The 144,179-nt window shown below is 46.5% G+C and overlaps 1 protein-coding gene across 1 annotated transcript; it reads left to right on the top strand.

The window, feature by feature from the left end:
• Positions 1 to 24,003: 24,003 nt before the first annotated feature.
• Positions 24,004 to 141,109, top strand: RLBP1 (retinaldehyde binding protein 1). Its single transcript, XM_077469733.1, has 8 exons — positions 24,004 to 24,256; positions 53,174 to 53,213; positions 55,142 to 55,270; positions 59,174 to 59,378; positions 121,277 to 121,455; positions 129,006 to 129,164; positions 131,649 to 131,759; positions 137,245 to 141,109. The coding sequence occupies exons 2-8, from the start codon at positions 53,202 to 53,204 to the stop codon at positions 137,401 to 137,403; spliced, it is 954 nt and encodes a 317-aa protein (XP_077325859.1). The 5' UTR covers positions 24,004 to 24,256; positions 53,174 to 53,201; the 3' UTR covers positions 137,404 to 141,109.
• The last annotated feature ends 3,070 nt before the right edge of the window (positions 141,110 to 144,179 follow it).

Below are 144,179 nucleotides of genomic sequence, written 5' to 3'. Positions count from 1 at the left end.
TGGTTCCAGAAGTCCATCGGCTATCTTGCTTCCTTGCTTCTCCCTCTTCTGTCACAGCCGCGGGCCAGCTCTCCCTCGCCCAAGAGGCAAAGGACTCTACAGGATGCCTATTATGCTGACTGAGATGCTCATTTGATCTACTACATTGTAAGTGTTTTTAACCGATTTTTATGACTAAATACTCCTTAATACTGCACTTTGAAGCGCCTTCTGTTTTTTACTTTCGTTTCCTCCAGAGTTGCTTCCTCTACCTGAATTGCTGCTGCAGGTCTTTCCTCCTCCCCTTAACCTTGATGTTGGAACTGATGTGACATTAATCTAGTACTATTCAATGGAGGACATTTCCTGACAGAAGCGCCATATTCCTTTTCCATTAGCACATACATAAACAACTTTGAAACTATATCATATAATTTAATTTAAATGTCTCCTCTGCAGCATTGTGTCTCCAAATGCAGTAATGTCCAAAACTGGGAAAATGAATCACTGTCCTCACAAGAGCATGCATCTAGGGAAGTCAGATATCCTGATCTCAGTACTTATCTCATGTTCATATGTTCATAGGAGTAAGTAATAAATCAACAAACTAGGAAAAGTTGAAAAGGAACAGCTTTTACTGCGATTCCTACCTTCAATCCAGAGCTGGCCTATGCAATGATTAGCGTCATTACACCGACTAAATTCCCCCAGGCTTCTGGGTTGAATGGCAGCCTGGGCTCAGAGAAGGTTGGATGAATTGCCTTGGCTGTCATTTAACCTAGAAGTCTGGGGAAATCTAGTCAGTGTAATATGGTGCCAATTACTGCATGGGTCCTTCTTCTTGGAGTGGCATCACTAGGTACCCTGAGCTCAAAGTTTCATTCAGTCCACTGCCATAGAAGTAGATCAGAAGAAGGACCAGTGACTTTGCCAGAAGGTATTATGCATAGTATAATATATATTTTGTTTTCTTGCAGGGAGTCACCTCGGGAAGGGTGGAAGGTGTTTAATAAAGTAGATCAAGTTGGCAGCCAGGCAACTAGAACTTGTAATAGAAGAGGTCATCTTCAATACCGTATACCCCTTTCTCCGCATAACTGTCATTTAAGCCCTGTGTTTGACGCACCTCTTTATAAACAGATTCCATTGTGACTTTTTATGGATTCTTTAAGGTTGAGATTAATTAAAATGGACCTCTAAGTATGGGATGTGTTTATTTATTGCACTAATTGTATTTATGAATATCTCAGTTTTGTATGTTTTAGTACATTTTTGGAATCACAACATACAAGACAAGTCTTTGATCTTTGCCTGTTAGTTAATTCATAGTTCCACTTATGATTCTAAACTTGTAAGTAATAACACAAAAAAAAAACATGCCAAATACTATTTCTATTCCGGGGGGCCGGGAAGAAAAGATGCCCCAGTTCCATTTTCAGAGGTGAGATATGAACTTGTCAATTAGCTTTCATAATTGTGCTGACAAATGAGTAAGAACAATGGATTTCTGATGCATCAGAATGTCAAGGCTTGTTTATAAATCATTCACCCTCTTGATGTCAAAAACAAAAGAGCTAGTTAGATTTCCTCTACCCTACTTTTCAGACATGGCATGAAGTGGGCACAATGCAAGCTTTGTATTCCACAGGAAGAAACAAACCAAGGCAGAGATCATCTAAATGATAATCAGAGGGGCCATGGCAAACTGAGAAATACAGTTATTGTAAAACGAATTGTCAGATATATGCAATGCACAGCATTTTATTTAAATATACGTGGCCAAAAATTAAACTTAAAGAGGTCGTATAGTCATTTTTACAACTTTTACCTACAGGAAAGCTTATAATAAGGCTTACCTGTAGATAAAAAAAAATCTCCTAAACCGTAGGTTTAGGAGATATCCCCCTCTCGGCTGAAAGTCCGGCAGACGCCATACCCTGCCGGGAAGAAATCTCCCGTGCGCATGCGCGGGAGTGACCATATGAGTGGCCGGAGCCGCGATACCCGGAAGACACGCCGAGCGAACATGTCAGCTCCCTCGGCGTGGATCGGGCCAGATTTCGGGGGCCTCGTTATAAGGTAAGTATTTCATAAGGAGCTAGTATGCGGTGCATACTAGCTCATTATGCCTTTTCCCTTGCAGGTATGAAAAAAAAAACTCAGCGGCTTTACTTCCGCTTTAAGCCTCATATATACAATGAGAATATCGGACGAATGATCGTACATTTTTTTTTCTCATACAAAATACAAACAGGTACTTAGAATTACAAAAATTCTCATAAAACAGAATGCAACTTCGGAAGTGATGTAATGTATTGTATTGTATTTTAACCCCTTCCCGCCGAGCGTACGCAGATCTGCGTACTCGGCTTCCGGGGGGTATACCGGGATGATGCCCGCACCTGCAGGCATCATCCCGGTACCGTTTTTTACAGCGGGCGATTGGCTTTCCAGCCATAACAACCGATGCGGCTAAAAGCCGCTCGGCTGTTATGCCGGAGGAGCGGGAGGGGACGTCCCCCCCTCCCGCCGCCTCTCGCCGCTGTTACCGGTGCTCCCGCTCGATCGGGAGCACCGATTCCCTGTCCGACGCCTCCGGCTGCTGCGGAGGAACTGGAACGAAGCCGTAATCGGCTTCGTTCCAGTCTCCTCATCGTAAACACGGAAGCGACGTCATGACGTCACTTCCCGTTTACTCGGCTGCCAATGGCGCCGGTTTTAAAAAAATATCCGGTATTCAGAATCGCCGTTTTCGGCGATCTGAATACATTGAAGTGTAAAGGAGGGGTGGGGGGTCTTTTAGACCCCCGATCCCTCCATAAAGAGTACCTGTCACCACCTATTACTGTCAAAAAAATGTTACCCTGTGACACTGCGCTATCCAAACAGAAAAAACAAAGCTGCTATCACAATCACAAGGATATAAAACAGTGAATCATTAACAAATATTAAATCATAGTGTAGCGCTAAAGAACAAACTATTACATAGCAATATGTGATCATAAAATATTTTAACCAATCACAAAACTCATATAGTGTGCAAGAAATACACCTTAAGTGTATAATTCATAAGTGTATATAAAAAAAGTCCAAAGACAAAAAATAAAAAATAATAAAAGTCTCTGTATAAACGTTGATCGAATCCAAACGTGAGATAAAGGTCACCATCCACCTTCCTTAAATGAGACTAACATGCAGACACCATGTGGTATTCCCGTCACCTTTCAAGATAGAGGCTTACCAGATGTAATAGACCCACACGAATCTACACTCGGAGGGTCACACAGGCTTGTGTACTCGTATACGAGATTTTTAGACGTAGTATTTCCAGGAAAGTAGCGAATCAGACTGGATGTCTCGGCTAGTTGACAAATCCTTCAGCAGTAAAATCCAACTCAAATAGTATTGAACCCATACAAAGAGAAAATAGGGGCCACAATAGTGTAATTCCGTTTAAGAAAAATATTTAATAAAAAGGTAATAAACTTACATGTAACCAAAGAATCAAGCGCTTAGTCAGTAAAAACAGTGCTACAGCAGGAGTCCCGACGCGTTTCGTCCTCCACAGACGTCATCTGGGGTAACACTCCACTGTAGCACACTCACTTTTATATCCCCCCTTTCAATCTGGGCGAAAATTCCATCTGCCTGTGTCACCGTATATTACTTCCGGTTTAAGATGGCGCCCGGCGTGCGTTCCACGCCTCGCTCTAATATTACAACAAAAATCCGCCAGCGTTTTAATGCCATAACACATGCGGAGTAAGCCGATAGATAAAATCAGCCTTAATCCACCTAGAAAGACAAAATACTAAAGATCTTCCCATCACACAAAGAAACCTCATATCCGGGTCATAGCTGAAATAATGACAGACGCCCAATAAGAGGACTGATCACACAGTGGGCGTATCACATTGCATAACCAACCTCACATCCGGGTCATGAGTGAAATGACAACACACGCCATACATGGGAGACTAATCCCGCGGTGGGCGTGTCCCCGACCGCGGGATTAGTCTCCCATGTATGGCGTGTGTTGTCATTTCACTCATGACCCGGATGTGAGGTTGGTTATGCAATGTGATACGCCCACTGTGTGATCAGTCCTCTTATTGGGCGTCTGTCATTATTTCAGCTATGACCCGGATATGAGGTTTCTTTGTGTGATGGGAAGATCTTTAGTATTTTGTCTTTCTAGGTGGATTAAGGCTGATTTTATCTATCGGCTTACTCCGCATGTGTTATGGCATTAAAACGCTGGCGGATTTTTGTTGTAATATTAGAGCGAGGCGTGGAACGCACGCCGGGCGCCATCTTAAACCGGAAGTAATATACGGTGACACAGGCAGATGGAATTTTCGCCCAGATTGAAAGGGGGGATATAAAAGTGAGTGTGCTACAGTGGAGTGTTACCCCAGATGACGTCTGTGGAGGACGAAACGCGTCGGGACTCCTGCTGTAGCACTGTTTTTACTGACTAAGCGCTTGATTCTTTGGTTACATGTAAGTTTATTACCTTTTTATTAAATATTTTTCTTAAACGGAATTACACTATTGTGGCCCCTATTTTCTCTTTGTATGGGTTCAATACTATTTGAGTTGGATTTTACTGCTGAAGGATTTGTCAACTAGCCGAGACATCCAGTCTGATTCGCTACTTTCCTGGAAATACTACGTCTAAAAATCTCGTATACGAGTACACAAGCCTGTGTGACCCTCCGAGTGTAGATTCGTGTGGGTCTATTACATCTGGTAAGCCTCTATCTTGAAAGGTGACGGGAATACCACATGGTGTCTGCATGTTAGTCTCATTTAAGGAAGGTGGATGGTGACCTTTATCTCACGTTTGGATTCGATCAACGTTTATACAGAGACTTTTATTATTTTTTATTTTTTGTCTTTGGACTTTTTTTATATACACTTATGAATTATACACTTAAGGTGTATTTCTTGCACACTATATGAGTTTTGTGATTGGTTAAAATATTTTATGACCACCTATTACTGTCACAAGGGATGTTTACATTCCTTGTGACAGCAATAAAAGTGATCAAATTTTTTTTTTTTTTTTTTAACAATTTAGTCGTTTTAAAATAAATAAAATAAATAAAAAAATAAAAAAAACATTTTCAAAGCGCCCGCCGTCCCCGCGAGCTCGCGAAGCAAAGAAAACGCATACGGAAGTCGCGCCCGCGTATGTAAACGGTGTTCAAATCACACATGTGAGGTATCGCCGCGATCGTCAGAGCGAGAGCAATAATTCTAGCTGTAGACCTCCTCTGTAACGCTAACCTGGTAACCGTAAAAAATTTTTAAAGCGTCGCCTATTGAGATTTTTAGGTACCGTACTTTGTCGTCAATCTACAAGTGCGCGCAATTATAAAGTGTGACATGTTTGGTATCTATTTACTCGGCGTAACATTATCTTTCACATTACGCAAAAAAATTGGGCTAATTTTACTGTTTTGTTTTTTTTTTATTCATGAAAGTGTCCCTTTTCCCAAAAAGTTGTGTTTAAAACACCACTGCGCAAATACCGTGTGACATAAAATATTGCAACAATCGCCGTTTTATTCTCTAGAGCCTCTGCTAAAAAAATATATATAATGTTTGGGGGTTCCAAGTAATTTTCTAGCAAAAAATATGGATTTTAACTTGTAAACACCAAATTCCAAAAATAGGCTTAGTCATGAAAGGGTTAATGTATTCCTTTGTTTCCAAGCATGCATGGTTCTGGTCACTCCATTTTTTCCCTACAAATACTATACTAATTACACAAAATCATTAAGTGTTACTAAACCCAGGACCCTGCATTCACTATATCTGGTCTCCCATGGTGCACAGAACATGGAAATGCAATTATTTTAGTAAATATAAACTGCTAAATACCTTTTTTCATCAGCAGTATATAGCAGTCTTGTGACTTCTATCAGTGCCTGGTTAAAGCTTGTAGGAGGAGTTTTCATAGTGCATTGGCTGTCCTATCAGGATGCAGGACCCCTGACCCTCTGGACAGTGCTGATCACATGCACTCTCCCGAGAAAAGAAAAAACCCTCTAGCAATATTGTGCCTTGAAAAAGTATTCATACCCCTTGAAATTTTCCACATTTTGTCATGTTACAACCAAAAAGGTAAATGTTGTTTTATTGGGATTTTATGTGATAGACCAACACAAAGTGACACATAATTGTGAAGTGGAAGGAAAATGGAAAATTGAATACTTACCTTTCTGTAATTTTCCTTCCCTGGTGCCTACCCACGGCAGCATACCAATGGTTGGTTGATCCGCCCCCAACCAACCCACAGCACCACTTAGAACTCTATTAAAAAAAAAGAGTTGCTGCCCCCCCCCCCCCCCCAGGCATTCTTGTAACTAGTCTTCAGAACCTTAAAGTGGGGTGCCCCTTAAAAAAAAAAATTAAAAGTCAGCAGCTACAAATACTGCAACTGCTGACTTTTAATAATCGGACACTTACCTGTCCCAGGGTCCAGTGATGCGAGGGAACGAAGCCCCGCTCATTCCCTGCTCCGCTCGGCGCCGCCGGAATTCTTACTGTGGGCACCTGGCTGTGCATGTGTGATACGTGATACGCCGCACAGCCATCTGGGACCTGTCACCTGTCCCAGATGACTGACTGCGCCATGGGGAAGTGACGTCAGGTGCCCGGGCACTGAAGGAGGCAGACTACAAGGGACCCCCTAGCAACAGGCATTTAGAGTTGAGTTAATTTTTTTTTTTTCAACATTTTTATTTTTTTAGGAATTTTAATCAGATTTTTTTTGGGGGGGGGGGGGGGGGGGGACACCACTTTAAGGATTATAGAAGGGAAGGTGTATGCTGAAATTACAGAAAGTTAAGTATTACATTTTCCATTTTCCTGGTGCCTCTATGGCATGGCAGCATACCAATGATAAATAACTCGCTTACAGGGAGGGTTACTGCAATAAAGAAATTTAATGAGATTACAGAGCCGACAGTTGCAAGGTCTTTTTCCCAAAATCACAGGAAGTAAGAACCGCTGGGTCTAAGCTATAATGTGTCATAAAGGTGCCCACCGCATGTCCGTTAGAGCTGATAAAGCTGACACTTGAACTTTTAGGGTGTTAATTCCCAATTTTAGGTCTAATCTATTTTGTAAAAAAAAAAGCAGTACATTCTGATTCTGATCCTGCCTGCAAAACGGAACGCAAAGGTGTGAAGGGAGCCTTACACTCTTGTGCTAATTTCATATTTAAATAACTTGATTATCCAATGAAATGATTCCGTCTGACCTTTTCTGCCGGAAAGTCCGGTTGTGTGGACGCAGCATAACATTTACAGTAAAACTATCTAAGGTAGCTCTTAAAATCACACTCTACCATGCCTGGCATAAAACCACAGGTGCTGTTACTAAGCTCCCCACTTTTCTGATTTTAGCTTTTATAGCTATTTTACACCCTTAGTAAGTAAGTTGTGGGTACAGGTTGTACTAAAATATGTGTTTCTTCAGTTCGAATGGACAATGTTGCAAGGTGAGAACCTTCCCCATGCAGCACCTCTCTAGGTTCCCTGGGACAAAAATATTCTTCTTGCCTCATAGTAGTGAATATTTCAGCATTTTTTGAGCAGATATAAAATGCTTTCAATTGTATATTTAACAGATCAAAATGGGTTCAGATAAGAGAAACTCATTGTTATGCCGCGTACACGCGATCTGACTTTTCAACAACAAATGTTGGTTGGGAGCTTGTTGTCGGAAATTCCAACCGTGTGTATGCTCCATAGAACATTTGCTGTCGGACTTTCCACCAACAAATGTTTGAGAGCATTCACAAATTTTCCGACAACAAAACTTGTTTTTGGAAAGTCCAATCTCGTGTACACAAGTCCGTTACACAAAAGTTCACGCATGCTCGCAATCAAGCAGAAGGAGCCGCACTGGCTATTGAACTTCCTTTTTCTCTACATACGTGTTGTATGTCCCTGGGTTCTCACTTTCGGCCAACATTTTTGTGACTGTGTGTATACAAGACAAGTTTGAACCAACATCCTTTGGAAAAAAATCCACAGATTTGTTGTTGGAAAGTCTGATCGTGTGTACGGGGCATTGATCACATTGAACTCGATGACACTAAAGGACCTGTGAGAGCCAGAGTACAGGAAAGTGAAGACTGTGGGGACCAGTCCTAAAACCTGGAGGGTGCATTTTTCCTTTCCCTAGAGTTCAGCTATTTTTTCTGCATTGGTTTCCTTAATCCACTGCATCCACAAGCAAACACTGCCCAGTATAGGATAGACAAGAAAGTAGTGGGAATGTATTTTACTGTTGTCTGTGCTTTGTAAAGTGCTCTCTCTGCTTCCTCCACCACCAATCACATTCAAAACTCCAAAGCAGATCTTTTTTTTTCAAATCAGGATTTCTGTATATAAGATGGAGTGTAGATCCTGCAATGTGTGTAGCAACATCACAAGTTGATGGATTCCAGGATCACCAGATTGCCAACAAAAAGGGCATGGGTTGGACCGATGCACTACAGTTGGGTCTAGTTGAAGAAGTATTGAACTGGTGGGCTATGCTTCCTGTACATACTAAGGTTTCTCTTTCAGTTTTGAGTGGAGTGTAGTTCAAGAGGGACTTTGTGTATGTATGGTCTCTTTCCTCTCTCATTACCAATATAATTATAACAAGAAATAGCCCGTTTATTTTGAGCAATAAGAGAAATGTGTTTAGCACAGGAGTTTAGTAACAAATCGCCTCTGATGAAACATTATTATTTGATGGACTAAGAATGGTTACCAAGATCTCACAGAGTTTTTATCCATTTTTAGATACTAAATATGTGTTTAAAGTGGTTGTAAACCCTTACAAACCAATTTGACCTACAGGTAAGCCTAGATTAAGGCTTACCTGTAGGTCCAAGAAATATCTCCTATACCTATACGGTTAAGGAGATATTTGCCCGAAGACAGGCACCGCTGTCTACGGCGCATGCGCCGTAGACAGTGGCGCGCAGGCGCACTGAGCGCGGCATTTCCAATAATGGACCTGCCGCGCGTGTCGGCTCCCGTGCGCATGCGCGGGAGTGACGTCATCGCGGCTCCGCCGAATGACAGCAGCGGAGCTGCGAGACCCCACCGAAAAGATGGATGCGCCGGACTACAGGGGACAGCGGTGACTTCGCTGGCTCCTGTGTCAGGTAAGTGACACATAATGGGCTACTATGCGATGCATAGTAGTCCATTATGCTTTGCCTTTGCAGGGAATGAAAGAGGAAGTAAACTAATCAGGGTTTACTTCCTCTTTAATGCAGTAATTGAAACCAGACTATAAAAATATTGGGTCTACTATTACTTATAATGTAGCAAATATATTGAGCTCTGTTATGTTTTTTAATGATTGTAGGTTTTGACTTCATTCATTGGCTCGTGAAATTAGAATAATGGCACATTCCAAAATATTCTTCAGTTTAATTCTGTAAGCCTTTTAGTTCAGTGGTCCCCGATCCTGACCATTACCAAGATTGAGTATAAAAACAATGAGTTGAGTTGATGAAAAGCATCCTTTTTTTTCTTCCGAATAGACCTAATAATGCAAATATATGTAAAGGAATCAACATTGTAAGCACACAAGAGGAGACAACTTGTCTCAAACCTAATTTTTAGGCTGAAAGGATTTTTTTACCAAACCATTCTTGCAACACAAAATGCCATTGAGTAAAACGACTGGTGACATCCCAGCATTTATTTACTACATTGTTTACTGAACTACCTAACACAATGGAATCAGCAAGCATGTAAGGGACTATTATGGGGAGTATCCAATCGGCGGCTTTACAAAAACTCATTGCTCTGTGAATTCTGTGGGAATCAGACTGCTGACACTGCATATGGGGCACGTCCTCTTATTTATAATTGGTGTCCTGCTCTTCAAGAACTTAAAATAGAGTTCATTTGTTTTTTGTCTTATGTTTGCCTCCCTTTGTGATTTTTTTTTGGTCATCATTTTATTATTTGTATCTAAAACTCATTTTTTTTGGTACATTTTATTTTATCATCATTATTTTTGAATTTTTTTACAATCATTATTTTTGCTTTTTTTTTTACAATCATTATTTTTGCATTTTTTTACAATCATTATTTTTGTGGGGGTTTTTACCATCATTATTTTTTTTATATTATTTTGCTATAATTATTTTTGCATTAAAGGGTAAGAAAACTTTCCCACAAAGCTTCCAATTTGCCCCATCCCCCTACTAGCCATGCAGAAGTCTATGGTGGTGAACTGTGCTCGCGCTGGTGTTGGATCAATAAGCCGGCCAAGGAATGTAAACAATGCCACTGCTTTCAGAGCAAGATCTAGGTAATTATAGCATTTTGGGTGGGTGGTGATGATATTATTATTATACAGGATTTATATAGCGCCAACAGTTTGCATAGTGCTTTACAACATGAGGGCAGAGGGTACAATTACAATACAATTCAATACAGAAGGAATTATAGGGCCCTGCTCGTTAGAGCTTACAATCTAGGAGGGAGGTTAGACTTAGTTAGGGTACAAATCAAAAAGAGGGGGAAAACACTGCGCTCCCTATATAAATGACAAAAAAATTGTGATATAACACAAAACAGCAGCTAACATACAAAACACTCTCTGAACACTTTAGACTTAGTTAGGGGGTGAATACAAAAAGGTATGGGGGTCTTAGTAGAAAACTTTCCTTATCCTTTGACGTATATGTATTGGCAAAACTTTTATTAATTTTTTTACTTTGGATAGAGGTAAGAATTAGAACCCCTTTCAGGTTTTTATTGCAGGCTGTATAGAAGGTGTGTCTAAAAAGTTTGGTGAATAGTATCAGAAAACAAAAAAAAATAGAAGAGGCAAATTACCTTTATTGGTCTTCAAAATAATTGCCATCCTTTTTACCACACTTCTGGCAACGTTCATAAAGCTTCTGGAAACTGTCAGCAACTCCAAACTCTCAGAACCGTTGTCACACATGCTTGATTTGCCGCCACGTCCGCAATATGTGCGCCTTTCATGATATCTTGACCTTGGACTTTTGCAGGCGACTCTTTTTGGGTCGCTGGGAAGACAGTGAACACCATTCCATCGGTTTCCACTTGGATTCCAGATCGAACTGGTAGCACCAGGTCTAATCCCCTGTGACAATGGTTCAAAGAAAGGATAGATCCTGATCACACATGTTGATGAAATCTCCAAAGGTTTCCATCAGTTTTGCTTTCTGTTCGTCTGTCAGTTTGTGCGTCACAAACTGGGAGCAGATCTTCCACTTACCTAAATGCTCATGGACGATAGTGCGCACCGTGTTCTTGCTAATGCCCAATTCCTCCGCCTTCAGTCGTAGCATCAGTTGGTGCCAACATTTGTCTCACTCACTAGATCATGTCTGGGGTTCTGCTTGTGGACGGCCGTCCCAAACGTGGCTCATTCTCAGTCATTTCTTTCCCCTTGCGAAAAAGCACTTGAACCAAATGTTCTGCTCACGGCTTCCATCCCGTACACTTGCACCAACATTTTATGCAGCTCCATCACCAATTTCCAGAACTCGATGTTCACTTGTTGCTCCATTGCACTGTGACCTCTCACACTGACTACGTTTTACTGCCCGCATTGGATTTACCCTGACGGTCACATGTACTCCACGCTAGGTGGCACTTCTCGGCGTGTCTCTGGATAGCCACGTGCACACGCACATGGCTCATGTTGCAGATAAGATATTGGACCACTCACCAAACTTTGTAGACACATCTTGTACATACTGGCTGTCACTGGGATATAAAAAATATGGGAAAGCCAACAATTGTTGGAGAACAGAACAGTGGGCAAGGGGGAATCTCCAGTGGCAATCTGACCACCGCTGTAAGGGGAGCATTCTTTCCACTGACCACCACCAATGTAAAGGGCATTTTCCCAATGGCCCCCCAATTGACCGATCTTAGCAGGGATTGCTTGAGACCTGAAACTTAGTTCAAGGATTTTTTTTGAGGTGAAAAGGTTGAGAATGGCTGCTCTACCCTACCTATAAAACACTCTCTACTGGAAAATAAAAACAGTTTTGGGTATACACAAACTATAACAAATATCCCTGAGAAAGAAAACACAAGTGTTTTAACTTTAAAGCGGAGGTCCACCCTAAAGTGGACCTTCCGCTCATCGGAACCCTCCCCCCTCCGGCGCCACAATTGCCACCTTTCAGGGGGGAGGGGGGTGCAGATACCTGTACAGTACAGGCATGGGCGTCCGCAGAACTTTTTCCAAGGGGGGGCATCATTTCAAGGCCGCTCATGCTCCACCCCTTTTCGACAATCTCATGAAAATCTTTCCACTGGTAATACATTTGTGTTATATAAGAGATAATTCATCTTCACTTTGTATTGGGAGTGACTCTGGCGGCTGTGTTCCAGGCCCATATAGCCTAGAGAATCTACATCTCTTTACATTGCAATACATCTGTTGTGGTCATATATTGATCTCATACTGTCACTGGATTGGCTGTTTTCATCAAGATAAAAATATGACAACAACAGATGTATTGCAATGTAAAGAGATGTACATTCTCTAGGCTATATGGGCCTGGTACCCAGCCACCTGAGGAATCTTGCGGACGCCCATGCTTTCAAATACCAGCCCTGGAAAAAATTTCATACCAGCCCAACAGCATTATTATACCAGCCCGACAGCATTATTATACCAGCCCGACAGCATTATTATACCAGCCCGACAGCATTATTATACCAGCCCAACAGCATTATTATACCAGCCCAACAGCATAACGTCATTATTTTCTTGTTCATGAAAGTGAAAACCATACATTTTAAAGCACATTTGATGAAGAGAGCATTAGATATAGATATGAAATCACATAGGGCTTTATATATATATATATATATATATGTATATATATATATATATATATATATATATATATTCAAATTCCAGTTAATAGTGGTAAGTGATCAATCATCAAGGGGGACCCCAGAAACTCAGAACGTGGGGGGGGGGGGGGGAACCACCTTCTTCAGAAAGAATACTCTAAGGTAAGGGGGGTGGGTTACTAATATAAGGAGGAAACCCTTTATATCAGTGCCCCTTACATTATCGTATTCACTCCCCCCTTACATCAGTGACCCCCGTCTGGCCTGGCGGTGCTTTCACTGACCTCCTCTCAGGTGCACTGTGCAAGGCTCAGTCAGTCGGCTCCAGCTTGGAGGTTTTATCCTATAGTCTCCTATCCACAGTCCACACAAGTCTGACTTCTCCCATGACCCCCATCCCGGCGGTGCTCCCACTTTTGACTCCTCTCCAGACTCCCTCAGAGACTGCAGACATGCTACAGGAGATGGACAGAGACTGCAGACTTGATGCAAGAGCTCAATGCAGCCTCACCAATGCCCATCAAATTCAGCCTCACTGTGCCCACCAATGCAGCCTCACTGTGCCCACCAAATGCAGCCTCACTGTGCCCACCAAATGCAGCCTCACTGTGCCCACCAAATGCAGCCTCACTGTGCCCTTCAAATGCAGCCTCACTGTGCCCTTCAAATGCAGCCTCCACTGTGCCCTTCAAATGCAGCCTCCACTGTGTCCATCAAATGCAGCCTCACTGTGTCCATCAAATGCAGCTTTACTGTGCCGTGAATGCAGTCTCACTGTGCACATCATTGCAGCCCCTCCTGTGCCCCATGTCCCAGTCTGCAGTCTCTGTCTGTGGGAAGGTGTGTTGTTGATGCTTGGTACGGTACCTTGCATGCCAGCAGGATATCCATGACGGCCAGCAGCAGGCAGGGTCTGTTCTCGTTTTGGATGGGGACGGTGCTCCTTCCAGAGGATTTGTCTGCTGTAAGATGGAGTGGTCCCTGGCCACCTGCACCTTCAGCCGTCCTCATTTTCTGGCCCCAGTCAGCCTGCCCTCTGGTCCTGGGGAAGTGGGGAGCACTGAGTGGGAGTTTGAGAGAAGGGGGAGCAAAGAGTACTGGCGGGGTTGGAGAACACATGGGTGGGGGCAAAGAGTGAGGGGGAGTGGAGATCACAAGGATGGGGAGCGGAGAGCGCTTGGGGGGAACTTGAGAGCACTGGGGGGGCCAACAAGAACAGGGGTAGAGAGCACGGTAGGCTGAGAGCACTGGGGGGGCTAAGAGTGTGGGGTGGTGAAGAGCACTGGGGGGGGGCACAAAGAGCAGGGGTGAGTGGAGAGCAATGGGGGGGAGCTTGAGAGCACCAGTGGGGGACAGAAAGAACGGGGGTGGAAAGCACGGGGGACTGGAGAGCACTATGGGGGGTGGAGAGCACATGGGTGGGCGCAAAATGCAGGGGGAGAGGAGAGTACAGGGGTGGGGAGTGGAGGGTGCTAAGGGGGAGCCAAAAAGAACAGGGGGGAGAGCACGGAGGGTAGAGAGCACTGGGGGGGGCTGGAGAGCACCAGGGGTGCAGACAGAACAGGGGTGGGGAGTAAGGAGGGCTGGAGAGCACTGGGGTGGGGGCTAGAGAGTGATGGGGAGAGCTGAAGAGCACTGGGGGGGGGGAGAACAGGGGGGAGCATTGGGGGGAGGGGAGAGCACTGAGAGGAGAGCACTGGAGGGGAAAGAACAGGGGGAGAGAGGAGAGCACTGGGGGAGAGCACTGGGGGGAGTGGAGGGCACGGGGGGGGGAGAGAGCACTGGGGGGAACAGGGGCGGAGAGCACTGGGGGGGAAAGCACTGGGATGGTGGCTAGAGAAGGATGGGGAGAGCTGGAGAGCAGCAAGAACAGGGGAGGAGAAAACTGGGGGGGGGGGCAGGATAGTGTGTTGGTGGAGGAGAGCACTGTGGGGGGGGGGCAGGAGAGTGTGGTGGTGGAGGAGAGCACTGGAGGGGGTGGCAGGAGAGTGTGGTGGTGATGGAGACCACTGGGGGGGCAGGAGAGTGTGGCGGTGGAGAAGAGCACTGGGGGGAGGCAGGAGAGTGTGGTGGTGGAGAGCACTGGAGGGGGTGGCAGGAGAGTGTGGTGGTGGAGGAGAGCACTGGAGGGGGTGGCAGGAGAGTGTGGTGGTAGAGGAGACCACTGGGGGGGGCAGGAGAGTGTGGTGGTGGAGGAGAGCACAGTGGTAGAAGAGAGCATGGGGGGCAGGAGAGTGCGGTGGGGGAGGAGAGCACTGGGGGGGGGGGCAGGAGAGTGCGGTGGTGGATGAGAGCACTGGGGGGGGGGGGGCAGGAGAGTGCGGTGGTGGAAGAGAAGAGCACTGGGGGGGGCAGGAGAGTGCGGTGGTGGAGGAGAGCATGGGGGGGCAGGAGAGTGCAGTGGTGGAGGAGAGCACTGGGGGGGCAGGAGTGTGCGGTGGTGGAAGAGAAGAGCACTGGGGGGGGCAGGAGAGTGCTGTGGTGGAAGAGAGCCCTGGGGGGGGCAGGAGAGTGCGGTGGTGGAGGAGAGCACTGGGGGGGGCAGGGGAGTGCAGTGGTGGAAGAGAGCACTGGGGGGGGTCAGGAGAGTGTGGTGGTGGAGGAGAGCACTGGGGGGGGCAGGAGAGTGCAGTGGTGGAAGAGAGCCCTGGGGGGGGGGGGCAGGAGAGTGCGGTGGTGGAGGAGAGCACTGGGGGGGGCAGGAGAGTGCAGTGGTGGAAGAGAGCACTGGGGGGGGTCAGGAGAGTGTGGTGGTGGAGGAGAGCACGGGGGTCAGGAGAGTGCGGTGGTGGAAGAGAAGAGCAGGGGGGGGGGCAGGAGAGTGCGGTGGTGGAGGAGAGCACTGGGGGGGGCAGGAGAGTGCAGTGGTGGAAGAGAGCACTGGGGGGGGGTCAGGAGAGTGTGGTGGTGGAGGAGAGCACGGGGGTCAGGAGAGTGCGGTGGTGGAAGAGAAGAGCAGGGGGGGGGCAGGAGAGTGCGGTGGTGGAGGAGAGCACTGGGGGGGGGCAGGAGAGTGCAGTGGTGGAAGAGAGCACGGGGGGGGGGGGGTCAGGAGAGTGTGGTGGTGGAGGAGAGCACGGGGGTCAGGAGAGTGCGGTGGTGGAAGAGAAGAGCAGGGGGGGGGCAGGAGAGTGCGGTGGTGGAGGAGAGCACTGGGGGGGGGCAGGAGAGTGCAGTGGTGGAAGAGAGCACTGGGGGGGGTCAGGAGAGTGTGGTGGTGGAGGAGAGCACGGGGGTCAGGAGAGTGCGGTGGTGGAAGAGAAGAGCAGGGGGGGGGCAGGAGAGTGCGGTGGTGGAGGAGAGCACTGGGGGGGGCAGGAGAGTGCAGTGGTGGAAGAGAGCACTGGGGGGGGGGTCAGGAGAGTGTGGTGGTGGAGGAGAGCACGGGGGTCAGGAGAGTGCGGTGGTGGAAGAGAAGAGCAGGGGGGGGCAGGAGAGTGCGGTGGTGGAGGAGAGCACTGGGGGGGGGCAGGAGAGTGCAGTGGTGGAAGAGAGCACTGGGGGGGGGGGGGGGGTCAGGAGAGTGTGGTGGTGGAGGAGAGCACGGGGGTCAGGAGAGTGCGGTGGTGGAAGAGAAGAGCAGGGGGGAGGGCAGGAGAGTGCGGTGGTGGAGGAGAGCACTGGGGGGGGGCAGGAGAGTGCAGTGGTGGAAGAGAGCACTGGGGGGGGGGTCAGGAGAGTGTGGTGGTGGAGGAGAGCACGGGGGTCAGGAGAGTGCGGTGGTGGAAGAGAAGAGCAGGGGGGGGGGCAGGAGAGTGCGGTGGTGGAGGAGAGCACTGGGGGGGGCAGGAGAGTGCAGTGGTGGAAGAGAGCACTGGGGGGGGGGTCAGGAGAGTGTGGTGGTGGAGGAGAGCACGGGGGTCAGGAGAGTGCGGTGGTGGAAGAGAAGAGCAGGGGGGGGCAGGAGAGTGCGGTGGTGGAGGAGAGCACTGGGGGGGCAGGAGAGTGCAGTGGTGGAAGAGAGCACTGGGGGGGGGGGGGGTCAGGAGAGTGTGGTGGTGGAGGAGAGCACGGGGGTCAGGAGAGTGCGGTGGTGGAAGAGAAGAGCAGGGGGGGGGGGGCAGGAGAGTGCGGTGGTGGAGGAGAGCACTGCAGCCCCCCTCCCCCTCGATCCTCCTATCCAGGCACTGTAGCATGGATGGGCATCTACTCCTGTGTATCACAGCGCTGGATGGCTGTATTCGGCGGCCGCTCTGTAACACAGTCCCGCCCCCCCCAGACCGGCTCATGTGATAGGCGGAGCGTTGATTCTCTCTACTATCACACGAGGTCTGGGGGGGGGCGGGACTGTGTTACAGAGCGGCCGCCGAACACAGCCATCCAGCGCTGTGATACACAGGAGAGAGCGGACTCAGAAAAAAAAATAATGCAGCATGGCGGCGGCGGCGGCAGTGGCAACACCTTGGGGATTCCAGGGGGGGGCACTTGACCCCCCTTGCCCCCTGCTGCGGACACCCATGAGTACAGGTATCTGCACCCACTTCCGGGATAGCTCTCTGCGGAAAGGGGCGTAGATTACGCCCCTTTCCGAAAGTCCCCCACTGCCTGCTGGGAAACACACAGATCCCAGAGGCAGCGGGTCCATCCTTATTGCGCAGCGCGACTCGCGCATGCACAGTAGGGAACCGGGAAATGAAGCTGAAAGGCTCCACTTCCTGATTCCCATACCCAAGATGGCCGCGGCAGAAGCCGAGAGACGATCGAGAGATCGGCTTCGGGTGCCGTCATCGCGGCGCGCTGGGCGGGTAAGTGTCACTATTTTAAAAGTCAGCAGCTGCAGTATTTGTAGCTGCTGGCTTTAAAAAAAAAATATAAAACGCGGAGTCCCGGCAGACTCCCGCTTTAAGACCCCTTTCACACCACACCGCACCTTGCGTCGGTGGTAAAACGCCACTATTTTTAGCTGCGTTTTACCGCTGGATTTGCGGCGGATTTGCGGCGCATTTTGGGCGCTAGCGGGGCGCTTTTACCCCCCGCTAGCGGCCGCGAAAGGGTTAAAACCGCCGGCAATACGCCGCAATAGCGGCGTTTTGCCGGCGCCATTACAGCGCTGCCCCATTGATTTCAATGGGCAGCAGCGGTGGAGGAGCGGTAAACACACCGCTCCTTCACCGCTCCAAAGAAGCTGCTGGCAGGACTTTTTTCTGACGTCCTGCCAGTGCACCGCTGTAGTGTGAAAGCCCTCAGGGCTTTCACACTACACACAATGGTGCAGCTTCTTTAGGGCGTTTTGCAGGCGCTATTTCTAACGCTATAGCGCCTGCAAAATGCCCTGGTGTGAAAGGGGTCTAAAGTTTAAATATTTGTGTCCTTTGGTTGACAAGGTCTGAAGCATAGCATACCCATTCATATTTGGAAATGGCTGTGTGCAGCACCACTGTTTCCCAGGCACTAAAATATGTCCATTTGTTTACACTGTAGGCCCAAGTGCATGAGGTCTTTTTTCTTCTTCTTTTTTTTTTTTAATAGCAGCACATTTTGGTTAGGCACAGACCCTCTAATTTTTGTATTTACAGTGTTGTAAGTGAAATATGTATATCTATTGTTGCCTGGAAAAATACAAAAAAAAGCTTAACAAATGCATAAAAACATGTAATACTTTTGATTAGTCAATATAAGAGCAACAGCACACTAAGTCATTGTACTTCTCAACCCACAATAATATAACATTGAGTAACCTGTTCCTGAGATTTCTAGGAAAACAATTGGTGGGAAGTAGTACATGCCAGTCAATACATTGAATGAAGCTTTAAAAGCATGCAAAGAACATAGTCTACACTATTAAAGCAGAGTTCCACCTAAAATTGGAACTTCCGATTTAAACACTCCTCACCCACTGACATGCCACATTTGTGGGGGGGGGGGGAGGGGGAGTGTGTACCCTTTTTTCGTGGGACTTCCTGTCCCACTTCCTGCTTCCTATCTTCGGCCGCCTAGACGACTCCTCCTCTCGCTCTAGGCGGCCCCTCCCTGTCAGCAATCTTCTGGGACACAAACTCAGGTCACAGAAGATCCGCTGGCCAATAGGAGAGCACAGCGTGACTCGCGCATACGCAGTGCGTGCCCGGGCTGAGAAAGCCGTAAGCTGTCACAGCCGGGGTGCCCACAGTTACAATGATGGAGCCGAGGAGAGGAGGGGGAGAGGAGCTAGCCTCTGGGCGGCCACATCGCTGGACCGTGGGGCAGGTAAGTGTCCGTTTATTAAAAGTGAGAAGCTAAACCTTTTGTAGCTTTTTGTTGCTGCTGACTTTAAAAAAATGAAGAAAAAAAACGGGTGTAACTCCGCGTTAAGGCTTCGTTTTTTTCATCCAGGCATTGCTGCAGCGGTAGAGGTATTCCCAAACACACCCATTTTAGGCTCCATGTTAATGTATCAAAAGTGTCAGTACTTTTATCTGTCACCAATCACATTCAAACCCTGCTTTGTGTTGTTTATTTTAAGTGATCATATGGTCATTGGAGAGAAAGGAAGTAATGCAGCACACCCTTCTGGAAATGTGCGGGGCGCTCTCTGGAATGTGGCCTAGATGGACCCTTCCCTTTATTACATTAAGGCCGCGTACACACGGGCGGACTGTTCGCTCAACTTTGTCCGCTGAACAGTGTTTCAGCGGACAGTCCGCTCGTGTGTGGGGCTTCAGCGGACAGTTTCAGCGGACAGTTTGACAAACAAAGTTTTTCGGAAATTCCGAAAAACTGTCCGCTGAAACTTGGTTTGAGCGGACAGTCCACCCGTGTGTAGGCCACTTTCAAAATGAGCAAACTGTTCCCGCTCGGAGGAAAGTCTGCTCATTTCGAGCGCGTCTCCAGGTAGGCGGGGCCCGCGAAGGAGACGTCGCGGGCCCCGCCGCCTGGTATGGACTTAAAGGGGAACCCCAACGCCGAAAAAAATCGGCGTGGGGGTCCCCCCAAAGTCCACAACAGACCCTTGTCCGAGCACGCTACCCGGCCGGCCAGGAAAGGGGGGCGAGCGAGCGCCCCCCCTTCCTGAGCCGTACCAGGCCGCGTGCCCTCAACATGGGGGGTGCCTTGGGGAAGGGGGGGCCGCGCGGCCCCCCCACCCCAAAGCACCTTGTCCCCATGTTGATGAGGACAAGGGCCTCTTCCCGACAACCCTGGCCGTTGGTTGTCGGGGTCTGCGGGCGGGGGGCTTATCGGAATCCGGCAGCCCCCTTTAATAAGGGGGCCCCCGGATACCGGCCCCCCACCCTATGTGAATGAGTATGGGGTACAATGTACCCCTACCCATTCACCTGTAAAATAAAAGTACCCAAAAAAAAACACAACACACGAGATAAAATATTTTATTGCACAGCTCCGGGGGTCTTCCGTCTTCGGGGGTCTTCTCGCCGGACTCCTCCGCTATCTTCTTGTAGCTCTTTTGCTAGCGGAAGAGTCCGGCTTTCTTCCTCCCCGCCGCCGGCCTCTTCTCCCGACTTCGGGGGTCTTGTCCCCCTCTTCGGTTCTTCTGCCGGGCCACCGCGCCTTCTTATAGCTCTTTTAGAGGCGGTGGCCCGGTCTTCTGTCGCCGCTGTCGCCTTCCGGTCGCCTTCCGTTCTTCTTCTTCTTCTCCAGGAGATGTTGACACGTCGCTCTCTCCGGCCGGAATGCCAGAGCCGCGCTGTGCGGCCACTTATATAGTGACAATGGGGCGGTGTCACATGGTATATGTCACATGGGTTGGTCACATGGGTTGATGTCACATGGGGACTATGACATCGTAAGGGGGCGGGGTCACCATGTGACCAACCCATGTGACATATACCATGTGACACCGCCCCATTGTCACTATATAAGTGGCCGCACAGCGCGGCTCTGGCATTCCGGCCGGAGAGAGCGACGTGTCAACATCTCCTGGAGAAGAAGAAGAAGAACGGAAGGCGACCGGAAGGCGACAGCGGCGACAGAAGACCGGGCCACCGCCTGCAAAAGAGCTATAAGAAGGCGCGGTGGCCCGGCAGAAGAACCGAAGAGGGGGACAAGACCCCCGAAGTCGGGAGAAGAGGCCGGCGGCGGGGAGGAAGAAAGCCGGACTCCTCCGCTAGCAAAAGAGCTACAAGAAGATAGCGGAGGAGTCCGGCGAGAAGACCCCCGAAGACGGAAGACCCTCGGAGCTGTGCAATAAAATATTTTATCTCGTGTGTTGTGTTTTTTTTGGGTACTTTTATTTTACAGGTGAATGGGTAGGGGTACATTGTACCCCATACTCATTCACATAGGGTGGGGGGCCGGTATCCGGGGGCCCCCTTATTAAAGGGGGCTCCCGGATTCCGATAAGCCCCCCGCCCGCAGACCCCGACAACCAACGGCCAGGGTTGTCGGGAAGAGGCCCTTGTCCTCATCAACATGGGGACAAGGTGCTTTGGGGTGGGGGGGCCGCGCGGCCCCCCCTTCCCCAAGGCACCCCCCATGTTGAGGGCACGCGGCCTGGTACGGCTCGGGAGGGGGGCGCGCTCACTCGCTCGCCCCCCTTTCCTGGCCGGCCGGGTAGCGTGCTCGGACAAGGGTCTGTTGTGGACTTTGGGGGGACCCCCACGCCGATTTTTTTCGGCGTTGGGGTTCCCCTTTAAGTACATTCCAGGCGGCGGAGCCGTCGCGGGCCCCGCCTACCTGCACACGCGCTCGAAATGAGCGGACTGTTGCCTCGTGTGTGGGCGAGTCCGTTCATTTCAAAAGTTGCGCGGACTTAGTACGACGAACAAAGTTTGCCGTATTTGTCCGCTCAAAAAGTGCCGTGTGTGGGCGTGTTCGTTCATTCAAAAGTTTGAGCGGACTGTTTGACGAACTTAGTTTCGGCAGACAGTCCCCGCGTGTGTACGCGGCCTAAGAGTTCACAGGCTGATTTCACTTGTTTCAAGATATTGCTCTTTAACCACTTGCTTACTGGGCACTTAAACCCCCCTCAGTCCCAGACCAATTTTCAGCTTTCAGCGCTGATGCATTTTGAATCACAATTGCGCGGCCATACAACACCGTACCCAAATGAAATTTTTATCATTTTTTTCCCACAAATAGAGCTTTCTTTTGGTGGTATTTAGTTACAGCTCGGAGTTTTATTTTTTGCTAAACAAACAAAAAAAGATGCAAAAAAAAAAAAAAATCATGTTTTAATAGTTTGTTATAAAATTTTGCAAACGGGTCATTTTTCTCCTTCATTGAAGTGCGCTGATTAGGCGGCACTGATAGGCTGCATTGGTGGGTACTGATGGGCTGCATTGGTGGGCACTGATAGGCTGCATTGGTGGGCACTGATAGGCTGCACTGGTGGGCACTGATAGGCATAGTTAAGGCGGCACTAATAGGCACAGATAAGGCGGCACCGATGGGCACAGATAAGGCGGCACTGATGGGCAAAGATGGGCACAGATAAGATGGCACGGATGGGTGGCATGGATGGGCACTGATAGGTACCACTGATAGATGGGACTGATGGGCACTGATAGGTGGCACTGATAGGTGGCTCTGATAGGTGGCACTGCTGGGCACTGATGGGCGGCACTGCTGGGCACTGATGGGCAGCACTGCTGGGCACTGATGGGCGGCACTGGGGTGCAGCACCTTTGAGGCAGATTGTGGGCACTGTGGGTGGCACTGTGGGCACTGCTGGGTGGCACTTACTTTTTATTAGGGTGGCACTGCAGGGGGCAGGTGGGACTGGCAGGGGGCAGGTGGGCGCTTGCATTGCTGGCCGTGATCGGGACTGATGTCCCGATCACGGCCGCCGGTGATCGGCTTTTTTTTTTCTCCTCGCGCTGTCAGTGCGAGGAGGAATACTAGCCGATTACCGGCTCCGTTATGTCACCTGATCAACTGTCATTGGCTGACAGCTGATCACGTGATAAGGGGTCGGGATCGACCCCTTGCACGGATCGGTGATCAGGCGAGTCTCATGGACTCGCCGATCACAGAGCGCGCCGCGCGCGCTCCCCTCAGGGGGCGCGCAGGCCGCTCGTACACGGGACGACGTCAATAGACGTAGTCCCGGAAAAGGAGATCCGCGCTGTAGCCGTCATTTGGCTATAGCGCGGATCTCAAGTGGTTAAAGATGAATTCCAGGTATGGTATATTTTTACATAGTTAAATTTGTCTAGCTTGGACCAACGCAACTATGTATTTACCATACATGGCCGATGTCCCTGGAAGCTGGAAATCACTGAAGTAGACCATGCCACACATATGATCTTCACTTTCTTCTGGGTTATGCGCTGAGTGGCCCACTTAATACATGTTAACACAGAAGGTTGGCCACTCAGCACGGGCACCATTCAGAGAATGCTTTGCATTCTCTTAGTCAATGTAGTAGAGAGGCAAGGCAGTGATGTCATGCTCCCCACCTCATCCAGTCAGAAAAGGGTTTGCATTGATTCAAAAAAGGCAAAGCATTCCCTGAATGGTACCCGTGCTGGGCGGCCAACCTCCTATGCTCAGAATGCTTCAGGCCAGCTGCTTAGCACGGGATGCAAGTGGTGATCACTGGAGTAGCGGAGGCTATTTCAGCGATTTCCAACTTCCAGGGGCATCTGCCAAGTATGATATATTCACAGTTACCAATTTGGACCAATGTAACTATGTAAAAATTTACCATGCCTGGGATTCTCCCTTAACCAAAGCTTTTCCAGGTCTTATTTGCCATTTATTACTGGTAAGAAATAACAATACCTAAAGATAAAACAGAAGAAGACTAGGTGAAGGAGAAGCTTGGTTAAAGTGGAGTTCCACCCTAAAAAGAAAAATTTAATTTATGTGCATAAAAAAAAAAAAAACAACAACATCGCTGGACCCCGGGACAGGTAAGTGTCCGATTATTAAAAGTCAGCAGCTGCAGTATTTGTAGCTGCTGACATAAACATTTTTTTTTTAAGCGGAACACCGCTTTAAGCCAGTTAATTCCACCTTGATAAATATTCCCTATTACCTCTAATGGATATAAACAAAACCCTAAAATATACTAATGGACCAAACTTGATTTTTAAACAATGCAATAAAAAGAGGCCCCATAGTTTTACAGGTTCCTCTAACTCTCTCTGCAGCAGACATACTGGCAAAGCTTCATTTTTAATGGGATATAAAAGTATTTCAGGAATCGGGGGCCGGCTAAAGAGTTATTGTTCCAAGCCCCACTCAACCAGCCACTTCTCTCCTTCTTTTCTGTAGCATCTAATGGCATCTCCTGAATGTTTTGTGCTGATTTAATTAATAAGCCTGACTGAGTAATGCCTTGTGACGCCTAATCCGAACCCGATGACTATAGAAGCTTTGGACTGGCATCCTGTGGACACATCTAGGCTACAGCTCATCCATCTCTGCTAAATTCCCCGATTTATCTGCTTTTTTTTCCAAGTTTAACCTAACCCAACACTGACTATCTTTAACGATTTCATTGACATTGTTCACCGGTAAGTTTGATCAAACTTAATTGCTTTAGAAACTTAGGCTGTGAGACTTCCCTAAGTCTGGTGTGCGTGGTATTGTTTTGCCATTTGGTTATCATGTTCCTATGTCTTTGTTATCTAATAATAATATATGGTGGCAGCACAGGAAACAGACGCTTTTTAGTTTGAAGATACAGTATTAGTACCAGTTTTATCTACCAGAGCCATACACTGTACCATATGTTCCTTTAGATTGGGTAGACAGTTTCTGTTCTCTTTAGGTCTGACAATACTGCTTTTATTTTATGTATCAATACACTTTTTATTCCTAATTAAATCTGAATGTTTAACAGCAATGTTACATTCACTTTGGTTCAATCCAAAGCTGTTTTTTTTAATAATAGAAAATTATTGTCTCCCTCTATAACACTTTTCTCCCTCTATTTTATGTATCCCTCTATCTTTCACTATTCTTGAGAAAAGGGAAGTGGAATTCTTGTATTGCTCAAATTACTTCCTCCAAACGTACCATCCTATGAGCTGTGTAGCAATCTTTCACAGATTTTTTTAACATGGAGAAACCCTTAAAATAACCTTCCAGTCTCAGGGAACCCCTGACAATAATGGCCACATCTACAACTCAGAATACATTAGCTTGGTGGTCAGAGGGAAGAATGTCCCTTATGTTAGTGATCAGTGGGAAGAATGCCTCTTGCATTGGTGGTCAGTGGGAAGAATGCCTCTTACATTGGTGGTCAGTGGGAAGAATGCTCCTTACATTGGTGATCAGTGGGAAGAATGTCTCTTACATTGGTGGTCAGTGGGAAGAATGTCTCTTACATTGGTGGTCAGTGGGAAGAATGCTCCTTACATTGGTGATCAGTGGGAAGAATGTCTCTTACATTGGTGGTCAGTGGGAAGAATGCCTCTTACATTGGTGGTCAGTGGGAAGAATGCTCCTTACATTGGTGATCAGTGGGAAGAATGTCTCTTACATTGGTGGTCAGTGGGAAGAATGCCTCTTACATTGGTGGTCAGTGGGAAGAATGCCCCTTACATTGGGTCTCAGTAGGAAGAATGCTCCTTACATTGGTGATCAGTGGGAAGAATGCTCCTTACATTGGTTCTCAGTAGGAAGAATGCTCCTTACATTGGTGATCAGTGGGAAGAATGGTCCTTACATTGGTGATCAGTGGGAAGAATGGTCCTTACATTGGTGGTCAGTGGGAAGAATGCCCCTTACATTGGGTCTCAGTAGGAAGAATGCTCCTTACATTGGTGATCAGTGGGAAGAATGCTCCTTACATTGGTTCTCAGTAGGAAGAATGCTCCTTACATTGGTGGTCAGTGGGAAGAATGCTCCTTACATTGGTGGTCAGTGGGATGAATGCTCCTTACATTGGTGTTCAGTGGGAAGAATGCTCCTTACATTGGTGTTCAGTGGGAAGAATGCTCCTTACATTGGTGTTCAGTGGGAAGAATGCTCCTTACATTGGTGTTCAGTGGGAAGAATGCTCCTTACATTGGTGTTCAGTGGGAAGAATGCTCCTTACATTGGTGATCAGTGGGAAGAATGCTCCTTACATTGGTGGTCAGTGGAAAGAATACTCCTTACTTTGGTGTTTAGGGAGAAGAATATTCCTTACATTGGTGTTCAGTGGAAAGACTGCCCCTTATATTGGTGCTCAGTGGAAAGAATGTCCTTTATATTGGTGGTTAGTGGGAAGAATGTTCATTATATTGGTGCTCAGTGGGAAGAATACCCTTTATATTGGTGGTTAGTGGGAAGAATGTTCATTATATTGGTGCTCAGTGGGAAGAATGCCCTTTATATTGGTGGTCAGTGGGAAGAATGCTCCTTACACTGGTGTTCAGTGGGAACAATGCTCCTTACATTGGTGTTTAGTGGAAAGACTGCTTCTTACATTGGTGATCAGTGGGAATAATGCTCCTTACATTGGTGGTCAGTGGGAAGAATGCTCCTTACATTGGTGGTCAGTGGGAAGGATGTCCCTTACATTGGTGTTCAGTGGGAAGAATGCTTCTTACATTGGTGTTCAGTGGGAAGAATGTCCCTTACATTGGTTGTCATTGGCAAAAATGTTTTTTTACAATGGTGGTCATTGGGAAGAATGGTTCTTGTCAGTGGGATAAATGGTTCTTACATTGGTGGTCATTGGGAAAAATGTTTCTTACTTTGATGGACAGTAGAAAGAGACAGATTGTAACCAAAAATTACAATGTAACACCTAAAAACTTTAAAATCCATTGTTTTAATCAGTCTGACATTAAAAAGTAATAGTACATTATATAAAATATACAAATTCTTGGATGACATGTATATCAAAACTCTTTATTCAACGCATTTCACAGTTAATTGGCGCTTCCTCAGGACCGTCTCATATAATACTTACGTACAAGTTCTGTTGGTGTATCTGCAATACATACATTTGATAAGATAGGGGTTGATTTTCAAAAGGCAAGCAGGATTTTCACTTTGGAAGGGTTGTTACACTTTGCCAGATAATTTTCACTCAGTGAATTAGATAAAATTCTATGGACTTTCATCATCCAATTATTTGCATTCAAAAATATTGTTTTTTTTAATTTTCTTTTATTATTTCAATGCACGGGATTGGGTATTCTTTACTAAGTGAAATTTCACTACATTCACCGTGCAAATCCCCTTGCAGACTGAATGGCCAGCCTAAAAACTGTAATAAATCATAGTATGCCAATCCTTAAATGTGGTGGCTGCATTGGTTTTCCTTTTTAGGGATTTATTTCCTTTATTTCCACCTGGTGACCTGGCCAGTAACGCTTCCTGCCTTAGGGTGGCACCACTCTGAATGCTTTGGAGAGCATCATTGTCAGTCTGGGGAGAGGGGAATGTTAGGCAGCCAAAAGATGTCTTTTTTTTTTTTTCATTCAACCATTGGTTTAATTGAAAAGAAAGACTGACCCGATTCCCACATCCACACACTCAATGTGGATGAGAATCCTCTCCACTTAGCTATTGTATTTTGGCAGTGGGGAGACTTCCCCGCTGTCAGAATACACTGATCAGCATTGCAGGCTATAGTCTGCAGCAGGGTGGTTGTACAGAAGTTGATCTTTAGATTGACTTCTGTAGAAGCACAATGCCCATACATGGATAAAAATGTGCCTGATCCCTGCTGAAACAGCGGCATTTCAGGAAATTTATGGCCAGCTTTAGATCTACTAGGAGATTTAGATGGACTTGACTAACGAATTCAAGCCAATCTCCAGCCAACATTTTTTAAGCAGTTACAGCAACAGTTTTTTTTTTCTTTTGGTATAAAGTTTAACAAACAATAAACAAATAAAAGCTGTCTATTGTAATCACCCCTGTCAGTAGTAAGTGGCTGACTCAAACCCCTAACTTCCAATTTTGCTGGACAGCTGGGTCTGAGAAGTTGAAAATGCATTTACTGGCTGGATCATCAGATGAAAATTACTAAAAAAGAAAACAAATGCAGCCACCACATTTGGATTGGTAAGCTACAATATATATTTAATTTTTGGTTTTGGGTTTGCAGTCATCCAAATAAATGTGATTTATAAAAACAAAACTACAAAATCCTGCAAGCCTTAAAGAACCCCCTATCTATCTGCCACTAACAAGCTGCAAACGTTAAACACGTCTCATACGTTTGTGCACATTCAAACCAAAATGTAATATACGCTGCGCTGAATAATCTGTATCCTAATCTATAATTATAGATCCACAAGAATATAATAATGTGCATAAAATAGTAAACATACAACTGGTGTAAAGTGCAAGTGCAAAATATAGCAAAACAAATAATGTGCACAAAATCTGTAAACCCACAAGTAAATATAAAGTGCACAAGTGGCAATAAAACTCTGTGAGGTTATATGGACCCCTTATGCCGCATACACAAGACCGCACTTTTCAAGGGACTAGGTCCGACGGTCTTTCCGACTGACTTTCGGCGCAGTTCCGACGGACTTTCCGAATGAACGGACTTGGCCACACACAATCACACCAAAGTCTGATGGATTTGAACGTGATGACACACGACCGGACTAGAATAAGGAAGTTCATAGCCAGTAGCCAATAGCTGCCCTAGCGTCGGTTTTTGTCCGTTGGACTAGCATACACATGAACGGATTTCTTGGTCCGGTGGAGTTCCGGTGGAAAAATTTAAAACATGTTCTATTTCTAAAGTCCGCTGGATTTTTGGCAAGCAAAGGTCCGATGGAGCCCACACAAGATCGAATTGACAGATGGACTCGTTCCGTCGGACCTTTGCTGTCAAAAAGTCCGGTCATATGTACGTGGCATTAGAGTTACAAAGTGCCATGCACAATAACACACTGGGAAATAAAATATCAATATTAATAATAATATTAGATGAAAAAAGTGCTAAATGCATACATGTGTGATAGCAAACATGTATAAATAAAAAACTTATAAAAAGGTGCAAGTGCATAAACCATACAAGTGTCTCTATATTATTAAAAAACAGTTCTTTGTCGCAGCCTGTCTTAGGCTGTAATAAGAAACACAAAATGTTGATTGATGCGAGACTAGATGCAGGTGACGTGATCTCCAGTGATCATACTATTGACATGCTCGTTACATCCAACCGTGGCTCTGAATCATGCATAGGTGAAATCTGGGAACCCCTTATGGTAATAAGCTCACCTCAGAGCATGTGACCAGCTCCCTCCTGGCCCCTCCCCCTGAGGAAGATACACCACATCGAGTATTGACACGCGTAGGGGAGGAGCCAAATCTGAGTGAGAGACAGTACACCTGCCTAGAGGAGATACAAACCATACCTATACTGTTTATAGTATTTTATTGAGCTTTATGAAGTACGGTGCACTGACACACCATACACATGTGAGTACCCTGGCGGGGGAATGTTTTTTAACCACTTTCAGACCGGACCATTTTGCTGGTCAATGACCAGAGGTCTTTTTACAATTTGGCACTGCGCTGCTTTAACTGGTAATTGCGCGGTCATGCAATGTTGTACCCAAACAAAATTTGCGTCCTTTTCTTCCCACACATAGAGATTTCTTTTGATGGTATTTGATTGCCTCTGCGATTTTTATTTTTTGCGATATAAACGTAAAAAGACTGCAAATTTTGAAAAAAAATGATATTTTCTACTTTTTGTTATTAGAAAAATCCAATAAACTCAATTTTAGTCATACATTTAGGCCAAAATGTATTCAGCCACATGTCTTTGGTAAAAAAAAAGTCAATAACTGTATATTTATTGGTTTGCGCAAAAGTTGTCACATCTACAAACTAAGGTACGTTTTCTGGAATTTACGCAGCTTTTAGTTTACGACTGCCTATCTCATTTCTTGAGGTGCTAAAATGGCAAGGCAGTACAAACCCCCCCCAAATGACCCCATTTTGGAAAGTAGACCCCCTAAGGAAATTGATAAGTGGCATGTTGAGCCCATTGAATATTTTATTTTTTTGCCTCAAGCGATTGAATAATGACAAAAAAAAAATATATATTTTTTTTTTACACAAAGTTGTCACTAAATGATATATTGCTCACACATGCTATGGGCATATGTGAAATGACACCCCAAAATAAATTCTGCTGCTTCTCCTGAGTACGGGGATTCCACATGTGTGGGGTTTTTTGGGAGCCTAGCCGCGTACAGGGCCCCGAAAACCAAGCACCGCCTTCAGGCTTTCTAAGGGCGTAAATTTTTGATTTCACTTCTCACTACCTATTACAGTTTTGAAGGCCATAAAATGCCAAGATGGCACAAAACCCCCACAAATGACCCCATTTTAGAAAGTAGACACCCCAAGCTATTTGCTGAGAGGCATGTTGAGTCCATGGAATATTTTATATTTTGCCACAAGTTGCGGGAAAATTACAAACTTTTTATTTTATTTTATTTTTTCACAAAGTTGTCACTAAATGATATATTGCTCACGCATGCCATGGGCATATGTGAAATGACACCCCAAAATAAATTCTGCTGCTTCTCCTGAGTACGGGGATACCACATATGTGGGACTTTTTGGGAGCCTAGCCGCGTACGGGGCCACGAAAACCAAGCACCGCCTTCAGGCTTTCTAAGGGCGTTACAGTTTTGAAGGCCATAAAATGCCAAGATGGCACAACCCCCCCCCCCCAAATGACCCCATTTTGGAAAGTAGACACCCCTAAATTTAGGGGTACACTAGTGAGACTAGGTAATAAATGGCGGGTGCCCTGAAACTATAAAAAAATAACTAACCAACCAGCGTCACCTGTAACAGTTATATGGTGATCACTGGTGAAAGGGTTAACTAGGGGGCAATCAGGGGGCTTTATGCGGTAGTATATGGGGGTCCCTGGCGCTATAAAAAGCTGCGGCGAACCTAAATACCTACCTGCCTAACTAGCGTCACCTGTGACACTAATACAGCGATCAGAAAAACGATCGCTTATTAGGCTGGGTTCACACTGGAGCGATGCAGGAACGCCACGAATCCGCGGCGGGTTCCCGCATCGCATGCCTCCCGGCGGCAGTTCACACTGCCCTATGCAAACTGCTGGGAGTGTCAGTGAAATGTTAATGACACCCCCAGATCAGTTTGCATATCGCAGTGCGATCTGCAAACTCGGATCGCATGGTGTGAACACCCATGCGATCCGATTCTGCTGCGGACCAAAAAAAGGGTCCCGTGCGAATTTGCGGCGGGTGCGGCGGGTGCGGCGCGAATTCAGCCATACTATCTGTATGGCTGAACTCGAATCGCACAGAGATCGGATGTGATTTGCACTGCAGTGCGGTGCGAATCACATTCGTTCTCATAAACCGCTGCAATGTGAACCCAGCCTTAGTGACACTGGCGATGGGGGGTGATCACGGGGTTAAACCTTTATTGGGGGGGTTAGGGGGGTACATTAGAACTAAAGGGGGCTAACCCTAACTGCCATAACAGTTATTACAGTCACAAATTACACCAATGCAAAAAAAAAATGCAATTGGTGTCACTGTGACTGGGGGGGCAGGGGTAATTGGGGGGGTGATCGGGGGGTGAAGGGGGGGTGTGAGTGTGCCTGGCATGTTCTACTGTGTAGTGTCGTGTTGGTGCAACTCACCGATCCTCTCTCCTCGGTGCCGGAACGAAAAATACCGACACGGAGGAGAGATTACATCACTTCCTCTCCTGTGTTTACATTACAGGAGAGGAAGTGATGTCACGGAGCATTTCCATTCGTCGGGAGCGATCGCGAGGGGGTGGCCATGAATGAATGGCCGCCCCCTCATCCCGGATCGCTCCCGAACGAATACCGACCGCCGCAGGCCCCCCACCCGCGGGAAGGCAGGGACGTATATATACGCCCATATGCCTGCCCGTGCCATTCTGTCGACGTATATCGTCGTGCGGCGGTCGGCAAGTGGTTAACTTGTCTATTACATTTTGAAAAACGGTTTTGCACTATTAGGCCACGTACACACGCGCGGACTGTTGGCCCAACTTTGTCCGTCCAACAGTTTGAGCGAACAGTCCGCTCAAACTTAGCATGGACGGACATGGCCACACACGACGGACGAACAGTTTGCTGAAACCGTGCGCGATGACGTGAACGGCACGTACGACGGGACGAAAAATACGACGTCCTATACACTGCAATGCAACCTTCCGACGTGGAAATCCTTTCTGAGCATGCGCGAGACTTAGTTGGCCGAACAAGCCTACACACGAGCGAACAGTCCGCTGAAACCTTGTTTCAGCGGACAGTTTTTCGGAATTTCCGTAAGACCTTGTTCGGCCAACTGTCCGCTGAAACTGTCCGCTGAAGCCCCACACACGAGCGGACTGTCCGCCCAAACACTGTTCAGCGGACAAGGTTGGGCGAACAGTCCGCGCGTGTGTACGCGGCCTTAGTCTTTTTCCTTTTTTCATGTGCTTCTGAGATCATTGCATTGAGGATACTACTGATCCAGTGTAACAGCTGGGAACCCTATAGTGGTTCATATGCGTGCTTTGACTCAGTGTAAAAGCTGGTCACACGCTCTGAAGTGAGCTTTATTACCATAAGGGGTTCCCAGATTTCACCTATGCATGATTCAGAGCCATGGTTGGATGTAACGAGTATGTCAATAGTATGATCACTGGAGATCACGTCACCTGCATCTAGTCTCGCATCAATCAACATTTTGTGTTTCTTATCACAGCCTAAGACAGGCTGCGACAAAGAACTGTTTTTTAATAATATAGAGACACTTGTATGGTTTATGCACTTGCAGCTTTTTATAAGTTTTTTATTTATACATGTTTGCTATCACACATGTATGCATTTAGCACTTTTTTCATCTAATATTATTATTATTATTGATATTTTATTTCCTGGTGTGTTATTGTCCATGGCACCTTGTAACTCTAAGCCCACGTACACACGGTCGGAGATTTTGCCAACCAAATCCGTCGGATTTTGCCCGTCGGATTTAGTCCGACGGATTGTGTCGGAAACTGTTGCATACACATGGTCGGGCCAAGTTGGCGAAAAATCCGATCTTTCAGAACGTGATGACGTAATTTCGTTACGATGGGACTACATTCAGGCTAGTAGCCAATAGCCTTGATGCAGGAATTTGATCTGAGCATGCGTGGCACTTGGTCCGATCAAAATGCTCTACACATGATCGGATTAGGTCCGTCCGGCCCAGTTGGTCGGGAAATATTTCCAACATGTTGGAAATTTGGATCGGACGGAGATTCGGACGGAATCAGTCCGATGCATACCGCACACAGTCGGATTATCTGACGACACGGTCCGATAGGACACATTCCGACGGATTCTCTGACTGTGTGTACAAGGGCTAAGGGGTCCATATAACCTCATAGAGTTTTATTGGCACTTGTTTTGTTATTTAGTTGTGCGTTTTAGTTGTGCGTTTACAGATTTTGTGCACATTATTTGTTTTGCTATATTTTGCCCTTGCACTTTACACCAGTTGTATGTTTACTATTTTATGCACATTATTATATTCTTGTGGATCTATAACCAGGGGCGGACTGACCATTGGACCACTCGGGCACTGCCCGAGGGCACCGTGCCACTAGGGGGCCCCATCAGGGTTGCCAGCCTCAGTAAAACCAGGGACAGCATGTAAAAATCTGTGTTTTTTTACATCTGTCTCTGAAATGTCCCTTATGGACATCCCTTTGGTCTAAAAATCCAGAGATTATAGCTTCCCCACCTCTCCAGTACCTTCTCAGCCAATAGAAACATGTCTGTATATACTGTGTGATTGTATACTGTGTGTTTTTGTGTATACTGTGTGGCCCCATAATGTCTGATTGCCTGGGGGCCCCATAATTTCCTATTGCCCGGGGGCCCCATGAGTTGTCAGTCCACCCCTGTCTATAACTATAAATTAAGATACAGATTATTCAGTGCATAGCCATTCCAGTGCAACGTATATTCAAATGTGATTTATAGACTCCATCTAAATATATATTTTTTCTTTACATGCAATGTAAAATCCATACAGTAATATGACCTCAATACGGGATTTGTGTACCAAATTACAATTCTGATGCATCTGCTTTTGGGTTTAACAACGCTGTTCTGTTATAAAACTGAAAAACAGTAGTCTATAGCAGACTTGTAATGATCAGAAATCCCAACTGTGCATATTCGAGTAAAAATTTGAATTACATTATTAATATGCATTTATTATATTTAATATTCTCTATTCTCTTCATTGGAGTTGCCGTCACTGATAAACACAATACATTTCCCTTTAAGGATTTTTTTTTTAATATACCGTACTTTTTTTTTTACAATATTTTTATTTATTTTTTTACAGCATATATTTTTTTCATAATACACTTGTTTGCTTTCCACTATTCCTTTTAACAGAATTTGTATCATTTATTTTCAAGGTTATTTGAACATTGTGTACTCTCCGTAAATTTAGCAAGTGGGCACAAACAGTTTAAAAAATGCCAAAATGTAATTTGTTTTCATGTATTGAACAATGCCTGGTACTTTCTGCAGAATACGTTGGCATTTTCGAGTAACATGTGATTATACAAACAGTAAAAAACATTTTTGGGGCTTAACCTGTAACCTGTTAAAACCTACAAACAGCCTTCAGTGAAAACATCAGAAACGCCCCGCCGGCTGAGTAGGATGTATTATGGAAAGCTACTAAGGCCATTGGTGTTGATTATGAAAACTTTAAAAAAAAAAAGAAAAAAGAGAAGCATTAACAAGTTGCCAACCTTTACAAGCAATACATTTCATTTTCCCAGTGCAGTCAGACTGGTATTGCTACAGTTTCCATGAATCAGCCCAGAAGAGGAGGATTGCAGCAAACCCTCAACTTCTTATAAAGGGGAAACTGGCCCAATCTTTCTGGTTTCTAAAAATATGTTATGCGGTAACATCCATAACACACACAGTCATAGAAATAACACAAATTAGATATACAGTGGAACCTTGGATTACGAGCATAATCTGTTCTAGGAGATTGCATGCAATCCAAAGCACTCACATATCAAAGCGAGTTTCCCGATAGAAGTCAATGGAAGCGAAGGTAATTTGTTCTGCATTGACTTCTATTGCATGCAATACCACATGTGGCCAGGGGGTGAGGGGGGGCACTGGAGAGCCTCAGAAATACTCAGGGACAGCTCGGCTGAACTCGGACACCCTCGGAGATGCTCGGAAACACTCGGGAACTGAGTATTTCCGAGTAATTCCAAACGGCTCCGAACCATTCCGAGTGTCACCGGCGCCCCCACACCTCTGGCCAAATATGGTAGTGCACACCCCATTAGCTTGAATTCTGCTTGTTTTGAGAGACAAAATTCACAAACCGAGTCACAATTAAAAAAAAAAAAAAAAGTTACTCGTCTTTCAAAACGCTTGTTAACCATGTTACTCATTAACCAAGGTTCTACTGTACAGCCTATACCGATCAGCCATACCATTATGACCACCCACCATAACCTGTCAAGGCATGGACTCCACCAGACCTCTGAAGGTATGCTGTGGTATCTGGCACTAAACAGTAGCAGATCCCTTAAATCCTGTAAGTACTGAGGTGGGGCCTTCATGCATTGGACTTGTTTTTCCAGCACATCCCACAGATGCTCAATTGTATCAAGATTTGGAGAATTTGGAGGTCAAGTCAACATCTCAATCTCATTTTTGTGTTCCTCAAACCATTCCTGAATTCATCAGACCAGGCCACCTTCTTCCATTGCTCTACAGTTCAGTTCTGATGCTCATGTGCCCACCGTAGGCACTTTTAGTAGTGGACATAGATCAGTATGGGCACCCTGACCAGTCAGCATCTATGCAACCCCATAAGCAACAAGCTGCAATGCACTGTGTGTTCATCAGACCTGGTCACCTTCATCAGATCAAGCCACAAGGCCACCTTTATCAAACCAGGACACATTCTGCCATCACTGCATATTCCAGTTATGATGCCCACGTGCCCATTGTTGATGTTTCTGGCTGTGGACACAGTTCAGCATGGGCACCCTGACTGGTCTGCAGCTACACAGCCACATACGCAAAACAAACTATGATGCAACTTGTGTGTTTTAACACCTTACTATTAGGACCAGCAGTCACTTTTCAGCAATTAGAGCTCCAGTAGCTCTTCTATTGGATCAGAATACAAAAGCCAGCCTTTGCTCTCCATGTGCATCAATGAGTCATGGCTGCTCATGACCCTGTCGCCGGTTTGCAAGTTTTTCTTCCTTGGACCACTGTAGACTGGGAACATCCCACAAAAGCTGCAGTTTTGGAGTTGCTCTAACCCAGTCTTCTAGCCATTAAAATTTGGACCTTGTCAAAGTCGTTTAAATCCTTATTTTGCCAATTTTTTCACATCATGACACATCAACTTCAGGATCAACATGTTCATTTGTTGGCTAATATATCCCACCCACTTTCAGATGCCATTGTCACAAGATATTCAATTTTATTCACTTTTTTTTTTCCCTGCCAGTGGTCATAATGTTATCGTTCATTGGTGTATGTGGCTATCCAACTTCCAGCATGTGCAACCAGTCCAAGGTTTATTGCTTGCATCTCACAACTATTTGTATTATGTGTCCCAAGGCCAGTGACAGAGAATTTGTAAGATACCATCAGTAGTAAAATGGATCATCTATTTAACCACTTCCTGCTGACCTGACGCATCTATTTGACCTCTCGGGGGGGGTCTTTAATGATGAGCATTCACATATATGCGTTCATAGGTAAACATTTTTCTGTGCTGGGAGCGCTCTCCTTGTGTACTACCAGCACAGTTACCAGCGGGTACCAGGAAGCTCATGCTGCATACTTGTGATTGGGAGCTTTCTGATCATGTGACTGCCAATCACAGCTGTCACATGATCGGTACGCCTGCCTCCGCCTTTCAGCATTTAGATTCACTTAAAGAGCCAGGAAGCAGTATTGGGATGGGGTTAAAGCAAAAAGTAATGCTTTTCTGTTCAGCTGTCTGTGTTTCTAAGCTTTGTTCTCTTGCAGTACTACACAGTAGTGATGGACGAACTTCCGACGGGACGTTTCGCGAACGCGAAACGCGAACGGACACAAACGTTCGCGAAAACGACCGTTCGCCGCGGGCTCCATTGACTTCAATGGGAGGCGAATTTCGCAAACCTTTAGGTCGAATTTGCGGCCACGGGGTAATTATTAGGGGGTAGCACGTAGTCCCACCACCTGGACAATAGCATAATACATGTATGAGGTGAATTTGGGATCGATAACTACAAGCATTTTTTTTTTATTTGGGAAATTGTTCTGACAATTCAGGACTATGGAGCTAATGAAGGCAATGGAGGAGAGGGAAGGTCAGGGACCAGGGTAGGCAAACAAGAGGGTGCAGGAGATACAGAGCACTGACAGCAGCACCGTAATACAGAGCACTGACATCAGCACCGTGACATACAGCGCTGACAGCAGCTCCGTGACATACAGCGCTGACAGCAGCTCCGTGACATACAGCGCTGACAGCAGCTCCGTGACATACAGCGCTGACAGCAGCTCCGTGACATACAGCGCTGACAGCAGCTCCGTGACATACAGCGCTGACAGCAGCACCGTGACATACAGCGCTGACAGCAGCTCCGTGACATACAGCGCTGACAGCAGCTCCGTGACATACAGCGCTGACAGCAGCTCCGTGACATACAGCGCTGACAGCAGCTCCGTGACATACAGCGCTGACAGCAGCTCCGTGACATACAGCGCTGACAGCAGCACCGTGACATACAGCGCTGACAGCAGCTCCGTGACATACAGCGCTGACAGCAGCTCCGTGACATACAGCGCTGACAGCAGCTCCGTGACATACAGCGCTGACAGCAGCTCCGTGACATACAGCGCTGACAGCAGCTCCGTGACATACAGCGCTGACAGCAGCTCCGTGACATACAGCGCTGACAGCAGCTCCGTGACATACAGCGCTGACAGCAGCTCCGTGACATACAGCGCTGACAGCAGCTCCGTGACATACAGCGCTGACAGCAGCTCCGTGACATACAGCGCTGACAGCAGCTCCGTGACATACAGCGCTGACAGCAGCACCGTAAGCAGCCCCAGGAGGAAGTCAGCACAGCACAGGGATGGTGTGATCCCCTCATAATAAGAACCCCCAGGAGGAAGTCAGCACAGCACAGGGATGGTGGGAGCCCCTCATAATAAGAACACCCAGGAGGAAGTCAGCACAGCACAGGGATGGTGGGAACCCCTCATAATAAGCAGCCCCAGTAGAAATATGACACCGCTCAACCTCTTCAAAGAGGAGGGTAGGGGCATATAGTACGGTGTGCTTTTTTGGGTCAGGGAAGTGAGCCAAATGAATTAAGAAGGTCTGTGTGCTTGATTCCAAAAATTGTTTATAGACATATACATGGTCTACTGATCACATGTGTTGAATTCCTCCGAGATCCATGCCTCATTCATTTTTAGAAATGTGAGGTAGTTAACACTGTGGTGAGCTAGGCGAGTACGCTTATCGGTCACAATCCCCCCTGCTGCGCTGAACGTCCTTTCGGACAGGACACTGGATGAGGGGCAAGCCAACAGTTCGATTGCAAATTGGGCAAGCTCTGGCCAGAGGTCAAGCCTGCCCACCCAGTAGTCTAGGGGTTCATCACTCCTCAGAGCGTCCACATCGGCCGTTAACCCAATGTAGTCGGACACCTGACGGTCTAGGCGTTCCCTGATGCTGGATCCGGATGACACCTGTCGATGGGTCGGCTGAAAGAATGACCTCATATCCGAAGTCACCAACACATCTTCAAACCGGCCTCTTCTTGCAGGCGCTGTTGGATTGGTACCCGCAAATCCTTCTCTGGGAGTGGGAATTGCTCCTCTGCCAGCGCACGCAAAAGCAGAATGCAGCATTTCTCGAAGCAAGGCCTGGAAGTGCTGCATTCTGACAGCCCTCTGCGACGGCGGTAACATTTCCGCCATTTTGTGTTTGTACCGGGGGTCTAAGTACGTTGCCACCCAGTACTGGTCCTTGACCCTCATGCTTTTTATACGGGGGTCCCTATTAAAACACTGGAGCATGAAGGCCCCCATTTGCACTAAAGTGGAAGCGGTGTGGTGGCCTGGCTCCTGCTCATCATCCAGGATAATGTCGTCCTCTTCATTCTCCTCTCCCCATCCTCGCACAACAGGGATCCCAGAAAGGTTTAAAGCATGCTCTTCTTGCTCCTGCTCATCCGCCCCGGCACCATCCTCCTCTGACTCCTCATCAGACTCCTGTTGTTGACTTGTCTCAGATAGAGTAGCCCCCCCTGGGAATTCATCCAGCATTGCGACTTCCTCATCTTCCCGCTCCTGCTCCTCCACAGCCTGATCAATGACACGACGCAATGCACGCTCCAGAAAGAAGGCATAAGGTACCATGTCACTGATGGCGCCATGGCTGCGACTGACCAGTTTGGTGATCTCCTCAAATGGCCGCAGAAGTCTGCATGTGTCGCGCATGAGCAGCCACTGGCGCGGTGAAAAAAAACCCAGCTCCCCAGAACCGTTTCTTTCGCAGAGTTCATACAGGTAGACGTTAACTGCACGTTTCTGCTGGAGCAGCCTATCAAGCATATAGAAGGTTGAGTTCCATCGCGTCGGGCAATCGCAAATAAGACGTCTGACCGGCAGATGGTGTCGCCGCTGAATGTCAGCAAGGCGAGCCATGGCCGTGTAAGATCTTCTGAAATGGGCCGAGATTTTCCTTGCCTGCCGCAAGATGTCCTGGACCCCAGGGTATTTGACAAGGAATCGCTGCACGACCAAGTTTAAGACGTGTGCCATGCACGGCACGTGCGTGATTTTGCCCTGTTTCAATGCGCTAAGCAGATTGGCACCGTTGTCACACACCACTTTACCAACTGTCAAATTGAGCGGTGTTAGCCACTCATCTGCCTGTGAACGCAAAGCTGAAAGGAGTGCCGGGCCAGTGTGGCTCTTTGCTTCCAGGCACAACAGACGCAGCACGGCATGGCAACGTCTCACCTGGCATGTGGAATAGGTTCTGGGGAGCTTGGGCGGTGCAGTGGAAGAGACGCTAGCAGCGGAAAAGGAGGAGGCAGCTGAGGAGGAGAGGGAGGAGGATGGAGTAGGAGGAGGAGAAGAAGAGTCAGGCCTGCATGCAATCCGTGGCGGTAAAACCAAATCTACACGGGTGCCACGGGTTACATGCTTGACGGCCGTCAGAAGGTTCACCCAGTGGGCAGTAAAACTGATATACCTTCCCTGCCCGTGTTTGCTAGACCACGTGTCTGTGGTCAGATGTATCTTGGCACCGACACTGTGTGCCAGAGATACATTCACTTGCCGCTGAACATGGCCATATAGCTCTGGGATGCCCTTCTCTGAGAAATACTTCCTTCCTGGGACCTTCCATTGTGGTGTTCCAATGGCCACAAATTTGCGAAAGGCCTCCGAGTCCACCAGTTTATATGGCAGTAGTTGGCGGGCTATGAGTTCTGACAAGCCAGCCGCCAACCGTTGGGCAAGAGGGTTATCCGGCGTCATCATTTTTTTACGCTCAAACATTAGGCCCACGGAAGCCTGCCTTTTTGCAGAAAAATGTGAGCTTGGCGTGATGGAAGGTGGAGTGGAGGACAATTGTGAGGAGAGAGGAGAAGGAGAAGTAGAAGACGAGGCTGGACGGTGAGAGCCTGCAGTGTGGCTTTGTGTGTTCCGTTGCTCCCACTGGGCTCGGTGATGGCTGCTCATGTGCCTTCTTAAGGCGGTCGTCCCTAGGTGAGTATTGGGCTTACCGCGACTAACGCGTTGACTGCAAAGATTGCAGATGGCAACGCTATTGTCAGCAGCGGACACGTTAAAAAAAGCCCACACTGCGGAGCCATGTGCCGGTGTCCTGGGAGCGCCAGATGTGACCGTACATGGTCGATGACTCGCTCCTGATACATTTGCAGTCTGCTTTGTCCCTGCTGTGCAATGTAAGTCATTGCTGCTTCTCCTCCCTATCTGCTGGTCCATATCTCCCTCTGAACTCCCCTCCTCTTCCTCTCTTGTGGGCACCCACGTGACATCACTAGACACGTCATCATCAACGTCACCTTCCCCACCGCTATAAGTAGAGTAGGCAGCAACACCGGGGACCAACCTCCTCCTTGGGCTGATCTGGGTACTGGCGTCAGACTGCTGAGTAGCGCTTGTTGCTACCTCCTCTTCCTGATCCAATACCAAGAGTGGCTGCGCATCAGAAATGTCCTCTTGATATGGATCGGAAAATAATTCCAGTGACTCAAGCGGAAGGTATGTGGTGGTGGTGGTGGTGGTCGTGTTGTTGGTGGTAGTGTCTTTGGGGGTGCACATAGCAGAGAGTGAAGAAGAGGGTGCAGATCGAGAGGATGAGGAGGGTGCAGAAGAGTAAGGCTGAGCGAGCCACTCAACCAAGTCTGGTGCATCCTTTAAAGTAATTGAACGCACCTTCTGCAACTTCCCACTTTGGCTCAAGCCTGTTGCTCCTGCCCTACCCCTACCACCCCTGCGGAAGGGCCTGCCTCTTCCTCTGCATGTCATTTTTTAAATGACCCTGTGACAAAACTCTTAGTCCCTATACCGCTGAAGGACTGCTGCAGTATAGGTGAGCGGTCAGCAGTGGTGCACGTCAACCCTATCTATTGTGGACCTATAGCGGTCCTTACAGAACAGCAGACTGTACCGCACTCAAGCCTATGTACCGTAGCACCCTATACCAAGTTACCAGTCCTTATAAGAACTTTTGTGGACCAAGCAGGTTGTGTATTAGTGTTTAGCAGACTGTACGTCAGTCCCTATACCGCTGAAGGACTGCTGCAGTATAGGGCAGCGGTCAGCAGTGGTGCACGTCAACCCTATCTATTGTGGACCGATAGCGGTCCTTACAGAACAGCAGACTGTACCGCACTCAAGCCTATGTACCGTAGCACCCTATACCAAGTTACCAGTCCTTATAAGAACTTTTGTGGACCAAGCAGGTTGTGTATTAGTGTTTAGCAGACTGTACGTCAGTCCCTATACCGCTGAAGGACTGCTGCAGTATAGGGCAGCGGTCAGCAGTGGTGCACGTCAACCCTATCTATTGTGGACCGATAGCGGTCCTTACAGAACAGCAGACTGTACCGCACTCAAGCCTATGTACCGTAGCACCCTATACCAAGTTACCAGTCCTTATAAGAACTTTTGTGGAACAAGCAGGTTGTGTGTTAGTGATTAGCAGACTGTACGTCAGTCCCTATACCGCTGAAGGACTGCTGCAGTATAGGTGAGCGGTCAGCAGTGGTGCACGTCAACCCTATCTATTGTGGACCGATAGCGGTCCTTACAGAACAGCAGACTGTACCGCACTCAAGCCTATGTACCGTAGCACCCTATACCAAGTTACCAGTCCTTATAAGAACTTTTGTGGACCAAGCAGGTTGTGTATTAGTGTTTAGCAGACTGTACGTCAGTCCCTATACCGCTGAAGGACTGCTGCAGTATAGGGCAGCGGTCAGCAGTGGTGCACGTCAACCCTATCTATTGTGGACCGATAGCGGTCCTTACAGAACAGCAGACTGTACCGCACTCAAGCCTATGTACCGTAGCACCCTATACCAAGTTACCAGTCCTTATAAGAACTTTTGTGGAACAAGCAGGTTGTGTGTTAGTGATTAGCAGACTGTACGTCAGTCCCTATACCGCTGAAGGACTGCTGCAGTATAGGGCAGCGGTCAGCAGTGGTGCACGTCAACCCTATCTATTGTGGACCGATAGCGGTCCTTACAGAACAGCAGACTGTACCGCACTCAAGCCTATGTACCGTAGCACCCTATACCAAGTTACCAGTCCTTATAAGAACTTTTGTGGAACAAGCAGGTTGTGTGTTAGTGATTAGCAGACTGTACGTCAGTCCCTATACCGCTGAAGGACTGCTGCAGTATAGGTGAGCGGTCAGCAGTGGTGCACGTCAACCCTATCTATTGTGGACCGATAGCGGTCCTTACAGAACAGCAGACTGTACCGCACTCAAGCCTATGTACCGTAGCACCCTATACCAAGTTACCAGTCCTTATAAGAACTTTTGTGGACCAAGCAGGTTGTGTATTAGTGTTTAGCAGACTGTACGTCAGTCCCTATACCGCTGAAGGACTGCTGCAGTATAGGGCAGCGGTCAGCAGTGGTGCACGTCAACCCTATCTATTGTGGACCGATAGCGGTCCTTACAGAACAGCAGACTGTACCGCACTCAAGCCTATGTACCGTAGCACCCTATACCAAGTTACCAGTCCTTATAAGAACTTTTGTGGAACAAGCAGGTTGTGTGTTAGTGATTAGCAGACTGTACGTCAGTCCCTATACCGCTGAAGGACTGCTGCAGTATAGGGCAGCGGTCAGCAGTGGTGCACGTCAACCCTATCTATTGTGGACCGATAGCGGTCCTTACAGAACAGCAGACTGTACCGCACTCAAGCCTATGTACCGTAGCACCCTATACCAAGTTACCAGTCCTTATAAGAACTTTTGTGGAACAAGCAGGTTGTGTGTTAGTGATTAGCAGACTGTACGTCAGTCCCTATACCGCTGAAGGACTGCTGCAGTATAGGTGAGCGGTCAGCAGTGGTGCACGTCAACCCTATCTATTGTGGACCGATAGCGGTCCTTACAGAACAGCAGACTGTACCGCACTCAAGCCTATGTACCGTAGCACCCTATACCAAGTTACCAGTCCTTATAAGAACTTTTGTGGACCAAGCAGGTTGTGTATTAGTGTTTAGCAGACTGTACGTCAGTCCCTATACCGCTGAAGGACTGCTGCAGTATAGGGCAGCGGTCAGCAGTGGTGCACGTCAACCCTATCTATTGTGGACCGATAGCGGTCCTTACAGAACAGCAGACTGTACCGCACTCAAGCCTATGTACCGTAGCACCCTATACCAAGTTACCAGTCCTTATAAGAACTTTTGTGGAACAAGCAGGTTGTGTGTTAGTGATTAGCAGACTGTACGTCAGTCCCTATACCGCTGAAGGACTGCTGCAGTATAGGGCAGCGGTCAGCAGTGGTGCACGTCAACCCTATCTATTGTGGACCGATAGCGGTCCTTACAGAACAGCAGACTGTACCGCACTCAAGCCTATGTACCGTAGCACCCTATACCAAGTTACCAGTCCTTATAAGAACTTTTGTGGAACAAGCAGGTTGTGTGTTAGTGATTAGCAGACTGTACGTCAGTCCCTATACCGCTGAAGGACTGCTGCAGTATAGGTGAGCGGTCAGCAGTGGTGCACGTCAACCCTATCTATTGTGGACCGATAGCGGTCCTTACAGAACAGCAGACTGTACCGCACTCAAGCCTATGTACCGTAGCACCCTATACCAAGTTACCAGTCCTTATAAGAACTTTTGTGGACCAAGCAGGTTGTGTATTAGTGTTTAGCAGACTGTACGTCAGTCCCTATACCGCTGAAGGACTGCTGCAGTATAGGGCAGCGGTCAGCAGTGGTGCACGTCAACCCTATCTATTGTGGACCGATAGCGGTCCTTACAGAACAGCAGACTGTACCGCACTCAAGCCTATGTACCGTAGCACCCTATACCAAGTTACCAGTCCTTATAAGAACTTTTGTGGACCAAGCAGGTTGTGTATTAGTGTTTAGCAGACTGTACGTCAGTCCCTATACCGCTGAAGGACTGCTGCAGTATAGGGCAGCGGTCAGCAGTGGTGCACGTCAACCCTATCTATTGTGGACCGATAGCGGTCCTTACAGAACAGCAGACTGTACCGCACTCAAGCCTATGTACCGTAGCACCCTATACCAAGTTACCAGTCCTTATAAGAACTTTTGTGGAACAAGCAGGTTGTGTGTTAGTGATTAGCAGACTGTACGTCAGTCCCTATACCGCTGAAGGACTGCTGCAGTATAGGGCAGCGGTCAGCAGTGGTGCACGTCAACCCTATCTATTGTGGACCGATAGCGGTCCTTACAGAACAGCAGACTGTACCGCACTCAAGCCTATGTACCGTAGCACCCTATACCAAGTTACCAGTCCTTATAAGAACTTTTGTGGAACAAGTGAGTTGTGAATGTTTAGCAGACTGCAGCAGAAGGGCAGCAGTCAAGTATAATATCCTTTCTATATTTGGAAGAAAGAATATTATACATGTACAAGCCTATTACTGTACCACTGATACCAGTCCTGAAAAGAACCTTTGTGGAACTAATAATAACAGCAAGTCTTTAAAATTACCCTCACTGCCTGACAACACTGCTTCCTTCCTGTCCCTATACAAATTGGCAAAAAAAGAGAACGATTAGTGGTTACTGGAACAGCTCTTTTGTGGACCTTGATAGTAACAGCTAATGATGATGATGATGATGATGATGATGAAAGACTAATCTGGCTGTCCCTGTAGCATACACCGTCCTTTCCCTTTCTCTAAACTAACAAAAGACACTCAGGCTGCTGCAAGAATCAGCAGCACAGCAAACCTATCAACACCTAACACCTATACCAGTCCTGAAAAGAACTTTTGTGTACCAAATAGCTAGTGGTTTATCTCTCCCTACTCCACACAGGAACCTGTCCCTATCTTAACAGAAGAAAGAATGTAAAATGGCCACCGGATCGGGTGTATTTATAGGTTAGGGGGAATGTACAAGTGTCCATGTGCTGTCATGTCTCAATTGGCTGTCCTGTATCACATGATAAACGTGTCACCAAAGGTTAAAGTTCTTGTATACATTAAACACGTAAGTCCGCCGCGGCGAACGACGGAAAAAGGCGTTCGAACGTGCGGACCGCGAATGTCGGAAATTCGCCGCGAAACGACCGCCGGGCGAACCGTTCGGCCATCACTACTACACAGCCTAAAAGCTGGCCCTTTACCTGTTAAATTTATTTCTAAAATGTTCACTTTTGGAACATTTAGTCAATTTCAAATAGTTGGTAAGGTCAAATTGACTTTCATTTTCCTCCATAGTGAGAAGAAAATTTGAGAGCAGGGGAGAAAATATTTCTTGACTGCTTCCCAACCCCCCCCTGGATATATATACTATGGCAGGGTGGGCCAGCTGCACAAAACCATGTCGTACAGTGCCTTGCAAAAGTATCCACCCCGCTTGGCTTTTTACCTATTTTGTTACATTACAGCCTTTAGTTCAATGTTTTTTTAATCTGAATTATATGTGATGGATCAGAACACAATAGTCTAAGTTGGTGAAGTAAAATTAGAAAAATATATACATAAAACTATTTTTCAGAAATAAAAATTTGATAATTGGCATGTGCGTATGTATTCACCCCCTTTGTTATGAAGCCCATAAAAAGCTCTGGAGCAACAAATTACCTTCAGAAGTCACATAATTAGTGAAATGATGTCCACCTGTGTGCAATCTAAGTGTCACATGATCTGTCATTACATATACACACCTTTTTGAAAGGCCCCAGAGGCTGCAACACCTAAGCAAGAGGCACCACTAACCAAAAACTGCCATGAAGTCCAAGAAACTCTCCAAACAAGTAAGGGACAATGTTGTTGAGAAGTACAAGACAGGGTTAGGGTATAAAAAAATACCCAAATCTTTGCTGATCCCTAGGAGCACCATCAAATCTATCATAATCAAATGGAAAGACCATGGCACAACAGCAAACCTTCCTAAGAGACGGCCGCACACCAAAACTCACGGCCCAGGCAAGGAGGGCATTATTCAGAGAAGCAGCACAGAGACCTAAGGTAACTCTGGAGGAGCTGCAGAGTTCCACAGCAGAGACTGGAGTATCTGTACATAGGATGACAATAAGCCGTACGCTCCATAGAGTTGGACTTTATGGCAGAATGGCCAGAAGAAATCCATTACTTTCAGCAAAAAACAAAATGGCACGTATTGAGTTTGCGAAAAAGGCATGTGGGAGACTCCCAAAATGTATGGAGGAAGGTGCTCTGGTCTGATGAGACTAAAATTTAACTTTTTGGCGATCACAGAAAAGTCTGGAGCAAACCCAACACATCATATCACCCAAAGAACACAGCAGTCGGACTGGGAAACTGGTCAGAGTTGAGGGAAAGATGGCTGGTGCTAAATACAGGGATATTCTTGAGCAAAACCTGTACCAATTTGTGTGTGATTTGAGGCTAGGACAGAGGTTCACCTTCCAGCAGGACAATGACCCCAAACACACTGCTAAAGCAACACTTGAGTGGTTTAAGGGGAAACATGTAAATGTGTTGGAATGGCCTAGTCAAAGTCCAGACCTCAATCCAATAGAAAATCTGTGGTCAGACTTAAAGATTGCTGTTCATAAGCGCAAACCATCCAACTTGAAGGAGCTGGAGCAGTTTTGCAAGGAGGAATGGGCAAAACTCCCAGTGGTAAGATGTTGCAAGCTCATAGAGACTCGACGAGGCAACATCTGAAGAGAAGAACAGAAGGTGGCGACGACGACGACAGCGGCGACAGAAGACCGGGCCACCGCCTGTAAAAGAGCTATAAGAAGGCGTGGTGGCCCGGCAGAAGAACCGAAGAGGGGGACAAGACCCCCGAAGTCGGAAGAAGAGGGCGGCGGCCAGGAAGAAAGCCGGGCTCCTCCGCTAGTAAAAGAGCTACAAGAAGATAGCGAAGGAGTCCGGCGAGAAGACCCCCGAAGACGGAAGACCCCCGGAGCTGTGCAATAAACTATTTTATCTTGTGTGTGTTTTTTTTTTTTGTACTTTATTTTACAGGTGAATGGGTAGGGGTACATTGTACCCCATACTCATTCACATAGGGTGGGGGGCCGGTATCCGGGGGCCCCCTTATTAAAGGGGGCTTCCGGATTCCAATAAGCCCCCCGCCCGCAGACCCCGACAACCAAAGGCCAGGGTTGTCGGGAAGAGGCCCTTTTCCTCATCAACATGGGGACAAGGTGCTTTGGGGTGGGGGGGGCGCGCGGCCCCCCTTCCCCAAGGCACCCCCATGTTGAGGGCACGCGGCCTGGTACGGCTCGGGGGGGGGGCGCTCGCTCCTCCCCCCCTTTCCTGGCCGGCCGGGAAGTGTGCTCGGACAAGAGTCTGATGTGGACCTGGAGGGGGACCCCACGCCGATTTTTTTCGGCGTTGGGGTTCGCCTTTAAGTCCATACCAGGTGGCGGGGCCAGCAACGTCTCCTTCGTGGGCCCCGCCTACCTGGAGACCCGTTCGAAATGAGCGGACTTTCCTCCGTGTGCGTGGGCGAGTCCGTTCATTTCAAAAGTACGGCGGATAGTACGGCGGACTTAGTGCGCCGTATTAGTCCGCTGAAAAAGTGCCGTGTGTGGGCAAGTAGCCCATTCGGAAAGTCCGACGGACAGTCTGGCGGGAAGTACGCCAGACTAAGTCCGTCGGATAGTCGGCTACGTGGAACCCAAGTGAACTTCTCTGAAATTCAGTGTATATCTCAGGGACCTCGCCATTGATACCATTTTCTTTAACATTGTTTTTGTTGAGTTTTAAAAAAGTCACACGGAATACATTTATATAATTTTCAGTGTCAACTTCTGAACTTGTTGTTGCTATACTGTGTTACTGACTCTTGTTTGTATCAATGGAACTAGTAAGAGATACCCCCCCCCAAAAAAAGAATATATTATAAAAAATAGCCACACAAGTCATTTTGTAATTTAATGTTATTATGAGTTAACGTTTTTAGTTAAATGAAATATGGCAACCTGGAGACGTTCTGTTCAACGTTGGTGTATGGAACGCTCCCACAAATGCCACTTCCTGCTTGAGTGATTGGCTTACTGATTTTCTCAGACGTCTTTGTTAAGATATTTATCAAATTTTTAGCATCCCTCGCAATAGGCATTTCATTTTTGGTGAGATACTCCCTAAAGGTTAACTAAATCCTAAGGGTTGCCAACACTATAGCTTTCCTCATTAAAACACTCGGGGGGGGGGGGGGGGGGGATTCAATAAAGCATATATGACACTTTTCTGGTGGTATGGCCCTATTAAATGGCCTGCACCAGATTCAAATTCTGCAGCCATTTTTAGTAGCTTTTCCAATGCATATGGCAGATTCAGGTAGTTCTTCTACAAAGTGTTTCTATGGCTGCAGTAAATTCAAAAACAATCAATGAATCCCCTTCAGTTCATAGATAACATGCCTGTCTCTGTACTTTGTGTAGCAGGGTGGCGTGTTTGATTAGCTGGCAATTGTGTTGGATAAAGTTGTGGCTTGTTTGCACCGTGCAAAGCCCTCCAGTGTGTTCCTTACTTTAAAAGCTAGCTAAAAAGGCTTTCAGCTAGGGAGGCGGTCAAAAAAGGCAGTTGAACCATGTTTTTACCACCCCTCTCAACCACTCCTCCTAAGCTCTAAAGGCAGCCCTACAAGGTAATACCCATGCAGCTTAGATTACACTTTGCATTGCGGAGCAGAAAAAAATCCCCCCCTCCTATTCCATTGGGGGGGCAATATCGCCTGACAAATATGACCCATTCAAGTGACATATCGCCTCCTTAACGTCTGCCAAACACCCCCTGAAATGCGATGCAATGTAGATTGCTCTTCAGGAGGTAACACTATAGCACCCTGCCCTAGTCAGGCTGAATTTATTTTTTTTTGGCTCTGCTGTATTCAGTGAAGTGGCAATCCATTTTCTAGGTCTGCCCAGGTTTACTTAAGCTTAGAGGTTGATTGCTCTTGTCTGCCTCTGGAAGAGAGTCATCCACTGAAGTTATTAATATTTATATGACCTCAATCAATGCCTTGGAGGGGGTGCCCAGAAAGTGGCTGGGGTGAAGATAAATGTTTGGCAGGGCTGTTCATCAGTGTGATTCCTCTAGGGCCCCTGGGAGGCAGTGAGTTAGTTTTACTGAGAAGAGTTGCTGTTGGGCCTCAGCCTGTGCTTGGCTGATGGCTCAAAGGAAGTTTGCCTAAGGATATTGCTGGAGGGTATCACCTGTGGAGACTGGCCTGAAGAAGGACCCTTTTCCATCTTACTGGAAAGTGATCTTGGATCCCAGGTGTTCTTGTGCTTTGGGGAACTGAATGTCACAGATTGCTACATGGACTTGAACTGCTCGTATAGAGTCCCAAATTAGTTGGCTATCCCCTTTACCTCCAACAGTGGCTGTTGTTAAAGGATTTTTACTTAGGAATCTGTCCTACTGTATTTGTTTTGCATTTTGGGGTATCCATTCCTGCACCCTCATACCTCTCTCCTGTTTAAAGCACTGCAATAAATATACAAAAAGACATCCCCTAGACAAGGGGTGTCAAACTCAATTTCATTGCAGGCTTCATCAGAAATATGGAAGTCCTCAAATAGCTGGTTGTGTCTGTAAGACTGTATAAATGTACCCAGGGCTTTTTATCTCAGCTAATAGGTGAAGTAACTCAACCACAACCCACTCCCCCCAAACCGAATCAAACAGTGGATGTGGCCAAGTTGTATTAACAGTGGGAGGATTGTTAAAGGCGCAATAAATACCAGGCCAAGAGTGCGTTGTGAACCGTGTACAGAGGGAAGTTTCAGGGGTGCACTACATACAGAGGGCAGAGTTCAGGGGTGCGCTACATACAGAGTGCAGAGTTCAGGGGTGCGCTATGTATAGAGTGCAGTATTCAGGGGTTCGCTATTTATAGAGGGAAGGTTTCAGGAGCGCGCTGTGTACAGATTGAGGTTTCAGGGGTGCACTATTTGCAGAGTGAAGAGTTCAGGGTGCGCTACATACAGGGTGCTGAGTATAGGGGTGTATATGTATAGAGTGCAAAGTTCAGGGCTGTGCTATGTGCAGAGTGAAGAGTTCAGGGGTGTGCTGTGCACAAAGTGTAGAGTTCAGGAGTACCCAATGTACAGAGTGCAGAGTTTAGGGGAGCACTATGTACAGAGTTCAGGGGTGCACTATGTACAGAGGGAAGAGTTCAGGGGTGCCCTATGTATAAAGTGCAGAGTTCAGGGGTGCCCTATGTGCAGAATGAAGAGTTCAGGGGTAAGCTGTGTACGGAGTGAAGCTTCAGGGGTACCCTAAGTATAGTGTGTAGAGTTCAGGGGGGCCCAACATATAGAGTGCAAAGTTTAAGGGTGCACTATATATAGAGTGCAGAGTTCAGGGGTGCACTATGTGCAGAATGAAGAGTTCAGGGGTGCATTGTGTACAGAGGGAAGTTTCAGGGGTGGCCTATGTACAGAGCACAGAGTTCAGGAGTACACTATGTACAGAGTGCAAAGTTTAGGGAATGCGCTATGTATTGAGTGTAGATTTTAGGGGTGTGCTATGTATAGAGTGCAGAGTTCAGGGTGCACTATGTGCAGAGTGAAGAGTTCAGGGGTGTGTTGTGTACAGAGTAAAGTTTCAGGGGTGTGCTACATACAGGGTGCTGAATTTAGGGGTGTGCTACATACAGAGTGCATAGTTCAGGGGTGTGATATGTATAGAGTGCAGAGTTCAGGGGTGTGCTATGTGCAGAGTGCAAAGTTCAGGGCTGTGCTATGTGCAGAGTGAAGAGTTCAGGGGTGTGCTGTGCACAAAGTGTAGAGTTCAGGAGTACCCAATGTACAGAGTGCAGAGTTTAGGGGAGCACTATGTACAGAGTTCAGGGGTGCACTATGTACAGAGGGAAGAGTTTAGGGGTGCCCTATGTATAAAGTGCAGAGTTCAGGGGTGCCCTATGTGCAGAATGAAGAGTTCAGGGGTAAGCTGTGTACGGAGTGAAGCTTCAGCGGTACCCTAAGTATAGTGTGTAGAGTTCAGGGGGGCCCAACATATAGAGTGCAAAGTTTAAGGGTGCACTATATATAGAGTGCAGAGTTCAGGGGTGCACTATGTGCAGAATGAAGAGTTCAGGGGTGCATTGTGTACAGAGGGAAGTTTCAGGGGTGGCCTATGTACAGAGCACAGAGTTCAGGAGTACACTATGTACAGAGTGCAAAGTTTAGGGAATGCGCTATGTATTGAGTGTAGATTTTAGGGGTGTGCTATGTATAGAGTGCAGAGTTCAGGGTGCACTATATGCAGAGTGAAGAGTTCAGGGGTGTGTTGTGTACAGAGTAAAGTTTCAGGGGTGTGCTACATACAGGGTGCTGAATTTAGGGGTGTGCTACATACAGAGTGCATAGTTCAGGGGTGTGATATGTATAGAGTGCAGAGTTCAGGGGTGTGCTATGTGCAGAGTGCAAAGTTCAGGGCTGTGCTATGTGCAGAGTGAAGAGTTCAGGGGTGCACTGTGCACAGAGTGAAGTTTCAGGGGTGCCCTATGTACAGAGTGCAGCTTTCCGAGTTGCCCAATGTACAGAGTGCAGAATTTAGGGGTGCGCTATATATAGAATGAAGAGTTAGGGGGTGCACTGTGTACAGAGTGAAGTTTCAGGGGTGCCCTATGTGCAGAGTTCAGGGCTATGCTACGTACAGTTTGCAGAGTTCAGGGGTGCGCTATGTACAGAGTTCAGGGGTGTGCTATGTACAGAGTTCAGGGGTGCATTATGTACAGAGTGCAGAGTTCAGGAGTGTGTTATGTACAGAGTGCAGAGTTCAGGGATGCGCTATGTACAGAGTTAAGGGGTGCCTTATGTATAGAGTTCAGAGTTCAGGGGTGCACTATGTACAGAGTGCAGAGTTCAGGGGTGCTTTGTGTACAGAGTGTAGAGTTCAGGGGTGCGCTGTGTAAAGAGTGCAGTGTTCAGGGGTGCACTGTTTACAGAGTGCAGTGTTCAGGGGTGCATTATGTACAGAGTGCAGTGTTCAGGGGTGCGCTGTGTACAGAGTACAGTGTTCAGGGGTGCGCTGTGTACAGAATGCAGAGTTCAGGGGTGCACTGTGTACAGAGTCAGAGTTCAGGGGTGCGCTGTGTACAGAGTGCCGTGTTGAGGAGTGCACTTTATACAGAGTGTAGGGTTTAGTGGTGTGCTATGCACAGTGTGCAGGGTTCAGCTCTCACAGGCTGTCCATATCAAATTTCCATCCCTTCCCCTGGGTGTGAGGTCCATGTGAAATGGTCTGGTGGACCAAATGCCACCTGTGGGCCTTGTGTTTTACACATTTGCCCTAGACTAAAGCTTGCCATAGATGAATCTCAGGGACCGTCTGAGATTCAATCCATCTATGGACAGGTTGTTTGTACTGAAGTAGATCAACTTCAGTACAACCATCCAACCCATAGATGGATCAAATCTTGGCTGGCAGAACCCTGTTGAAATTCGATTAATCTATGGCAAGCTTATTAGAGACCTGGGTCATGTGCAATGGCCCCTCTGGGGGTAGGCGCTACATGAACAAGCCCTAAATTGGATCAGTTGCCAATTTTCTTTCAATAATGAGAAGATACCTACTTTTTCTTGAAAAGAAGGGTCTTGTAGAATACTTATTATGCACATATTATAACAAAGGAGAAGCATGTATCATATATATACAGTTATATAATGAGCTTTTTCAATTTTACAGGTTGTATTTTATTTCCTTCTCTTTAATTGTTTCTCCAGCTTCTTGCGTGGACATCGAAGAAGTGAGATGTCTGACATTGTAAGTATTGAACCTTTCATTTGAATCTGTAAATTCTCACTCCGTCCTGTGTTTTTTCCATTCCTGACTTTTTATTTGTTTTCTAAACAAATACCTTTTAGTTGGCATGAATGCTTTTCCATGACTTGTAGGATTTCTTTCTTTGTGTGTGTTGGGTCATGTGACAAATGGATTTTCCTGATGGGTTCAGAGACTAATAGCCACACTGAGCTTTTAGTTACACAAAGAGCAAAAATATTTTGTATTCAAATAGGCAGAGAACTTCATCATGAGTCTATTTAAAAAAAAAAAAAAGAGGGCTATTTTTAAAAACACGAGCAAAGAATCTGGGTCAAAGTATTGGACAGTACCAGTATTGGAAACAATTCTGTAAGTGCACCTTCAAGAGGCACTCCAATCAATGGGACTAGTCTCTTGGCCAGGTTGGCCAGGACAAGGTTGATATTGGGGTTGTCTGCTTACCATCCTCCATTGTATAACACATGCACCTTTATGCAATGTGAACAAGAATGTACGTGCACTTATCATTTGAAAAAAAAAAAAAAATGAACAGTTGACCCCTTTATTTCCTAAACTGGAGTCAGCCAACTCTCCATTGCGACCCCTATTACTCCGATTCTAATCTTTCTATGTCACTGTTGGGATCTCTGACATTTGTTAAGCTCATCACTGCAATATCCTCTTAAAACAGAGTTCCACCCAAAAGTGAAAGCTCTGCTCATCTGCTCCCCCCCCCCCCAGTGCCATTTGGCGTCTTTCGGGGGGAACCGGTATCTGTTTTTGAACGGTACCTGTCCCCACTTCCAGGAGACGTCCCTCCTCCTTCCTCCACCACTGGGCCAGTTAGAAAGCACAGCACGCTTGGCGCATGCGCAGTAGGGAACTGGCTGTGAAGCCAAAAGTTTTCACTGCCATTTTCCCTTACCACGAATGGTGGCGGAAGCACCCGAGAGCCGATCTGAAAATCTGCTGGGGTGCAGACATCGCGGGCTCCCTGGACAGGTAATATTTGTAGCTGCTGACTCAAATTTTTTTTGTGGGGGGGGGGGGGGGGTGGAACACTGCTTTAAGGCTTATAGCATAGAACATAGGTCTCCCAAGTTTCTAAATAAAGGGCCAGTTTACTGTCCTTCAGACCTTGAGAGGGCCAGACTGTAGCCAGTGAGTGTAGAAAATGCCCCAGCATCAATTGGAGTAAACAATGCCCTATTATTGGTGTCCGTGGAAGGAACAGTGCACCATCATTGGTGTCAGTGGAAGGAACAGTGCACCATCATTGGTGTCAGTGGAAGGAACAGTGCATCATAATTGATGTCTGCGGAAGGAACAGTGCCCCGCCATTGGTGTCAGTGGGAGGAATAGTGTCCTGATGTTGGTGTCAGTGGGAGGAATTGCGCCTCATCATTGGTGTCAGTGGAAGGAATAGAGCTGCATAACTGGTATCAGTGGAAGCAATAGTGCCCCATAACTGGTATCAGTGGAAGGAATAGTGCCAAACCATTGGAGTCAGTGGGAGGAATTGTGCCCCACTATTGATGTTCGTGGAAGCAATTGTGCCCCGTTGTTGCAGCAAGTGGGAGGAATGATGGCCAATCATTGGTGTCAGTGGGAGGAATAATGTCCCGTTATTGGTGTCAGTGGGAGGAATATTGCCCCATCATTGGTGTCAGTGGGAGCAATAGTTCCTCATCATTGATGTCATTGAGAAGAATAGTGTCCCATTGTTGATGTCAGTGGGAGGAATAGTGCCCCAAGGGTAAGATAAAGGCAAGCAAAAAGGACACATCTGGCCCCTGGGCCACAGTTTGGAGACCACTGGCCTAGAACAATGCAAACTATACCTCCACTATGCAACCTCATCCAGTACTCCATTTTCCGAATAAAATGTTTGTTGCCTTGCACTGATGATGTATGTTCTCTATATCCAGACAGGAACATACCGTATAGTAACTGAGGAGGAACAGTCCCTCCGTGCCAAGTTGGAACGTCTGACAACCAAAGACCATGGCCCAGTGTTTGGCAAATGTGAGAAGGTTCCAGAACACACAGTACAGAAGGTAAGCAAGCTGTAGGTGGAAAAAACTGAATCATCAACCATGGGGGTCTACTTATAAAAAACACAAGAAATGGGACTGTGAAAAAAATTGTGAAGTTGCCCATGGTGACCAGTCAGGCTCTTTGTTTCCAGAGAGTAAAATATATCTAACTAGTCCAGTGCTGGCGAACCTTGGCACTCCAGATGTTTTGGAACTACATTTCCCATGATGCTTCACTACACTGCAGAGTGCATGAGCATCATGGGAAATGTAGTTCCAAAACATCTGGGGTGCCAAGGTTCGCCATCACTGAACTAGTCACTAATGCCGCGTACACACGATCAAACAATCGGGTGGAAAAATCCGGCAAACTCAAGTCCGCCGGACAATCCCCCCCGTGTGTAGCCTCCGGCGGACTTTTTTTACCCGAAAGTACGGCGGACTTAGAAAGTAGTTTTGCACTCCAATCTTCCCGCCGGACTTGCATTTCGGCGGACAATCCGGCCGTGTGTATGCCAGTCCGCCATACTTTTGAAATGAATGGACTTTTCCCGCCCGGAGAAAAGTCCGCTCATTTTAAGCACGTCTCCAGGTAGGCGGGGCCCGCGAAGGATGCGTCGCTGGCCCCGCCACCTGGTATGGACTTAAAGGGGAACCCCAACGCCGAAAATCAGCGTGGGTTTCCCCCCCCTAGGTCCACATCAGACCCTTGTCCGAGCGCGCTACCCGACCGGCCAGGAAAGGGGGGGGGGGGGACGAGCGAGCGCCCCCCTTCTGAGCCGTACCAGGCCCTCAACATGGGGGGGTGCCTTGGGGAAGGGGGGGCCGTGCGGCCTCCCCCACCCCAAAGCACCTTGTCCCCATGTTGATGAGGACAAGGGCCTCTTCCCGACAACCCTGGCCGTTGGTTGTCGGGGTCTGCGGGCGGGGGGCTTATCGGAATCCAAGAGCCCCCTTTAATAAGGGGGCCCCCGGATACCGCCCCCCCACCCTATGTGAATGAGTATGGGGTACAATGCACCCCTACCCATTCACCTGTAAAATAAAGTAAAAAAAAACACAACACACAAGGGTTAAAATAGTTTATTGCACAGCTCCGGGGGTCTTCCGTCTTCGGGGGTCTTCCCGTCGGACTCCTCCGCTATCTTCTTCTAGCTCTTTTGCTAGCGGAGGAGCCCGGCTTTCTTCCTCGCCGCCGCCCTCTTCTTCCGACTTCGGGGGTCTTGTCCCCCTCTTCGGTTCTTCTCCCGGTCTTCTGTCGCCACTGTCATCGCCGCCTTCTGTTCTTCTCTTCTTCTTTTCAGATGTTGCCTTGTCGCATCCTCTGCTCACAATGGCACCGACGCGACGTGCGGCGACTTATATAGGGACATCACCGGATGATGTCCCCGCCTATTATGATGTCACAGTCCCAGCATCCTCTGGGACTGTGACACCATAATGGGCGGGGACATCATCCGGTGATGTCTCTATATAAGTCGCCGCGTGTCGCATCGGTGCCATTGTGAGCGGAGGATACGACGAGGCAACATCTGAAGAGAAGAAGAGAAGAACAGAAGGCGGTGACGACAGCGGCGACAGAAGACCGGGCCACCGCCTGTAAAAGAGCTAGAAGGCGGCGCGGTGGCCTGGAAAGAAGAACCAAAGAGGGGGACAAGACTCCTGAAGTCGGAAGAAGAGGGTGGCGGCGAGGAAGAAAGCCGGGCTCCTCCACTAGCAAAAGAGCTAGAAGAAGATAGCGGAGGAGTCCGGCGAGAAGCGCCCCGAAGACGGAAGACCCCCGGAGCTGTGCAATAAACTATTTTAACCCTTGTGTGTTGTGTTTTTTTTTTACTTTATTTTACAGGTGAATGGGTAGGGGTACATTGTACCCCATACTCATTCACATAGGGTGGGGGGGTGGTATTCCGATAAGCCCCCCACCCACAGACCCCGACAACCAACGGCCAGGGTTGTCGGGAAGAGGCCCTTGTCCTCATCAACATGGGGACAAGGTGCTTTGGGGTGGGCGGCCTGGTACGGCTCAGGAGGGGGGGTGCTCGCTCGTCCCCCCCTTTCCTGGCCGGCCAGGTAGCGCGCTCGGACAAGGGTCTGATGTGGACCTGGGGGGGGCCCCCACGCCGATTTTTTTTGGGGTTGGGGTTCCCCTTTAAGTCCATACCAGGTGGCGGGGCCAGCGACGCATCCTTTGCGGGCCCTGCCTACCTGGAGACGCGCTCAAAATGAGCGGACTTTCCTCCGCGTGTGTGGGCGAGTCCGTTCATTTCAAAAGTACGGCGGATAGTCCGGCGGACTTAGTAGGCCGTATTAGTCCGCTGAAAAAGTGCCGTGTGTGGGCAAGTAGCCCGTTCGGAAAGTCCGGCGGGAAGTCCGCCAGACTAAGTCCGCCGGATAGTCCGCTACGTGTGTACGCGGCATAAGAGTAACTTTCCCTTATTCATAGTCTCTTTTATAAAGTTTATTTATAAAGAACTCCCTAAATGTAGGTAATTGACAAACCTAATGCCTGATCTGCTCTACAGTGTATCCGGAAAGTATTGACAGCGCTTCATTTTTACCACATTTTGTTATATTACAGCCTTATTACAAAATGGATTAAATTCATTATTTTCCTCAAAATTCTACAAACAATACCCTATAATGACAATGTAAAAGAAGTTAGTTTAACATTTTTGCTAATTTATTTTATGCTCAGGCGCATCCTGTTTCCACTGATCATCTTTAAAATGTTTCTACATCTTGAGGGACTGGCAGTAACATCAGGGGTTTCACACAAAGGAAGCAATACAAAGAGAACAGGATACATGGTACAGCAGATACATATCAGGAATATGACATTTTGGGTTTGCATATTCTTTAAGTCTTAGCTCATCACTGATATGGTGAAATTTCATCAAAATCTCACGATTATTGCCAAAATGGTGAATAAATGATAAACTCTATTTTTAATATGTCTTGATCATGGCCAATTTAACTTCTAAGCCCTTGTACACATGGTCGGCCATTCCAACAACCAAATCCGTTGGATTTTGTCTGACGGATTTTGTCCAAAACTTGTGTTGCATACACACGGTCGGACAAAGTTGTCGGAAAATCTGATCATTCAGAACGTGATGACGTTATTTCATTACGACGGGACTACGTTCAGGCTAGTAGCCAATAGCTTTGGTCTAGGAATTTGATCTGAGCATGCGTGGCACTTTGTCCGATCGGAATTCTCTACAAACGATCAAAGTCCGATCGGAGCCATGTTGTCAGAAAATTTTATAGCCCAGTTCTAAAACTTTGTCGGTCGGATATTCCAACGGAAACAGTCCGATGGAGCCCACACAAGGTCGGATTTTCCGACAACACGGTCTGATCGGACATTTTCAGTCAGAATGTCCGACCGTGTGTACAAGGGCTTAGGCTTCATTCACACTTGTGCAACTTCGAAAGTCCTACGACTTTGGAGTGAAACTTTGATGCAATTTTGGATGGGTGTGACTTGGATGCAACTTAGGCTTTGACCAAGGATAATGGACAACTGTTGCACAACTGTCGCATTTAGAACATTCATGCGACTTTTATGTGACTTATGATGGTTTACATTGCAGTCTATGGCACTCAAGTCACATGAAAGTCAGACCAAAATTGTGCATGGATCTTTGTAACGACTTTAGTTTGCACATATTAGAACAGTTGTCATTGAAAAACATGTCGTGTGACTTGTCATGCGACTTTAGTGTCCAAAGTCGCACGACAAGTTGCACAAGTGTGAATGGAGCCTAAAAGAATTGTGTAAAATCCTTTGACAACACTTTAACTTATCACAAATACATATATATTAACAGTTTTGTTTGTAAAACTATACAAACCCATAGATCCCATCTTTAGCAGCATGGGGAATAATGATTTTATTATGTATGATTATTTTTATGCTAGGCTAAAGATGAATTAAATGAGACAGATGAGAGAAAAGAATCAGCAGTGAAGGAGCTGCGGTCAATAATAAAGGAGAAAGCCAGCACTGGAGATGACCTTTGTAAAGCTGTAGCAGAGAAGGTTGCTGAGAAGGGAGATGGTTTCTTTCTGAGATTCATACGGGCAAGAAAATATGATGTCAGCCGAGCTTATGATCTTCTAAAAGGTAAGGATAATAGTCATCCAAGAAGCTGAATTGTGATCACTAAACTATACATAAGGTGTCCAATACACGATCAGACATTGGTAAGATTATTTGCAATGTAAGAGATGGTGTCACCTGCCCAGGAGACCTCCACGAGTCAGCTTTGATGTCGATGGTGTTGGAGCTCACCTGGGTGGATGACATTACTGCTCCCCCTATACCCGTATTCAAGTGGTAGAGGGGAGCTGAGTATGGACTTTCACAGTTTATCAAAATGTGGACAAAGTCATTACTTGGCTGTATTCAGCAGCTCAAAAAAGACGTAGACACCCCCCCCCCCCCCCCCCCAGAAGAGAACATTGACCTGACTTGAGAAACCCAAGTGTAATATGTCCTAGAGAGCACTAACTGTAAAATCCTTAAGAGCCCAAATCTTTATTATTTAATTGGTTAAAACAGCAAGGAACTCAACGCGTTTTGGCACCACACATCCCCCTCATCAAGGCTGGGGGAAATAGCAGAACGTTAAATAGACTCAGATACTGCAGGTTGTAACCAGTTGAACAATAAAGATTTTGGACTAAGGTTTTTATCATTTGGCGCTTTACTGGACCTATTACACCACCATATCCATTTAACAGTATTCAAAGTAGGGTTGCCACCTTTTCTTCAAGCCAAACCTAAACACTTTAGCGGCCAGGGACACCTTTGGATGCCCCAAGGAGAGTAGTAATGCGGTGTGGCCAAATCTCTCTTCATCACACTGCCCCCCCAGTGTCGCCGAACCTGCCCCCAGACATATTTGTGTGTGACTATCTTGGTTACTCAGGGAGCCATGGCCCAATCTGAATAATGTGTCTGGGTTTCAGTCCGCCTGAACACATGAACACATGATTCAAAACCTGGACTGTCTGGGTGAATCCCGGGGCAGGTGGCAACCATAGTTCAGAGAGAAAACCAGAGGGAGGGTGGTGTCCAAGGAGTGTATATTGAAATATACCTGAGTGAGGAGTAGAGGGCTATCCAGAGTCTTGTGACTTTTCCCAGAAAGGACAAAGTTATAGGGTATAATCTCCTCTACATGCTACCTAAAAAACAAACTGCATTCCCCTCTAAACGCCAAGGTTTTAAAGGAAAAATACAGCCAAAGATCATTTGGCTGTACTTCTCCTGTGGATCATAGTTTGAGCTACACTCCTGTGGCCTGTTTTCAGCAGACAGTGGGCTGAAGCCCGCTGATGTCACAGAGTCGATCCAGGCTCGAGCAAAATCGTGACAATGAAGACAGGATCTGCCCACATCCCTGGACCGACACCTGGCTCAGCGCGCCACTGAGAGCCTGAGCCGGATGCTCCTGCCCACTCCACAGCCCAGCACTCCAGTGAGTGAGGAGGGGGCAGCGCAGAGAGCAGTGACTGAGAACCAAGAGATCGGTGGTGTTTGATCGATCGGTTCTCATTTTTAGAGCCGACAGGGGACATATGCAGCATACACCCAGGTAAGTATGATTCTAAATTTTAAAAAAGTCCATACTTCTCTTTTAACTCTAAGTCATAATCAATGTTATTCTGTAAATTGGTTCCATTAAAATAATAGTTTCTCTGTGATGCCGCGTACACACAGTCGGAAAAAAACTCTAAAGGTTTTTACGACGGAGTTCTGCTGAAACTGTCTTGCGTACACACGATCACACCAAAGTCCGATCGTTAAGAACGCGGTGATGTACAACACGTACGACGGGACTAGAAAACTTGCTTCAGAGCATGCGTTGTTTTTGGTCCGTCGGAACAAGCATACAGACAAGCGGTTTTCCCAATAGGAATTGGTTCCGTCTAAAAATTTAAAACATGTTCTATTTCTAGGTCCGTCAGAATTGTCATTATAAAAAAGTCAGATGAGGCATACACACGATAGGTATATACAATGAAAAAATTCTATCTGACTTTTTCTGTCAGACATTCTGCTCATGTGTACACGGCATAAGAATACAGCTTAAAAGAGAGGTTCACCTTTTTTGACCATGAGTCATGTTACAATCACATGGTCAGAGTGTTACAGAATCCAGGGGTTCATGTCCCCACCTGCTCCTGTCATTAATCAAATTGCATACAGCTGTGAGTGACTCTGCCCAGAAAACTGCATGATTTATATATAGAGATCTGCAAAGAGGGGAATTACATGACCCAACTTACATTGCGGCAGAGGGACTCTAAGTTCTCAATGGAATCACTACACTTGTAGTCCATTCATACTTCCTCCAGCTCCATAACTGAAGGGCTGTACCTAGGGTTACCACCTGTCCAGGATTCACCCAGACAGGCCGAGTTTTGAATCACATGTCAGATGGACTGAAACCCGAACACATTATTCAGACCAAGCTGTGGCTCGCCAAGTAACCAAGATAGTCGCACACAATTCTGCTGCGGGCAGCTGTCTGGGGGCAGGTTTGGCATCACTGGGAGGCAAGGCGGCCAGCAAGGGCAATTTGGCCACACCCGCTGTTCAATGCAGCATGCTATGTGTACCACATTACTACTCTCCTTGGGGCACCCAAGGTGTCCCAGGCCACTAAAGTGTTCGGGTTTGGCTTAAAGAAAAGCTGGAAACTCTAGCCATACCTTGGTACAGATCTGCTCCTGGATGAATAGTCTCCAGGATCGAGAACATTGCTGGTGACCCACTTATCAATTCTATGCAGGTTTCAATACAAAAAATAATAATTCTAAATGCACATGTATTATTAATAAATGCAGTTGCATGCATAAATTTTTTTGCAAAAGGTGGACTTGGCCTTAAAATGACTTAAATGTCTGACCATTAGATGGCACTAATGTACCAGCATAAAACTATAACGTTTTGTAACAGTTTATTGCCGTAATTCTCCAAAATAACATTTCAGAAAACATATTGAGTTTGGTTGGTTCATAATTATCTGTTTTATTCCATGTGTTATTGTCATTTTTTTCTTTTGTGCAGAAAGCCGGAATACCCCGCAATATTAGAGATGTAGATAATGACACAAGCACTGCATGTGTTATATACTATGTAGTGAAAAACACATTTTTTGAGTGTACGTAAAATTGTTAACCTCAGCTCCCCATGTGCAAGGTTTGGTAGAGCCTCAGTTACACATTTTTAGGAATAAAGTAAGGGCCATCTCTCTGCAATGATCTGGGGAGGTGTTCCATCTGTTTCCTGGAATAATCACACCGCATCTGATGCGTAACTTGTAAAATCCAAGTGTATAGTAAAATGTATTGTAACACTGTAAGTGACAAACTCCTCTTCCTATTGTGATGAGGTCATACCAGAAGCATGTGATCGCTGCACAGATAGTCTAAAGCTTAGCAAATGGAACAGATTACATGACTTGTGATCTTCATTTTCATCCATTAGCAATGCTTGTGATTTTCCTGATGCATAACAGAGGCTGAAATCATATCACTTGTAAAGTAACTGGTAGTCTGGGTCCCTGGTGCCCAACCTGTAGCCTGTGGGCCTCATGCAACCCTTTGGTACTTATTGTGCTTCCTCTTGGGCCTTTGTTGACACTAGTCTGTGATCTTCATCCAGGGCAGTGAAGGAAAATTAATCTATAGAAGGTTTTCTAGTAGTTAACAGCTTGCTTTATTTCTTTCACACTATCTTACTTTTTGCTCCCCTTTTCTTTTCTCCTTTATAAAGAATATTGCTGAAGGGATCAAATACGGGGCTGTACTAAGAACTTATACCAATGTTTTAAATACCACCAAAAGAAAGCTCTGTTTGTGTGAAAAAAAGGACAAAAATGCCATATAGGTAGTGTTGCATGACTAATTGTCATTCAAAATGTGAGAACACCGAAAGCTGAAAATTGGTCTGGTTAGAAAGGGGGTTTAAGTGCCCAGTGGTCAAGTGGTTAAAGATCAAATCTGGCAACTAATAATATATATCTTGCAGTGGGACTGTCCCTGCACCGCAAAGTTTAATTACTTGTTTTGGTCTAGGGCAGGGGTGCCCAACCAGTGGCCTGCAGAGCCCTCTGATGTGATTCACCTCTCCCCTAGACAAAACAAGCTATCAACCCTTGCAGTTTGGGTGTAACCCCACTGCAAGGGGTGACTTTTTAGTTGCCTGGAGTTGGCCTGTAGTGATGGCCGAACGGTTCGCCCGGCGGTCGTTTCGTGGCGAATTTCGGCTGTTCGCGGTCCGCCCGTTCGGCGGACTATTGGCGCCGTTCGCCCGGCGGACTTCCGTGTTTACTGTGTAAAATAACTTTGACCTATGATGACACATCCATCATGGGGTAAAGGACAGCCAATTGAGACATTACAGCACATGGACACTTGGACATTCCCCCTAACTTATAAATAGACCCGATCCGGCGGCCATTTTACATTCTTTCTTCTGTCACTATAGGGAGAGGTTGCTGTGTGGAGCAGGGAGAGATTGCAGTGACCCAAATCGCTAGCTATTTGGTACACAAAAGTTATTTTCAGGACTGGTATAGGTGTTAGGTGTATATAGGTTTGCTGTGCTACTGATTGTTGCAGCAGCCTGAGTGTCTTTTGTCAGTTTAGAGAAAGGGACAGGACGGTGTGTCTGCTGTAGGGACAATCAGTTTAGTCATTAGCTGTTACTATCAGGTCCACAAAAGTGCTATTCCAGTTATTGTTCCAGTAGCCTCTGTTTTGTCAGTTTATATAGGGACAGGCAGGAAGCAGTGTGTGAGGCAGTGAGGGTCAGTTTAATCAGTAGCTATTACTATATTAGGTCCACAAAGGTTCTTTTCAGGACTGGTATCAGTGGTATGGTAATAGGCTTGTACACGTATAATATTCTTTCTTCCAAATATAGAAAGAATATTATACTTGACTGCTGCCCTTCTGCTGCAGTCTGCTAATCATTCACAACCTACTTGTTCCACAAAGGTCCTTATAAGGACTGGTAAGGTAATAACCTGGTGTAGGGTGCTATAGTACATAGGGTTGAGTGAGCTATAGTCTGCTATTCTATAAGGACTGGTATAGGTCCACAATACATAGGGTTGAGGTGCACTACTGCTGACCGCTGCCCTATACTGCAGCAGTCCTTCATTGGTATAGGGACTGACGTACAGTCTGCTAATCACTCACACACAACCTACTTGTTCCACAAAAGTCCTTATAAGGACTGGTAACTTGGTCTGTCTAGGGTGCTACAGTACATAGGGTTGAGTGAGGTACAGTCTGCCATTCTATAAGGACTGGTATAGGTCCACAATACATAGGGTTGAGGTGCACTACTGCTGACCGCTGCCCTATACTGCAGCAGTCCTTCATCGGTATAGGGACTGACGTACAGTCTGCTCATCACTCACACACAACCTACTTGTTCCACAAAGGTCCTTATAAGGACTGGTAACTTGGTCTGTCTAGGGTGCTACAGTACATAGGGTTGAGTGAGGTACAGTCTGCCATTCTATAAGGACTGGTATAGGTCCACAATACATAGGGTTGAGGTGCACTACTGCTGACCGCTGCCCTATACTGCAGCAGTCCTTCATCGGTATAGGGACTGACGTACAGTCTGCTAATCACTCACACACAACCTACTTGTTCCACAAAGGTCCTTATAAGGACTGGTAACTTGGTCTGTCTAGGGTGCTACAGTACATAGGGTTGAGTGAGGTACAGTCTGCCATTCTATAAGGACTGGTATAGGTCCACAATACATAGGGTTGAGTTGCACTACTGCTGACCGCTGCCCTATACTGCAGCAGTCCTTCATCGGTATAGGGACTGACGTACAGTCTGCTCATCACTCACACACAACCTACTTGTTCCACAAAGGTCCTTATAAGGACTGGTAACTTGGTCTGTCTAGGGTGCTACAGTACATAGGGTTGAGTGAGGTACAGTCTGCCATTCTATAAGTACTGGTATAGGTCCACAATACATAGGGTTGAGGTGCACTACTGCTGACCGCTGCCCTATACTGCAGCAGTCCTTCATCGGTATAGGGACTGACGTACAGTCTGCTAATCACTCACACACAACCTACTTGTTCCACAAAGGTCCTTATAAGGACTGGTAACTTGGTCTGTCTAGGGTGCTACAGTACATAGGGTTGAGTGAGGTACAGTCTGCCATTCTATAAGGACTGGTATAGGTCCACAATACATAGGGTTGAGGTGCACTACTGCTGACCGCTGCCCTATACTGCAGCAGTCCTTCATCGGTATAGGGACTGACGTACAGTCTGCTCATCACTCACACGCAACCTACTTGTTCCACAAAGGTCCTTATAAGGACTGGTAACTTGGTCTGTCTAGGGTGCTACAGTACATAGGGTTGAGTGAGGTACAGTCTGGCATTCTATAAGGACTGGTATAGGTCCACAATACATAGGGTTGAGGTGCACTTCTGCTGACCGCTGCCCTATACTGCAGCAGTCCTTCATCGGTATAGGGACTGACGTGCAGTCTGCTAATCACTCACACAACCTACTCGTTCCACAAAGGTCCTTATAAGGACTGGTAACTTGGTCTGTCTAGGTTGCTACAGTACATAGGGTTGAGTGAGGTACAGTCTGCCATTCTATAAGGACTGGTATAGGTCCACAATACATAGGGTTGAGGTGTACTACTGCTGACCGCTGCCCTATACTGCAGCAGTCCTTCATCGGTATAGGGACTGACATACAGTCTGCTAATCACTCACACACAACATACTTGTTCCACAAAGGTCCTTATAAGGACTGGTAAGGTATAGGGTACTACAGTACATAGGGTTGAGTGAGGTACAGTCTGCCATTCTATAAGGACGGTATAGGTCCACAATACATAGGGTTGAGGTGCACTAATGCTGACCGCTGCCCTATACTGCAGCAGTCCTTCATCGGTATAGGGACTGAGAGTTTTGTCACAGGGTCATTTTAAAAATGACAGGCAGAGGAAGAGGCAGGCCCTTCTGCAGGGGTGGTAGGGGTAGGGCAGGAGCAACAGGCTTGAGCCAAAGTGGGAAGTTGCAGAAGGTGCGTTCAATTACTTTAAAGGACGCACCAGACTTGGTTGAGTGGCTCACTCAGCCTTACTCTTCTGCACCCTCCTCATCCTCTCGATCTGCACCCTCTTCTTCACTCTCTGCTATGTGCACCCCCAAAGACACTACCACCAACAACACCACCACCACCACATACCATCCGCTTGAGTCAAAGGAATTATTTTCCGATCCATATCAAGACATTTCTGATGCGCAGCCACTCTGGGTATTGGATCAGGAAGAGGAGGTAGCAACAACCGCTACTCAGCAGTCTGACGACAGTACCCAGATCAGCCCAAGGAGGAGGTTGGTCCCCGGTGTTGCTGCCTACTCCGAGATCTCTACTTATAGCGGTGGAGAAGGTGACGTCGACGATGACGTGTCTAGTGATGTCACGTGGGTGCCCACAAGAGAGGAAGAGGAGGGGAGTTCAGAGGGAGATATGGACCAGCAGATAGGGAGGAGAAGCAGGAATAACTTACATTGCACAGGAGGGACAAAGCAGACTGCAAATGTATCAGGAGCGAGTCATCGACCATGTACGGTCACATCTGGCGCTCCCAGGACACCGGCACATGGCTCTGCAGTGTGGGCTTTTTTTAACGTGTCCGCTGCTGACAATAGCGTTGCCATCTGTAATCTTTGCAGTCAACGCATTAGTCGCGGTAAGCCCAACACTCACCTACAGACGACCGCCTTAAGAAGGCACATGAGCAGCCATCACCGAGCCCAGTGGGAGCAACGGAACACACAAAGCCACACTCCAGGCTCTCACCGTCCAGCCTTGTCTTCTATTTCTCCTTCTCCTCTCTCCTCACAATTGTCCTCCACTCCACCTTCCATCACGCCAAGCTCACGTTTTTCTGCAAAAAGGCAGGCTTCCGTGGGCCTAATGTTCGAGCGTAAAAAAATGATGACACCGGATAACCCTCTTGCCCAACGGTTGACGGCTGGCTTGTCAGAACTCATAGCCTGCCAACTACTGACATATAAACTGGTGGACTCGGAGGCCTTTCGCAAATTTATGGCCATTGGAACACCACAATGGAAGGTCCCAGGAAGGAAGTATTTCTCAGAGAAGGGCATCCCAGAGCTATATGGCCATGTTCAGCGGCAAGTAAATGTATCTCTGGCACACAGTGTCGGTACCAAGATACATCTGACCACAGACACGTGGTCTAGCAAACACGGGCAGGGAAGGTATATCACTTTTACTGCCCACTGGGTGAACCTTCTGACGGCCGTCAAGCATGTAACCCGTGGCACCCGTGTAGATTTGGTTTTACCGCCACGGATTGCATGCAGGCCTGACTCTTCTTCTCCTCCTCCTACTCCATCCTCCTCCCTCTCCTCCTCGGCTGACTCCTCCTTTTCCGCTGCTAGCGTCTCTGCCGCTGCGCCGCCCAAGCTCCCCAGAACCTATTCGACATGCCAGGTGAGACGTTGCCATGCCGTGCTGCGCCTGTTGTGCCTGGAGGCCAAGAGCCACACTGGCCCGGCACTCCTTTCAGCTTTGCGTTCACAGGCAGATCAGTGGCTAACACCGCTCAATTTGACAGTTGGTAAAGTGGTGTGTGACAACGGTGCCAATCTGCTTAGCGCATTGAAGCAGGGCAAAATCACGCACGTGCCATGCATGGCACATGTCTTAAACTTGGTCGTGCAGCGATTCCTTGTCAAATACCCTGGGGTCCAGGACATCTTGCGGCAGGCAAGGAAAATCTCGGCCCATTTCAGAAGATCTTACACGGCCATGGCTCGCCTTGCTGACATTCAGCGGAGACACAATCTGCCGGTCAGACGTCTTATTTGCGATTGCCCGACGCGATGGAACTCAACCTTCTATATGCTTGATAGGCTGCTCCAGCAGAAATGTGCAGTTAACGTCTACCTGTATGAACTCTGTGGCAGGACAGGTTCTGGGGAGCTGGGGGTTTTTTCACAGCGCCAGTGGCTGCTCATGCACGACGCATGCAGACTTCTGCGGCCATTTGAGGAGATCACCAAACTGGTCAGTCGCAGCCATGGCACCATCAGCGACATGGTACCTTATGCCTTCTTTATGGAGCGTGCATTGCGTCGTGTCATTGATCAAGCTGTGGAGGAGCAGGAGCGGGCAGATGAGGAAGTCGCAATGCTGGATGAATTCCCAGGGGGGGCTACTCTATCTGAGACAAGTCAACAACAGGAGTCTGAAGAGGAGTCAGAGGAGGATGGTGCCGGGGCGGATGAGGAGGAGCAAGAAGAGCATGCTTTAAACCTTTCTGGGATCCCTGTTGTGCGTGGATGGGGAGAGGAGAATGAAGAGGACGACATTATCCTGGATGATGAGCAGGATCCAGGCCACCACACCGCTTCCACTTTAGTGCAAATGGGGGCCTTCATGCTCCAGTGTTTTAATAGGGACCCCCGTATAAAAAGCATAAGGGTCAAGGACCAGTACTGGGTGGCAACGTACTTAGACCCACAGAGGGCTGGCAGAATGGAGCACTTCCAGGCCTTGCTTCGAGAAATGCTGCATTCTGCCTTTGCGTGCGCTGGCAAAGGAGCAATTCCCACTCCCAGAGAAGGAGTTGCGGGTACCAATCCAACAGCGCCTGCAAGAAGAGGCCGGTTTGAAGATGTGTTGGTGACTTCGGATATGAGGTCATTCTTTCAGCCGACCCATCGACAGGTGTCATCCGGATCCAGCATCAGGGAAAGCCTAGACCGTCAGGTGTCCGACTACATCGGGTTAACGGCCGATGTGGACGCTCTGAGGAGTGATGAACCCCTGGACTACTGGGTGGGCAGGCTTGACCTCTGGCCAGAGCTTGCCCAATTTGCAATCGAACTGTTGGCTTGCCCCTCATCCAGTGTCCTGTCCGAAAGGACGTTCAGCGCAGCAGGGGGGATCGTGACCGATAAGCGTACTTGCCTAGCTCACGACAGTGTTAACTACCTCACATGTCTAAAAATGAATGAGGCATGGATCTCGGAGGAATTCAACACATGTGACCAGTAGACCATGTATATGTCTATAAACAATTTTTTTAATCGAGCACAGAGACCTTCTTTCTTCATTTGGCTCACTTCCTTGTCCAAAAAAAGCACACCGTACTATATGCCCATACCCTCCTCTTTGAAGAGGTTGAGCAGTGTCATATTTCTACTGGGGCTGCTTAATATGAGGGGCTCCCACCATCCCTGTGCTATGCTGACATCCTCCTGGGGCTGCTTATTATGAGGTGCTCCCACCATCCCTGTGCTATGCTCATTATGAGGGGTTCCCAACATCCCTGTGCTATGCTCATTATGAGGGGCTCCCACCATCCCTGTGCTATGCTGACTTCCTCCTGGGGCTGCTTACGGTGCAGGTGTCAGTGCTGTATGTCACGCTGCTGATGTCAGTGCTCTCTATCACGGTGCTGTTGTCAGATGACTCTATCACGGTGCAGGTGTCACTGCTGTATGTCACGCTGCTGATGTCAGTGCTCTCTATCACGGTGCTGCTGTCAGTGCTGTATATCACGGTGCTGGTGTTAGTGCTTTAGGTCACGCTGCTGATGTCAGTGCTCTCTATCACGGTGCTGTTGTCAGATGACTCTATCACGGTGCAGGTGTCCTTGCTGTATGTCACGCTGCTGGTGATCATCTCCTGCACCCTCTTTGCCTACCCTGACCTTCCCTCTCCTCCATTGCCTTCATGCGCTCCACAGTCCTGAATTGTCACAACAATTTCCCATATAAAAAAAACAATGCTTGTAGTTGTCGATCCCAGATTCACCTCATACATGTGTTATGTCATTGGCCATGTGGTGGGACTATGTTTGCACAGCTATTAATTATTTTGTGGCTTCAAATTTGACCTGTAGGTTTGCGAAGTTCGCCTCCCATTGAAGTCAATGGGGCCCGCTGCGAACGTTCCGGTTCGCGAACTATCGGCCGCGTTCGCGAAACGTTCCGTCGGAAGTTCATCCATCACTATTGGCCTGTAATGCAGGACACTGGTTTTCAACTGCTCCTATAGAATGCTTACAGTCTAAAGGCTCATACACACGATCAGACTTTTTGACAACAACGGCCCGACGGACCTGTTTTATTGGGCAATCCGACCATGTGTATGCTCTATCGAACAATTGTTTTCGGTTTTTCAACAGACAAATGTTCGCTGTGCATGCTCTCAAACTTTCCGGCAACAAATGTCTGATGGAGGATAATCCGATCGTGTGTACACAAGTACATAGGACTAAAGCCCAAAGTACAAACACGCATGCTCAGAACCAATGCTAAAAATCAGACAATAGCAGAAGTTGCCCAAAGGGTGGCGGTAAAGAGCTCAAAAACCATGTGATTTGATAAAAGTTAGCTCAAAATGTTTTCTGTGTGTATGCAGAACAAGTTCACAGCAAAATCCACAGAAAAGTCAGTTGGAAGTCCGATCCGGTGCACAAGGCTTTAGACCATCTCCAGTTGTATGTCTGCAGTCTCAGACAGTTATTTTTTTGTAGCATTGCATTCACTAGATTTTATGCGTGGTCCCTTGGTGATCTCGCCGGCCATACTTGAGGCCCATTATCTCAAGAAAGTTAACCACCTCTGGTCTGGGCCCAGGTATACTGTGCCAAAGCATGGCCCAGTATTCCTGACAAGATTAAGCCTCTCTCCACATGTAGCTTGGTACAATAAGGCCCCATGCACACTGCCCCGTGCCCGGAAAGAAGACTTATTGTATTCCGGGCATTCATGCCTGGACGCATACTGCCTTAAACAGTAAAAATGTTCAGTAAAACCAGCCCAACCGTTCCAGCCACAGCAGCTGTCAGCATCTCATTGATTTTTTCAGGTTGCCAGTCACTGGACTGGATGTTGCACCCAGGGCAGCCATAAGAAATTCTGGGGCCCCTTACACAGCTTTAGGCCTGGGCCCCCCCGGGGCCTGACAACCAAAATTCCCCAGGGCCCGCCCATTGGCCATCCCACTGAGTTTTTTTGGTGTACATGCTTTTGTTTTAAAACTCTTACAACTTAATGTATGCCCATCCACGCCCAGCATCATCCATTCCTCTCCACAATGTATGCCCACCCATGCCTAGCATCATCTCTCCCTCTCCACAATGTATGCCCATCCACGCCCAGCATCATCCATCCCTCTAGTATGCCCAATCCCACCCAGCATCATCCATCCCTCTAGTATGCCCATCCATGTAATCTGTCTCAGAAAAGATAAGAGTTTTTGCATTACTTTTTATATAACAAGTCTCCTCAATCAGAGTTGAGCATAAGCCTGAAAAATCACCAGTCCTCCGAGAGTACATTAATATAGACATCAACAAGCCTATGGGTATTTGATAGTATTGATATTGAAGAAAACATGCCCTTCATCAAAGGGCTTTGACCAACTACATATGACCTTGGCCCAGGTCTAACAGGCCCGCTATTTGCATGCATTAGCCACATTAACCCTGACTATTAAACTCTACTCCTGCATAGAGATGGCCTTGCGGTTCGCCCGGCGGACTTATGGCGCTGTTCGCGGTGGCCATATTCATTTACATTGTGAAGAACTTTGACCCATCCATCATGGGGTACAGGACAGCCAATTGCGACATTTCAGCACATGGACATACCCCCTACCTTATAAATAGATCTGATCTGGCGGCCATTTTACATTCTGTCTTTTGTCAGTGTAGGGAAAGGACGCTGTGTGGAGCAGGGACAGTCAGTCTAATCACTAGCTAGCTATTACTATTAGGTCCACAAAAGCCCTTTTAAGGACTGGTATAGGTGTACAGTATATAGGGTTGTAATACACTTATATTATACTTTCTTCCAAATATAGAAAGTATATTATGGTGCACTGCTGTGTTACTGAGTGCTGACCAATTCTGCAGCTGTCATTTCTCAGTGTAGGGAGGGACAGTTTGGTGTTTGGAGCAGGGACAGTCTGCAATTCACTAGCAACTAGCTAGCTACTACTAGGTTCACAAAGGTCCTTTTAAGGACTGGTATAGGTGTACAGTATATAGGGTTGTAATACACGTATAATATACTTTCTTTCAAATATAGAAAGCATATTATACTGCACTGCTGTGCTGCTGACCGATTCTGCAGCTGTCGTTTCTCAGTGTAGGGAGGGACAGTTTGGTGTTTGGAGCAGGGACAGTCTGAAATTCACTAGCTACTAGCTAGCTACTACTAGGTCCACAAAGGGCCTTTTAAGAACTGGTATAGGTGTATAGTATATAAGGTTGTAATACACGTATAATATACTTTCTTTCAAATATAGAAAGCATATTATACTGCACTGCTGTGCTGCTGAGTGCTGACCGATTCTGAAGCTGTTGTTTCTCAGTGTAGGGAGGTTTGGTTTTTGGAGCAGGGACAGTCTGCAATTCACTAGCTACAGTTTGGTTTTTGGAGCAGGGACAGTCTGCAATTCACTAGCTACTAGCTAGCTACTATTAGGTCCACAAAGGTCCTTTTAAGGACTGGTATAGGTGTACTATTTGGTGTGCAGTATATAGGGGTGTAATACACGTATAAAATACTTTCAAATATAGAAAGCATAATATAGTGCATTTCCACTGTGCAGCATTGTGACTGCTGAGCGGTTCTGCAGCGATACTACAAAGAGTGACAAAGGCAATTAGAAAAAAGTATTATAACTGGTGTGATAGACCATTGGCCCCCCAAAATGACAGATTGAAGCGGGGTGTTATATACCTTCTTCCACATATACTGCACTTCTCTAGAGACTTTTGTCACAGGGTCATTTAAAAAATGACAGGCAGAGGAAGAGGCAGGCCCTTCCACAGGGGTGGTAGGGCAGGAGCAACAGGCTTGAGCCAGAGGGGCAAATTGCAGAAGGTGCGTTTGATTACGTCAAAGGACGAACCAGACTTGGTTGAGTGGCTCACTCAGCCTTACTCTTCTGCACTCTCCTCATCCTCTCGATCTGCACCCTCTTCTTCACTCTCTGCTGTGTGCACCCCCAAAGACACTACCACCACCACCACCATATACCCTCCTCTTGAGTCACAGGAATTATTTTCCGATCCATCACAAGACATTGCTGATGCGCAGCCACTCTTGGCATTGGATCAGGAAGAGGAGGTAGCAACAACCGCCACTCAGCAGTCTGACGACAGTACCCAGGTCAGCCCAAGGAGGAGGTTGGTCCCCGGGGTTGCTGCCTACTCTGAGATCTCTAATTATAGCAGTGGGGAAGGTGACATCGATGATGACGTGTCTAGTTATGTCATGTGGGTGCCCACAAGAGAGGAAGAGGAGGGGAGTTCAGAGGGAGATATGGACCAGCAGATAGGGAGGAGAAGCAGGCGGAACTTATATTGCACAGGAGGGACAAAGCAGACTGCTAATGTATCAGGAGCGAGGCATCAACCATGTACGGTCACATCTCGAGCTCCCAGGATGCCGGCACATGGCTCCGCAGTGTGGGCTTTTGCTGACAATAGTTTTGCCATCTGCAGCCTTTGCAGTCAACGCATAAGTCGCAGTAAAGCCCAACACTCACCTAGGGACGACCGCCTTAAGAAGGCACATGAGCAGCCATCACCGAGCCCAGTGGGAGCAACGGAACCCACAAAGTCACACTCCAGGCTCTCACCGCCCAGCCTTGTCTTCTACTTCTCCTTCTCCTCTCTCCTCACAATTGTCCTCCACTCCACCTTCCATCATGCCGTCCTCACGTTTTTTCCTGGAAAAAGGCAGGCTTCCGTGGGCCAAATGTTCGAGCGTAAAATAATGATGACGCTGGATAGCCCTCTTGCCCAAGGGTTGACGGCTGGCTTGTCAGAACTGATAGTCCGCCAACTACTGCCATATAAACTAGTGGACTCAGAGGCCTTTCGAAAATTTGTGGCCATTGGAACACCACAATGGAAGGTCCCAGGAAGGGCATCCCAGAGCTATATGGCCATGTTCAGCGACAAGTGAATGTATCTCTGGCACACAGCGTCTGTGCCAAGATACATCTGACCACAGACACGTGGTCTAGCAAACACGGGCAGGGAAGCTATATAACTTTTACTGCCCACTGGGTGAACCTTCTGATGGCCGTCAAGCATGTAACCCATGGCACCTGTGTAGATTTGGTTTTACCGCCACGGATTGCATGCAGGCCTGCCTCCTCTTCTCCTCCTCCTACTCCATCCTCCCTCTCCTCCTCGGCTGACTCCTCTTTTTCCGCTGCTAGCGTCTCTTCCACTGCGCCGCCCAAGATCCCCAGAACTTATTCGACATGCCAGGTGAGACGTTTCCATGCTGTGCTGCGTCTGTTGTGCCTGGAAGCCAAGAGCCACACTGGCCTTGCACTCCTTTCAGCTTTGCGTTCAATTTGACAGTTGGTAAAGTGGTGTGTGACAATGGTGCCAATCTGCTTAGCGCATTGAAAGAGGGAAAAATTATGCACGTGCCATGCATGGCACACGTCTTAAACTTGGTCTTGCAGTGATTCGTTGTAAAATACCCTGGGGTCCAGGACATCTTGCGGCAGGCAAGGAAAATCTCGGCCCATTACAGAAGATCTTACACGGCCATGGCTCGCCTTGCTGACATTCAGCGGCGACACAATCTGCCAGTCAGACGTCTTATTTGCGATTGCCCAACGCGATGGAACTCAACCTTCTATATGCTTGATAGGCTGCTCCAGCAGAAATGTGCAGTTAACGACTACCTGTATGAACTCTACGGCAGAACAGGTTCTGGGGAGCTTGGTTTTTTTTCACCGCGCCAGTGGCTGCTCATGCGCGACGCATGCAGACTTCTGCGCCCATTTGAGGAGATCACCAAACTGGTCAGTCGCAGCCATGGCGCCATCAGTGACATGGTACCTTATGCCTTCTTTATGGAGCGTGCATTGCGTCGTGTCATTGATCAAGCTGTGGAGGAGCAGGAGCGGGAAGATGAGGAAGTCGCAATGCTGGATGTATTCCCAGGGGGGGCTACTCTATCTGAGACAAGTCAACAACAGGAGTCTGAAGAGGAGTCAGAGGAGGATGGTGCCGGGGCGGATGAGGAGGAGCAAGAAGAGCATGCTTTAAACCTTTCTGGGATCCCTGTTCTTGTCCGTGGATGGGGAGAGGAGAATGAGGAGGACTACATTATCCTGGATGATGAGCAGAAGCCAGGCCACCACACCGCTTCCAGTTTAGTGCAAATGGGGGCCTTCATGCTCCAGTGTTTTAACAGGGACCCCCCCCCCTATAAAAAGCATAAAGGTCAAGGACCAGTACTGGGTGGCAACGTACTTAGACCCCCGGTACAAACACAAAATGGCGGAAATGTTACAACCATCACAGAGGGCTGTCAGAATGGAGCACTTACAGGCCTTGCTTAGAGAAATGCTGCATTCTGCTTTTGCGTGCGCTGGCAGAGGAATTCCCACTCCCAGAGAAAGAGTTGCGGGTACCAATCCAACAGCGCCTGCAAGAAGAGGGCGGTTTGAAACTGTTTTGGTGACTTCTGATATGAGATCATTCTTTCAGCCGACCCATCGACAGGTCTCATCCAGATCCAGCATCAGGGAACGCCTAGACCGGCAGGTGTCCGTCTACATCGGGTTAACGGCCGATGTGGATGCTCTGATGAACCCCTGGACTACTGGGTGGGCAGGCTTGACCTCTGGCCAGAGCTTGCCCAATTTGCAATGGAACTGTTGGCTTGCCCCTCATCCAGTGTCCTGTCCAAAAGGACGTTCAGCGCAGCAGGGGGGATCGTGACCGATAAGACCATGTATATGCATAACTCTTTAAACAATTTATTTAATCTAGCACACGGACCTTTTTTCTACTTTTGGCTCACTTCCTTGTACAAAAAAGCACACCGTACTATATGCCCGTACCCTCCTTTTTGAAGAGGTTGAGCGGTGTCATATTTTTGGGTCCCGCATCGAGTTGCTGGTATCAGTGCTGGTGTCAGTGCTCTCTATGTCGGTGTTGTGTCAGTGCTCTCTATCACGGTGCTGGTTTCAGTGCTCTCTCTCTATCTCGATGCTGGTGTGGTGTCAGTGCTCTCTCTCTATCTTGGTGCTGGTGTGGTGTCAGTGCTCTCTATCTCGGTGCTGGTGTGGTCTCAGTGCTTTCTATCACGGTGCTGGTGTCAGTGCTCTCTATCAATGTGCTGGTGTCAGTGCTCTCTATCAATGTGCTGGTGTCAGTGCTCTCTATCAATGTGCTGGTGCCAGTGCTCTCTATCAATGTGCTGGTGCCAGTGCTCTCTATCTCAGTGCTGGTGTGGTCTCAGTGCTCTATATCATGGTGCTGGTGTCAGTGCTCTCTATCATGGTGCTGGTGTCAGTGCTCTCTATCACGGTGCTGGTGTCAGTGCTCTCTATCACGGTGCTGGTGTCAGTGCTCTCTATCAAGTTGCTGGTGTCAGTGCTCTCTATCTCGGTGCTGGTGTGGTCTCAGTGCTCTCTATCATGGTGCTGGTGTCAGTGCTCTCATGGTGCTGGTGTCAGTGCTCTCTATCACGGTGCTGGTGTCAGTGCTCTCTATCACGGTGCTGGTGTCAGTGCTCTCTATCAATGTGCTGGTGTCAGTGCTCTCTATCAATGTGCTGGTGTCAGTGCTCTCTATCAATGTGCTGGTGCCAGTGCTCTCTATCTCAGTGCTGGTGTGGTCTCAGTGCTCTATATCATGGTGCTGGTGTCAGTGCTCTCTATCATGGTGCTGGTGTCAGTGCTCTCTATCACGGTGCTGGTGTCAGTGCTCTCTATCACGGTGCTGGTGTCAGTGCTCTCTATCAAGTTGCTGGTGTCAGTGCTCTCTATCTCGGTGCTGGTGTGGTCTCAGTGCTCTCTATCATGGTGCTGGTGTCAGTGCTCTCATGGTGCTGGTGTCAGTGCTCTCTATCACGGTGCTGGTGTCAGTGCTCTCTATCACGGTGCTGGTGTCAGTGCTCTCTATCAATGTGCTGGTGTCAGTGCTCTCTATCAATGTGCTGGTGTCAGCGCTCTCTATCAATGTGCTGGTGCCAGTGCTCTCTATCTCAGTGCTGGTGTGGTCTCAGTGCTCTATATCATGGTGCTGGTGTCAGTGCTCTCTATCATGGTGCTGGTGTCAGTGCTCTCTATCACGGTGCTGGTGTCAGTGCTCTCTATCACGGTGCTGGTGTCAGTGCTCTCTATCAAGTTGCTGGTGTCAGTGCTCTCTATCTCGGTGCTGGTGTGGTCTCAGTGCTCTCTATCATGGTGCTGGTGTCAGTGCTCTCATGGTGCTGGTGTCAGTGCTCTCATGGTGCTGGTGTCAGTGCTCTCTATCACGGTGCTGGTGTCAGTGCTCTCTATCACGGTGCTGGTGTCAGTGCTCTCTATCACGGTGCTGGTGTCAGTGCTCTCTATCACGGTGCTGGTGTCAGTGCTCTGTATCACGGTGCTGGTGTCAGTGCTCTGTATCACGGTGCTGGTGTCAGTGCTCTGTATCACGGTGCTGGTGTCAGTGCTCTCTATCTCGGTGCTTGTGTGGTCTCAGTGCACTCTATCATGGTGCTGGTGTCAGTGCTCTCTATCACGGTGCTGGTGTCAGTGCTCTCTATCACGGTTCCGGTGTCAGTGCTCTCTATCACGGTGCCGGTGTCAGTGCTCTCTATCACGGTGCTGGTGTCAGTGCTCAGTCTCTATTGCGGTGCTGGTTTCAGACAGTGAGGGAGATAGCCGCGGAGAAGCCAATCAGCAGGCAGTGCCAGCACCATGGCTGAGGATCAGCACTGGACTGGCACCTCCGGACCACCGCAGTGGAGCCCTGCATAGGTGGGGGTAAGGGCAAAGGGAGGGGCTCAAGCACAGGTTGGCACACTGGGACATTGGCACAGGACTGCGCTGCCCTGACTGTGGCACTGATCATCTCCTGCACCCCCTTCAAAGCCTGCCCTGACCTTGCCTCTCCTCCATGGCCTTCAGATGACACACAACTCTGCCTGTCTTTCAGACCAGACTCTGGTGACCATGTGACCAAGTTTGACGGGTGTCTTACTGACATACAAGAGCTAATGAAACTGGTTGAAATTGAACCTAGGCAAGACAAAAGTGCCTGTAATTGGAAGCCAGAAGCTAACATTAAAGTGGCAACAAACACATCCAGCTGATTTAAACCACCCTGATGTAAGGTGGAGGCTCTCTGGGGACCCTGATGTAAGGTGGAGGCTCTCTGGGGACCCTGATGTAAGGTGGAGGCTCTCTGGGGACCCTGATGTAAGGAGGAGGTTCTCTGGGGACCCTGATGCATGGGGGAGTCTGTCTGTGGACTCTGATGTAAGGGGGGCTCTCTGGGGACCCTAATGTAAGAGGGGCTCTCTGGGGACCCTGATGTAAGTGGGGGGCTCTCTGGGGATATACACACGTATATTACTGTATGTGTATGCCCACCCAAGCGTATGACTTTCTTTTCTTTGCCACTATGGTCTCTAACCCCAGATCGTTTGTAGACCCAGCAACTCCCCTGCTTATATGCAAGTTATTGACATAAAAAGTGTCTGGGTCCTGCAAAAGATTTTTTTAAAATGGATGTTTTTTCAGGAGCAGTGATTTTTCTTTTCTTTTAATGCTTAAAGTGAAACAATAAAAATGAAATATTCCTTTAAATATTGTGCCTGGGGGGTGTCTATAGTATGCCTGTAAAGTGGCACAGTTTTCCCGTGTTTAGAACAGTAATGCAGCAAAATTACATTCCTAAAAGGAAAAATTGTCATTTAAAACTGACCGTGGCTGTAATGAATTGTCGGGTCTCAGCAATAGAGATAAATCTCATTGACAAAAAGAGCATGGGTCCCCCCCCCCCAGTCCATTACCAGGCCCTTTAGGTCTGGTATGAATAGTAAGGGGAACCCCGAACCAAAATTGAAAAAAAAATTGTGTGGGGGTCTCCCTAAAATCAATACCAGGCCTTTCTGGTCTAATATGCAAATTAAGAGGAACCCTGCGCCAATTTTTTGTTAAAAAGTGGCGTAGGGGTACCCCCAAAATCCATACCAGACCCTTCATGTCTGGTATGGATTTTAAAGGGAACCCTGTTCCCAAATTTTTTAAAAAATGGCATAGGGGTCCCCCCAAAATCCATACCAGACCCTTATCCAAGCATGTAACCTGGCAGGCCACAGGAAAAGAGGGGGTAGGTTCAGCGCCCCCCCTCCTGAACCTTACCAGGCAACATGCCCTCAACATGGGGAGGGTGATTTGGGGTAGCCCCCCAAAGCACCTTGTCCCCATGTTGATTGGGACAAGGGCCTCATGCCCACAACCTTTGCCCGGTGGTTGTGGGGGTCTGCGGGCAGGGTGCTTATCAGAATCTGGAAGCCCCCTTTAACAAGAAGACCCCCAGATCCTGGCCTCCCCCGTGTGAAATGGTAACGGGGTACATCGTACCCCTACCATTTCAAAAAAAAAATTTCAAAATGTTAAAAAAAACAAGGCACAGATTGGGACAAGTCCGTTATTAAAAAATAAAAAAATAAAAATGTCCCATGATGTCCATTAATCTTCTTCATTAATCTTCTTCTATCGCTCTGCCGACGGATCGAAAAAAAAATAAAACACCACCGATCCGCCCCCATGGGAGGCTCCAGTCATGTGACGCTTCATCTTCTTTGACAGTTCTTATATGACTGAGGGCGGGGCCATCAGGTGACTTACCCAGGTGACCCCACCCTGCTCTGACGCACGGGGACTTCTCCATGGCTTCCCCATGGCGTCTGAAGGGGGCAGGGCCATCCAGTTACGTAAACGGATGACCTGCCCCCTCTGACGCCACGGGGAAGCCATAGGGAAGTCCCCGTGCATCAGAGGGGGCGGAGTCACCCAGGGACATCACCGGCTGGCCCTGCCCTCAGTAATATAAGAACTGTCAAAGGCGATGAAGCGTCACATGGCGGGAGTCTATCATGGATGCGTATCAGTGGCTGAGGTTTTTTTTTTTTTCGGTCCATCAGCGGAGTGATATAAGAAGATGAATGGACATTGTGGGACCTTTGTATTTTATTAATTTAAAAAAGGTCCCAACCTGTAACTCGTTTTTGTTTTGTTTTTAACATTTTGACACTTTTTTGTGAAATGGTAGGGGTACAATGTACCCCGTTACCATTTCACACGGGGGGAGGCAGAGATCTTGGGGTCCCCTTGTTAAAGGGGGCTTCCAAATTCCGATAAGCCCCCTGCCCGCAGACCCCCACAACCCCAGGGCAAGGGTTGTGGGGATGAGGCCCTTGTCCCAATCAACATGGGGACAAGGTGCTTTGGGGGGCTACCCAAAGCAAAAATACCCCCCAAATTACCCCTTTTTAGAATGTAGACATTCCAAGGTATTATTACACCCCAAAATACATTCTACTACTCTTCTCGAGTATGGCGATACCACATGTGTGAGACTTTTACACAGCCTGGTCACATACAGAGCACCAACATTGAAGTAGTACCTTAGGTGCTCGGCCGACATCCGTGGCCTTAGGGTGGGCTGGCTGGAGGAGAGAGTGGCTCTCTATGCGGATGATTTACTGCTTTTTTTAAACGATGCTGGTGACTCTTTGCGGGGAGCACTCGGAATTATGGATGATTTTTCCGCCTTCACCGGGTTGAGGGTTAACTGGCATAAGTCTCAGCTTTTCCCAGTGGATGCGGGGGCCAGGTCCTCCTCGTCCCCCTCTACCCCGCTTCAATGGGTGGATAGGTTCACCTATTTAGGTATCATTATTTCAAGGGAGAGCCGGGATTTTGTCCGGCTTAATCTTGAACCTGTCCTGATAGGGATTAAATCCAAACTAAGGGCATGGGGTAATCTTCCCCTCTCCCTCATGGGGCGCATTAACCTTCTCAAAATGAAAGTCCTCCCCAAACTAATGTACATATTTAGGAATTCCCCACAATGGCTAAATAAAACTTTCTTTAATTCTCTTAAACAACTCTTCCTTTCATTTATTTGGGGATCTGGAACGCCTAGATTCAAGTATACCACTCTGACCAGGCCTGTGGACAATGGGGGCTTGGCTCTCCCGGACTGCCACAAATACTTTTTGGCTACTCAGCTTGTAACTGTCCACTGGTGGTTGCTGCCAGATCTGACCAACTCTGCTACGGTGTTGGAGGCAGCTATAGTGGGGTCTCTGGAGGCCTTGAAAGGTTTGGTATTCAGGGGGCCAAAAACACCTCATTGCCTCACCCCTTCCATGCGCACCACTATGAGGGCATGGAGGGTGGGGGAGGCGCTGAGAGAGTCCCCGCCGAACACCTGGTCTCCTCACACCCCCCTGTGGCTGAATCCTAACCTACCACAGTTCACCACTATCCCGGATCCTCAGGCCTGGGCCAGATACAAAATACTGACTCTGGAGCATGTTATCACCAATGGGGAGCTTGCTCCCTTTCATGTATTGTGTACGAAGTTCAACGTGCCTGCACGGGCTCATTTCAGGTATCTCCAGATCGCCCATGCCCATAGATGTCAGTTCTTAGGTCAACCAGTCATAATGGAATACTCGGAGTTCGAGTCCACCCTTCGGGTGAAGGATTTGGAGAAACCCACTTCTCAGATTTATGGGTCCCTGTTGGTTGCTGCCATCCCCGAACTGTCCTCCCTACGCAGGAAGTGGGTGGGGGACATACCGGAACTGGACGATGATGATTGGAGGGAAATCTGGGTGTTCCCGTTCTCTCCACTGGTCTCGGCCAGGGACAAACTTGTTCAGTATAAAATTATACACAGAGCGCACTACACACCCCATAGAATGCACCAGATGTCGCCGACACATTCCCCGGCGTGCTGGAGATGCTCGTATCAGCCAGGGGAGTTTTTTCACATTTTCTGGGCTTGTCCAGCAATTGGGCATTACTGGAAGGAAGTTCTCCAGGTAATAGCTAACATTACTAAGATTAGTATTCCTTATGATCCTAAATGTTGTCTGCTGGGGCTGGTGGAGCAGTTGATAATCCACAGAGCTAGGAAAATACTCATATCCTTACTACTATACTATGCACGTAAGGCCATCACGATGAATTGGAAGCAATCATCTCCCCCCTCTGTCACGTTCTGGAAGGGTCTAGTGAATGCTAGTTTGCCCCTTTATAGAGCTACCTACGAGGGTAGGGGATGCCCAAAAAAATTTGAAAAGGTGTGGACTTGTTGGTTAGCTGATAGCACTACGGCGACTAATGCAGTAACTAACCCTTAGACCAACATTAAGGTCCTGATATGGTAATAGACTGACCCAGGTATTACTTGTACTTCTATGCTTTGACATCGTGTACTTATGCTTTTGAGCACGGATTCTCCTGCTGTTAACCCTCCCCCCCATGGGGGCTTAGATACGTTTAGTTTTGTTTTTATCGGTCTGCCTGGTTGAGGCCTGTTGTTGCCTCAGAGGCAGACCGATCATGTTGTGTTACCCGATATGCCCTGCTGCGGTTGTAGCCGTAGCGGAGAGTTTGCCCCTGCGTGGGTACTGTTGGTCCGGGTGTGGGCGATTTTCTATGCTGTTGAAAAACTCAAAAAAGATTTTACAAAAAAAAAAAAACATTGAAGTAGTACCTTCAGGCGTTCTACAAGCAAAAATGGCACATCTCATTTCACAGCCACCTATTACAATTTTGAAGGCCCTGGAGTACCAGGACAATGGAATTGCCCATAAAATGACCCCATTTTGGAAAGCAAACACCCCAACGTATAATCTGTGAGGCATAATGAGTCTTTTGAAAGGTTCATTTTTTTCCAGAAGTTTTTGGAAAATGTGGAAAACATTTTTTTACACACAGTTGTCAATTTATAAGATATTTCTAACACATAGCATGTATATAGCAAAAATTACACCCTAAAACACATTCTGCTACTCCTCCCGAGTATGGCGATACCACACGTGTAGGACTTTTACACAGCCTGGTCACATAGAGAGGCCAAACATTGAAGTAGTACCTTCAGGCGTTCTAGGAGCATAAATGATACATCTCATTTCAATCCTACCAATCACACTTTTGAAGGTCCTGGAGCCCCGGGACAATGGATTTACCCACAAAATGACCCCATTTTGGAAATCAAACACCCCAACGTATATTCTATGAGGCATGGGCTGCAAATAGGTACTCGGGTACTCTGATGGGGTGCAGATAGGTACTCTGATGGGCTGGTGACAGGTACTCGGGTACTCTGATGGCCTGGTGACAGGTTCTCTGATGGCCTGGTGACTGGTATTTGGGTACTCTGAAGGGCGGTGATAGGTACTCAGGTACTCATATGGACTGTGACAGGTACTTGGGTACTCAGATGAACTGTGACAGGTACTCAGGTACTCATATGGACTTTGACAGATACTCAGATGAACTGTGACAGGTACTCGGGTACTCAGATGGACTGGGACAGGTACTCGGGTACTCAGATGGACTGGGACAGGTACTCGGGTACTCAGATGGACTGGGACAGGTACTCGGGTACTCAGATGGACTGGGACAGGTACTCGGGTACTCAGATGGACTGGGACAGGTACTCGCGTACTCAGATGGGCTGGGACAGGTACTCGGGTACTCTGATGGGCTGTGACAGGTACTCGGGTACTCTGATGGGCTGTGACAGGTACTCGGGTACTCTGATGGGCTGTGACAGGTACTCGGGTACTCAGATGGACTGGGACAGGTACTCGGGTACTCAGATGGACTGGAACAGGTACTCGGGTACTCAGATGGACTGGAACAGGGACTCGGGTACTCAGATGGACTGGAACAGGTACTCGGGTACTCTGATGGGCTGGGACAGGTACTCAGGTACTTTGATGGGCTGGGGCAGGTACTCAGGTACTTTGATGGGTTGTGACAGGTACTCGGGTACTCTGATGGGCTGTGACAGGTACTCGGGTACTCTGATGGACTGTGATAGGTACTCGGGTACTCTGATGGACTGGGACAGGTACTCGGGTACTCTGATGGACAGGGACAAGTACTCGGGTACTCTGATGGGCTGTGACAGGTACTCGGGTACTCTGATGGGCTGTGACAGGTACTCGGGTACTCTGATGGGCTGTGACAGGTACTCGGGTACCCTGATGGGCTGTGACAGGTACTCGGGTACCCTGATGGGCTGTGACAGGTACTTGGGTACCTTGATGGGCTGTGACAGGTACTCGGGTACCCTGATGGGCTGTGACAGGTACTCGGGTACTCTGATGGACTGGGACAGGTACTCGGGTACTCTGATGGACTGGGACAAGTACTCGGGTACTCTGATGGGCTCTGATAGGTACTCGGGTACTCTGATGGGCTGTGACAGGTACTCGAGTACTCTGATGGGCTGTGACAGGTACTCGGATACTCTGATGGGCTGTGACAGGTACTCGGGTACTCTGATGGACTGGGACAGGTACTCGGGTACTCTGATGGACTGGGACAGGTACTCGGGTACTTTGATGGACTGGGACAGGTACTCGGGTACTCTGATGGACTGGGACAGGTACTCAGGTACTCTGATGGACTGGGACAGGTACTCTGATGGGCTGTGACAGGTACTCGGGTACTCTGATGGGCTGTGACAGGTACTCGGGTACTCTGATGGGCTGTGACAGGTACTCAGGTACTCTGATGGACTGTGACAGGTACTCAGATGGACTGTGAGTGACAGGTACTATGATGGGTGGTTACAGGTCCTCTTTATTGTAAGTGGTAACAAGATGTTACTGCAATCTCCTCCTCACACACAATCGGTTTGTGAGGAGGAGAACCCGGTAACATCTTATTACCGTGGTTTGTTTACATTTAGTGATCGGCTGTGATCGGCCGATCACGTGGGTAAAAAGCCGGCCAATGGCTGTTTACCAGCGTCGGTGACTAGCGGTGTTCACGGGAACACGCCGCCACGACATGCATGCGCAGCGTGCTCGCGAACGCGCCGTGCACAGCGGGGGTGTAACCATCTGTGATCAGCCATGACTTCATCTACCCAATGGCTGTTCACCCCCCTCGTGGCGAGCAGTGTCTCCTGCGCATTCCCTGTTTAAATAGGAGGATGTCATATGATGGCCTCCCGCCACAAAAGCTGCGCTGCCTGGCCGTCATTTGACGGCCGGTGGTCGGCAAGCAGTTAAAAAGCATCTGCATATGAAGACGTACAAGTACTGTTACTACAGGCATTGCATCCTGGCAACTGTAACAGAAGGTTTGAATTTTCATGTCTGGTTTAGGTATAGATGGTACAAAGCATCTACAAAAATTGTTACACAATCTGGAACAAGAATCACCGGGAGAGAACGGCAATTCACTATGTCAGATGCGTCTAATGGAAAGAAGTGTCATGAACACCAACTGCAACCTTTTTTGAAGATAAAAAGCCACCTGTCAGAGGGACCTTAGAGATAGAAGAAAAGATTATAATGACAAACCAGAAGGGGAAATAGGAAAGAGAAAGAAAAACCCAGAGAGGAGAGAACGAAATGAGGCTTCCAGAAGAATCATGTCAATCATGCTCAAGGCCCCGACCGCTGCCCATGAACATATTTGGCCCACGTGCTCCAGACCGCCTCAAAATGCTAAACAGTATCATTAATTCTACATACAATTTGCTCATTGAGCATTATCCACGATACCTTTTGCCTATATAACAAAACACATACTGAGGTCTTTTTCCAGGAACAGGCTATAGTAAGTTTTGTGGCTAAAAACCTAAAGAGGATCAAACGCTGCTTAGAGTGCTCAATAGGTTCATTTAACAGAGCAACCCAGGGTCATTGGGGGACTGATATCCCCGGACCTTCCATATTATAGCAAATATTATGTTCCAGAAACCCCTCAACTTTGGACATTTCTTCCATATATGATACATAGTGCCAAACGAGTGGCACCTGCGAAAACATAAGGGTGAGGAAGATAGATAAAGCCTTGGTAAATGACAAGGCACGAAGTGCCACCTAGTCAATACTTTCACATTGGCTTCCACTAGGGAAATATTCAGAATGACCTTATAAGCCAACTGAAAGGAAGAGTACCAACAATCCAAATCACTTTCCAAGGTTAGATCCAAATCCCATGCCCTCATGTAGGTAATAGCTATACTCCCCTTGTGCCCTGCTTCCTGGGTACATAATGTCTTGTAGGGACTAGGGAGTAACTGAAGGATCCTTTGTCACTGACGGGCCCAAGGAGTGTAAAAAATTGAAGATTTGAAAAAACCGAAAGGTTTCAGATGAAGGCATTTTCTATATAGATCGGCAGTGGATTAATGAGAACGAGAAGTCAAAAAGTGCCCAATTCTGTAGAAGCCCTTATTGAGCCACCAATGAAAACCACCAGGTTCCAGACCAGGAGGTTGTTAAATAAATGGTTTAGAGCAGCCGTCATTAAATGGCGGCCTGTGGTCCGAGTCCAGACCGAGCGGAGCTTCTGGCCGGACCACCGTGCCGCCAGCGTTGTACATTACAGCAATCACTGGTTTGCTGGGACCGCAGGTTTCCCCAGCAACCAGTGACGCTGCGCGCATGTGCCCGCCCCCTGCTCCTGGCCGCGTCTCTTGGAGCTGAAGAGACACTCACGCTCATGGGCAGTAGGGGTGTGACGTCACATGCGCGCCCCGCCCCCCTGCTGCCTGCGGTTCCCTATTCCCGGGTCCTGGCTCTCCTTGCCAGACAGCTTCAGTTGTGCCCTCCCTCCTGCAGTTAAGGTATGTGGGCACATTAGTGATCATTCATGAGACTGTTTTTATTGTTTTTATTGTGCACACTGTTGGGCATATTTTAAGGGGCACACTGATAGGTATATTATTATTATTAAGGTGCCCTTTAACAAAATATGCCCATCGGTGTGCTCATTAAAAATATACATTAACATAAAATAAGGGTCACGCTGATGGGCACCTTTTATGTTAAGGGGTACTCCGATGGACAAATTTTATTTTACGGGGCACGCTGATGGGTATATTTTTAATGTGCACATCAATGGGCATATTTTGTTAAGGGGTACGCTGATGGGCACAAAAAATGTGCACTACAAAATATGCCCATCGATGTGCACATTAAAAATATACCCATCAGCATGCCCCTTGAAATAAAATGTGTCCATCAGAGTGCCTCCTAACATAATAGGCAGCCATCAGTGTGACCCTTATTTCATGTTAAGGGGCACGCTAATGGGCATATTTTATTTTAAGAGCAACACTGATGGGTACATTTTATATTAAAAGGTGCACTCTGATGGGCAAATTTTAAGTTAAGGGGCGCGTTTTTTTTAAGAGTGCCCCTTAATATAAAATGTGCCCATCAGCATGACCCTTATTTTATGTTAAGGGGCACCCTGATGTGCACAGTTTATGTTAAGGGGCACCCTGATGTGCACAGTTTATGTTAAGGGGGACTCTGATGGGGACATCTGATGTAAGGGGACACTCTGACACAGGGGTCAAGTGCTGGGGAAAAAAGTGTGGGAACTCTCACCCAAGATCCACTCCCCCACCAAAAAAAATAAAAATAAATAAAGGTACGCTCATATGCATATATATTTCACAGAAAATACAGTACATTTATTGTAAAGTGCCAGTTTACAAATACAAAATAAGTTAACTTGTCAAACAGAATAATCAACACAATGGGTGATGATCTTTCCCTCGCAGGGAATTTCTAACACAAATACACCCTGTTCCAAATTCAAATACAGCAAATTAGAAAATATCCCACAAACTGGAATAACGTTGCCCTTGCCGTGCAAGATTATCGGCAACGGATCAAAAAACTCACGGATCGGATCATTCCTTGGATCTGAGTCACAGATCGGATCTTTTTTCGGATCAGCAAATAATAATTGAATTTGCAAAAACCTGTGAAAAATGTCACCACCATATAGTCCCCACTGCAATATACATCTCCCCTACTGTAATATCCACGTCATCTCCCCCAATAATATTTTGGCTGAGCATGGATGGGTATGGCTGGGTATTAGCAGAATATGTATTGGCAGGGTAAGTATTGGCAGGGTATTGCAGAATATTGGCAGGATAAGTATTGGCAGGGTATTGCAGAGTATTGGCAGGGTATGGCAGATTATTGCTGGGTATTGCAGATTATTGGCAGGGCATTGCAGGGTAAGTATTGCAGAGTCTTGGCAGGGTAAGTATTGCAGAGTAAGTATCGGCAGGGTATGTATGGCAGGGTATAGCAGAGTATTGGTGGAGTAATGCAGAGTATTGGTGGAGTAATGCAGAGTATTGGCAGAGTATTGGTGGAGTAATGCAGAGTATTGTTGGAGTAATGCAGAGTATTGGTGGAGTAATGCAGAGTATTGGCGGAGTATTGGTGGAGTAATGCAGAGTATTGGTGGAGTAATGCAGAGTATTGGTGGAGTAATGCAGAGTATTGGCGGAGTATTGGTGGAGTAATGCAGAGTATTGGTGGAGTAATGCAGAGTATTGGCGGAGTATTGGTGGAGTAATGCAGAGTATTGGCAGAGTAATTCAGAGTATTGGCAGAGTAATGCAGAGTATTGGCAGAGTAATGCAGAGTATTGGCAGAGTAATTCAGAGTATTGGCAGAGTAATTCAGAGTATTGGCGGAGGGGTAATGCAGAGTATTGGCGGAGGGGTAATGCAGAGTATTTGCAGGGTAATGCAGAGTATTGAGTAATGCAGAGTATTGGCAGGGTAATGCAGAGTGCTAGTGACTAACCTGGTTTACTTCTCAGGAGAGCACTGGGTAGAGGGGAGGGAGGAGACAGTCCGTATGCCAGCGGCGTGTGTCTGCCGCTGGCTGCGCTGGAGGCCGCATGCGCACTGCCCACTGACTCCAGTGCGTGCCCACGTGTACGTCCGATGTCATGTGACCGGTTACTAGACGCGGAGCGGCCCTAGCCTAACAACCAGTCACTGACTCGGGCGGCAGAAGAGCGGCGGGCTACGCACGAGCGGCGGGCTACTCGGGCTGCTAATGGGAACGGCGTTCCCGTTGTGGAAATAGTACGGGAACGCCGTTCCCATGCGTTCCCGCAGGACTCGAGCCCTGCTCTGACAGGAATGCCTGATGTAAAGGGGCACTGTGATGGGGGCACCCGATTTAAAGACGCACTGTGATGGGGGCACCTGATGTAAAGGGGCACTGTGATGGGGACACCTGATGTAAAGGGGCACTGTGATGGGGACACCTGATGTAAAGGGGCACTGTGATGGGAACACCTGATGTAAAGGGGCACTGTGATGGGGACACCTGATGTAAAGGGGCACTGTGATGGGGGACACCAGATTTAAAGAAGCACTGTGATGGGGACACCTGATGTACAGGGGTACTGTGATGGGGGACACCAGATTTAAAGAAGCACTGTGATGGGGACACCTGATTTAAAGGGGCACTGTAATGGGGACACCAGATTTAAAGAAGCACTGTGATGGGGACACCAGATTTAAAGAAGCACTGTGATGGGGAAGCACTGTGATGGGGACACCTGTTTAAAGGGGCACTGTAATGGGGACACCAGATTTAAAGAAGCACTGTGATGGGGACACCTGATTTAAAGAAGCACTGTGATGGGGACACCAGATTTAAAGAAGCACTGTGATGTGGACACCTGATTTAAAGGGGCACTGTGATGGGGACACCTGATGTAAAGGGGCACTGTAAAGCTATCCTATTTCCAACAGTCCACATGTTTAATATTGTAACTGAATCTTGACAATAAATATTCTTGAAATGCTAAGGAAATTGTACATTTCTCATGTTTTTGATAGATATACAGTGACTATAATCTTTCTGAGTCATAGCACAGACTTGAGATTCGGACCTCCGCCCAAAGAAAATTTTGGCGACCGGACCTCCTTGAATTTTAATTCATTACCCCTGGTTTAGAGGGTAAAAAGGAGAGACTCGCTTACAGTTGTTTTGCACCCTATCCCAAACAGCCAGAGAATTAGATAAAGTGGGTGCCAATATAGGTGCTCTATGCTTTGCCACCTGCTATTTGACATAATCCAGAGGGATCCCGCTCACCGCCATCCGCTCAATAGCTATCCCATCAGTTTTTTTGGTACATGCATAAACTGCGGATAGCTGAGCTACTTACACAGCCTGAAAGTACCCGGCTAGATGGGGGAGACCAAGACCGTCGACTGTTTTATGGGCAAATAGGACTAGTTTGGAAAGCCTATGACCCTTGCCCCCCCCACACACAGCACACCAGTTTCGACTGAAATTTAGAAAGATCTGAGTGAGAGATCGCTATTGGTAATGAACGTAAGTAACATAAAATTCGGGGCAAAAGAGTAATTTTTATGGAATGGATCTTACCCAGCCAGGACCGATCATAACCTGTCCTGGCTGGGGAAGATCCTCCTGAATACTGGGTATTTTTTAAACACCACTAGACCTCTGAAGGTATGCTAGCACCAGTCAGTAGCAGATCCTTTAAGCCTGTCAGTTGCAAGGTGGGGCCTCCATGGATCAGACTTGTTTTTATAGCACATTTAAAAGATGCTCAATTGGATTAAAAGCTGGAGAATTTGGAGTCAACACCTCAAGCTCCTTGCTGTGTTCTTCAAACCATTTTCAAGCCATTTTTACAGTGAGGCATAGCACATTATCCTGCTGAAAGAGGCCACTGCCACTGGGGGAATACCATTTCCATGAAGGGGTGTACTTGGTCAGCTACACTGTTTAGGCAGGCAATATGTGTCAAGTAACATCCACTTGAATAGCAGGACCAAATTTTGCCAGCAGAACATTGCCCAAAGCATCACACTTCCTCCACTGACTTGCCTTCTTCCCATAGAACATTCTGGTTGTATCTCTTCTCTAGTGATGGACGAACTTCCGACGGGACGTTTCACAAACGCGGCCGATAGTTCGCGAACCGGAACGTCCACGCGGGCCCCATTGACTTCAATGGGAGGCGAACTTCGCAAACCTACAGGTCAAATTTGCAGCCACAAAATAATTAATAGCTGTGCAAACATAGTCCCACCACATGGCCAATGACATAACACATGTATGAGGTGAATCTGGGATCGACAACTACAAGCATTGTTTTTGTATATGGGAAATTGTTGTGACAATTCAGGACTGTGGAGCGCATGAAGGCAATGGAGGAGAGGGAAGGTCAGGGTAGGCAAAGAAGAGGGTGCAGGAGATGATCACCAGCAGCGTGACATACATCAATGACACCTGCACCGTGATAGAGTCATCTGACAATAGCATCGTGATAGAAAGCACTGACATCAGCAGCGTGACATAAAGCACTAACACCAGCACCGTGAAATGCAGCACTGACAGCAGCACCGTGATAGAGAGTATTGACATCAGCACCGTGATATACAGCACTGACACCTGCACCGTAAGCAGCCCCAGGAGGAAGTCAGCATAGCACAGGGATGGTGGGAGCTCCTCATAATGAGCATAGCACAGGGATGGTGGGAGCCCCTCATAATAAGCAGCCCCAGGAGGATGTCAGCATAGCACAGGGATGGTGGGAGCCCCTTATAATAAGCAGCCCCAGGAGGAAGTCAGCACAGCACAGGGATGGTGGGAGCCCCTCATAATAAGCAGCCCCAGTAAAAATATGACACCGCTCAACCTCTTCAAAGAGGAGGGTACGGGCATATAGTACGGTGTGCTTTTTTTGGACAAGGAAGTGAGCCAAATGAAGAAAGAAGGTCTCTGTGCTCGTTTAAAAAAATTGTTTATAGACATATACATGGTCTACTGGTCACATGTGTTGAATTCCTCCGAGATCCATGCCTCATTCATTTTTAGAAATGTGAGGTAGTTAACACTGTCGTGAGCTAGGCGAGCTAGGCTTTCGGACAGGACACTGGATGAGGGGCAAGCCAACAGTTCGATTGCAAATTGGGCAAGCTCTGGCCAGAGGTCAAGCCTGCCCACCCAGTAGTCCAGGGGTTCATCACTCCTCAGAGCGTCCACATCAGCCATTAACCCGATGTAGTCGGACACCTGACGGTCTAGGCGTTCCCTGATGCTGGATCCGGATGACACCTGTCGATGGGTCGGCTGAAAGAATGACCTTCATATCCGAAGTCACCAACACATCTTCAAACCGGCCTCTTCTTGCAGGCGCTGTTGGATTGGTACCCGCAACTCCTTCTCTGGGAGTGGGAATTGCTCCTCTGCCAGCGCACGCAAAGGCAGAATGCAGCATTTCTCGAAGCAAGGCCTGGAAGTGCTCCATTCTGCCAGCCCTCTGTGACGGCGGTAACATTTCCACCATTTTGTGTTTGTACCGGGGGTCTAAGTACGTTGCCACCCAGTACTGGTCCTTGACCCTTATGCTTTTTATACGGGGGTCCCTATTAAAACACTGGAGCATGAAGGCCCCCATTTGCACTAAAGTGGAAGCGGTGTGGTGGCCTGGCTCCTGCTCATCCTCCAGGATAATGTCGTCCTCTTCATTCTCCTCTCCCCATCCACGCACAACAGGGATCCCAGAAAGGTTTAAAGCATGCTCTTCTTGCTCCTCCTCATCCTCCCCGGCACCATCCTCCTCTGACTCCTCTTCAGACTCCTGTTGTTGACTTGTCTCAGATAGAGTAGCCCCCCCGGGAATACATCCAGCATTGCGACTTCCTCATCTTCCTGCTCCTGCTCCTCCACAGCTTGATCAATGACACGACGCAATGCACGCTCCATAAAGAAGGCATAAGGTACCATGTCACTGATGGCACCATGGTTGCGACTGACCAGTTTGGTGATCTCCTCAAATGGGCGCAGAAGTCTGCATGCGTCGCGCATGAGCAGCCACTGGCGCGGTGAAAAAAACCAAGCTCCCCAGAACCTGTTCTGCCGCAGAGTTCACACAGGAAGACGTTAACTGCACGTTTCTGCTGGAGCAGCCTATCAAGCATATAGAAGGTTGAGTTCCATCACGTCGGGCAATCGCAAATAAGATGTCTGACCGGCAGATTGTGTCGCCGCTGAATGTCAGCAAGGAGAGCCATGGCCGTGTAAGATCTTCTGAAATGGGTCGAGATTTTCCTTGCCTGCCGCAAGATGTCCTGGACTCCAGGGTATTTGACAAGGAATCGCTGCACGACCAAGTTTAAGACGTGTGCCATGCATGGCACGTGCGTGATTTTGCCCTGTTTCAATGCGCTAAGCAGATTGGCACCGTTGTCACACACCACTTTACCAACTGTCAAATTGAGCGGTGTTAGCCACTGATCTACCTGTGAACGCAAAGCTGAAAGGAGTGCCGGGCCAGTGTGGCTCTTGGCTTCCAGGCACAACAGACGCAGCACGGCATGGCAACGTCTCGCCTGGCATGTCGAATAGGTTCTGGGGAGCTTGGACGGCGCAGCGGAAGAGACGCTAGCAGTGCAAAAGGAGGAGTCAGCCGAGGAGGAGAGGGAGGAGGATGGAGTAGGAGGAGGAGGAGAAGAAGAGTCAGGCCTGCATGCAATCCGTGGCGGTAAAACCAAATCTACACGGGTGCCACGGGTTACATGCTGGGCGGCCCTCAGAAGGTTCACCCAGTGGGCAGTAAAAGTGATATACCTTCCCTGTCCGTGTTTGCTAGACCACGTGTCTGTGGTCAGATGTATCTTGGCACCGACACTGTGTGCCAGAGATACATTTACTTGCCGCTGAACATGGCCATATAGCTCTGGGATGCCCTTCTCTGAGAAATACTTCCTTCCTGGGACCTTCCATTGTGGTGTTCCAATGGCCCCAAATTTGCGAAAGGCCTCCGAGTCCACCAGTTTATATGGCAGTAGTTGGTGGGCTATGAGTTCTGACAAGCCAGCCGTCAACCTTTGGGTAAGAGGGTTATCCGGCGTCATCATTTTTTTATGCTCGAACATTAGGCCCACGGAAGCCTGCCTTTTTGCAGAAAAATGTGAGCTTGGCGTGATGGAAGGTGGAGTGGAGGACAATTGTGAGGAGAGAGGAGAAGGAGAAGTAGAAGACGAGGCTGGGCGGTGAGAGCCTGGAGTGTGGCTTTGTGTGTTCCGTTGCTCCCACTGGGCTCGGTGATGGCTGCTCATGTGCCTTCTTAAGGCGGTCGTGCGTAGGTGAGTTTTGGGCTTACCGCGACCAATGCGTTGACTGCAAAGATTGCAGATGGCAACACTATTGTCAGCAGCGAACACGTTAAAAAAAGCCCACACTGCGGAGCCATGTGCCGGTGTCCTGGGAGCGCCAGATCAGGGGCGGATCCAGAGTCTAATCTCGGGAGGGGCACTGCTATAAAATATGTTTTTTGGGGGGGCAATTTATATGGGAATTGGCTGGTATTGGCGCTTCAATCATTACGGCACCATGGTTGTTATGGTGTCAGGATGATTGAAGCGCATTATTTCTATTAATACATTGTAATATAAAATTAAATGGTTCAACTCACCATAATGCAGAATCAGTGGGAGCCCTGAGGATGTCACTTGCCATGTCGCCTGCCACCAAATGCGGATTGTCACTTGCCACGTCACCTGCCACACATTGCGGATTGCCACTTGCAACGTAGCCTGCCACACATTGCGGATTGTCACTTGCCACGTCACCTGCCACACATTGCGGATTGTCACTTGCCACGTCACCTGCCACACATTGCGGATTGTGACTTGTCACGTCGCCTGCCACCAAATGCGGATTGCCACGTAGCCTGCCACACCTTGCGGATTGCCACTTTCCACGTCACCTGCCACACATTGCGGATTGTCACTTGCCACGTCACCTGCCACACATTGCGGATTGTCACTTGCCACGTCGCCTGCCACCAAATGCGGATTGCCACGTAGCCTGCCACACATTGCGGATTGCCACTTGCCACGTCACCTGCCACACATTGCAGATTGTCACTTGCCACGTTGCCTGCCACACATTGCGGATTGCCACTTGCCACGTCACCTGCCACACATTGCGGATTGTCACTTGCCACGTCGCCTGCCACACATTGCGGATTGTCACTTGCCACGTCACCTGCCACACATTGCGGATTGCCACTTGCCACGTACTCTGCCACACATTGCGGATTGCCACTTGCCACGTAGTCTGCCACACATTGCGGATTGTCACTTGCCACACATTGCGGATTGTCACTTGCCACGTCACCTGCTACACATTGCGGATTGCCACTTGCCACGTCACCTGCCACACATTGCGGATTGTCACTTGCCACGTCACCTGCTACACATTGAGGATTGCCACTTGCCACGTCACCTGCCACACATTGCGGATTGTCACTTGCCACGTTGCCTGCCACACATTGCGTATTGTCACTTGGCACGTCACCTGCCACACATTGCGGATTGTCACTTGGCACGTCACCTGCCACACATTGCGGATTGTCACTTGCCACATCACCTGCTACACATTGCCGATTGCCACTTGCCACGTCACCTGCCACACATTGCGGATTGTCACTTGGCACGTTGCCTGCCACACATTGCGGATTGCGACTTGACACGTCACCTGCCACACATTGCGGATTGCCACTTGCCACGTCACCTGCCACACATTGCGGATTGTCACTTGCCACATTGCCTGCCACACATTGCGGATTGCCACGTAGCCTGCCACACATTGCGGATTGTCACTTGCCACGTCACCTGCCACACATTGCGGATTGTCACTTGCCACGTCACCTGCCACACATTGCGGATTGCCACTTGCCACGTTGCCTGCCACACATTGCGGATTGCCACGTCACCTGCCACACATTGCGGATTGTCACTTGCCACATCACCTGCTACACATTGCGGATTGCCACGTCACCTGCCACACATTGCGGATTGCCACTTGCCACGTCACCTGCCACACATTGCGGATTGTCACTTGCCACGTCACCTGCTGCACATTGCGGATTGCCACTTGCCACGTCACCTGCCACACATTGCGGATTGTCACTTGCCACGTCACCTGCCACACATTGCGGATTGTCACTTGGCACGCCACCTGCCACACATTGCAGATTGTTACTTGCCACGTCACCTGCTACACATTGCGGATTGTCACTTGCCACGTCACCTGCCACACATTGCGGATTGTCACTTGCCACGTCACCTGCCACACATTGCGGATTGTCACTTGGCACGTCACCTGCCACACATTGCGGATTGTCACTTGGCACGTCACCTGCCACGCATTGCGGATTGTCACTTGCCACGTTGCCTGCCACACATTGCGGATTGCCACGTCACCTGCCACACATTGCGGATTGTCACTTGCCACGTTGCCTGCCACACATTGCGGATTGTCACTTGCCACACATTGCGGATTGCCACTTGCCACGTAGCCTGCCACACATTGCGAATTGTCACCTACTCTCTCACTTTTCTGCTAAGGTGGGCTTTTGTTGGGTCCCAGAGTGAAGATAGGCAGCAGAGAGATGATGCAATCTCTCTGCTGCACACAGCTTCCTACACAGTGAGGGCGGAACTGGAGGGATGCAGGGGAGTGAGAGATGATGTCATCTCCCTGCTCCCCTGCCTGCTGGCTTCCTGATTGGCCAGCAGCCCTCCTAAGCCGCCCAGCTGCCCCCCCCCTCACCCGTCCACTCAGCGCGGGTACCCGTGGAACCGGCCGCGATTGGACCCGCGGAACCGGCCCGCAGGTACCCGCGGAACCGACCGCGATTGGACCCGCGAAACCGGCCCGCTGGTACCCGCGGAACCGGCCGCGATTGGACCCGCGGAACCGGCTTTGCTGTCATCAGCTGCCGGTATTCTCGGAGGGGGCAATTGACCCGTTGCCCCCCCCCGGATCCACCCCTGCGCCAGATGTGACCGTACATGGTCGATGACTCGCTCCTGATACATTTGCAGTCTGCTTTGTCCCTCCTGTGCAATGTAAGTTATTCCTGCTTCTCCTCCCTATCTGCTGGTCCATATCTCCCTCTGAACTCCCCTCCTCTTCCTCTCTTGTGGGCACCCACGTGACATCACTAGACACGTCATCATCGACGTCACCTTCCCCACCGCTATAAGTAGAGATCTCGGAGTAGGCAGCAACACTGGGGACCAACCTCCTCCTTGGACTGATCTGGGTACTGTCGTCAGACCGCTGAGTAGCGGTTGTTGCTACCTCCTCTTCCTGATCCAATACCAAGAGTGGCTGCGCATCAGAAATGTCTTGATATGGATCGGAAAATAATTCCTGTGACTCAAGCGGGAGGTATGTGGTGGTGGTGGTGTTGGTGGTAGTGTCTTTGGGGGTGCACATAGCAGAGAGTGAAGAAGAGGGTGCAGATCGAGAGGATGAGGATGGTGTAGAAGAGTAAGGCTGAGTGAGCAACTCAACCAAGTCTGGTGCGTTATTTAAAGTAATTGAACGCACCTTCTGCAACTTCCCACTTTGGCTCAAGCCTGTTGCTCCTGCCCTACCCCTACCACCCCTGCGGAAGGGCCTGCCTCTTCCTCTGCCTGTCATTTTTTAAATGACCCTGTGACAAAACTCTCAGTCCCTATACAGATGAAGGACTGCTGCAGTATAGGGCAGCGGTCAGCAGTAGTGCACCTCAACCCTATGTATTGTGGACCTATACCAGTCCTGAAAAGAACCTTTGTGGACCTAATATAGTAACAGCTACTGATTAAACTGACCCTCACCGCCTCACACACTGCTTCCTGCCTGTCCCTATATAAACTGACAAAACAGAGGCTACTGGAACAATAACTGGAATAGCACTTTTGTTGACCTGATAGTAACAGCTAATGACTAAACTGACTGTCCCTACAGCAGACACACCGTCCTTGTCCCTTTCTCTAAACTGACAAAAGACACTCAGGCTGCTGCAACAATCAGTAGCACAGCAAACCTATATCCTGAACTGTGAACTACACTTAACACCTATACCAGTCCTGAAAAGAACTTTTGTGTACCAAATAGCTAGCAATTTGGGTCACTGCAATCTCTCCCTGCTCCACACAGCAACCTCTCCCTATAGTGACAGAAAAAAGAATGTAAAATGGCCGCCGGATCGGGTCTATTTATAAGTTAGGGGGAATGTCCAAGTGTCCATGTGCTGTAATGTCTCAATTGGCTGTCCTGTACCCCATGATGGATGTGTCATCATAGGTCAAAGTTCTTTTACACAGTAAACACGGAAGTCCACCGGGCGAACGGCGCCAATAGTCCACCGAACGGGCGGACCGCGAACAGCCGAAATTCGCCGCAATGCGACCGCCGGGCGAACCGTTCGGCAATCCCTACTCTTCTCCAGGTGCAATGCACACACAAATGGCCGTACACATGATATAAAAGAAAACATGATTTAAAGGAGTACACGTGGCTCACTTAGAAAAAGTGAAAGTTCTCTTCACAAAGCGAATGTTGGTGAAAATGTGTTCCCTTTTTGTGTACTACAGGAAACCTTGTTTTATTAATTTCCCTAGTACAGGATTAGGTATTCAAATGAATAGAACTTCATCTTATTCGCCAACATTCATTTTCAGAGGTGAATAGTCTACATTCCTTAAATAAATCAACCCCCATGATATCATATTTGTGATTGGGAACAACAACAATTAACACACATGGTGAGGCTGGCGGTAGTGTAAAGTGCTGGAAAATGTCAAATACCGGGGTCACCATCAATTACCACTGTCCTTGGGGTTCCACTTTTCTTAAAAAGTCCAGAAAACAAGTTGCGTTGTCCATAATAGGTAATTTCAATGATATTTCCTACCTGATAATGCACATATGTTTGTTGGCTTTACAAGACACTGTTAATAGAAAATGTAAATTGTTCAGGTGTCTTGGTTTTCTTATTTCTCTGGCCTGAGGCCTCCATTGGTTTTTGATGGGTTTCTCTTCATGGTATGTTGTGTAGGATCTGATATTGATTTGTCAGTGAAATAACAAGTACAACCAGTGGGATTGCATAAGTGACCTGACCTTGCCCAGCATACTGATGACTGCTCTTTGGTCACCTATGGGGATCTCAGCGGTGTGCAGAGACTGGTGGGCTGGTAAGGTGTTGTAGATCAGCTTGGCGTTCAGTAAAACTGCTAATGTGATCCCTGGTTGCTCTTTAAGTTGTGCAAGAAGCTGCACATCGTGATTTACAGCCACCACTTAGATTGCATAACTAACACTTTACAGCTAAACTGATTTATACAGGGCAGAAAGCATTTAGTTTGGAGCTTAAGTAATACCATTTATTGGCTAACTTGAGTTTTTGAAGATGCAAGATTTCTGGAGAACTCAGATTCCATTGTCATGCTATACTTGTATGTATGCAATGTATGAAACCTGAAAAGGGATCTGAGTTATCCCCACAACTTGCAGCTTAATAAGATTTTAAGTCATTTAAATAAAAAAAAATTTAAGTATACAGCCACAAATACTGTTGCTGCTGACTTTTAAGAAACTAAGGCCGCGTACACACGGGCGGACTGTTCGCCCAACCTTGTCCGCTGAACAGTGTTTGGGCGGACAGTCCGCTCGTGTGTGGGCTTTCAGCGGACAGTTTCAGCGGACAGTTGGACGGACAAAGTCTTTCGGAAATTCCGAAAAACTGTCCGCTGAAACTGTGTTTGAGCGAACAGTCCGCCCGTGTGTGGGCCTGTCCGCTGTACTTTCGAAATGAGTGGACTGTTCCCGCTCGGAAAGTCCGCCCATTTCGAGCGCGTGTACAGGTAGGCGGGGCCCGCGAAGGAGACGTCGCGGGCTCCGCCGCCTGGAATGGGCTTAAAGGGGAACCCCAACGCCGAAAAAAATCGGCGTGGGGGTTCCCCCAAAGTCCACACCAGACCCTTGTCCGAGCACGCTACCCGGCCGGCCAGGAAAGGGGGGCGAGCGAGCGCGCCCCCCCTCCTGAGCCGTACCAGGCCGCGTGCCCTCAACATGGGGGGTGCCTTGGGGAAGGGGGGGCCGCGCGGCCCCCCCACCCCAAAGCACCTTGTCCCCATGTTGATGAGGACAAGGGCCTCTTCCCGACAACCCTGGCCGTTGGTTGTCGGGGTCTGCGGGCGGGGGGCTTATCGGAATCCGGGAGCCCCCTTTAAGAAGGGGGCCCCGGATACCGGCCCCCCACCCTATGTGAATGAGTATGGGGTACAATGTACCCCTACCCATTCACCTGTGAAATAAAGTACAAAAAAAAACACAACACAGGGGAAAAAATATTTTATTGCACAGCTCCGGGGGTCTTCCGTCTTCGGGGGTCTTCCGTCTTCGGGGGTCTTCTCGCCGGACTCCTCCGCTATGTGTGTGTAGCTCTTTTACTAGCGGAGGAGTCCGGCTTTCTTCCTCCCCGCCGCCGGCCTCTTCTCCCGACTTCGGGGGTCTTGTCCCCCTCTTCGGTTCTTCTGCCGGGCCACCGCGCCTTCTTGTAGCTCTTTTACAGGCGGTGGCCCGGTCTTCTGTCGCCGCTGTCGCCGCCTTCCGTTCTTGTTCTTCTTCTTGTTCTTCTTCTTCTTCTCCAGGCGATGTTGACACGTCGCTCCCTCCGGCCGGAATGCCAGAGCCGCGCTGTGCGGTCACTTATATAGTGACAATGGGGCGGGGTCACATGGTATATGTCACATGGGTTGGTCACATGGGTTGATGTCACATGGGGACTATGACATCGTAAGGGGGCGGGGTCACCATGTGACCAACCCATGTGACATATACCATGTGACACCGCCCCATTGTCACTATATAAGTGGCAGCGGAGCGTGTCCCTGGCATTCCGGCCGGAGGGAGCGACGTGTCAACATCGCCTGGAGAAGAAGAAGAAGAACAAGAAGAAGAACAAGAACGGAAGGCGGCGACAGCGACAGCGGCGACAGAAGACCGGGCCACCGCCTGTAAAAGAGCTACAAGAAGGCGCGGTGGCCCGGCAGAAGAACCGAAGAGGGGGACAAGACCCCCGAAGTCGGGAGAAGAGGCCGGCGGCGGGGAGGAAGAAAGCCGGACTCCTCCGCTAGTAAAAGAGCTACACACACATAGCGGAGGAGTCCGGCGAGAAGACCCCCGAAGACGGAAGACCCCCGGAGCTGTGCAATAAAATATTTTTTCCCCTGTGTTGTGTTTTTTTTTGTACTTTATTTCACAGGTGAATGGGTAGGGGTACATTGTACCCCATACTCATTCACATAGGGTGGGGGGCCGGTATCCGGGGGCCCCCTTCTTAAAGGGGGCTCCCGGATTCCGATAAGCCCCCCGCCCGCAGACCCCGACAACCAACGGCCAGGGTTGTCGGGAAGAGGCCCTTGTCCTCATCAACATGGGGACAAGGTGCTTTGGGGTGGGGGGGCCGCGCGCCCCCCCCTTCCCCAAGGCACCCCCCCATGTTGAGGGCACGCGGCCTGGTACGGCTCAGGAGGGGGGGCGCGCTCGCTCGCCCCCCTTTCCTGGCCGGCCGGGTAGCGTGCTCGGACAAGGGTCTGGTGTGGACTTTGGGGGAACCCCCACGCCGATTTTTTTCGGCGTTGGGGTTCCCCTTTAAGCCCATTCCAGGCGGCGGAGCCCGCGACGTCTCCTTCGCGGGCCCCGCCTACCTGTACACGCGCTCGAAATGGGCGGATTTGCCTCCGCCTTACGTGGGCGAGTCCGTTCATTTCAAAAGTTGAGCGGACTGTTTGGCAAACAGTTCGTTGAAACAGTCCGCTCGTGTGTGGGCAAGTCCGCTCATGCAAATTTTGAGCGGACTGTTTGCCGAAACTGTTTGACGAACAAGGTTGGGCAAACAGTCCGCGCGTGTGTACGCGGCCTTACACTTACCTGTCCAGGGATCAGCGCTGGTTCTTAGCTGGTCTTTGGGTCTCCAGCTCTGCCATGTTGACTGTGGGAGCTGGCTGTTACTCCCTGAAGCTTCACAGCCGTCTCTGTGAATGGTCCTGCAGTCTCCTGGGACCTGTGAAGTGTCCCAGGATGTTGCGTGCAGAGAAGGAGATGAACAAACTTCTGCTGGGATTCAATTTCACTACATTGGATCAGTGTTCCGTCCATCTGACAGGAGGCAGAACTTTGTTACGGCGCCGCTGGGCATTTCAGACCAAAGCTCATGCGGTGTGTGAGACGCACACAAGCAGTGATGTCACTAGGGTTGGTGTCACCTGGTGTGGTAAAACATGGTGTCACCCCCCCTCCTCCTATTTTTGACCAGCAGCCCAGTCAGTAGCCCAGCATTGGAGCTGATTGGGACATGTTGTGATGGTCAATAAGGCCTATAGGATAGCAAGTTAGGCACTTCCTAATGGCTCAGGCCCTAGGAGCAGTAATAGATAAAGGCCAACAGACCCTCTTACCAGACCCAGCGAAACTGCAACAGTGATCCCTCCGGCTGGATGTTCGCTCACTCTGGCCCAGAGCGACTCTGGTCAGTAGTGTAGCATGTCTGTACCCTGGCAGTGGCTCAATCTGGCTTTCTTTGCTGGTGCTGGGCAGCAGCGTGGTTCTCTCTCTGGTGGTACTGGGCAGCACTGTGGCTGTCTCTCTGGTAGTGCTAGGCAGCTGCGTAGCTATCTCTCTGGTGGTGCTTGGCAGCAGCAGGGTGACTCCCTCGCAGGTGGCACTGAGCAACAGTGTGGCGCTCTCTCTCTGGTGCTGGTACAATGTGGCTCTCTTTCTCTGGTGCTGGCAGTGTGGCTCGCTCTCTGGTGGTGCTGGGCAGTGTGGCTCGCTCTCTGGTGGTGCTGGCAGCAGAGTGGCTCACTCTCTGGTGGTGTGGGTACAGCATGGCACTCTCTCTCTAGTGGTGTGGGTACAGCGTGGCATTCTCTCTTGTGGTGCGGGTACAGCATGATGCTCGCTCTCTGGTGATGCAGATACAGCATGGCTCTCTGGTGGTGCTGGCAGCAGCATGGCTCACTTTCTGGTGGTACGGGTACAGCATGATAATGCGGGTACAGCGCAGCGCTCTCTCTGGTGGTGCGGGTACAGCGTGATGCTCTCTCTGGTGGTGTGGGTACAGCGTGATGCTCTCTGGTGGTGTGGGTATAGAGTGACACGCTCTCTGGTGGTGCGGGTACAGCATGACATTCTGGGTGTGCTGGGCAGGGTGATTCACTTTCTGGTGGTGCTGGGCAGTGTGGTTCTCTCTCTGGTGGTGCTGGCAGCGTGGCTCACTCTCTGGTGGTGCAGGTACAGTGTGGTGTTCTCTCTGGTGGTGCGAGTACAGCGTGGCTCTCTGGTGGTGCAGGAACAGCATGGCGCTCTCTCTGGTTTCCCCCAGCACAGTCCTCTTTTTCCTGTAGCAGTCATTCACAGTTTCTTCCTCGGTTCAGGGCTCTCAATCTTTCCCCCAGCAGAGTGCATGCTGGGGGCAGAAGTTTGCTGCCTGTGGACAACAATGGGGTTTCCGGGACTAAATGTCCCCTGATGCTCCACTCACCTCTTTTGATTGGCCCCAGGTGGATCACTAACCGGCGATTCCTATACAATACATGCTGATCCCTGTCTTGTTTGATGTACTGTATGTGCAATACAACCTTTTCTTTATTATTTGAATTACTGCACCATGAGAGCGTTCCTTCCTCTTCCTCTATATGTGGTAAAACTGGAGCTTTAAATACAATATCTACATATGTATTATATGGATGACAGCAGCAGTTTGGATTCATTCCTGTGACCTCATGTATGACATCTTGGATTTTCCCTTATGCGTAATTTGACTCTTAATATGCTGACTCTTAATAATCAGTCACCTGTCCTAGGGTCCAGCGATGCGGCCGTTCGATGCCTAGCTCCTCTTCCCTTCCTCTCCACGGCGCCAACTTTGTAAGTGTGGGTGCCCGACTGTGACATCCTGTGGCTTCACAGCCAGGTACACGCTACACATACGTCACCCTGCACTCTGTCAGTGGCCAGGCAACCTTCTGGGACCTGTAATGTGTCCCAGAAGATTGCAAGGAGGGAGGGGTAGCCTAGGGGAAGAGGAGTCGTTGCCTAGGTGGCCAGAAGATGGAAGGAGGAAGTGGGACAGGAAGTCCCTCTCAAAACCAGGTACCCACTCGTGCCGCCCCCCAAAAAAATGACATGGCAATTGTGGCATGTGAGGGGGTGAGGTACTTAATGCAGAAATTCCACTTTTGGGTGGAAGTACACTTTAAAGATTTGTTTTACCCTTAGGCATAAAGAGGTTAAGTAATGGATGTGTATGGATTACAGTATTTCACAAAAGTGAGTACACCCCTCACATTTTTGTAAATATTTTATTATATCTTTTCATGTGATAACACTGAAGAAATTACACTTTGCTACAATGTAAGGTAGTGAGGAGCCTTTTCTATAATCCCTGAGGATGTTATTCATGTGTGTATTCTACAGTTAGGTCCAGGGCTTTTTTTCAGGGCGAACTTGATGGAACTAAGTTCCATCACCTCTGGCTCAGACCCTTTGGTGCCTGCTCACCACAATCACTTGTAAACACAGAAGTCTGGTTTCTGTATTTACAAGTGACAGCTCTGCACTATGTATGTAATGCAATACTGGTATTTAATTCTCCTTTAAGACCCTCCTACTATTTTCATGAAATTTTACTGAACACACCCACTATTTGATGTGATTTGGAAGGTTTGTGTAGGGGGAGGGTTTTTTGTAGGGGCGTGGTTCCAGCACGTATTCTTTGAGAAATAAAGCCCTGGTTAGGTCCATATATATTTGGACATGGGCACAATTTTCATACTTTTTGCTCTGTATGTCACCAGAATAATATTACAACTGAACAATCCAAAGGAATTTGAAGTGCAGACTTTCAGCTTTAATTCAAGGGGTTGAATATAAATATCAAGTAAAAATTTTAGGCACTGCAACCATTTTTATACACAGTCCCCCCCATTTTCAGGGGTTCAAATGTAATTGGACAAATGAATATAATCATAAATACAATTTTCGTTTTTAATATTCTGCTGAGATTCCTTTACTGGCAATGACTGCCTGAAGTCTGGAACGCATGTACATTACCAAAGACTGGATTTCCTCCTTTCTGATGCTTTGCCAGCCTCTAACTGCAGCTGTTCTTTGTGGGTATTTCTGCCGTTAGTTAAAGTGGTTCTGCACACACGTTATTTTTTTTTTTCTATACTGTTTAAAAGTAAATTCATGCTAAAGTCAGACATACTTGTACTGATGCTTCCCAGTATCCTGGTCCGTTTTCCTGTCTAATCCATAGTTTTAAAATCATGCCCAGCAGATGTAATTTTGCTTGTGGGCATTTGAAGCCCACAAGCAATCACTTCCTTGTTCCATCGCATTAGAAGTACCAGCATTCCTTGCTGGATCCCACGCATGCTCAGTGGCTCTGCTCCTGCTGTGCTGGGGGAATGTTCGCCCTTTTACTTCCGCAAATAGTCCGTTTAGCAAGTGCATAAGGGAGGAAACAGAAGTACAACCACGCCCTGGGCGTGGCCTAGGACGTGCACCTCATACTGGTATACAGGCAGCAACGCCGGCGCAGCTATCACTAAGGCGAATTGTTTTATTGGACATTGTGAGTAATTTGGATTTTAAGTAAATCGTTCAAAAAACAGTGTTGCACTATGGTTGTACTTCTGTTTCCTCCCTTATGCACTTGCTAAACGGACTATTTGCGGAAGTAAAAGGGCGAACATTCCCCCAGCACAGCAGGAGCAGAGCCCAAGGAAAGCTGCACAGTGGCTCATACTGTGACTGCTCGGCTAACCCATTGAGGGTTCTCTGTCTGGTGAGCGCAATTATTCTTCTGACACTGAGTGGCGCACCGGAGAGGAATGTTCCTAACCTTTCTGCACTAGTCACCTTGTTCTATCCTTTTTACTTGAAAAGACTTCATGCGTTTTTTCAGCAATTGAGTGATGCGATTTTGAAAAATTTGTTTGGGCATTGAAAGAATTCCTTTTGTCATTTTTTTTCTTGTTATCTTTATGATCATTTTGGACTGTCACTCTTGGGACTTATAATATAGAGCACAGTTTATAGACCACTAATATTGTGGCTTGTGGTTCGTATATGATCTCTTACACTTAGCATATATGTATTAATTTTTTATTTATTTTTATGCAACATTTTCACCATTTTTTTTCATAGCACATGTGCACTTTTGAGTTGCACGCCAACAGGCACTCTTTTTAATTTTTATTTTTTATTTATTTATATCAACACGTATTTATAAGAGGTGTATATATATATATATAGTATTTGGCAGACACCACTTATATAGTGGACTCCAGGAGACTACACCTTTCACATTAGTTCACATTATTTATTCATATCATTTTTCTGGGGCAACAAATAAGGCCATCTATTAATAACACTGATTAGATCACCACACACTTATTTTTTGGCACCAAGGTGCACGTTAGGAAAGGTTTTAGCGCCAAAGCTTAATTCATACTTTATACCCCTACCTAACAATGGCTAATTTCAAAACACCCTCCAAACGTGGCCGGCGTAATGACGTCACGCGTTGAAATCACGCAAGATTTCACATCGGACCTCCGCACTGACAATGTGGCGATCACCGGACATGATGCGGATCCCCGCACAAACACCGCCCACAGCCGCAGGGAATGAAAACTTAGGCCCCTTTCACACATGCGGATGGTATGTCCGTATTTCATCCATCCGTTTGCGGATGAAATACGGACATACATTCATCCCTATGGGATAGCGGGTGTCTGCGGATGAGCATCCGCAGACACCCGATTTCGTCCGCCTCCGCAACAGTCCGATTCTGGAGACGGAGGAAAATCCTATTTTTCTATCCGTCTGCAGAGCGGATCGGACGAACACGGACACACGGTCTGTGCTCGTCCGATCCCCATAGAGGAGAGCGGAGAGCTGACAGGGCGGTCCCTGCACAGTCTGCACAGAGTCTGCCCGCAGCCGGCTCAGCGGGGACAACGGAGCGATCCCCGCTGAGCGAGCGGATCTTCACGGGGCGGATCATTACTGATTCGCCCCGTGTAAAAGGGGCCTAAGATTACAAACACAAACAAGTACGATAAAAAAAAAAAAGGCCATTGTGCACTCTTTGCCGCATTTACAAAGGAATGAGCCTAACTTTTGAAAGTGTGTGCAGAACCGCTTTAAGTGAAATGCATGCTCAGTTGGGTTGAGATCAGGTGATTGACTCAGCCATTGCAGAATATTCCACTTCTTTTCCTTTGAAAGCTCCTGGGTTGCTTTTGCAGTATGTTTCGGATCATTATCCATCTGTACTGTGAAGCACCGTCCAATCAACTTTGCTGCATTTGGCTGAATCTGGGCTGACAGTATATCTCTAAACATCGCAGAATTCATCTAGCTGTGTCTGTCTTTTTTCACATCATCAATAAACACCAATGACCCAGTGCCATCACACTGCCTCCACCATGTTTTACAAATGATGTTGTGTGCTTTGGATCGTGAGCTATTCCAAGCCTTCTTCACACTTTTTTCTTCCCGTCATTCTGGTACAGATTAATCTTAGTTTCAGCCGTCAAAACAATGCTTTTCCAGAACTTTTTTTGGCAAAGTCTAATCTGGCTTTTCTGTTATTCAGGCTTATGAATGGTTTGCCGACTTGTGGTGAACCCTCCTATATTTGCTCTTCATTGTAGACTACGACAATGATACGCCCACCTCCTGGAGAGTGTCCTTGTTACATAGTTAGTCAGGTTGAAAAAAGACACAAGTCTATCCAGTTCAACCACAAAAAAAAATATATAATAATATCATACAATCCCATATACCCAATTATATACCCACAGTTGATCCAGAGGAGGGTGAAAAACCCCAGCAGAGCATGATCCAATTTGCTGAAGCAGGGTAAATTATTCCTTCCTGATCCCCCGAGAGGATTTTCCCCGGATCAACTTTACATATACATATGTTAGTATCCGGTTATATTATGTACATTTAGGAAATAATCCAGGCCTTTCTTAAAGCAATCTACTGAGCTGGTCAGAACCACCTCTGCAGGGAGTCTATTCCACATTTTCACAGCTCTTACTGGGAAGAAACCTTTCTGTATTTGGAGATGAAATCTCTTTTCCTCTAGACGTAAAGAGTGCCCCCTTGTCCTCTTTGTTGACTGTAAAGTGAATAACTCAACACCCAACACCAAGTTCACTACATGGACCCCTTATTTATTTGTACATGTTGATCATATCCCCCCTTAATCTCCTCTTAGCAAGAGTGAATAAATTCAGTTCCTCTAAACTTTCCTCATAGCTGAGCTCCTCCATGCCTCTTATCCATTTGGCTGCCCTTCTCTGCACTCTCTCCAGTTCCCCAATATCCTTTTTGAGAACTGTTGCCCAAAACTGAACTGTATATTCCAGATGAGGTCTTACTAATGATTTGAACAGGGGCAAAATTATATCTCTCTCTCTCTGGAATCCATACCTCTCGTAACACAAGAAAGGACTTTGCTTGCTTTGGAAACCGCAGCTCGGCACTGCATGCTATTATAGAGCTTATGATCTACCAAAACCCCCAGATCCGTCTCCAAAATGGATCCCCCTAGTATATATGATGCATGCGTATTCTTAGCCCCCAGTGCATAACTTTACATTTATCAACATTAAACCTCATCTGCCACATAGTCGCCCAATTAGACAGAGCATTGAGGTTGGCTTGTAAATTGGAGACATCCTGTAAGGACGTTATTCCACTGCATAGCTTGGTGTCATCTGCAAAGACGGAAATTTTACTTTTGATCCCAGACCCAATATCATTTATAAAGATATTAAAAATTAAGGGTCCCAGCACTGAACCTGATGCACAGCAGTATTCACCCTCGATCAAATGATCAAGGAACGCATACATGCCGCAAGGTGTACACCGAGACGCCTCTCCACACACACCGGGCATCGTACCTATTCATTTAATGAGGGTTCGAAATTATACCCAGTCCAAATTACCTAACAACTAGCTTCCTGACACTAATACTCAACAAGACATTACACAGGTACTCAACAAGACAATACACAGGTACTCGCAGACCAGCATGCACCCACAACACACAAGTACTTACGATCCACACACACTACTCAGACAACACTCAGGTACTCACACTACACAGGTACTATGACCACTGTTATAACCTCCTGTTTTTAACTCCTGGTCTTAATTCACCAGTTCCACTTGGACAGAGTTCCAGCAGACTCAAAGATGAGCAGGCTCACATTGAGTTTGACAAAAGGTTATATAGGCCTCAAGCACCTATGACCAATTAACCACTCCCCTTAATTAGTAGGCTGAAGGAAGCAAGGAAAAACAACCAGAAAAAAGGTTTTAAAAAGCTACAAGGAAAAGCCCCAAAAAGAACCTAAAGCCGCGTACACACGGGCGGACTGTATGGCCTACTTAGTCCGTCGAAACACATTTCAGCGGACAGTCCGCTCGTGTGTGGGCTTCAGCGGACTTTTTCAGCGTGCAGTCTGGCGTACTAAGTATTTCGGAATTTCCGTAATATTGTCCGTCATACTTTGGTTTCACCGGACAATCCGCTCGTGAGTAGGCTAGTTCGACGGACTAAGAATGGCGCATGCTCAGAAAGGATTTACACGGCGGAAGGTTGCATTGCTGTGTATTGGACTTCCTATTTCTAGTCACGTCGTACGTGCTGTACACGTCATCGCGCAAGCTTTCGACGGACTGTTTGTGCATCCGTGTGTGGTCAAGTCCGTTCATTCGAAAGTATGACGGACTGTCAGTCGGATTGTATGATGGACTAAGTAGGCCATGCAATCCGCCCGTGTGTACGCGGCTTAACAATGCAAACCAGCCATCACCAGCAGTCAAAAGCAAGACTTGTTCACTCTACACTCAAGGTCCCCCACTGTTTAGCTTCCAACCAGCAGTTTCGAAGTCTGGATGTTGTGAATGGGTTTTACTCTTTATTAGAGCGAATGTAGCAAATTGTTGATTTGGTCACTCCCAATGTTGCTGCTATCTCTTTAATGGATTTCTTTAGTTTTTGAAGCCTTACAATGGCCTATTTCACTTGCGTGGACAGCTCCTTAGAACACATGATATAGGTTCACAGCAATAGATTCCAAATGCAAATGCCACACTTAGAATAAACTCCTGACCTTTTACCTGCTTAATTGATGAAGAAATAACGAAGAAGTAACCCACGCCTGGCCATGAAACAGCCTTTGATTCAATTCCTTTTGGTCACTTGAAAAAGGGGGGTTGGCTTTTCTTAAGAGCTGTAATTCCTAAACCCTTCCCCCGATTTAGATGTACATACCCACAAATTAAACCTGAGAGCGCGCACTCTGCATACACATTATATAACTATAGCTTGAATATGTTGTGGTATATACCGGGAAAAAAAATTTGATGTATTTTTTATAATTTAAATGAAGATGCATTTATTTATTCACTATGGTGACATGTATTTTATGATATAAGAGCGCAATTTTTTTTTCTTTATACATTATAGGTGTTTTTTTACACTTTACAACATGCAGCTCTTTATTGTAGTTTGTTTTTTGGTCATTGATTTGCGTGGGTTTGGAACCTATTGGTTCCTATATTTTCTTTAATGATATCACATACTGTAGGTGTATGTTATTTGTTGTTTGTACCCGTAGTACAGCCCAGAAACAATAGTGTGCATTTTACTTTTTTCTTTGTTCTACCCCAAAACACACTGACACAGACACTAACTGACACTAGAACTACATAAAAAAAAAAAAAAAAGATCCTGCCCAAAATATACTTACCCTTACCTTACCCAAACACTAAATCTGGCACTGACCCAGATCAAACCTTGATGTAGGTATTTTTTCTTTAATTTGTATTATTTATGTATTTATCGTTTACACACACTTCTTTCTGCAAGGAGAGAAAAAAAAAGATACAATGTATCTTTCCTCTCCATTCACAGAGAGAAATATAGGGGCATCCTTCACAATAACTAATCAGGAGTTCCGGGTCTCTGATTGTTATTAAGGGGCACTCGTGAGACCACAGGTCCCGGTGCTGGGAGCGTGCTGTGTTGATTTCCAGTAGAGATGATGGCGTTGAAGTGGGTGAAGGGAGAGCCAAGGGAAAGCTGTACTTCTTTGTCTAGTAAGTATATTTTAGTATTGAGACAAGGATCAGCAATAGAGTTTTTTTTTTGGAGGAGGGGAGAGGAAGGATAGGCAGAGTGAAATTCCTCTGTAAGTGCTCATTCACTTGGGCGCAGGGCCCTTACATCATTTGTTGACCTTTTTAGCATGGAGCTGCATGCAGGCAGCCTATATAAGTGAATGGAGATGTGCTGGCTATACAGGCTGACCCACACAAATTTGATAGGTACACAGGAATGTGTGCAGGGCTACAGAGACTGTGCATCCAGTGCTCAGCACCTGTCCCTGCAAAGCTGTCAAACTTGGCTGTGTGGGAGAGTCTGTACAGCCATCACGTCTCCATTCAATAACATAGGATTCACCCTGTATGGGGCTTTGCGCCTGCGGAAATGAAAACCATTTAAAATGGTTCAATTTAGTACTAAACCCACTTTTTTTATATACTAATGGCGTTGGCAGCACCTAAGAGCTGATGGAAACGCTGGATTCCAGGACAGGTAAATGTCCTAATATTAAAAGTCAACAGCTACAGTATGTGTAGCTGCTGACTTTTAATTTTTTGCTGGTGTGGGGGCGAAACACCTCTTTAACCATTTGCTGACCACTTCACGCAGATATACGTCAGCAGAAGGGCTCGTACAGGCAGAATCCCGTACCTGTATGTTGCCCTTTAAGAGGCGGCCAGCGGGCGGCAAGCTCCGTGAGTCAGGTCACGGGTCCTGTGGACTTGACCACTGTGGGAATACCCGTGATCACCCACGGGAAGGAAGAATGGGGAGATGCTAATGTAAACAAGCATCTCCCTGTTCTGCCTAGTGACAGTGTCACTGATCTCTGCTCCGTGTGATCGGAGCAGAGATCAGTGACGTGTCATACACAGCCACGCCCCCCCCCCACAGTTAGAAACACGCCCCTAGGACACACTTTGTATAGCACTGATTGCTGTGTAAATGACAATGGTCCCAAAAATCTGTCAAAAATGTCCGATGTGTCCCCCATAATGTCACAGTCACGCCATTTAAAAAAAAATTATTAATAAAAATGCCATAAAACAATCCCCTATTTTGTAAACGCTATAACTTTTACGCAAACCAATCAATGATCTTGCCACTACTAGGGCAAGGAGACACTCAAGAATAGGAAAGTTGGTACAACAGTGATAGGACCAGTTAGGCTAGAATGAAAACAATGCTTTGGGCCTCCTGCACACAGAACATATACTTAGCTCCTCTAAACGCATTTAATCCTGGCAGGAAAAAAGCTGCTTTAGAAAAACACAGCAAATGTGTTTATGTGTGCAAATGCATTATATTGCCCAGAATTAGGGTTGTCCCGATGCCGATGCTGAGCATTTACCAGAGTACTTCTACTCGGGTAATGCTCCGAAGCATAATCCGATACCTGGACAGTTAGGGGTGATCGGTGCGGCTCTGGGGAGATGTTACAATCACCGATCTCCCTGTATACATTTCAATAAAGCAGCTGACAGACACTTCTCCTCCTTTTCCTCCAGCGACTTTCAGGTGCTTTATTGAAATCTATATAGGGAGATCAGTGACTGTAACTCCTCTGTAATGCCGCACCGATCACCCCTGACTGTCCTCCATATCCTCCTCCGGTCCCCCTCTGTGCTCCTCGGTCCCCCTCCATGCTCTTGGGTGTCCCCCTCAGTGCTCCTCTACCCCCTCTGTCCTCGATCTGTCAGGATGGAGAGCGGTGGAAGGAGCGAGTAATGGTAAATATGTCATTTACCGGCTCCTTCCTTTACCAAATGCAAATGAGAAGAGCCACTGTCTCCTATCCATTCATCTTCAGTGCAGCTGAGGCTGCAGAGAAAGGGACTGGGGAATCTTGGTCCTCAGTTCCTTTCCCTGTCTCAAAAGGGATATGTCAGGGGTCTGTTATCTCAGCAAAGTGCACCCCACCCAACAGGGCTAATAAAAATAAAAAAGAATTGTATTAAAGGTTAAGAGGTTAAATTGTAAAAATAATAAAAAAATTCAATAAAAAAAAAACACACTGACACCATCCACTCCTCCTCAAAAAAAAAAAAAAGAAAAGAAAGAAGAAAGCATTATAAAAAAATAAAAAAATAAAAGAAATGGTAAAAAAAATTATTTAAAAAAATGATTGTAAAAAATGACATTTGTAAAATAAAAATAAAAATTACTGACACAGTGCACGTGTCATCAGTGCTGCATATTAGTGCCACTGTGACATGACATTAAAAAAAAAAGTATCGATATCGGCGAGTACTTGAAAAAAATGAATCAGTACTCGGTCTTAAGTGGTATCGGGACAACCCTACCCAGAGTATTAAATTATTATGGCCAATAGAATGCATTATCACACAAATGTGCCTAAGAGCCTTTAGCGTTTATTCGCATTCTGCACTTTTTCTGCCCAAAAGCTCCTCTCTTATATGTGCTGGTGATGGTTTTTATTTTCTGCCTGCAATGATCCTCTTCTAATACGCTTGTAAATACCTATGCATACATGGACACAAAGAGGTAGTAGATGTAAGAAAACTTGAGCACTCTGAATCTGGTGCAGCTGTACATGGTAGTATTCAGCTTCTAAAAGCTTATTCAATTTAGCTTTATCAAATCTGGAAACTGATTGGTTTTCTCTGCAGAGCTGCACCAAATTTTGCCCTCTCCAGTTTTAGTTAGACCCAGGGCCGCTGATAGGTCAGTACAACTGGCCCTGCTGTACCGGGCCTGACCAGCAGGGGGGCCTGGGAAACCTGAACAGCAAAGTAAATTTTCATGTAAAAAAAATAAACAAATTATTCTCCAGCCACCGATCATCCCATCCCCCGCACCAAATCCATATACATACCCTGCCAATACTCTGCAATACATACCCTGCCAATACTCTGCAATACTTACCCTGCCAATACTCTGCAATACTTACCCTGCCAATACTCTGCAATACTTACCCTGCCAATACTCTGCAATACTTACCCTGCCAATACTCTGCAATACTTATCCTGCCAATACTCTGCAATACTTACCCTGCCAATACTCTGCAATACTTACCCTGCCAATACTCTGCAATACTTACCCTGCCAATACTCTGCAATACTTACCCTGCCAATACTCTGCAATACTTACCCTGCCAATACTCTGCAATACTTACCCTGCCAATATTCTGCAATACTTACCCTGCCAATACTCTGCAATACTTACCCTGCCAATACTCTGCAATACTTACCCTGCCAATACTCTGCAATACTTACCCTGCCAATACTCTGCAATACTTACCCTGCCAATACTCTGCAATACTTACCCTGCCAATACTCTGCAATACATACCCTGCCAATACTCTGCAATACATACCCTGCCAATACTCTGCAATACCCTGCCAATACTTATTATGTATTACATATAGATATTAAAGAGGTATGTTCTCATCTGAAAACAGTATTTCTTTTGGATAATCAAACCTATAACTGGCTGGAGAAAAACAAATATCACTTGTAGACAAACCTACACTTTGTTTCAAGGCGGGGTCTGGGGAGGGGCAATGGGTGGGGCTAAAGGAGGAACCAGGGGCGGGCCAGGGTGAAGCTGAAGGGGGTCCCGTCAGGTAGGCTGTACGGGGCCCCTTGATCAGCGGCCCTGGTTAGACCCCTTTCACACTGGGGTGCTTTGCAGGCGCTACAGCGCTAAAAATAGCGACTGCAAAGCGCCCTGATAGAGTCGCTGCTGTCTCTCCAATCTGAAAGCCCAGAGGGCTTTCACACTGGAGCAGTGCGCTGGCAGGACGCTAAAAAAAAGTCCTGCTAGCAGCATTTTTGGAGTGGTGAAGGAGCGGTGTATATACTGCTCCTAAACTGCTCCTGCCCACTGAAATCAAAGCAGAGCTTTGCGGTGGTTCTAACCCTTTCGCGGCTGGTTTTTAACCCTTTCTCAGCGCAAAATTGACGGTAAAGCGTCGATAAAAATATCTGCGCTTTACCGCTGAAAGGGGCCTAAATCTACCCCACAGGCTAACATGTTCACAGGCAGAAAAAAATGTCAAATACATGTAAAACAGGCCATTTTTAAGCCCAGTGTGCATGGGGTCTTAGAAGAAAGAAAAATAGCAACTGATGTAAGTATGGAATTATGGTGCAGAGAATAAAAAAGAGTTTAATACAATAATATATTACCTTTATTCTTTTCTCCAAAATTATGTTTGCAAAAATAGTAAGCAGACACCGGTGAATTGCTATGAACTTTACATATGTATGACCTTTTTTTTATTTTTTTATTGTGCCTCAAATTCTCCTGGAAACAAGATTGTGCAATAAAATAAAAAATAGGTTATGACTGTATTTCCCAAATGCAGAGAACTATACTATTCATTTAGCTACACAGAAATTCCATCTTGGAACACTGCCATCTTAATAAAAGTAAAAGAAACCACCTGTTTTATTTACATCTAATTTTCATATAACGTGACTTCATTAGGCAGAACACACAGCACTCTATGGAAATAATAACTCTGCCATAACTCTGCTGGCTGGATCATTTAATAAAACTCTTCTCTACCAGCTGGAAAATGTCATAAATGAAAAAAAGAAAAAAATATTTTATGAACTTAAGCAGCCTTCACGTCAACTTTCATACCAACGGCAGATCAGGAATGGGAAGTATATCTAAACACCATAATAAATTAAATTCTTTATAAAAAGTAGTCGAGTCATCAAAGCATTTGAGACATTTAACGGTTCCATTAAAGTAACGGCTTTCTGAATGGCTTTCCTTGAAAAGTTGGAACTTTCTAAAAACGAGGTCTTAACGTTGAAAACCCAGAGGAACCGTTATGTACAGATCTTGTGAATTAGACATAATAAAACAGAAGCTGGCTCAGTGAATATAAAGAGCTCACTATATAAGTGGCAGTAGCAGGACACAGTCTCTCCATACAGACTGCGAGATGTGTGCTTTGTGGGAGCTATACATCCCCCTCTGAGTACTGGGACCAAAGGTTCCCCTTACTAACCAAACACAAGGCTAAAAAAAAAAACTAGACATTTACCATCTTGTAACCAACTTCACAAGGATTTCCTCATTCAGAAATCATTTCCGTTGCTTCCATTATATTATTGCTCTACCACACGGGTAGTAGGGCTCTCAGGAAGCAGAGTGGTGGGGTAAGCATGGGGGAGTAGACAGTTACTATTAACTTTACTTCCAAGAAATTATCATTGACACATAGATGACCCTTGTTAGAAATAATAACATGCCTGTCAGCTGGGGGGCACTCTGAGAATATTGTGCTGAAATCTGTAACCCCATTAGAAGCACAATGAAACAAATAATAATTTTCACAAAGTCTGCTGCCTCAGTTTTTATGATGCCAATTTGCATATACTGCAGAATGCTTTGAAGAGTGAACAGATGAATTGCAATTAGTTGCCAAGTTCCTCTTTGCCATGAAAATCAACTTATTCCATTAAAAAACATTTCCACTGCATTTGTGAAGAAAGCTTCAGGGCGCCCAAGAAGTTCCAGCAATCACCAGGACCGTCTCCTACAGTTGATTCAGCTCCTGGATTGGGGCACCACCAGTGCACAGCTTGCTCAGGAATGGCAGCAGGCAGGTGTGAGTACATCGGCACGCACAGTGAGGAGAAGACTTTTTGAGGATGGCCTGGCGTCAAGAAGGGCAGCAAAGAAGCCATTTCTCTCCAGGAAAAACATCAGGGACAGATTGGTATTGTGCAAAAGGCACAGGGATTGGACTGCTAAGGACTGGGGTAAAGTCATTTTCTCTGATGAATCCCCTTTCTGAATGTTTGGGGCATCTGGAAAAAAAACCTTGTCCAGAGAAGAAAAGGTGAGCGCTACCATCAGTAATGTGTCATGCCAACAGTAAAGCATCCTCTGGCCATTCATGGGCTTACTCACAATTTTTCCTAAGCACACAGCCATGACTAAAGAATGGTAGAAAAACATCCACCGGGAGAAACTTCTCCCAACCATTCAAGAACAGTTTGGTGACAAACAATGCATTTTCCAGCACGATGGAGCACCTTGTCATAAGGCAAAAATTATAACTAAGAGGCATGGGGAACAAAACATCAACATTTTGGGTCCATGGACAGGAAACTCCCCATACCTTAATCCTATTAAGAACTTGTTGACAGTCCTCAAGAGGCAGCTGAACCCACAAATCCTGACAAATTCCAAGCATTGATTATGCAAGAATGGGCTGCCATCAGTCAGGATGTGTTTTAGAAGTCCAGAAGTTGATTGACAGCATGCCAGGACGAATTGCAGAGGTCTTGAAAAAGAAGGGACAACAATGAGAATATTTGCTCTTTGCATAAACCTAATGTAATGGTCAATAAAAGCCTTTGACACTTATGAAATGCTTGTAATTATACCTCGGTATACCACAGTAACATCTGGCAAAAAGAACTAAAAACACTGAAACAGCAGACTTTGTGAAAACCAATATTTGTGTCACTCTCAAAACTTTTGGCCACAGCTGTATAGTGCATGGTCTCCAATATAATGATCTGGCCATCTGGTTGCACAGGTGCCCCCCCCCCTCCCCCATCCATGCATCCAGCCCCTTGCAATCCATTCCAAAGGGGGTCGGGTGTTTTTTGGAAGCACCTGATTAGAGCCACAGGCTCTAATATGCTTCAAAATAGGGTGGGCTCGGGGCACAGAGAATGCAAACAGGCCCCACCCAGGTGTGTTACAATAGCAAATTAATATTCACTGATCCTCCTCCCAGCCAATCAGGAAGCGGGTTTTGATTGGCTGAAAGGACAGGCAATCCTATTGGACACCTAGGAGGAGAGGAGATGCACGGCCACCATGATGGAGGAAAGGACACAGGAGCTGATGCCCGATGCCTGCCACATAGATGGGGTAAGTGGCAGACCGAACGGCAGACAGGGGTGGGGTTGAGGTGCCACCGGCCGCCAAGGGGGAGTGTTTGCCCCCCCAAAAAAATACCAGCCACCACTGGATCTGGCTGATGGTATCAACATTCTGGTGTAATATATGAAAATGAAAGAAAATAGAAAATAGGAATTCAAGGTAATTCTACCCAATGGGACATATATAATAGAGCTGAACAATTCTGGCTAAAATGAGAATCAAAATTTTTTTGCTTTGAAGATAGATCGCGATTCTCTCATGTTTCTTGCAGCGTAAAATCATCTTTCACATTTAAAACAAAAAAAAATTGGGCTAACTTTACCGTTTTTTTTTTTTATTCATTGAAGTGTATTTTTTCCCCAAAAATTGCATTTGAAAGACCACTGGGCAAATACAGTGTGACAAAATATTGCAGCAATTGACATTTTATTCCCTAGTGTCTCTGTTAAAATATATATAATGTTTGGGGGTTCCAAGTAATTTTCTAGCAAAAAATATTGATTTTAACTTAAAGTGGTTGTATAGTCTATTTTTTTACTTTTACCTACAGGTAAGAGTATAATAAGGCTTACCTGTAGGTAAAAAAAAAAAAATCTCTTAAACCGTACCCTTGCAATGAGCCACTGACTGCAGCGGCACATGCGCACAGGTGATTCTTGCGCGTGGCAACTTATATAAGGACTTCGCCGGATGATGTCCCCGCCCATTATGATGTCACAGTCTCAGCATCCCCTGGGACTGTGACATCATAATGGGTGGGGACGTCATCCGGCGATGTCCCTATATAAGTCGCCGCGCGCCGCGTCCCTGCCACTGTGACCGAAGGCAGCGACGGGGCAACATCTCCAGAAGAGAATAACAGAGGAAGAGAAGAACAGAAGACAGCGACAGAAGACCGGGCCACCGCTTGTAAAAGAGCTAGAAGAATGCGCAGAGATTCAATACTCTTTAGATACACCCTAGTGGAACTGTATAGGTGGGAACAGCGCCGTTCTTGATTTGGATATACAATTTTGAAGAAGGCGCGGTGGCCTGGCAAGAACCGAAGAGGGGGGACAAGACCCCCGAAGTCAGAAGAAGAGGGCGGCGGCGAAGAAGAAAGCCGGGCTCCTCCGCTAGTAAAAGAGCTAGCAGAAGATAGCGGAGGAGTCCGAAGAGAAGACCCCCGAAGACGGAAGAAGACCCCCGGAGCTGTGCAATAAACTATTTTAACCCTTGTGTGTTGTGTTTTTTTTTTTAACATTTTTTTCACAGGTGAATGGGTAGGGGTACGTTGTACCCCATACTCATTCACATAGGGTGGGGGGGCTCCCGGATTCTGAGAAGCCCCCCGCCCGCAGACCCCGATAACCAACAGCCAGGGTTATCGGGAAGAGGCCCTTGTCCTCATCAACATGGGGACAAGGTGCTTTGGGGTGGGGGGGCCGCGCGGCCCCCCCTTCCCCAAGGCAGCCCCCCTCCTGGTATGGCTCAGGAGGGGGGGCGCTCGCTCATCCCCACCCCCTGTCCTGGCTGGCCGGGTAGCGTGCCCGGATAAGGGTCGGATATGGACCTGGGGGTACCCCCACGCCGATTTTTCGGCATAGGGGTTCCCCTTTAAGTCCATACCAGGTGACAGGGCCAGCGATGCCTCCTTTGCTGGCCCGGACTACCTGGAGACGCGCTCAAAATGAGCGGACTTTTCTCCGGGTGGGAAAAGTCAGTTAATTTCAAAAGTACAGCAGACTGGCACACACACGGCCAGATTGTCCGCCGAAATGCGAGTCCGGCGGACAGATTGGAGTGCAAAAATACTTTCTTAGTCCGCCGTTTTGTTTGATCGCGTGTATGAGGCATTAGTTACAATGTTTCATGTTAAAAACTTGACAGACTGCCCAGATGTTTTCTTTTGACAGCTGAGTGAGCAGATAAGTCTCTCCCACTTATATGAAGTCTCCAGTTATATGAAAGAATTGGCAAACTCTGCAATAGAGATCGTCAGAGGGGTTGAATCGAGATCACGATTTTTTAACGATTAATTGTGCTGCTCTAATATATGGTAAAAAGTAAAAAAAAATAAAAAAACATTTCTCACTAAATTGGCTTTAGCTACACTTTAAATTCAGTTAGTGTTGATCAGTGATGATACATAGTGATAATTTAAAGAATAAACTGATTTGTTTGTATATAAAGACAATTGTTTCCATCTAGAGGTTAAAATAAGATTTAGGCTGGGTTCACACACATGCAAATTGGATGCAGGTTTTCCCGTATCCAATTAGCATGACAGACGTGTGCGACTGGCTCTCTACCGACCACACTCTGCATTCAAAAAGAGTCCTGTTGGTCTTTGGGTCCGGTTCAGGTGCAAATACAGGCACAAATTTGTACCTGAACAGCACCGGACCCCAGGCACGAACCTGTGGCCGCACGTATGTGAATCTGGCCTAAGCAATCGTCATTGAACCTGGCCATACACCAGTAGAATTTTGTTTGAATGTTCATATGGAAATTCTGAAAGCTCTTTCCTCAGAGCATTTGATCTTGCTGTTATTGAGTCAACCAATTTTGTTTGACAACCCTTAATATTTTGTCCAGAACTGCTTCTTGAATGGAATGCCAGATGTATTATACATGTGCATTGCAATTGTTCCCAAATGGAATCCACACTTCACAGTTAGAGTTGCATTTGTTCAACAAAAGGATTACCATTCTGATCCTTCCAATTTTCTCATCACTATGGTCAAAAAAAAAAAAAAAAAACAACGTCAAGTTGACCCCACTAACTCTTGGAAAATCAAACACACATTTGAGAAAAAATGTTGAAAGAAATTCTACTGGTGTAAGACCAGCTTTAGACTGGCCAGAGACAGGCCAATATCTACCCACCCTTGAGAACAGGCACATCTTCCTAAAGCCTATATAGACGCTCAATAAGCAATGTGAAATAATATCCTCCAATAATTCACCCACCAGGAAAGCCTTACATGACCCAAAGCACATGCAGGTTTCTGTGTTCTCATCCCAGATGGGAGATCTTTCAAGAATTTCTTTGTAGATCGAAGAACATTTTTGTCAGTACTTTACACAGGCACCAGTCTGTTGTTCTGCCCCATATTAGATTCAGTGCTTAAAGCTCAACTACCACACTTGGTCACCTAGAGGCCATACTGACTACTTACCAATAATCTTTCATGCAGGTTACGTCAGCTTCCGTCAACAATATCCAGAGCTGTTTGAAAACCTGACCCCAGAGGCAGTACGGAGCACAATAGACGCTGGATATCCAGGAATTCTGACCAGTAGAGACAAGAATGGAAGAGTCATTCTTCTTTTTAACATTGAGAACTGGGACTATGAGGAGATCACATTTGATGAGGTTTGTCTGACTGTAAACTATAACAAAAGGGGCAAACTGAATTATTAATTTAATAGACTTAAAGCTGAACTCAGGAATAAGCAAATGTCCTGGCATGTACATCAGTAGTTGAATCTTGGTTTACTTTGTTTATTTCTTCCAGATCCATCCAGCTTCCTGTAATAAAGACCAATCATTGCTGCTCTCTCTCCTTGTGCAGGGAGACTGGTCTTGTCTCTGCCCACTCCTGTAGATTTCCGTAGGGAATTTCTAGTGGGTGGAGCTTTTGGGTCCCTCCCACAGCTCTGCTGCCAGCAGTCTATGTACAGTACAGTGATGATGTCACTGCTAGAAAATATCTGGGTTTGGTCTTGCTGTTATTGAGTCAACCAATTTCAACCAATGCTTTTGAAAGGCATTTGGCACACACAAATTGGATTTAAATCCTTTGTGACTTTAGAGAAATACATTTAAAAATACATTTTTGAACTTGGAGTTCAGCTTTAAACTGGTTAGTTAAGAAATAGCAGATCATTAGTTGTTTTTTAATTTTCCCATTGGTTGCCATGGTTATAGCCGTTTTAAAATTTTCCTTCAAAATTAACCTGAATGCATTTATTGATTAAAGCCCATCTGTAACCACTTCAATAAAGTTAGATTTATTTTCTTTTGTGAAATGCATTTATGACCTGTATATTCCAAGGCTGTATTTAAAATTGTATTTTGGAGATTGACGTTTTCATATATTACTATACTGATTACTGATCAGCAGTGGAATTCAGATGTCTCCCCTGGAGCAGGTTCTTTTCCCTTAGTAGTTTTAATAAAATTGCAAGACCCATTGACAACCCAAGCTTTTTTTTTTTTAGTTAATGGTAGAGCAGTGGTCTCCAAACTGCGGCCGTGGGACAGATGCGGCCCTTTGTTTGCCTTCACCCAGGCCCTTGGGACACCAATCCATCCTCTGACATAAATTATTCCTCTGACATCAACGATGAGTCACTATCCCTCCCACTGACACCCACAATGGGGCACTAGTCGTTCCACTGACACCAATGATGGGGAACTATTCCTCACACTGACACCAATGATGGGGAACTATTCCTCACACTGACACCAATGATGGGGAGCTATTCCTCTAACTAATACCAAAAATTGGGAACTACATTGCCTTGAAAAATTATTCATACCCCTTGATATTTTCCATATTTTGTCATATTACAAACCAAAACATAAATATATTTTATTGGGGTTTCATGTAATAGACAACACAAAGTGGCACATAATTTTCAAGCGAAAGGAAAATGATAAATGGTTTTAATTTTTTTTTTTACAAATAAATATGTAAAAAGTGTGGCGTGCATTTGTATTCAGCCATCTTTACTCCGATACCCGTAACTAAAATCTATTGGAACCAACTGCCTTCAGAAGTCACCTAATTAGTAAAGTGAGTCCACCTGTGTGTAATTTAATCTCAGTATAAATACAGCTGTTCTGTGAAGCCCTCAGAGGTTTCTTAGTGAACAAACAGCATAATGAAGGCCAAGAAGCACACCAGACAGGTCAGGGATAAAGTGGTGAAGAAGTTTAAAGCAGGGTTAGGTTATAGAAAAATATCTCAAGCTTTGGACATCTCACAGAGCACCATCACCAATCCATCATCCAAAAATGGAAAAAGTATGGCACAACTGCAAACCTACCAAGACATAGCCGTCCACCTAAACTGACAGGCTGGGCAAGGAGAGCATTAATCAGAGAAGCAGCCAAGAGGCCCATAGTAACTCTGGAGGAGCTGCAGGGATTCACAGCTCAGGTGGGAGAATCTGTCCAACTATTAGTCGTGCACTCCACAAATCTGGCCTTTATGGAAGAGTGGCAAGAAGAAAGTCAATGTTGAAAGAAAGCCATAAAAAGTCCCATTTGCAATTTGCAAGAAGCCATGTGGGGGATACAGCAAACATGTGGAAGAAGGTGCTCTGGTCAGCTGAGACCAAAATTTAACCTTTTGGCCTAAAATCAAAACACAATGTGTGGCGGAAAACTAACACTGCACATCACCCTGAACACACTATCCCCACAGTGAAACACATCATGTTGTGGGGATACTTTTCTTCAGCAGAAACAGAGAAGCTGGTCAGATTTGATGGGAAGATGGATGGAGCCAAATTACAGGCCAATCTTAGAAGAAAACCTTTTAGAGTCTGCAAAAGAATTGAGACTAAGGCAGAGGTTTACCTTTCAGCAGGACAACATCCCTAAACATACAGCCAGAGCTACAATGGAATGGTTTAGATCAGGGATCTCCAAACTTTCTAAACAAAGGGCCAGTTTACTGTTCACTTTAGGGGGGCTCGACTAGGGCCAATGGTAGATGAGACCAGTCTCCCTGCACAAGTAGAAAATGTCTTGGAATGCCGTGGGAGGACTAGAGTCCCATCATTGGTGTCAGTGGAAGGATTTGTGCCCCATCATTGGTGTCAATGAAAGGAATTGTGCCCCATCATTGGTCTCAATGGAAGGAACTGTACCCTTTTGATGTCAATGGGAGTCATGCCCCATAGTTGGTGTCAGCTACAAGAATTATGCCACGTTGCTGTCAGTGGATTGAATAATGCTCCAAGGGCCAGATAAAGGCAAGAAAAAGGGATGCAGTTTGGAGACCTCTGGTTTAGATCAAAGCATATTCATGTGTTAGAAAATGCCCAAAGTCCAGACCTAAACTAAATTGAGAATCTGTGGCAAGATTTGAAAATTGCCATTCACAGATGCTCTCCATGCAATCTAACAGAGCTTGAGCTATTTTGCAAAGAAGAATGAGCAGAAATGTCATTGTAGATGTGCAAGGCTGGTAGAGACATCCTCAAAAAGACTTGCAGCTGCAATTACAATAAAAGGTGGTTCTACAAAGTATTGTCTCAGGGGGACTGAATACAAATGCACGCCACACTTTTCAAATATTTATTTGCAAAAAAATAAAAATGAAAAACATTTATCATTTTCCTTCCACTTCACAATTATGTGCCACTTTGTGTTGGTCTATCACATAAAATACATTTATGTTTTTGGTTGTAACATGACAAAATGTGAAAAATTTCAAGGGGTATGAATAGTTTTTCAAGGCACTGTATATGTAATATATACACCTCAACATCTGGTCTGGTGACTCCCTGGTCATTCCTGGCTTCCCCCATGTAAAAGTCTGGCTTCTGCCCGTTACCCTCCCCCTTCTCATTTCCGGCCAAACCTCAGACTATACTGTAAGGTGGCCATCCCGGGCAACCAACATCATAAAGTGAACCTAGCAGTGTGCAGGCACCAATTTAACAGTCGCACCGGGTCAATCCAAAGCAGTGCTGCTGGAGTTGCATGTGGGGCAATCCATCTTGTCCAGCGGCACCATTTTTCAACAGGCCTTTATTGTTGCCAGGCAGGCCACTTCCTGAAGTCTTGATCCTACCCATCCAGGAAACACTTGCACCTGAGGTCCTATAGGGGACAGACGTTAGGTGGCATTGTTATGTCCCCAGTTATCCAGAAGGATAAGCCCCTGGTTCCGGTTACCCTTTCTTGGTCTGGAGTCGTTCATCAAGATAGAGGCTCTAATAGACTCTGGGGCTGCAGGCCTGTTTATAGATGGTGTCTTTGTATCTAAGCACTCAATTCCACTGCAGCTTCATGCCACTCCACTTGCCATTGAGGCTATTGATGGGAGACCTCTACAGCCTGCCCATGTGACTCATGAGACTGCTCCATTGGCCACGGCCTTAGGGGCTTTTCACTATGAGATAATCCAATTCCAAATAATTTCCTCATCTCATTTCCCAGTGGTTATTGGTTACCTTTGGTTGCAGAGGAACACATAGCTCTTGATTGGGTTTGTGCTGAGGTTCTTTCCTGGTCACCACAATGCAGGAAGACATGTTTTCAGAAAGTTGCTAAGGTCTTGTGCACCTCTTCACTCTCCTCCCTGCCGGAGAAGTACTGCAAATTTAGCGATGTCTTTGACAAAGGCCAAGCCGGTAGTTTGCCTCCACACCGGATGTAGGATTGCCCAGTTGACCTTCAACCTGGTGCCATATCCCCTCGTGGCCGGATTTACCCTTTGTCTGTCTCGGGGGACAAAGCCATGGAGGAGTATGTTGCTGATGCACTGAGTATTTATCCGTAAATCCTCATTCCCTGCTGGTTTCTTCTTTGTGAAAAAGAAGAGTGGTGAACGGAGATCTTGTATTGATTAAAGCAGTCTCAATCGCTTCACGATTAAGAATGCTTATCCGATTACTTTGATTACGCAGTTATTTGACCGCCTCAAGGCAGCAACGGTTTTCACAAAGCTTTATTTGAGAGGGGCATACAATCTCTCATGGAGGGTGATAAATGGAAAACTGCATTTAATACAAGAACAGACCACTACGAATACCTTGTAATGCTGTTTGGTATTTGCAATGCCCAGGCATTTTTCCAGGTATTTATTAACGATGTCCTCTGGGATTTGTTGCAGCTTTATGTGGTGGTTTATCTCAACGATATTCTCATATTTTACAAGTCCATAGAGAGCTACCACACAGATGTCTGCCGTGTGCTTCAGAGGCTGAGAGATAATAACCTGTATTGTAAATTGAAGAAGTGCGACTTTCATCATGAACAGGTTAAATTCCATGTCATTTCCACTGCTGGTTTTTCGATGGATCCAGAGAAACTTTCGGTAGTTCTACAATGGCCTCGACCCATGGGTTTACGTCCATTGCAATGTTTTCTTGGCTTTGCCAATTATTATTATTGGAAGTTTATTCGTAATTTCTAATCTCTGGTCAAACCCCTAAATGATATGACCAGAAAGGAAAGCAACCCACAGAATTGGTCTCCAGATTCCATTAATGCCTTTGAGAGTCTCAAGGCTGCCTTTGATTCTACTCCTGTATTGGTACATCCTGATTCTACGGTACCTTTCATCCTTGAAAGTGACACATTTGAGACTGGAGTTCGTGACCTACTGTCTCAACGTCCTACCTCTGAGAGCGCTATGCCTCCTTGTGGCTTCTTTTGCCAGAAATTGTCTCCCGCAGAGTGCAATTATGAGATTGGGTACAGAGAGTTGTTAGTGATGATTTTAGCCCTTAATGGAGGCACCTCCTCGAAGGTACCATTGTGCTGGTTCTTATTCTGGCTGACCATAAGAATCTCAAATTCTTGTCTGAGGCTAAACGCCTCTCTCCCAGAAGGGCATGATGGGCTCTTTTCTTGTCAAGCTTCAATTACATAGTCTCATTCTTACCCGGTACTAAGAATGTAAGGGATGATGCATTGTCGTGACCGCTTTCCTCCACTTTCAAGATGGAATCGGTTCCTGTTTCTTTGATACCTCCCGATCGTATTGTGGCTACGGTTCGTACCAGTCTCACTTCACGTTTGGGTGACAGAATTCTTGCCTCCTGAGAAACTTTGTGACCGCTGCTTTGTCCCTGACAGTTTCCACACTGCCATGCTCCAGACTTACCATTCTCCCAAGGTTTCTGGTCATCCAGGGAAGAATCAACTTATTTGGGCTATTTCCCAACAATTCCGGTGGCCTAGTCTACGTGCTGATGCAGCCAACTTCATAGCTGCTTGTTCTATGCGTGCTCAGAGTAAGATACCACATCTTTCAGTGGGCTTAGCTACAACCCATACCCAATGGAGAGAGTACTTGGACCCACCTGTCTATGGATGTTATTGTGCAGTTACCCAATTCTCAGGGGAACACAGTTATCCTTATGGTGGTTGACTGGTTCTTGAAAATGCCTCATTGTATTCCACTTAAGAAGTTTACCACATCTGAAGAACTGGCTTCCATTTTTGCTCAGGAGATCTTTCGCTTACATGGGGTAGCCAGTTTGTGTTCAGGTTTTGGCAAGCCTTTTGTGCACAGTTGGGAATTCAGCTTTTCTTCTCCTCTGTGTATCACCCACAATCCAATGGGGCCAAAGAACGAGCCAACCAGTCCTTGGAAGAGTTTTTACGTTGCTACATTTCTCACCGCCATAACAACTGGTCAGACCTCTTACCTTGGGTGGAGTTTGCTCACAATAGTGCCGTCAATACCGCTTTCCCTTTTGTCTCCACTCATGAAAAATTATGGTTTTCAACCATCCATGTTGCCTGACTCATTTTTTCCTCAGAGCATTCCTGCGTTGGAAGAGCATCTCCGTGGTCTTCGTTCCACTTGGGTACAGGTCCAAGATTCCTTGCGACATGCCAATGAAAGGTACAGACTCCATACTGACCACAGACTTTCCTACTAAGTTGGGGACAGGGTCTGGCTGTCATCTTGCAACCTCCAACTCGGTGTTCCCTCACTGAAACTGGCACCACGGTTTATTGGGCCTTTCCGTATACTCTGTAGGATCAACCCAGTGGCTTACGCTTTAGACCTTCCTTCTAATAAGCGTATTTCAAATGTATTTCATGTCTCCTTATTAAAACCTTTGTTATGCAACCGCTTCACCACCTAGGTACCACGTCCTCACCCAGTTCAGGTTGAGAACCATGAGGAGTATGAAATACAATCTATCATTGATTTCCGTAGGTTCCGTGGGCACATACAGTACCTGGTTCATAGGAAAGAGTACGGTCCGGAGGAACGCTCTTGGGTCCCATCCTCGGACATACATTGTCCTGTTCTCCCCCGTGCTTTCCATAGTTGTTTTTCCCTCAAACCTGGTGATCCTCCGAGGGGTCATTGAGGAGGGGGTACTGTCAGGGCTGGGCTCAGCCCTTCCTTCTTAGAGCTCTGTGCTCAGATGTCGGTTAATTGCAGTACTCTTCATTCTACAATGACTCACCTGGTCTTCATTTCCTGCTCGTCAGCTAGCCCTGCTGGCTATTTAAACTGCCTGGATAAGATCTCTACTAGCCTCTACTATGCTGGATTCCTGTTTCACTGGCTTGTTCCAACTACATGCTCTGGTTACTGAACCCTGGCTATGTTTTGACGTTTGCTCTGTTTGTACCACTTTATCAAAAAGTGTTTTTTTTACTGCACTTCTGTCCCAGTCTGATTCATGGTTCCTGACACAAATAGAGGTGTTAAATCTCTTCTGCGGGGGACTCATACAGCAATTACACCTGGCAGGGGGTCTAATAAATCCATAGGGTCTACCATTTGTTACTTGTAGCAACTACATGCAGACGTATAACGTCAAATGTAGTTTAGCTAATGTTTCATCAAGAACCACTGGCTGTGTATGATAAATATTAAAACCAGTACTTCTGGATGTGCAGATGGCCAAGGGGCAAAAGGAATGATTTGCACAGCTGTGCCCTGTAACCCCAAAATGAGAAATAATCCCATCCTTTTTGGTATTTTCTGTTCTAAGAGGGCTCCACAATGCATCAAACTGGTCCAGTGGAGGGCTTCCTGGTTCCATATGGCCCACCTCCCAATAAACTTTTGGCATATACCTTCTAGATATATTTATGGTGCTCAAAGACAATTCATTTGCATGTATTTAGTTGCTTACCATGTAGAGACATGCACTTTGTTCCAAACTTTCTAGCAGATATTTTAAACTCTGTATTTGGATTTGTTTCAGATCTTACGTGCCTATTGTATTATTTTGGAGCACCTATTGGAAAACGAAGAAACACAAATTAATGGCTTCTGTATTATAGAGAACTTCAAAGGATTCACAATGCAACAGGCTTCTGGCATTAAACCGTATGAACTGAAAAAGATGGTGGACATGTTGCAGGTAAATTCAGACTGAATACTACAATACTTGGTAGTGTGAAGTATTTAAACTAAATAATGACATAAACAGCAACACCTGAAAATAAATCACACAAAGTATCATTATTCGTCATTAAAGTAACCCTAGCACAAACTTTGGCAATTCAAATGGTGCACGTTATAAAAAATACATGAGAAAAGGTTATCTTTGATGAAAACTACATGTGTTAAGAGGCAACTGCTTTTAGAGGCAGAACCCCCCCCCCCCCCCCCCATTCTGGCCAATTAGAATAATGAATTTGTCAAACGCTTGACATGCCTAAACGCGTTTGAAAAAATGTGTCTTTGAGCACACGTTTGATGCTGCTTTTATCCTTCCAGGAGCAATTGCCCAGTGTACATGAGGCCTTAAAGTCAGCAGCTCCACATACTGTAACTGCTGGCTTATAAAAATTAGGGACCAGTGCCTGGAGCGGAGTGCTGTCTTCCCACAGGCAGTTCTTCAAACTTGCTGCAGGTTCCCCAGCGCTGTCACGTTGGATTTGGGAGCTGGCTGCGACTTGCTGAGGAATCACAGCCAGGACAGCAATGTGGGACTGATCCTTTATCCTCTTGGAACATGTGATGAGTCCCAGGAAGCTGCAGGCAGCTTTGGGTTGGCCCAAAGTGGATATCATTCTTACCTAGGTGAGAATTGAAGTAGAAACCTATCAAAAACGGTACCCAATCCCTGTAAAGAAAAAAAGAAAAAAAGAAAAAAACATCAAAAGTGTCATGGGCAGGATGCACTGGAGGAATAGCTGCACTTTCACTTTTGAGCAAAGGTCCACTTTAAGTTCACCTGCTTGTAACAAGATTGTAGGGTTTGAAGCCAACATACTGTATATTTATAGTGCTATAGAAAGCTGACCATTCATAGGAAGGAGGCGTTAAAGACCAAACTGTACAATATATTATATGCAAGTCTTGAGGCTAAAAATCTCACTGTGTTTATGCCACAAAATGTCACATTAGGAGACATCCGGTCACTGGAAGTAGGAATTAGAAATCAGAATATTTTGATTGGTTGCCTATTGTTCTCTATCGTTTCAACAAAGATACACTGAAACCATAGAAAGCAATAGAGTCTACCTAACATAATCGCATGTACCTGGTAGAGGAGGAGTTGACGAGAAGGCTTCCCTAACACCTCCTGTCCCATTTCCACTGGAGTAGATGACAAGGTATTTTAATATTGCACAGAAAAGCACGGGTGCCTGTAAAAGATACTGTCTGGAAGATGCTCAGATTAGTGCAGGAGATGCCGAAGCACGAGATTGTAATACATGCAGAAGGCACTCTAGGAGATAGCAAATGCAGGATGCTAAAGCATAGTCAGGCAGGCAGGAGTCAGCAATAACCAGGCAGTAGAAGTACAGAATCAGCAAAAAGGAAAGTCAGGGCCAATCCAAAGTCAGTATCCGATGGGCGGAGAAGGTACCGAATCAACAGACAGAAGAAAAAATTGGGTCACAGGCTGAGGTCACAAAAGAATATTGGGATCAAACAGAGTCAAGATGAAGCCGGGTCAGAGCACAGATACAAGTACAGGATTTGGTCACAGAAGCCGACAACCACTCAACAATCTTCTGAACTTACAAATTAAAATAGTCCATTAGATGCCAAAACCTCAATGTTCAACATGCATGCTCACGCTTACCTGTGAGCCAATCATTTGGCTGGCAATTGAGGCATGACACAGTCCTATTTTTTTACATTGAACAGTTTGACAGGCGGTGTTGCCTGTCAAAATCTGCATGTAGCATTAAAATTGACACACCAGGATGCAAAGCATTGCGGCTGCGGCAATGGGTACTTCTTTGAGCAGCACCATGTTGGGAGTGTCAAAAACGTAGTTCAACTGTTTTTACTGCCCCCTGGTTACTGGTGTAAAAGGAGCCCATAGGCAGCATTTCATTCTGCCATTCTGTTAAAATACTAACTGAGGCCCACGTAAAATTGAACCAAGTACTCAGATATAGCAGCACCTTTGCCAAATAAGTAGAGGCCTGTCCTGATGCTTTTATTTTATTTTTTAATACAGGTATTTATACAGTGCCCACAATTTACAATGCACTTTACATATTGTACATTCACATCAGTCCCTGCCCTCAAGGAGCTTACATTCTAAGGTTTCTATCACAAATGCATACATACCCATACAGGGGCCAGTTAACCTACCAGCAAGTCATTGAAATGTGGGAAAAAAAACTTGAGTACCCGGAGGAGACCCACGCATGCACAGAGAACATCAAACTCCATGTAGGTAGTATCCCTTTTTGGGATTTAAACCAATGACCCCAGGGCTGCATAGCAGAAGTGCCAACCACTAAGCCATTGTGCACTGCTGCTTTTCAATCAAACACCTGCCACCATAGCCGTGTCTCTTTCATACAAATATGGCTTTGTTTCTAAATTGGGTATGCTTTGTGTAACTTTATATTATGTTCACATTTCTTACCAACAGGACTCCTTTCCTGCCAGGTTTAAAGCTGTTCATTTCATATACCAGCCCTGGTACTTCACCACCACCTACAATGTCGTTAAACCATTTCTGAAGAGTAAACTCCTTGAAAGGGTGAGTCAGTAAAGAGCAAGTAAAAGTTTTCTTGGGATCGATGGCTGCTTATGCATTATGTTACTATGACTCAGTGGCTGCATACAAGGCTAACTTAAACATAATTTGAGATTAACAATAAGATCATTATATTTACAGTATGTTCATTATTTCATAGAAATGACAGAAGGCTTCCAGTGAAGGACCATTGATATTACATTCCCAAAATAATTCAGCATTTATATGTATTATATAAACGTCGATAGATTAGGGTTTCTGCTAAAGCTTTGCGGAAATGATTATTTAGTCTAAAATTGTAAATAGCCAAAGGCTAGGCTATCTAAACCTTTTTTTAGTTTAAACCCTACTCAGGGTAGGGTCAGGGAGTGTGGTGAAAGGAACATAGACAGCAATAAATTAAAATAGGTTTAGAATAGGCTTGTGCAATTCGTTTCGTAACGAATCGAAATTCGGCCGAATTTTGCATCTTTCGGACATTCGGATGCATCCGAATGTCCGAATAAAAAAATAACAAATTACAACGAATACGAAAGAAATATAACGAATGAATTTGAATGAATTCGACATGATTCGAAATTATTTCAACATGATTCGACATTATTTCAACTGCATTCGAAATGATTTCAACATGATTCGACATTATTTCAACCGCATTCGAAAATATTTTGTGACTCGACTTTAGGGCCATGTATCTCGGGGTCACTTGGTGCTAGACACTTAAAATTTGGATATGTTGTAGTGCTAGTATTATTGTGTTTGCATACTAAATTTGGGGTTTCTAGCTATAAGTGACCCCAAGATATGTGGCCCCAAAATCGGGTCGCAAAATGTTATTAGTTAATAGAGCAGAATGCACCCGATTTTGGGGCCACATATCTCGGGGTCACTTATAGCTAGAAACCCCAAATTTAGTATGCAAACACAATAATACTAGCACTACAACATATCCAAATTTTGAAATAATGTCGAATCATGTTGAAATCATTTTGAATCCGGTAGAAATATTTTCGAATTTCGTTGAAATATTTTCGAATGTGGCCGATTTTTCGAATTTCGGTAGAAAACTAAACGAAATCCGAAAACGAATTTAAGGAAGTTAACGAATATAACTAAACTAAATTAATGAATTAACGAATTAAAACGAAACGAAACTAAACAAATTTTTTCCTTTTGCACATGTCTAGTTTAGAATAGTGTGGGTTATAAATTATGTCAAATCAGTGCTGTTGATTGTGGCTCTTTTGGGAGGTTTCTCACATTTGGTGGTTCCTGGGATCAGAAATGTAAGCAGGTGCTTACTGAGGTATTATTATTATATATATCATTGTGTTGGTCGTGTTCATTATTTCCTTGGTTAGGTGTATTTTATGTTGGGTATCTTGCACTATTGTAGTTAAAGTGTACAGAAGAAGTGGTGCTCCCTGCGAGGTAACAGTTAACCTTGCTGTTCAGGTTTTCCTAGGTTCTGTACTGCCCTCTGCTGAGCAAAGCCGATAAAAAAGAGAAACTCCATCTATGGTCAGTGTGGTTGGTTGCTCTCTGCATTGGAAGAGAAGGACAGTGCTGCTGAGAATGTAATTGCTACTTTGCTACCTTTTCCACTCCTTGTGGAAGCCCAGTCGGGGGTTCCAAGGTATTTGGACTTTTTCAACTATTTCATGTATGACTACCTCATGGGGCACAAGGAAGCACCAGGGACACACTAAAAGGGCACTTAAAGACCTTTGTACAGGGATGTGTATGGAAGATGGATTTAAAAGCTGTTCACCTATTATGTTTAACTACTTCAATAAAAGAACTTTGTTGTTACTTAGTGGAAGTAAACCCTCCTATCATTTTCAGCCAAGGAAGTTGCCATGTGATCAGTTATGACACCAACCATTGGGTGGTTTGACAGTTTGGTTGAGAGTACAATGGATGTGAATGTTACAGTCCAGGCATGTGCTGGAAATGTAATCATTTTTTAAAAGTTAAATCAATAGGTTTACTGCTGCTTTAAACTGTCTGGTCTGAAGTCACCAAAGGGGTGCATGAATGGCGTATCTCAAAGAACTAGGGCTTGAAATTGGGATGGGGAGGAGTGGAGGTAGGAGCTGTATCCATGTCTGATAGCTATCCAGGGGAAGTGGCAGAACTGTAGCTAATGACAATCGGAACAACACCAGGCACAAAAGCAGCCAGCCAGACAGAAAGTGAGTGACATGGCCCAGGTGACGGGTGCTCTGGTAGTGAAGGAGCTTATGAGCTTGGCTTTTTCCCTAGCGATCAGTATCCCACATACTGTATCTCTCACATTCTGGGTATGATATCACAGCATGGGACGTCCTAGGGACCCGGCCTGTATGTCACGGCAGGAGCATGGAGTGAGGCCTTGGGGTTAAAAGTTTATATGTGAAGAACAAGCTTCTCGAAGTTTAAGAATAATGTGGCCCCAAGTCGCTGGGAGTTAGGCGACTGGAATCTGTGCTGGTGGGGTTGGGTGCAGGCATTGCGACACCAACCAAGAAATGCTGCATCAGTCAATGGATAATCTGTGTGGAGCAAAGGAGGGACACTGTGTTTTGTTGGAATCTAAAGTGTTAAACACACAGAGGAGCCTTACTGTTGAGATGTAGTGCTTCCTCAATGCTGGTTTCATGTGACAGCAGCCTCAGCCTGCCATTTGAGAATTGGGGGGCACTAGTAAGAGATTGTTCCAGGTTCTCTAACTGGATGCATAAAGTCCTCACCCACAGAAGTGCGTTCAGTTTAGTAGTTTCCAATGGGAACACAAAGAGCAAACAGTCAGCAAAATTTGGACTTTGATAGTTGGTAGGAATCATGGATTTCTCCACTTGCTACTTAGACTGGCCTCAATATAAAACAGAGGGCTATAGGTTTTAGATAGCTGAGCGGAAATGCTTTCTGCTTTTACAGTGTAAACAAATTAGCCATTATAACAGCAGTACATGTGGCTGTTAAACATTTTCTGAAATGGTCATAATAATAAGATGATGTTAGCAAGAATATACTAAGTCTTTGTGAATATTATCTTAAACCATAAATTGGGGCTCACATACCCTTCTTATATCTAAATTATTGGTTTTAAGATTGGTTTTTATCTGACCTTAATTAGTATTATATTTTGCTTCTTTATTGGTTTTAACATAGAGCTATATCACAAAACATAAACCAAAGAAGATTTTAAAAATAAAATTGGATAGAACAGCAGCAAACTAACAGTCTGAATAGAAGACAAAAAACAATAATTATACACAATAGGTGTGTTATCACTTTAAGACCAGCTCAGTAAACAAAATCACATCTGTGCAAAATGGAAAGTGACATCTCTTAAAAAGTGATATATCTGCAACTCATTAAAAGTGAGAAACAAACACATTTTCTGTGAGTCTTTATTAACACACAAGAGATGTGTAAATAAACATCCACACCTCAGTGCCTCTTTCAGTGTTTGCCACCAATATGTGTTCCAGCATCTTACCAGAAATGAACAATCTCTAAATATTAAGATATCTGCAGCACTTTAAAAGCCATCTCCAGCTAACGGACTCAATCCACCCCTTCCACAAAGCCACCATGTACATCAGAGCCAGAAAAAGACGAGAGAAAGAACAGACCACATTGTGTGATATCATTTAAAAACAACCACATTATCAAAAGTAAGGTACTCACAATGGGTGGTAAGGGAACACAGCATAGAGATCAAATCACATATCTTGTCCCCTGAAAACATCCTTTTGCCGATGAAACTAATTGGTCGGGTTTGGTCTGTGATGTCATCACGCTGGCAGTCCAGTGTGCAGAGGTGCTCTACATGCTCAGTCTCTAGGCTGTGATCCCTTACCACCCATTGAGCACCTTCTTTTAATAAAGTTTAGTTTGGGGACATAGAAATGATGACCTACCAATGGAGGGCCCAAAGCACTGCATTGGACATGATGATACTGCAGGAAAGTCCACTCTCGGAGCATGGAGGAGCACCATCTGCCAGGGAAGCAGAGGATCAGGTAAATAAAAGTGGTCCTTTCCTCTCGTAGGCTAAACAAGCATCTTCAAACCGTGTATGGCAGGCCGAAGCATGGCCGGTTCAGCAGGAACTAGGTGAGATTCCCATGGGCAGGCTGAATGTACCAAGTTGATCGATCAACTTGGATTCAACCAGCCTGCCAGATTCTCTTGCTATGGCTTCTAGTGATAATCACTTTCTTCTCCCGGCGGGGAAGGCTTACCACTCTGCCAGGAGAAGACAATGGCCTGGCAAGAGGGATTCCCTCTGTCACTGTCTGTGTCGATGGGGAAATCAAGCAAATTTCTTTCCTGCAACCCGTGGTTATAGGAAAGAAATTCACCTCATGTATGGCCGGCCTAACCCGCTCATTGTGTGTGCAGTCGCATTGCAAGGGAAAATGTTACACTTCCTGGTTTTGGGCTTTACAAACAAAACAATTGGAAGGTTGTCCCACCCACACCCTCTTAAGTGTGAACAGTTTAGTGTGAACAGAGCCAACGTTGATGGGGGCAGGGAAGTGATTACTTAAAATGGGAGTGCTTCATGGCTGATGGCAATGATGTATAGATCTAAGAAGTGTTAGCCTGTTGATGTACATATGGGAACTATGAGGCCAGTATGAGATGTGGTGGGTATATGAGGTCAGCCAATGAGTCTAATGCCCCATACACATGATCGGATTTTCCGACAACAAATGTTGTATGTGAGCTTGTTGGCTGAAAGCCAGACCATGTGTATGCTCCATTGAACATTTGTTGTCGGACTTTCCACCAACAAATGTTGGCTAGCAGGTTCTCAAATTTTCTGCCAACAAAACTTGTTGTTGGAATTTCCGATCGTGTGTACACAAGTTCGATGCACAAAAGTTCACGCATGCTCGGAATCAAGCAGAAGTAGCTGCACTGGGTTTTGAACTTCCTTTCTCTCGGCTTGTCGTACGTCCTGTAAGTCACTATGTTCCCACGTTCGTAATTGTTGGCCAACATTTGTGTGACTGTGTATATGCAAGACAAGTTGGAGGCAACGTCCTTCGAACAAAAATATGCGGTTTTGTTGTCCGATCGTGTGTACGGAGCATAAGACTTGTTTTTAGGAAGAACTTTACTGAGCTAGTGTCCACATTGTGGGATGCTTGGAAGTTTGTTCTCAGAGAACTCTATTAAACTCTAGTTGGCTATCTTGCTTGTTCATCAATCCCTTCCGAAACACTGACCTAAAACAAGTATGCAGATTATAAGTTCTGACTTCACCAACTAGAGGCAGCCACTAAATAGTATTTCTAGAACATTCCAAAATGATCTAATCTGGCTCTTAAACATAAGAATTTCTAATATCATTAGGATGTCGTGCCCCATAAGAGGGCCCGGGTCATCCCAGGATCATCTCATCTTCCTCCTATTTCAAGAACAAGTTCAGCAGTGGCAGCCACTGTTCACAGCTACATGCCAAATTCAAGTGTAATGTTTTTTTGCCTAGGTGTTTGTACATGGGGAAGACCTGGAGAGTTTCTACAAAGAAATTGATGCTGACATACTACCAGCTGACTTTGGGGGAAATTTGCCAAAATATGATGGACGAACCGTGTCCGAGAAGCTCTTTGGACCAAGAAATGACTCTGAAGATACAGCTCTTTGAAAAACAAAATATGTGTTATATGCCTTAAGTATCAGTATGTCAATACAAAAATGTTGAGTGTTTCCTAGTTCTACTGGTAGTAAATAGGTCTACTATAAGCACTATGACATTGTCATTACAGATCATTAGGATCTATCCAAATGTTCTTATCTATCTAATGTATATACTTAAAGGTTATATGTGGATAGATATAGATCTATAGTATAGGAAACAATATAAATTTGCAGGATAAAATCATTGTGCTTATTCATTTCATGTCCCCCTTCCCACCTCTTATGCTGCTATCCCGTCTAGAAATCAGGAAGAGTTGATGAGATGTAATTGGTCATGTTGCCATCAGACTTTAGTACTTGCTAAGATTATGAGAAAGTCTCACTAAGTTCTTTGTATGTACAGAATGGCAGGAAGTGGGGAAGACTACTTATTGTCTGTTTCATTTAAATGAACTCTTTTGGGTAGAAAATGAGGGATTGGTGGGGTGTGATAATCTACAAACATGATAGCAATGCGATGTCATCCATATGGGATGCCTTGACTAGCACACATGCCAAGGGTGGCCATAAATGATCTGCAAGATCTGGGAGGAAATTATCCCTTGAAATCAGAACATGGTGGAAAATCTATGTGACTGAAAAGGAACAGTCATTTTATCAAATTTTCACTGTATCATGATGTCAGTCCAGTGGTCACTGTAAAGCCTAATACACACTGGCCAAATGTCAGGTGGCATCAGCCGGTTCAAAAGAAACCGGCTAACATTCTGTCTGTGTGTGTATGGCAGCCGGTCGTGAACTAAAAAGGTCTCCCGATCGCTGCTCTTAGCCAATGGCCGAGTATTCTGACAGGAGTGCCCTCTCCCTGTCAGAACACAATAGCACAGCAGGAGAGATTGCGGTACTAAAATTGGATTGTTAGCACAGCGGCCCCGACCTGAGCTTGTCTTTCTTTTTCGTTCAACCCAGCAGGTTGAGTAGTAGTGTGTACAAGGCTTTAGTCATGGCATTGTGGGAATTTAGATGACCACAGATGCGTTTTTTTTTAACGTCTTGCCTATGTATGATCACCTTGTCTGCTTCTGAGGCTATTGGGTTGATTTACTAAAACTGGAGAGGGCAAAATCTGGTGCAGCTCTGCATAGAAACCAATCAGCTTCCAGTTTTTTTTGTCAAAGCTTAATTGAACAAGCTAAAGTTAAAAGCTGATTGGCTACCATGCACAGCTGCACCAGATTTTGTACTCTCTAGTATTAAGCCTGGTACACACTATTACTGTCAGCTCTGGTCAGAGCCGCTGTACTAACATTTGTACAGCGATCTGCCCCACTAAGCTGTTGTGATCTGACAGGGGGAAGCCCCCCAGCCAGAACAGTCCAGTCAGTGTTCTCAGCCATTGGCTGAGAGCACTGATCAGGAGCTGGTGGGCCTAGTTGGTTTTCCAGCACACTCGTCTGCCAGAAGCCAGCCAAACAGCCAGCTTCTGTCGGATAGGGTGCCATACACACGGGCCAAACGGTTGGCCAGCTTTTATTGAACCAGTCGATGTTGGCCGGTATTTGGGGCTTTAGTAAATCAACCCCAGTGTATAGCTTGAGCATACCTGTCAAGATGCTCAATAAACAACTGAAATAGTCACAAGGGGTGCTACACCCAAGCCCCAGTGCTGTTTTTAGCACCACTGTGAGTAAGCTTTAGCCTGAACACATTTATGCAAGTGGAAGGATCCCTCATCACGAGCTTGGGAAGCTCCTCCAAAGCGCTCTCATTCATAAAAACAATATGAAGTATTGTTTGCATTTCGACATAAAATAATACCACTGCAGATGAAAAGAAATGCTTGGAATGTTTGTTCCTGGTAAAGCCCCTGACCTCCCATTACTGATGGAAAACCGATAGAAAGCCAAGCACTATGTTAGGTAAAGAAAAAGATGTCTTGGCTCATTATATGGTGTGGAAATTCTTTCTTCTTTCAAATTTTAATAATGTTCAGTCTTCTACTTTACAAAACCTTGATGATGTGTTATTGTATAACTGTAGCCATAGACAAGCTGTAAACATTAATCTGTTTTACATAAAATAATCTAGAACGGTGTAATTGGCTCCAGACATCTTATTTTATGGCCTGCTTTCCTAATGGCTTCTACATGCAGGCAGTTATTAGGATCTGTTTTATGTTAGTAGTACAGTGTAATTAACAGTGATCTACATTTACAGAACTAAGTACTGACTACTTTACAAGATGGATGACAGCATTTTTATGAAGAGATCTGACCATCTACATTTTACTGTTACACGGCATAACCATTTAACATCAGCTTATAATAATAAACATGCTATTTTTAAGGTTTAACTTAATTCGACAATACCATTCAGGGAATCCCTAACTACATTTTATGTACCCTTATATACAGTTGAAAGCCATTTTCTGCACTTATCCAATATTGAGTCTATTAAAACATCGGGAAACAAGTTGTGAAACTGATAGACTACAGTTTCCGAAATATTTGCCTAGCCAATAAAATTACTTATATTCTAAAAGGGGGCTATGGCATCTTAGACTCTACAAGATTAGCATTCAGTTAAATAACTTTTACATATGTGTGTATTTTTCTTACAAATCCAACATTTACTTCCTTTCTTCACCTCCTGAGAATTTCCAGTATGAATAAGTCTCAAGTTAAAGCACCAGATCCACCTTAGGAACAAGAGTGGAAATGTAATTAAGGTGACACAAAACTGATTTAAAAAAATAAATAAAATTGACGTATGTATTCTTAACTCAAAAATTACCTTCTGTTGCTCTCAGCCTCCTCAAAGTCTCCAAAACTTTTTTTTTTTGCGGTTATTGCTATTTTAGCAGGACAAAGAGAGGTGTGAGTAATCGCAATGAGGACACAGACAGCAAAAAAATAAAATAAAAAGCTTTCCCTGTTCTATCCAAAAGGGTTTTGCATAGAGATACAATTAAGAGGGTCCAGTTAGAATTTTTAGTGGTCCATGGATTTGAAATCCGCTCTTCTCCCTCTTGCCTGTACAGTGCTCCTGGGACAGACCAGATCTAGTCACTGTAACCGTGGCCAATCAGAATCGATTTGGTCTTTCCAGGAAGTGCTCCACGGTAAACGTGGAGAGCAAAAATTTTAAATCCCCGGACCTCTGAAGCAGCTGTGGGGGTACGGACAGTTTGGCAACCCTGAAGGTAAGTACAATGGGGATTGGGGGAGGAGGGCTGTCTACATTATTTCACCTTTACATATTTTTTTTTGTAAAAGTGAACTAATACTTTAAACTCAATGTCATCACTCGTTGGACATCCTGCAAATACAACTAACCTCACAAATATGTCTACTTTTTGCATTAGATAAAATAATCTTTAGAATATTTTAGAAATACTATTGGGGGTTACCCAAAGCAAACTATTCATTTTACTTAAACATAGTGCATAGTAGGCCTATGCTGCAAACTATAATCAATCAGAAATTGACTTTCAGTGGCTTAGCACACATAACTTGCAGATCCAGAACGCTTCACATCATTGACAAGTGAGTGTAGAAATCTAAACATTGTAAAACACAGATCATTGGGTTTCCTTGAAGGGAATCTAATCTTACCAAACTCTGCAGAAACACCATAAATAAGAGTTTTTAGCATTGTATAGAATACTAATTTGTATTGTTTTATCCTTGAAATAAACTCTGTTATGTACTGTATAGTTGCCTTCTCCTTTGGAAATGAGCGTTAGGAGTGTGTGTTTTGTGTGGTTTGGAAGTTATTGTCTGGTGGTGTGTATTAGACCCTGCAGTGCTTGTTCTTCATTCGTGGTCTTTAGGATGTTACTATGAAGATATTTCCATGCTTGCTCCAAGAAGAGTGAACCCAAACCCAAGGACCAAAATTTAATAATTCCAGCTTAGTTCTTAGATGTGGTGGTATTGTTTTTTTTTTCTTTTCTTTATTTTTACCTGGTGATCCCACCAGTAATGCACTTCCTGTCCTAGGGTGATAGCGCTCATTTACTGCGCTGCTGTATCTATTGAGCAGTAATGCCACCCTTGGATAGAATTTTTGTTAAATCTACAGAACACCTTCTCATCTGCATAACATAGGGGAAAGGTGTTCTGTAGTTCACATAGGTGAACCGGGCAGGACTGATAAGACTCCTTGATATTTCAATGTAGCACTGTGTTGTTACTTCACCACAGGATGTTATAATATGGGTTGAACGTTGGTTTGGACCAAACCCAAGCTTATCCCTAGTTACAAGCTGAGCTTGTTGGATTTCGTTGGGATCTGTATATACAGTATAGGTGGTGCTAGGATATGAAATTATGGGATGTTCTGTGTCTCGCTGGTTCCAGGATTGGCCGCTTCCCCCTGTCTTCTGGATATTATGGGGTTCAGAGAGTCAAATCAGCAGCTGAATATTTATGCAGGCACAGCTAATCCCTGGGGGAATTACCCAGATGAGGGCTGGAGAGGGGAGCATAAATATTTTGTTGCTTGGAAAAGAGAGGTTCTTGTCCAGGGAGGAGGAAATCCCAGTCAAAGGGCTACTGCCCTTCTAGGCAGTCCAAGCTGTGCTTCTTCATGCTGCTCAATAAGGTCCCCAGCCATGCTAGCTTGGGGACCTATTTTACTAAACTCTGCTGGAGCTGACTGAGAGACTTATTTTGGAGATCTGGGCTGAAGAATTCACAGGAAATATGTCTGGCAGATATTGGAAGGAGGCATCCAACTATCCAAGGACATTAGTGAGTACAGACCGGTGTGTGAGAAATGCCTGTGACTGTGTGCGCTGGTGTGGAGATGAAAAAAAATCCTGCAAGCAGCATCTTTGGAGCATGTTTGGAGAGCTAAAAAAAAAAAAAAAAAAAAAAAAAAAAGGCGTCCCTCTCCATTGAAATGAATGAGAAGCTCCTGAAAAGCACTTCAAATGCTCTGTAAAAGCACCTCAAAATGCTCCTTACATTAGTTTTTAGTTACATGACCTTTAACCTATAGCAAAATGACGGCCAGGCAGTAATTCAGTTATCCTGACTCATATGACGACTTTCAGGATAACTGCTGGCGAATGGTGGTGTAGCTTGTCAGTCTGACACACCTCTACACCGATCTCGGTAAAGAGCCTCTGATGGAGGCTCTTTACCACGTGATCAGGCGTGCCCAATCGGGCTGATCACAGTGTAAACAGGAAGAGCCGTTTATTGGCTTTTTCTCACTTGTGTCTGACAGACGAGAGTAGAACAGAGCCTGATAAACAGCCTCTGTGAATGCCCACACGAACCACCAGGCACCACACATGGATGACCACGTATGCCCCCATGGCCACCAGGGGTGCCACACAGTGCCCAAAATATGCCACTCAGTGCCCAGAAATGGTGCCAGTCAGTACCCACTACAAATGCCTGCCAGATGTCTCATCAGTGATGCCCATCCATGTCACCCATAAGTACCCCTCATTGCCACGTATAAGTGCCCATCAGTGCCGCCTATCAATGCCCATCAGTGCTGCATACTAGTGCCACCATATTGATGCCACCTCAGTCTTGCCTTATCAGTGCCCATCAGTGAAGGAGAAAAATTACTTATTTACAAAATTTTATAACAGAAACAAAGAAAAACTTTTTTTTTTTTTAACTTTACTGTCATTTTTATTTGTTGCGCAAAAAATAAAAACCCCAGCAGTGATCAAATACCATCAAAAGAAAGCTCTATTTGTGGGAACAAAATGATAAAAAAAATTAGGTACAGTTTAGCATGACCGCGCAATTGTGATTCAAAGTGAGGCAGCGCTGAAAGCTGAAAATTGGCCTAGGCAGCAAGGGCGGTGTAAGTGCCCGGTATTGAAGTGGTTAAAAAACGCACTGCTAACTGTTCAAAAGCGCTCACTGTTTTATGGGGAGTTTTCAAGCGCCTCAGTGTGAAAAGGGGTCTTAGGCTCGATTCATACCTATACCGCCTGCGGATCGCACAGCAACGTTGTCCATCCCTGTTCTCCATTTCAGAGACGAATCAGGCCCCGATTAAATTCAGCCCTGAAATGTGAGGCAAAGATGCACAGCGTTTATGTGCAGCGCGCCCCGCAGCCACCCCGGAGATGATGTGAAACGGCTCCATAGAGAGCCGGTCATATTCTCCTGCTATGCGAATTGGATGCTGAAATCCAGCCTTAAAGAAAATTTTACTTGTTCCTTGAATGAGACAGAAGTTGGGTTATGGGAAGGCAATATTATTCATCATCTAAAGGCATCCATGTAGAGAAGAAGTTTGCTGCATTGTACAGCTATTTTTTTTTTTCATTCCATTCCAATGATTGAAATAGAGAACCTGAACAGACTGGCTCTTATGTCACTGTCCAAAAACTAGATAAAGGTGGTCAGCAAGGTTGCAACTGCCTTCAACAGAAATAAATGCAAGCAATCCATAGAAAGAAATGCTCTCAGGTGATTTACTTGGTGGAGGCATAAAAAAGCTGAATAAATATGATAAAAACCAAAAATATATCCAGTGCATCGATACTTATCCTTAAACAGACCACAAAGCTGGAAATACGATGTTTTATGTACTGAGGCTGTAAATCCAAACAGTCTTTTCTGGGAGAACTTTTGACTCTTGAACTTTAAACCAATACCAGCCAACCTGGTACAGATTTCCAGGTGTTCCCAAATCTTTATAACGAGTCCTCTCATGATCCTTTACAGAAACATCGGACAGCTTCTTTCCATTATACACATGTGCTCAGAAACTTCAAGGTTAAACAAGAGCATGTGCTGTGCGAAG

The sequence above is a fragment of the Lithobates pipiens genome, unplaced genomic scaffold (genome assembly GCF_037356315.1).
Source record: "Lithobates pipiens isolate NorthernLeopardFrog02 unplaced genomic scaffold, aLitPip1_a1.2 Scaffold_8, whole genome shotgun sequence".
In the NCBI taxonomy this organism is placed as follows: domain Eukaryota; kingdom Metazoa; phylum Chordata; class Amphibia; order Anura; family Ranidae; genus Lithobates; species Lithobates pipiens.
This window is presented reverse-complemented; position numbering and strand designations above follow the sequence as displayed.

Coding starts and splice junctions, on each gene's coding strand:
- RLBP1 (XM_077469733.1), top strand. Junction 59,379..121,276: donor AGCTTATGATCTTCTAAAAG/GTAAGGATAATA, acceptor TCTTTCATGCAG/GTTACGTCAGCTTCCGTCAA. Junction 121,456..129,005: donor AGGAGATCACATTTGATGAG/GTTTGTCTGACT, acceptor GATTTGTTTCAG/ATCTTACGTGCCTATTGTAT.